The sequence below is a fragment of the Gymnogyps californianus genome, chromosome 3 (genome assembly GCF_018139145.2).
Source record: "Gymnogyps californianus isolate 813 chromosome 3, ASM1813914v2, whole genome shotgun sequence".
NCBI classification, from domain to species: domain Eukaryota; kingdom Metazoa; phylum Chordata; class Aves; order Accipitriformes; family Cathartidae; genus Gymnogyps; species Gymnogyps californianus.
Window position 1 is genome coordinate 1217055 of NC_059473.1, and position 140460 is coordinate 1357514.

Below are 140460 nucleotides of genomic sequence, written 5' to 3' on the forward strand. Positions count from 1 at the left end.
TGAATTTCCCTGCGGTGGATCAGACGCAAGGAGAAAAATATCTCCGGGCCAGGAAGCGCCAGACAAATAAATACATCCAAAAATAAGACTTAATGCCCGGCCAGGCACCCAGGCGAGGTAGGGACCTGCAAGGGGCCGTCGCTGCACGGCGGCCGCGCTGAGGATGCTTAATTGGCTGCGTATTAATTAAGAGTGCTACTCGGGGCGATTTTGCCTGGAGGGAGTTGTGTTTGCAATGGCTTTGGAGAAGGCAGGGCTGGGGAGGTCGCGCCAGGTGAGTGAGTGAGTCTTCTTTCTTGTTAAAACTGGGAAAATAAGGTTTCTCCACGCCCTCGCATCTCCGTGGTCTGCTGGAGGCACAATTTTCAGTCCGGGTGCAGAAAACACAATTTGAGAGTAGTGGTAGGGCTGAGTGAGGTGCCGCCAGCATGCCCGGTACTGGTTTTTTCCTCTGGCTCATAGTTTTATGTTAATTCTTGGACCACAACCAGGGAAAGCAGCTGGTGCTGTTTCCCACAGGGATTAAAGCCTCCCCGAGGCTGGGTGTTTGCGATACCTGGCACGGCAAGCGTGTGACTTGTCCTCACCTTCGCTTGGCGACCTGCCTTTACACCCTCTCCTACCCCTGTGCCCCTGCCCCAAGCCAGCGTAGCTGAATTAATCGGTATTTTCTGTAAGCGATGGCTCACGTGTAGCTCAATTCGCAGGGGACGGAGAGGCTAGACAAGCCTTGTCAGGAACCCCAGCAGGGAAAATATGGAAGCTTTGCTTATTTAGGGGCTTTAGACTCTTATCCTTCTCCACGAGCCTTGCAACATCTCCAAGACGTGCATTTGCCCGGCAGCTTGAGGCAGCCGAGGCTGGGTTTTCCCTTAGGAAAGCCGAAGGACCTTTCCTTTGCCACAGGCTGGCTCTTGCCCTCTGTCACGTCGTCACCGGCGCTGCTCGAATCTGCTCGGCGAGACGTGACTTCGCTTAGCAGCCCTGAAAGGGCTCGGGACAACCAAATGCCAAGAAATATTTAAAAGACAAAAATAATAAAAAGAGGAAATGAGCAGACATTTAAAGCATTTGTTCTTGCAGTGGCTGACTCTTTGAGGGATTTGAAGGAAGGAGTGTGGTATTCTGTAGATTATGTTTTAACATTAGTCAGTACCTTTTCTCTCAATGCTTCTGGTGGAGGCCGTTTCCTTGCAGCACCTTTCCCAGACATGGGGAAAAATTATATCCCCGGGGCGGGGGTGGCTTGAATTACTGTGTTGCGCTCCTTCGCTTTGGTTTATCGGTTTAGCCGTCAGGCTCTTCCAGGGGGAACTCCATCCAACATGCCCCAACCTCAGCAGGGCAAAATAAAGAGGATTCGAGGGAACAGCAGGCTGGCGGTCTCTCGCCACGCTCCGGCTGGGAGCTAAATGTTCCTGCTAAGATATAACCATCGTCCCACCCTTGGCACCTCCTCGCTCCCTGCACGGACTCTGCCGGCAAATTTTGCGTGGCCGGTGCCTTATCCCCATGGGTGCTTCCCAGGGCGGGCAGAACAACTCTGGGAACGCTCTTTGGAGTTTGGTGGGTGGAGGCACCAAACACCCATCATGAGATGTAGTGTCCTTTGGGTTTTTTGTTTTTTTTTCTTTAGGGTTTTCTTGGTTTTAAGCACTATTTAAGGCAAATGTCAATGCCTGATAAAACACCACATGAATGCCATTGCAGGCATGGGCGATATGAGTGGGGTTTTGTGTCGCTGAGGTTTTTTTCCCCGCATCTTTGCGACCTTTTCCCTTTTAAGGATGGCCTTTCTTTGGTGGTGCATGTCGTGGAGGCAGCTCTGGCCACCGGCGATCCTGCAGTTTGAAGTCATCGAGTGACTTCAGTGCTCCGTTGCTGCCCGGGGCCAGAAAAGCAGATCTCTGCCCTCATACAGAGCTACGCTGAAATCAGAGGGATTGCTTGCGGGCTTAGGACCTTGCTTGCGGGCTGAGGACCTTGCCTGTGGGCTTAGGACCTTGCTCATGGGCTTTAGGATCCAACTGAGATCATCCCAGTGCCCCTACCCCATGGCCTTGGTAGACATGGAGTGAACGGCCCTCACAGCAGTGCCTGTGAAAGGCTGAGACCCCGCTGACTTCGCTACAGGCGGGATGAGCACTGATAGAGGATTCGTTAGCGCCATCCACTACCGTAGGAAATGCAAGGATTACGTGTGCCAAATCAACAGGTTTCGATATCGTATATATTTATTAAAAACCACTGACGACACATTCTGCTTAGATTTTATTGGTGTTTCATCAGAAAAGCAACATACGGTGTTATTCAACGTGTGAGATAACCTTATTCTTTTAGTCGAAGGCGACTGCAAGGCTGTGGTGCTGTGCCGCTGCCGTGCGGACCACAAAGGAAAATTCAGTCCTGCCGTGCCGTTTCCACGAAAGGACGAGGCGCGTTTTAAGTCTGGACCGTAAAAATCCAACACTTTACTTCATTACAAACCAGTTGATACGTGCAAAGCATTTCAGACGTGTCGGCTAGCCCGTCCTGCCATGGTGACAGGAGGACAGTTATAGGTCTTGCTTATACTGGCACCTCATTTATACGGAAGGAACGGGGAGCAGAGGTAGCTGCCCCGGGCACTGCGGTAAAACCCCCTTGGGCCAGGATGAACATCCCGTCTCCTCTGACTGTAAGACGGAGTACCAAACGATCTGGTCCCGTTCCTATTTGCTTTAGCCCACGGGATTCACCGGGCCCTGGATAACTCCCTAACGAGGACACGGATCAAAACGTTCCTGCCGGGTTCGTGGCAGGAAGAAAGGGAGACACGAGATCATCCAGGTGTAATTGCACCGGGATGAAGGATGCTACATCAGGAAATATTCCACCAGAGAGAACCCAAACTAAACCTAGGCACAGATGAGTGTCTTCCCTAGGCTGGACCCACTACCATACTCCATTGGTAATACCGTACACATACTGGAATACACAAAGGTTGTAACAGAGATCAGGATTATAGGTTTTACTGAGGAATTTCTGGAATAAATAACACCTCTCAGATTTGTACCAGCTCTGAGCCCACGCTTATGCTTCCTTTTCCCTTTTTCATAGTGGAATCAGTGTTATATACAGCAATTAATTGATACCTTAAGTGAAAAATAAGGCAGAAACGCTCCTGAGACTGTTAACATCTGGAAAGTGCCTCAGCTTTCGACAGAGCAAACCAAGTAGTCCCCGCAGTGCGAGGTGCGTGGCTGGGACTGCCTTTTCCCCATACAGACCCTGAGGCGGCATAGCCCGACAGCGCAGGCGTAATTTTATGTATGTACGTTGTCCCACTGATTTCGGTAGGATTATTCGTTGGCTTAATTTATTCACGTATTCCAAATGCTTTGCTGGCTTGTCATAACACAGACAGGGTATGAATTTTCTGCGGGACTTCCGAGAATGCCGCCGCTGCATTCACTGCTTCTCCCAGCCACTGTGCGGAGAAAAGGAAGCATGGAGAGAACATTAAAAACATTTCTATCAGCTACATTTTCCTGTGTTGTTTTGGGTTGTGGGTTGGTTTTTTTTTTTTTCATTTTACAATGGAGAAATGAAGACCAAAAAAAGAGCAGGAAAGGGTTTTTCCTCCACACATGGAAGAACAGGATGCAGGTCGCTGCCTACAGCAAACTCCTTTGTGTTCAGTTCCCATTTCTGTAGCAATTAAACCTCAAGTATACAATAAAACCAGCAGAAACTTCAGGAAACTTATGTACCCTTCAAATCACATGCCTGTTGTCTTCTAGCACCTTTTTTGCCTTGTAAAGCATGGGTAAATAATGAAGCTAGCACTGCTTGACGGGAAGCAGGAGCGGCCCCTGCGCCCCTCAGTTTTTTGGGGAGGATCCACGCTGAAACAGCTCGAAGAGGCTTCATCGTCAGCAGCGGCCGAGTACAAACAGCTCTCTGAAGTTAGGTACCTGGGGAAGACTGGGGAACAACTTGGCCCTGAGAAAGCATTTGCTTTGAAGCGGGGTTAAAAGTTTTAGCTATAATAATTAGGAAACATACAACATCCAGTGTATTCTTTACCAGGGGAGGTCAGCCTGGACCCCGGTCAGGAAGGGGTCCTACCCAAAAAGTATGATCCAACAGGAAAAGTCCGGCCTCTCATCCGGCTGCATTTGAAGGAAAGCATTGTCTTCTGTATTTTGCAAGCGGCTTTAAACTGAATACACTGGCAACGGCAGGTGGTTCTTCTAAACATAGTTTTTCATACTTTTTTACCATTTATTCTCTGCCTTGGCCCCTCGTCTACAAGGCCGAGTTGAAGAGCTTCCCCCGTGCTGTGCACCTCCTGCGCTCAGGGGGTGGTGGATCAAGGTCTGGCCCTTACGGGGCTCCAGGCTTTGGGGGAAGCATCGCTCTGCCTCCCCGCTCCAAACCCAGTGCAATGGCACAGGCTCCCGCACTGGGTCCGGGGAGCCGCAGGGATGCCAGCCCCACTAACCTTACGGCGTCTGCTCCCCCGGAGAAGCTCTCTGCTGCTGCAGTTTTAAAAAGTTTATTCGGTGACCTCTGATGTGACGGCTTTTTAAAAAAAAACACAACAAAACCAACCAAACCACTAAAAAAACCCAACCCCCTAAAAAAACCCTGCTTGTGGCTGCAGAGACCAGTTCTTGCCCTGGTGAAAGACGTAAGAATGTCAAACCCATTTCAATGAGAACAAGGCAAAACCAAGGGTTGAATGCAGGCTGGCTGCTGCCAGGCAGTCGAGGGGGGGGACGAGCATTGCTTTCGGGATGGCAAAGGATTGGGCGGGCTGCAGGGACGGGGCAGGGAAGGTGCTGCTTTTGCACGTCGGCATTTCAAATGCAGGTAGGGGAGACCGAATGAGAAACGGAATTAATTGTTTTCCTTCAGGAAGACAAATCAATACGTATAATTTGCTATTTTTAAGCACGGTGAGGTTCTGCAGAGCTGGGGAGCAGCCCCCGGGGAAGGCGACTTCAACCCCATCCCGTCCCAGCCTTGCAGCACTGTCCCTGTTAACCCTTCCCTCCGAGGAGCGGCGAGCTGGCTTATAAACCGCAGGACTGATTTGGGCTGCCTTCCCACCCAGCGCCGAGACCTGCCTTCGGGGCGAGATCAGCTCCCGCTTTGCAAGGAACCCCAGGACAGGCTCTCGGACGTGCAAAACCGTGTTGAACAGCCAGCACCACCGCCACCCCCCCCACCCCCCCCCCACCCCCCCTTTTTATTTCTCTTTTCAATCCACAAAAAGCTCTCTCCGCCGCTCGAGGCTCTGCCTCCCTCCTCGCTGCCCCGGGGGGGCCGTTACCTGCGCTCGCCGCCCGCCCCGCGGCTCTCCGGCTGCTCGGGCACCCAACAGTAGTTGTCCGCCGCGCTTTTGGCCGGCCGCTTCTCCCGCTTGGCCGCCCTCCTCTTGCAGGCCAGCAGGACCAGGGCGAAGGCCAGCAGCAGCAGGATGGCTACCAGGCTGCCCAGGATGTAGTAGAGGAGCAGCCTGGGGCCGTCGGCGCTGTGCTCGGGGCCGGGCGCCAACCCTACTGCCGTGGGGACCGCCGATGTCGCCCCGACGGGGATGCCCAAGGTCTGGGGGATGCCCGTGGTCCATGGGGCACCCGTGGTCTGGAGGATGCCCGTGGTCCGCACGGCATCCGTGGTCCGTGGGATGCCCGTGGTCCGCGGGGTGCTGTTGGGGGCCGCCGTGGGCTCCTCTCTAGCGGTGGGTGTGGTGCGGCAGCCATGTCCATCCTCCTCCGGGAGGAAGCCGGGCGGGCAGAGGCACTCGAAGCCACCGGGCAGGTTGCGGCAGGGCCCGGGGCAGGGGTCCCGCAGGCACTCGTCCACGTCCAGGCAGGCATCGCCACTGCCGGGCTGGCGCTGGTAGCCGGGCCGGCAGGCGCAGTGGAAAGAGCCGGGGACGTTGAGGCAGAGCTGGGGGCAGACACCGGGCTGGGCGCACTCGTCCTCGTCGCGGCAGTGGCGGCCGCCCGGCCCCGTCGGCCGGTAGCCGGGCCGGCAGAGGCAGACGAAGCTGCCGGCCGTGTTGCGGCACTCGTGCTGGCAGGGCCCGCTCAGGCACTCGTCCACGTCCAGGCAATGGCGGCCGTCAAGCGCCAGGGCGTAGCCGGCCTCGCAGCCGCACTCGTAGCCGCCGGGCCGGGTCCGGCAGGTCCCCTGGCAAGGGTTGGGGTGGCAGGCGTCCTCGGGCAGGCAGGACGCCATGTCAGGGGCCAGGGCGTAGCCGGGATGGCAGGCGCAGCGCGGGGGCTCCCCCGGCGCCTCCAGGCAGCGATGCTGGCAGCCCCCGTTGCGGTGGGCGCAGGCGATGGGGCAGAGGGGTCCGGGGGGGTGCCAGGAGAAGCCTCCCCCCTCCAGCGGCCCCTTGCAGAGGGCGAAGGCCGGGCCCTCGCCACCCTCGCAGTCGGCCTCCGCCAGCGTGCCGAAGGGGGCCGCCGCCAGCCGGGGGCTGCGTACCCCGAAGGGGGTGGCGTAGCTGACCCGGCCGGGTCCGGCCAGCGGCAGGGGCCCGCACATCCCCCGGAAGCTGAACTTGCAGAGGAAAGCGGGCAGCAGGGCTCGGCAGGGACGGTCGGCCCAGCCGACGGTGCCGGAGGGCCCGGCCGGCCGGAGGCTGACGCAGCGGGAGCTGAGGCAGGTGATGGCGGGCTCGGATAGCCAAGCCGAGTAGTTACCGGGCTCCCCGCCGGCCGCCCAGGCGAAGCCCCGCAAGGGCTCCTGCGGCTGGACGCACTGGCCCCGCGACAGCGACAGCCCGATCCAGGCCGGGCCCGGCCAGCCGGCCGCCGCCAGCAGCTCCCGCAGCCGCTCGGCCTCGGCGGGGCTGCGTACCGGAGCCAGGTTGCCGCCGTTGTGCCGGCAGCGTTCCTGGGCGCCGCTCCAGCCCAGTTCAGCCTGGTGTAGGGTGTAGCAGGCGGTGCCGGCGCACACCACCTCGGCGTCCTCCCCGCCAGACCCCCGCACCAGCACAGCAGCAGCAGCAGCGGCAGCAGCGGCAGCAGTAGCAGCCGCCGGGCGATGGCCATCCCGCCGGCTGGATGGACGGAGGGACCGGACGGACGGAGGGACTCGTCAGCCGCCGGCTCACATCCCCTCTCGTCCCGCCGAGCTCGCCCTACGCGCATCCTGTGCTCCCGGGTCTCCTATTTATCACCGGAGGCTACGGCTTCCTGTAGCGTGGTCTGGCTCGCCGCTTGTTGGTGGCGGCCCCGGCGGTCGCCTCGCTGTCTTCCCCTTCCCCGCCCCGGCGCAGCGGGCCCCTCGCTCCCATCCTAAAGCTTTGGCTGCGAAGGGGCTCGCTGTGCTTTGGGCTGGCGATGCTTTTCTGCGGGAGGAACTAGCCAGGTCCCTGCCTTTTTTTTTTAATCGGTTTTTTTTTTTTTTGGTTTTCGAGGGCTTGATCTACTCACTCACCCAGCAGATGATTTTTCTAATCCCTAATAGGGCCTGATAGTTTTCAAGCATGTATTGCTAAAAGGGGCGGGGGGGGACGACAAAAAAAAAACAAAATAAAAAGCCGTGGGATCCCTTGCTATCAGCCTCTAAAAGAAACTGAATATTTGGCGCGGCGTCTCATGTGCACGCTGCATTTCCAGTGCATTTTTCCCCTTCTTCGTGCGCTTTAAATAGACGGACAAGCCCTGAAATAGGAGCTAGGTCGTGGGAAGGTCCAGGCTGCCAGGACGGAGCCAAGCTCGGCCGATCTCCGATGCCCTCCGGAGCAAACCCTCCATGCCAGGGGAAGTGCTGGCCAGACGCTGCCCCAGCATCATGTGGGTGAGGGTTGACGCTGCGATGCTCCTCGTTAATAACTCGCTAATCGCTTGACCCCGATCCGGTGTAGTGCAGAGAGTCAGCTGGGTTTGGCTGATGTCAGTGGCTCCGCAGAAGGCCGTTAGAGAAAGGGCAAAGGCATTAATATAGCACGCTGTAATGTTTAAACAAACATCAACGTTGCAAAGGCCCCTGAAAGGGCTTGAAGCAACTTCTCTGCGACAGCGTTTTAGGATCCAAAAGCATTTTCGCAGCGCGATTGAAATGTAAATATTTTTAAATAGTTAAATGTCTACGGGTGCAGAATTTGCTGTGGTTATCCTTTTTCAGGCCAGGCGATGCCAAGCAACGCAGCGACTTCTCTTCTGCCCCGGCGCTGGAGTCGGAGTGCCGCAGCCGTGCACATAACCGGCCGTGCACGCACGCAAACCAGCATTTTGCACATCTGAGCACCCCTGGGCACGTCCTGGTTTGGACCCATCATTTTTTTTATTTTACTGTAAAGCTGTCCTTTTTAAGCGGGTTCCCGCCCGCAGAGCAGTGTCTGCAGAGGGGTCAGGATGGTGACAGCGTTATAGAGGGTGAAGATTCATGGACTGCCCTGAAGAAGGGGAGGACTGCATGTCTCCAGATACGGTGCTCCTCGCGCTTTCCGCTCGCTGTTTGGAGACCCTTGGACGAAGACGAGCGGGTGGAGTGGTTTGACGACACGTGGTTTACACGCGCCAAGTAACGTGGGGCGGTTTATTTGCACAGTCATCAGAATACGTGGTAGTGCGGGGGGGCAGGGGATAGCAAATGAGCAAAAAGCTAATGAGTTTTAAAAAAAGCTAATCCCGGTTCCCTTGCTGAAGGTCCGCCTGCCCTTCTGCATCCCTGGGATCTTCTCCTGGAACTTCCCTCTTGCAGCAGCTAATTTAGACTTTAACCCCTTGACCTGCGAGTCTGTCTTATCTTTTCCTGCTTAGCAGGCATCCGTCATAACCATGAATTCAATGTTCGCTCCAGTAATCTTCCTATTTGTTGATTTATCTGGGTTTTGTGTGCTGAGTTAGCTCAGTAACGTCGGTGGGGAGTGACAGCAATCCAACTGAGGAACCGAAACAAGAAACCCCCTTGTTCGCTTCCCTCCTTTATACCCTAAATATAAAAGTTGCCCAAAATCCCCGTGCTGAAGACTACAGATTGCTGTTGTTCTTCCCCAGACCTGTTTCCGTACAGTGTTCCTGGAAGAGCCCTGGTCGCTGGGATGTCCTCCGGCCAGCAGCAGGGACGGGGCTGGGTTTTGGGTCTTGGCACATCTGAAGGCTGTAAAGACCTTTCTTTGATGCAAAGGAGGAGGGGGCAGGAGCTGGAGCCCCTTCACCAACCTCTCCCGCACCCTACAGTTCGGCAAGCTACTGGACAGCTACCGGCTTCGCTAAAATAAAAGAGAGAGAAGCATCATTTGGGTGACGCGGAGGTGTCACTCCTATCTGAGCTGAGAATAAGATGCAGATGCTAATGCTCCGAAACCGGAGCGTTTTGGGTCGGCGGCCGCACCGAAAAACCACGTTGGGAGGGCAAAAATCCTTTGATGCCATCCCGAATTGGTTTTATTCAGAATCGCTTACTGGAAGAAATGGGGGGAATTTTCTTTCGACTCATACAAAATAAGAGAGCTCAACACAAAAGCATTTCCTTTCTGCTGAACCAGTACGTGTCTTTGCTTTTATAAAAACACTGCTAGTGTTTTCTCTTTCCAGCTGAAATGGTCAGACAAGCTGAGTGCTCAACTGACAATTTATTTCAGCAACCCAAACGAGCATTTTTTGTCCGACCAAGTTCCATGGACAAAACCCGGCCATTTCTAACTATAGCTCCTCCAGACATTTCCAGGCTGGGGTTATGGACAAAACCAAAAAGACTTAAAAATAATCTCTAGGTGCACATCTAAGAGGTCATTCCAGCAGAGTAATTAATGAATTGCTGGTGATATTCTTCATTAGGATGTGTATGAGGTCTAATCAGGTAGAAGTCAGGGCTCCCGTCCCAGGGAAGAGAACTTCTTTTTCAAGACCGCGGTGTCAGATCCTTTCCTTTGATTTGCAAGAATATAGCTAATACAACTTTATCCAGTGGCTTTAGTTTTTCTCTCCCCCCCCAATCAATGTTTGAATGTTCCTGCTAGAGCTGTTTATGGGCTGGTTACAATTTCACGGACAGGAAACCTCCCCCGCCACCACTTGTTAGTGAGATCTTCATCTGCAAAGCTTACGCTAATATTTTTACCCGCAGTTTTGGCAAGAGAACAGTTTCTGGTAACTTAAAAACGCATCGTGCTTCTATTGTTTTTTGTTAAATACGCCATGCTTTTTAAATTTCCTTCTCAGCTGGGCTGATGTCCCCAGTTGAAAATCAGTCAAAGTCCCCGTTCCTAAGTTAAAAGGGGTTTTGTTTCTCAACCCCCACGGGCTGAACACGTCTATAAACCCCTGTTTCAGATAATAATCAAAACCAAATTATCTTCTGGAGGCCAGAAATCCTGCCAAATGGCATGCCACACTTAAAAAAAATATATATATAAAGCTGAATTGAATAAAATAAAAAAAAAAAAAAACAACCTTGCTGAAGGAACTGGTTAAAAAATGTTTCTCCGAGGCCAAAGAAGGAAACGTGTACCGTCTGCTTGACATCAGCAACGCTTGTTTATGCAACCCCCCAAGGCTGGGACAAGGGACAATGGGGCCGGGGAGGCGGGGGGGCCGGGGCCGGGGGCACGGACACCTGCGCCAGCAGCAGCCGGAGAAGAATCGGAGGAACTGGGCTTCCTCTGGGGACGTCCTCGAGGACATCGCGTCGGGTCGGCGGCGTGCAGCAAACCGCCCGCTCCTCGGCCTGGCAGCCCCGGGGCAGCGGGCAGGCTCTTGGGATGGGGTGACCTTTTTTTTTTTGCACGTGAAATTTTGGGGGAATTGGGGCGATGTGGAACCGGGCGGGCTCCTGCTAATGCCGAAACGCGGGCGCTGGGGAGGCCGCTGCGTGTTTGCGTGAGCACGCTTCAGTTTCGATGACTTACGGCAACACCTTATTGGACATTAAGATTTTTATCATCGGCTTTTAAAGCAAGAAAACCTTAATACTATCAGAGCTGACTGGAACATTTTCCAGCTAAATATTTTTGAAGGATGATGCTTAGTGGCCGGTGTTGGAGTCCCTTTGCTAAGAAGCAGGAATTAGCAGGGCTGTAATGGAAACAAAATCCAACCTACCAGGAAGAGGACGTTGCTTTATTTAGTTTCTAGCTAGCGTCGTCATTATATTCATGGCAACAGTAGGTGCATTTGCTTGCGTGCCTTGCAGTCGGGTAAAGAAGAACACTGACTTTTGTTAAGGGTCTCATAATTACGAAGCCGTGGCACGTCGTGAGCTTGCTCGTTCGGCGACTCGAAGCAACTATTTTCTGACGTACTTTTCGGATGCAGCCGGGTATGGGGAGGTGTTCTGCCTTCCCTGCTCCCGCTCCGCCGGGCTTGCCCTCCCGGCAGGGTCAGCAGAACCCCGGGTGCTATCCGAGACAAAGCACCAGGAGTCACGAAGCCGGCCGCTTAACGCTTTAGCCAAGCTGCTGGAGACCCTGCGAGTTATTTCAAAATGCCTGGAAGGAAATCGAAAAGCAAACAACATTTGAATACAAGGCGGCGGGGGGCAGGGGGGGTGGGGAAACCATTTCCAAAACCCGGAGCCTAACGGGACGGATGGAGAAAGGCTTCGCAAACAGCCACGAGCGCCGAAGCCGGCTACTGGGAAACATCTCTACGACTGGGAGGGGAGCAAGCGGGGTCTCGCCCTCGGAGGGGATCCGAGGTTCGCACCAGGCTGTTGCCTCGTCCTCCTATTCTTCTTCCCAAGCGGCAGATGAAGTTAGGCGCTTGGTTCGCCGCGGCACCCAGGAGCGGGCTGAGCCTGCATTTCGAGGGCAGGCAGCACAGTCGTCAACGGGACTTGGTGCCACAGTTCATTCGTTAACGCAATACTTGTCTTTGCAGGACATATATACCTTCTTCAGTTATTATTTATTTATATATATACACACACACCCCAATATTACACCCACAAACACATATGCATACGTCATATACAGATTTATAAACCTTGTTCTACATATTTTTATCAACAGGAATATTAGAATTCCCTTTGGGCTACAGTAGGTTCTCCTAAGTCCGACTGAGGAATATCACGCTCCGCAAATCCTCCCAGGATTTTTGCAGGGGCCTTCACACAGAGAAAGAAAAATACTCCCTGTGAATAAATGCAACAAAGTCAACTTTGTAAGAAAAGCAAATGAAAATATTCCGCATTCTTTAGCGGTAATCGCTCGGAATCATTTTTGTAAGACCTTCTTTTAGTGCTGTTAGTTTTTTCTAAGTGGCTGTAACAAAGGAAGGGCCTCAGCGTGGAGGGGAAGGATGTGTTTCCACCTTGCTTTCAGTTGTTAAAACAGCTGGGAAGGCTCGTGAGGCACTCACGCAGCGTATGTTCCCCACCGGGATAGCAGAGGCGCCGCGAAAAGCCACTGCCGATGGCAAAAGGAGGAGGCTGAGCAGCCAGCCGGGATCAGGCAATGGATGGGACCACGGCCAGTGTTTTTATTCTGGTTTATTCCAGAGCAGACGGACCGCAGAGCCCCAGAGATGCGGTTACCCCCGGTGCCGAAGAGCATCGGCTTCGGGCATCGGGTCCACAAAGCCATTTCTGCATCAGGCTACGCAAATCCCACAGTCACCGGGATCTGGGTGCTTTTAAACAGCAAAGGCTTTTTAAAATAAGATGTTATCAGCGGCTCGCACGAAAGGCAGCCCCACGAAGAGAGCGCTTCCCTCTCCTACGAGTTTCTCCGGCTTCGCCCGCCCGCCCGGCGGAGAAGAAACGGTGCCTTTTATCCCCAAAGGCTGGGGCCGGGCGCCGTGCAGCGCGCCTCTGCTTATGCCTCCTGCCTTTCCCTCCGTGCTGCCGACGATGCTGCCCTTTCGAGGTGCCACGCTGGAATTGGAGGGGTGGGGGGGTGTCTAGATAAAAAGGGGGGGTGCTGGGGCAGGGATGCTCGAAACCTAAACGGGCTTTTCGGCGGGAAAGCGGTTTGGCAGGCTCTCAGCGGCCGAGGACATGGGGCCGGATCCCCGGTCCTACGAAGCTGGTGGTGTTTTTTACAGGCTCTGGAAGGTTCGGAGTGGAGCCCTTCACGGGCAAAGGCAGGCGGTAACGGCGGAGTCGGGAAGGGTTATTCGACGGTCGTTCGATGTGGCTGTGGCCGGGGAAAATGCAGCTCGTGTGCCAGGCTCTGCCACTCCTCTGGGAAAAACTGCCTTTCCCTGGGATGTTTTTTCACCTTCAGGAACACCTTTTCCCCCCTCCTCCTGAGGAAGGGATCACTGAGGGCCAGCAGCAGCCTGCTCGGGTTTTCATCCCCTTCTGCAAAGATCCCTGCAGGCAGCGGCCACCTTTTCCAGAGCAAATGAACTCCTGTTTAAGATGACATTTACTTTGACAGGTTACTGTCGTTTGGCAAGCTGGCCCTATTTCACGATAATGAAGGTAATCATTTGCTTATGTGTATGAAGGCGGCACCAGGGAGCCTCCTTCCCGGATGAGCATTGCCATGCAGAGACAAGAGAAGGCGGCATCCCCATTCGCACAGCACCCCGGGTCTCCATCCTCGCCTCGCCGTGTGTCCTGCCTTCCGGAAAACTGCACAGAAACATCAATCCCATGCCCAAATAACGCTTGGACCACCTGAGACTTACAAACGGTCTTATTTTATTGAGCTGCGGTCCTAGCAAACCTTTGGAGAGTCAGTCAAAAAAAAACCCCAAACCGCAAACAAACCACCGAAGTATTATTGATTTATTAAGCGAAGAGGGTGTTTGGGTTCCAGCTGGGAGTGTGTCGGTGGGCTGGGTGGGAGGACCCCAAGACCTTACATCTCCCCTCCTGTAACGCGATTGCCTGGGTGCTGCCGCGCGTTTCTCGACGGTTTTCTTTCCCCCGGGCTCCCCTGGTTTTTAGGAGCGATAGAACGACTGATTGCTTAGGCAAGGCGTGCGTTGCGCGAGCTACAGCTAAAGCGGCTAACTTTATTTTTTCCTTTCCAAAGGGACGGGGGTTTTGTGGGTTTTCCCTTTGCGACCGACTCTTAGCTTATGGCATACAGGCGATACCTGCAAAGAGCGGCTGGGTCCGTCAGCGAGCAGCCCTAGCCTGGTTAGCACGTCTGCCCAGGACAAGGACCACGGCGGGACGCTCCGGATGGAAGACGGGAGGGCACAGGGATCACCCCCCGGGGACGGGACTGAAGCCAAAGAGGGGTTAAGTTGAATATATTTGTCCTCCTCCTGCTGTTGGCAGTTTTAGTGAGGAGAGCACTGTGTTTTGTCTCCCTGAGAAGAGGAGGACAATAAGGATGGGAGAGGGAGGAAAATTAAAACACACGCGGCGAGGACAAGACGGGAGGGAGAGGCAGCACGCATCCAAACTCATAAACTGTCCCCTTTTCACTCATTTTTATTGCCTTCATTTATTTCCCTGGGTATGAGTTTCCCATGTAAATTGTGTGTCTGTCTTTATTGGCAACTGGGGAACGGCTCCGAAATGTTATTTTTATGAAGTTTGTTCCCCAATTAAATGGGTGGTTTAAAGGGCAGATGGTTACCAGGGCTGGGTTTCTCATCGCTCTGTCCTCTCTTCTGCGATCCCGATGCTCGCGGTAGACCTATACATTTTGTCTGGGGAGCTGCTTATACTATTTCATTCTTGCAGCTGTCAAGTCTGGGATCTGTACTTGCTTCTCCGCGTACAAAAGGCTTCGCTTGCTGGTATTTACATGCAGGGCAGCCAAACCAGGGGGTCCTGAGCTGGACTTCGGGCTCTGCTGTGGCTGGTTTTGGACGTACCCAGAGCAACGAAAAAAATCCCTTGCCCGCAAGTATTTGGAAGCTACACAAATTCTACCTGAACAGAAGGGTTGAAGCCAGTGGAAGGGCTTCCATTTGCAGTCGGGGGATGAAGCAACAAGAGGTGAAGGTCCTTGCCCCTGTGCCGCTGGAAGATGCCACCTGTATGTGCCCATGCAAGGGGGTCAGCACGGCGGGTTTCGGAAAGCACGGCGTGTAAACCCAGCCTGCCTAAGCCGCCCTGCGGGGCTTGCTTTTCTGCAGCAGACCTGGCCCCGTGGTCCCCGTCCTGCTTGCGCTTGCACTCCCGCTTCCCTGGATGGGTGATAATCTGTTCCCTCTGTCCCGGGGTCAAGACTTAAATCGCAGCAAGGGAGATTTAAGTTAAATATTTGGAGAATTATTGAACTCGAAATTCCTGGCCGGGAGGCAGATGAGGTGTCTTGCTGGGGCCCTCCTCAGGCATCCTTTCTACGTGCACTTCTGTAGACCTGCTGCACCGGGACTTGCGCTGCGTGCAAAGTTAAACCACGTGTCTGAGCGTCTGCGGGACCAGAGCCTGGATGCGTCCCTCCGAAAGACACAGCGACGGCCTCGTCCTCAGCCTCAGCGGGAGCTCAGCCCGCTGACGGCTGGCGGGCAGAGGGGAAGGGGTGTTCGCAACCCCCGGCTCAAAGTCATGGCCGCAAAGCAGTGTCTTTTAAAAGGAAGCAAAAAGGTGCTTTTGGATGTAAAACGTCTGCTGGGGGCTGTTCTGAAAGGCTTTTCAAAAATAACGTTTTCTGCATTCCAGCAGCTCTGATGTAGCTCCCCAGGAGCCTGGAAAATAAGATTAAAAATTTGATAGTATGATTGACAAATGCTGGAGAAGATCCAACAGGGCCGGGTCCAAAAGTGTTATTGATCTGACCTGATGCTGAACCGCAGCACTGAAATTGGAAGATCTGCGGCATCAAGTTATATTTCTTATGTGCACACTATTGATTTTGACCTCTCGCTGTACTCTGTAACCTGCCAGGATTTCTATAAGTGCGTATGTGCTCCTATGTCGTGCATACCATAAGCAATAGTTTACAATAAAATTGTGCGCTTTTCCGGTTTTATTGTAAAGGAGCTTCTACCTTGCCTCCGCAGCCTCGCAGGCTTTCGTTTCTCTTCTGGGGGACTCCCTGAGCGTCAGCTGAAGGGCTTATTACTCAATATTTAAAGAAAGAACCGAGATGTCAGGGATGTGGTTACAGTCGCACCTTCAGCCACCCGTGAAACCTGGGGCTGTATCACCCCCTGGAAGGAGTGGACAGCATTAGGACAGATGGATGTAATTAATCTCTCTGGGCGCACATCCTCTGCTTCCGATTCTCCTTCTGAAGGCTCCTGCTTGCTTATTTTCCAATTAAATTTAGCAGGACGGGGGCAATTAAAAGAAAGGTGTGAAAGCCCGGCGGCTCGGTTGGTATCGCACGCTGCAGCGCAATGGAGCTGCGTTATCTCCATCTCCCCAGGCTCCGCGCTCCACAGATAAAGATTTTCTTTGACTTCCCGGTTAGCGAACGGAACTATCATGGCCCACAATCTCCGTCTTCCCCTTCCCCTCGCCCCGACGTATCTCTGTTTGCTTTCTACAGCATGACTCTCCCAGGGGACCGAGAACGATTGCTGTTATTGAGCAGCCTCCTCCTCCTCCTCCTCCTCTCACCCGAAGCATCTTTCCCTGCGTCGTTAGCCTGCGGCTAAGCATTTGGGATGGCCCCTGCTTTAACGAGCCGGGGGAAGCGGGGACGCGAAGCACGCGGGATGGGGGCCAGCAAGCGGAGTGCAGCGGCACCAGCACAAAGAGAGCGCTTCGAGCCCCGTCCCGGTGCTATCCCGAGAGCTTCGGGGGGGGCTGCTGCTTCCTTTTTGGCACGCCTGTAACAGTTAAATAAGGCTCGCTCTGCCGCTCGCCTGCTGCACCCTGCCCCTTTGGATGAACTCACTGTCTTCGCGCCGAAGGAGCGTGTTTTCCACCCAGCGTGGCTGGGTGACACCTAGCTGCGTCTGCCGGCGCAGATAAAATAATTCCGTAACTTGGGATGAACTCTGGCAGGGCTTGCTTTTGCAGGGTTCAGCTGAGGAGCCAACCCAGCTGCTCCCAGTTTGCTGATGGCTGAGGTGAGTGCCTCCACCCCCGACACCCGCAGCCGGCTGCAAGCCCTTTTGCCGGTAGCACCCCTGAGCCCCGCACCATCAGGGAAGTCTTTAAGTCGCTCCTTTTGGGCAGAGCTCACTGCGAACCCCGAGGAAGCATCCCGGGGTGAAGCTGGGCATCTGCGCTGCCGTGCCGCCGGCACAAAGAGGCAGCAGCTCCTTGCGTTTTCTTGGGTGGCTGCACCCGGGTGGAAGCCCCGTCCTCAGGTGATGGGGGTCAGGCAGCTCTGCGGGGGCGTGCGCGTTAGGGCTTGGTGGGCATCAGGTTCGTCCAGCCGCGGCTATTTCACTCAGCTGCTTCCCCCAGCCCATTCCTCCAGAGAGCTCGAGCTGTGAAGGACCTTCTCTGCCTTGTGCAGCAAATATTGCTCCCAATTCAACGTCGTGTTGGTCCTACAGGCTCCAGACAAGCATCTGCAGGCTTTGCTGCAGCAGGTAAGGGATGCGATGGCTGTACTGGGCGTTGTTAAATGGTGAAGCTTCTTGGAGGTGTTTTTGTCTCGGCTCTGGCAGTGCTGTAGCTGCTGGTTTGGTGTTTTGGTGGCGATTGCCGCAGGACTGAGTTACGGTGCGTGCTGGACCGCTGCGCCCAGGCTGCTGCTGTGGGGTTGGAGGTGTTGAGATGCCGGGCTCTTAGTTTTTGTTATGAGGCCGATCGCTGCCTTAAGGCAACGGGGCAAGGCTCAGCCTGGCTCATGGTGACTTACCGAGGGCTGCGGCAGGTTTGTCTTGGGGAAAGCCCAAACCCAGAGCAGCTCTCTCCAGCTAATGGCACCGGGCTCTCCCACGGAGAAGGGAGCTGGAGCGATCTGGCCCTTTCCCTGCTGGGTTTGCCTTTGGCGAGGGTGATGGGCAGCGCCGTTTCTTTGTTGGGGGCCGCAGGAAAAGGAGTTGCCTGTTGCTGGTTAAATGCTTGCTGTTGGTATCTTGGGTTGTTCTCTTGGAGTTTGGGAAAGCGTGGGGAAACGGGGCCCCAACCATGCTTGGGTTTTTTGTTTTGTTTTTTTTTTCTAATGGGCTCCAAGCTGTACAGCAGAATGAATGTCGTGTTTGCATCGCGCTTCAGCATATTTATGCAACGTGTCGGCAAAACGCAGGTCAAAGCGTTCACGCGATGCTTGCCTTTTATTTAACCGCAAAAAGATGCGACAGTTCCCTCTTCCCAGAAATGGCATTAATGGGCTGCAGAAGGGACAGCGTACTAAATAAAAGCGTGGGACCTCAATGGCGGTTCCTGGCTGTACGATTCCATTTCTGGATAGCACAAGGAACTCATATGGTTTTCTACCGCAGCAAGTAACAAAGTCATCTTGCTAAAGGATAAAAAAAAAAAAATTAAAAAAAAAAAAATCTTGGAATAAATCTCCTCTAACAAAACGTGTTAGCAGAAGTAAAATAAGCCAGGCAAAACTGGAACAAACTGGCAGGGTTCACATGCAATACAAAGGCTTCCCGTATCTATGTGGCAATGTGGTGCTTAACTTATGTGGTGGTGGTTTTTTTTTTTTTCTCAATATGCTGTTTCTGTTTAATTGTGGTGAAACAAGCACAGATGTGAACTCCCCAGTCCGAGCACCCAAAGCTCACTGTGCCCTTTAATGGTTCTGAAAAACCTCGTTCTTCGTTAATTAAGTACAACTGGCCCAACAGATGCTGTGTGATTAATGCGTGGAAGGGCTGTTGCATGGTGGCTCGGAACATTGAGGAGGGGGGGGCTCGGGGATGGAGGCGGGCTCCTGGAGCTGGCCTGTCTCTGTTTCGTGAATGTTTTGCTCCCCGGTTGCTACACCGTTCAAAAACAGCTCGTACAGAGAGGTTTATCCTTTGGCCCTTTTGTCAGGAAAATCCTTCTTATATCCCAGCATAACTGCCCAGCAGAGGTGACTCTTTTTTTTGATGGAGTAAGTGAATGCCTCGCCTGGATGGAAGGAAATAGTGAGCGAGGAAAGGAAGGAGCAGCTCCCACCCAAATATCCTGTCCCTTCTGAGCATCAGCACAGCGTGCATCTCTCTTCATTCCTCCCTCTTTCCTCTTTACAGGAGGAGGGGAGATTTGCTATTTGCACGGCAGTGTGGATTTATGGGCCGGTGTTTTTAATCCTGGCAGCGTGCAGTTTAAGGACCTGCCCTGCAGCTTTACCAGCTTTTGCAGTTCCTTGCTGTTGTCAATGTTTCCCCAATGTTGAAGCAACTTCCAGGCTAAAGCTGGGGGGGGATTTGGGTGGGTTTTTAACCTTCCTGACAGCAGATGCGATCAGGACACTGAGCTCGAGGTGGTGCCTAGCCCTGCCTGCTCGTCGTGCCCACACAGGGGGTTATTCCCCATGTGATGCTCCATTCCCTGGCTGGCCATGCTGTTCGCAGCTCTCCCAGGGTCAGCGGAGGCGATCGGTGCGGGCTCCCGCCCGGGTGGGCTTTGAATGCCTCCTGCTTTTCAGCATCAACAGCCAAAAGCAGTTTTTCCGCCTATTTCTGAGCAGTTTCCAGCAGAGCCGCTCAGCTGTGTAGATACTCAATGTTCAAAACAGCCCCGTTATCAAATCTAGCAGTTTCATAGCTCTTGCAGATAAAACCCAAGCTGCTCTCTCCCTTATCTTGTGCGTGGACCTTTGCTTGCTTGGGCAGTGTGGGTGGGTGCTCCTCCCGGCCGTGCCCCGGTCCTGCTCCTCTGCACCCAAACTCCTCCGCACCCCAAATCCTTTGAGCATCCTCCAGCGGGAGGGTGCAGGGGGCTGCCAGGTTTGGTTGGAGCACGAGGTGCTGAGCTGGCAGCGTGCAAGGGGAAGGCCAGGAGACGACGGCAGCTAAAAGGGTCTGCAGGACATCTCCCCGGCAAAATCGCCACAGCCACTGGTGCTGCGATAGCGGCTCCGTGCTGTGAGCTGCTGGTGGCACTGGTCTGAGATTCCTTGTCGTCCACGGACTTCTCTGGTGGGATCCCTGTGTCTTGGCTGTCCTCCCTGTGCTGGCTTGCTTGGGTGAGACATTTGCAGGCGCTATGCGGGGTCTCTGCCAGGCGGGAGGGAGCTGATGCTGTGTGTAATTAGCAGCTCTGAAGATAATGGGTAACAGACGCTGCTGGAGGGCCGATAAGGACACAAGCACTGCCTTTGGGCCGCAATCCTCCCCAACCGGGGTGCTCGGAGGCAGCATACACGCCGCAGAGGAAGGCTGAGCTATGGTACTGGTGCTGGCCTCCTCGGACTCGCCGAGCCGTGTTCGTGCTGCGCCTTAACGAGCGGCTCTCTAACCCTGCACGCAGCGATGCGCTCGGCAGCGGGACGAACCGCGCCGCAGCATGCATCTGCTTGCGTGCTGGTGCACGCTCGCCTGCGCCGCCCGGCCTCTCCCACGGGACGGCCCCAGCTCGCGGTGGTCCCGCATCGATCTGGTTTTTGGCCCTTCTGTGTCCGCGGCGGTCAGACCCCAGCGGCACCAGCCCGCTTGGACCCTGTGAGTTTAAACCCCGATATTCCAAACGTCGCCTCTCTTCCTCCCCATTTTAATACGGGCACTGATAATCTCTGGCTGACTAATAAATCGTGTTGTGCAACGCTGATAACAATAGCTATTTAAAAAAAAAAAAAGGTAATGTTAAGAATTCCCGGTCTCCAAAAGCAACTTGTGCTGCAGACGCAGGAAGGAGCGGAGTCAACGGAGGGCTCTGGCTGTTGTCCCCAAGGGGCTGCCAGCCGCCCTGCCGTGATAACCGGGGAAGCCAGCGGCATTCCCATGGGGAGCGGGCTGAGCCCTGGGGCGGGCGGCGGGGATGCGCTCCGGGCTGCATTTTTTTAATTGCTTTAGGTTATATATGGGGCACTCTTCCCAAGCTCTCTTTCCCTGCAAGCGGGAGGACTGGACTGTAGCTGGAATATCAGGCTCTCGCAGAAACGACCTGGTAGCAGCAGCAGGGCCACTAAGAAATCTGGAAAGCATTACCCCGAAAGCCGTGATAAAGCTGCCCGAGCTCCTTATTGGCACAGATTTGTTTACGTGCAAGCCTGCGCAAAAGGAAAGGCTCCCCAGATGCTTACGGGAATAGGACACGAGCGGGCATCCGTCCTGGGAGCTGTCGGCTGCCTGGGAAGCCTCTCCGGGGCTGGGGCCTCGCCTCCTGGGAGCAGAAGCAGTGGGAGCACCAGGCTCCTTGCAAGGAAATAATCACACCAAGGGGTGTTTTGCCTCTTAACTTGTTGCTGTAACTTGTTGTTAGAGTGCTTTTTTTAATTATTATTATTATTTTTTCCTCGTGTCCGAAGGCTCGGTGCGGTGCCTCGCAAGTGCTGAAACTGCTGACTAGTTTGTATTGGGTGGTCTGGGGCGGCGTATCGATGGGGTGTATAAAATGCGGTGTCGCAATAACCTCTCGCCACGTCCTCCTCGCAGATGGAGCGCATTTAAGAAAACAAGAGAATTCAATTAGATGCTGTCCCTTAGCGCTTGCATGAGGAGGGATCTCTCCTCCCACTGATGTGCTGGTAGGGCGAGGAATATTATACAACAAATACTTCTGGGGGAGTTACGCTGTAGTAGGGGGAAGGTGAAGAAGAGGACAGACTTTAAAAAAAAAAAAAAACAACAAAACCCAAACCAACAACCCCTCCTTTTAATTTCAGAGGGAGATTTAGGGATATTAATGTTGGAATCCCACCAGGACACCTGGCTAACGCACACCCCCTCTGGCTGCAAAAATAAGCCGTGGGATTCCTACAGCCAAACAATCCAAGCCATCCTGTTAAGTTCGGTCTGGGATTTTGAGCTCGGAGAAGTCGGAGCGAGGGGTAATTTGCCTCCTGATGGCTTGTCATCTGGTTATCTTGCTTTCCCCCCCACCTTGGATGGTGGGGTGGGACCTCCTGATGCTCGGGGCGTGGGAGAGCTGGGTTGCACTGCCGGCACCCTGGCATGGGCTCTTACTCTGCCACCGCTGTAAAAAAAAAAAAAAATAAAAATGCTTCAACTCTGCTGAATGCCCTGCTATTCCTGAATCTCACAATATATCCTGGTCACCCGCTTTGCCGGGCGAGCCATTAGATAATTTGGCAATGCGGGGAAGGTTGCGTTCCTCAGCCTCCTCGAGGCTGTTCCCGAAGCGGTGGCTGGAGCGATGTGGCCGGGGGAATTCCAATACGCCTTCCCAACCAGGGCCTGCCAAAGTAAAGGAAAATTGGGCCATTTCATCTGCTCCTGCAATTACTGGCCCTGAAATACAAAGTGGTGGAAGATAATTGCTAATTGTAAAAGCACGGGGAAGTCTTGCATGGTTTTTTTCCCCCCGAAGTTGTGTGACTGTTCTTTGTGGGGAGCTGGCTGCAAGGGCAAAACATGGTGAGAAAACATTTTTAGCATACTCTAATGCTTTTTTTTGGGGGGGAGCATAGCTTGGGATTCTCCCCTGTCAACAGTAAATGCTGGAAGGGATTTCCATTTTAGCTCATTCCGTTTGGGGGCTGCATTTTTTTTGTTTCCTCAGTGCAAATGAATAAAGGTTATTAAATACTCATAGCGAGGACTGTGAAGTACTGATATGGATACTGGAAATTCAGACATGTGCCTGCTCTTCAGAGCCCACAGCAGCCCTTGTGCAACACTGGGCCTGATATTTAAAAAAAAAAAAAGTAAAAATAAAAAAAAAACCCACCCCACCACCCTAAACCCACAAAGCACCCTAAGCAGAAGTGAGATAAGCTGTGCCCAGGCGACGACATGGCCGTGGTTCCCGGTGAACGCGGAGCCCAAGGGCAGGACCACGGGCTGAGCATCCCCGCTCCCGCCACGGAGGTGCCTTCGCTGGCCCCAATTTTGGCCAACGTTTTCCCCTCGCTGCACCGCTTCACTGCGTCCAGCTCCTCTTGTGTGGAGCAGGAGCGTGGTGTGGACGCCTGTAACCCTGCTGCTCCGGCTCCCGCGCACGAGGTCGTGGCATTCGATAGCGATGAGGCTTCGACAGCGTTACGTTGCGTTTCAAAATAAGAGGCAAAGCATTGCTTTGCTTAAAAAATGTTGGGGGCTCCCATGTTTGCTTTGGTCTCCAAGCGCCTTGGAGCCGGGCGTGGGGAGAAATGGTTTCCCTAATGGTTTTTTCTTTCCCTGAAGTTTCTGCTTCTCTTCCCCCCCCCTTTGAAATTGTAAAACTTCAGCAGAACTTCAGGCCGCAGGCTCAGAGCTTGAGGTTTCCCTCAGTAAACAGATACTACTTTCAAAGCCGTTCTTTCCCCAGTATATGGAGGAAAATATTGCACAAGGGAAATATTGTATGAGTACGGGAGGAGAAGAGAAAAGCAGGGGTGTACCCAAGCTGCTAACCGTACTGAGGTCTAATAAGGAGCTTGCTGTGCACCCACAGCTTCTCTGCACCTCCTGTTCCTGCCTGCAAATGCAGCACAGGGTACCTTAATTCATTGCACCCTCAGAAGTGCTATAAAGATGAATAATACGCATTGACCGGGAGCTACGGCGGTGATGCCGGCTGCGTTCCCGCAGAGAGTGCGGCATATGGACGTGGGGCGGCATCTTCTCCAATAAACCCTGCCTAAAACCCAAGTGGATCAAGCGCTATCCTAATCAGCTCTCGTTATTGCTGGACTATAATGACGTATTTCATTGCAAATGGCTTTTTCCAGCGCAGATCTGACACCTCTCCTGCCTTGGTGGATGTCCAGCACTGATCATCCAGAGCCGGGCTTGCCGACGGCTGCGGGGAGACAAGCCAAGCAGGAGGGTGGACGTGGGTGGCTGAGCGAGTCGCTGCCTGTCTAAATATTGAATTCATGTGGGGGAGAAGTATTGCACCATTTCTCTCTCAGGTGATATGTGAGGACTTGTTTCCCTCTATGGTTCTTTCCCATGGAAAAAAGGTTGTCCTTATTACGTGGGAGCATCAAGCCGTGGGAAACGTCTTTGACCTGGAGCTGAGCTCGGGTGGCAGGCAATGCAGAGAAGTCTCAGAGTCGCCATTAGCTTCGGCTTTTAGTTTTGCTCTTGGAAGAGGAATGGAAATAAATCGGTCTCGGTTAGGGCTGCGACCAAGACTTGAGATGAGCAAAGTGGCGCATGTCGCAGGGCTGGCTGTCCTCGCCCTCCTGGGGACACGCAGAGCCGCAGCCGAGCGAGGACCGTCGCACACCACCAGCGCGGTGCCCCGTTTTCACTTAAAACCGGGAGCAGGGGGGGTCCGAGGTGGTCGCCCGTACTCTGTCCCCCTCCTCCTTTGGTGCCAGAGGGGGAATCCCAAAGGAAGCACCGTCATCCCTTGCGCTTGCAGATCCGGCCTCCGCCGAATGTGATCCCACCAGTGGGGACGGTCAGGTCCAGAAAGGGCGGTGGGGTCCAGGGTGGAGGTTTTGGGGGCCCTTGTTGACTTTTGGGGGCTGTTGTTGGTGTTTCGGACAGTCACGCACATGCATGGATGAAGGTGTCTCCAAATGTCTGTGGCTTCCTTTCTGGAGCGGAGCCGCGGGAGTGGTGGGCTTTTTTTATTAAATATTAATTTCCTCCCTTTATAGACTGTTTACTGGTCGTGCACAATTTCCTTCCTGCTTTCCTTCGCCCTCCTGTTAGACTTTCCGCGTTTGTGGCTTCCCCCCCCAAATTTCCTGGCCGAGGCTTGCCGCCTGGCAGCCCCAAGTGTGAAACGTGCGGACGGGGAAGAATTCCAGTGGCACAAACTGGCTTATAATGGGGTATCGGCTCGCTCCGGCTTTGCAACCTGAACACCGACTTCTTGCTGCTGAGCTAAGCGTGATTTACTTGTCATTCCCACACCCCGCGGGCCCCGGGAGGGACCGGTGTGACTCAGCGGGGTGGGTGCTGGTGGCACTGTCCCTCCGCCTCCATCTCCAACACACCCAGCTGGGTTGTTTCTTATTTTTCTTCTCTTTCTTTTTTTTTTTCCTTTGCTGTCCCAGCCCAGCCGCATTGAATTGCTTTTTCCTCTCCCCGTTACCTCCTGCCGACGTAAAGGAGATGGGTTTGGAGACTGCCGAAACCTGCCAGAGGGAAATGTGAAGGAAAAGGCAGGGTTGTAAACAAACCGGGGGGCTCGGGGAGGGATGGGTGTTGCCCTGCCTGGGCAGCAATACCTGGAAGGAAAGGGAGGGTGGAAATCGTCCGAGGGGACAAGAAGCTCTCCCGGACCCTCCCCGACTTGCAGGAGCATCAGTCGGGGCTCGGTGGGGTGGCATGGGATGTGTTTGCTTCTTCCTCCCTCCTCCACCGCCTGGAGAGCGGGTTAAAAAAATTAATATAGCCCAAACGACCAGGGATTGATCAAGGGATGCGGCGTGACAAGGTCGTGAAATGCAGCCTGCAGTGGTAGAAGAAGGATAATTAATTCCTTGCTTTCAAAAGCGGTGTTATCGTTCTCCTAATAGTACTTCTGCAAGCGAATCGGTCTTCTGTGCATCTTCCATCCCCAGAACGATAGCGTTTGTAAGACGTGGACTGGATGCGCTGCCCCTTTGGGGGGCTCTCGGTGGTCGCTGCGGGGGGGGAACAGAGATCCTATAGCAAAAAGGGAGGGGGGTTTACAAAATGTCGTCACTAACTGGGGAATATGGAGCTGCTGATCCGCTTACCAGCTGGGCAAGGAGGCTGACAGCCCCCCGCTATGGGATGCGGTCGCCCCAGCCCCTCTCCCCATCCGCTGCCAAGGAGAGAACCCATTGTGGGGTGCGTTAATAAGGCAGATGAGCCTAAAGCTCAAACACTTTTTTTTTTTTTTGGAAGAGTTCAGCAGAAAAGTATCTCGTAGCACGTGAAAACATTGAGGTCATCCCCGCCCCGGGACTCCATGCAGAAGGAGCTGATCTGAGCGATGCGTGGACTGCTCTCTCCGAGAGCTTCACGATTCGTGCCTGCCAGAACTGGGCTCTTTTCAAGGCTATTTCTTTAGTTATACCCGGCAAACCTTCATCTTCGAAAGAGGAGGAGGAGGGCCAGGTGCCCTCGGTTTGCCCTGGCAGGGAGGGTGCGGCGACAGCGGCGCTTGCCGTTCCAGTGACGTGAGAGCAACCCCAAGAAAAATCTGTTTTCCTTTCTGCTAATGAAGTTTGTCGCTCAGAGGCGAGAGAAATTGGATATTTATAGCTGACGGGCAGCGTGAGGAGCTGAAAGAAAGATTAGCCCGACTTGCTTTCTGCTTCCCCGCTGTTAGCGTGGATGCTGACTCTGGGCATCCCTTCCACGGTACCTCTAACCAGGAATAGCGTGGGCTTTTTATTCCTTTTATTTTTTTTCTCCTTTGTGTTTTGGGGTTTTTTTTTCCCATTTCTTTGCAAATTCAGAATTGGATTCTGGGAAGGAGCATCGCTTTGGGGAACCCCAGCCCCAAAAGAGCATGCCCCTGGGTTTTGGTCAAGGTTCACGTGTGCCCATCTCTTTGCAAGAAGCTGCTCTGGCTTTTTGCAGGGAGCTCAGCAGAAGTTACGGATGTGTGGGGAGCCAGCTGGTAAGCATTGCTGGAGCTTTATTTCTAGTGTCATCAAAGCTGGCTGAATCCAGTATAAACAAGTGAGTTATCTTTAGCTAACATTATTCAATATAAGCCTCATAATGTAACCATATATAAACAGAAAGTCAAGGGGAAGCCGAAGAGAAGCCCTGTCTGTGTGTGAGCTGGTCCCCGTTTTTTGATGGTTTTGTTTTTGAAGGCACTGGGTTCAGCTGGAAGTCATGCTTAAGGTAGCAAGAAGCGGCCGGCGCTTTGTTCCTGAGAGCTTGGATGCCGGGAGGGCTCTGGGTTTAAACTCCAAAGGTTTGGATCCCAAGTTCAGCAAATGCATTCGAATAACCGTTCCCATCGTTCCTCCTCCTGTTTCTAGCTCGCATCCCCTGGGATTCGGGCCTTGGAGGCTGCGAAAGCTGCCGCCGGGTCTATTTTCTCACCCGGGACGTGTGATGCTGTAGCTCCCGGTGCAAGGGAGTCCTGGTCATTCCCTGCCCTGCGGTATGCGGAGCTGGGTCCCGCTCTGACCCACTTCTCAAACGCACAGAAATCCCAAAACTAGTCATTTACCTGCTGAGGGCATTCGCTCACGTGTGAAGTTCGGGCAAGCAACAAACCATAAAGACTTTGCCAAGTGGGAAACAAAGGTCCGTTCCCACCCAGGCCAAAATAAGTAAATAAATGTGTAAATGTTTCCTTTGTGTCTCGGTCCCTGGAATTGCATGATGCTTCAGCTTTCATTTTAAAAACCCCTGAGTTTCTAGCCCCTTTGGTTGTGGAGAGATGCTCAGAGATCTACCCCGTCCTCTCACTTAAAACCCCAAAAGGAAATAAAACTGAACTTAAAAAAACAAAAAGGCTAAAAAAAAAAAGATTACGAAATGCTATCAGCATGATCCTAAGGCATAGTTTTGAGCTGGGCTGTGACTCACGTGGCTCCTGAACAAGCGGGCGATGGGCTTGGCCCCTTTCTTTCCAGACCCGGGGGAGCATGTCCCCACACCGCGCCTCTCTACAAATAACAGCCAGGCTGGAAATTTTTTTCACTTGAGGGGTTTTAACTGAAACCCGCGTGTGGCCGGACCCCCTTACGAGGTGTTGCCGTAAATCCGGAGCACGTTGGGATCTCTGTTCGGCAGCCAAGGCAGCCGTGCCCTCTTCTGGCTGAGCTTCACAGAGGCCACGGAGTCTCGTCGAGCCTGGGATCGCTGACGAGAGAGGGGCTGCGGGGATTGCGCCGTCCCTTCGGCAGGACCGGAGCGTTAAGCGCGCGTCCTGCATCGTTTTGAGAGCTGGTGGAATTACAGAAGTCCTGTGAGAGTTTCCGTTCAGGGGGGAAAAAAAGATTTGCCTTTCACCCACGTTTTTTTATTTTTTTTTTTTTTTTAAGCCAGCATGATGACCACGTGCAGTGTCTCCTCGAGCTCCTGGGGGGTATATTTTGACAGCGGTTTTCATAGCTTGTGATAGAGCAGATGGATTGGGGGGAACAAAAAAACCACCACCATGCAAAACAGGAGGGAAGCAAAAGCCTTGTGCTGTTACAAGCTGTTGTTTACCTTAGCAATGATGACGTGGTTTGAGGGGGGGGGAAACTCAACAAAAAAACCCCCCCTTTTTGCATGGAAAACAAACACTTTGAGTCGCACTCCTGAGGACAGCTTGGGAGAGCTGCTGTGACCTGGTGGCATATACAGAGCAATGCCAACATGGTTTTCATTTTCCAGGTACTCAAGTTGGTCCAAGTTCTCTTTCCTTTGGTTTTTCTTTCATTTAACTCTTTTACCACTCACGTCTCGTATTTACCCACGGAAATGGGGCTGCTCGGCATTTCAATGGCAGGAAGGCAGGAGCTGCCGAGCCCCACGCGGCATCGCTGCCTGCTGAAAGGTCAGACCTCCGCATCCGTCTTATTATTGTGCCGCTCGCGATGCCGGCGGTGGAGATCCTGAGGTGCTTCCTTACATTTAAATAGGACGGAGGAGTAATCGCTTCTGAGCTGGGCTGCCTCCCGTCACCGCCGCCCTCGGCGGCGAAACTGATGTAGGGTCGGGGAAAAAGGGCGTCCCGAGAGCTGGAATGCCTTGTGCCAAGCTCCTGGTCCAGGGCAAACTGACGGCTAGGGAATTGGTATGTTTTGGGGAGGAGGAAAACAAACAAACAAAAAAATCACTGGGAAAAGGTCAAGCAAGGTTTTATTTTCTTGCTTTGACTCCGGGCAGAAGCAAATCCCACCCCATCTGAAGCACTGCTGGGATCTCAGGTCTTCCAGGGCGGATGCTGGTACAAGATGCCCTTTGCTCAGCATCAGTGTTGATTTGTGTGTGTGAATAAAGCCCAGGTCCTGACCCCGGGTGCTTTGAGTTGCCAAAACGGGCTGGGCCGGCACTAAGCGGTGAGCTGGAGAGCTAGCAAGCGGGTGTGCTTAAACCTGCTCCCAAGCTGTCTCGCGGGGATCGGGCTCGGAGGGACAGCATCACAGCTCTGACAGGAGGAAGACCCTCCAGATGCCGGAGGTGGCACAGAAAAACGTCGGTGAATCCTCCTGTAATAGTCGGCAAAACAGAATGGATCCCATCCAGAGGTCACCACCGCTGGGGCAGAAACTTCTGCTCTCTTTGGATCGGGTCCATAATTACCTTGTTCTACGCCTGCCTTTCCATACGAGACTCATAAGCGGCGACCCGTGGCGCGGGCAGCCCCTTCCCTCTTCCCCAGCTCCTCGCCTTGCAGGAGGTGATGAGAGGTTGAGACGTGCAGCCGGGATGGATCTGTGTGACGGTGGCCGTCTCCATCCGACGGCAGCTTGCAGGTGGGTAAATGACCCCATCTGCAGTATTAGTTAAGTCTGGTAAAGCAATTAGTAATTAGCTGTGGTCCCTGCTGTCGTAGCATGTGAGGTTTAAACGAGTAAAAGGGCACTGCTTGCAGCAAGACGTAGGTAAATGAATAAAAAGCCTGCGTGCCCCAAATTGAGGCATGGATTGATGGCGTTTGGGGATCAGATCCCTGGCCTTAAGCCTGACTTAATTCACCGGAGCTGCCAAGCTCTTCTTTAAACCACCTCCGAGGGTTTCCTCGGTAGTGCCGCTTTGGAAAGCAAGGGTCACGGTGCCTTTTTTTTTCTGCCCCCCCCGCCTCCGCGGACAAGGCGAAATCTCTTTTTTCCTCCGGCCCGGCGCTGGTGGTGGGGTGTCAGCGGTGGAGGGCAGAGGTAAGGGCTGGCACCCCGCTGGGATTTTGCAGGAAAGCGAGGCGCTCCGCAGTACAATGCATTATTTCCTGCAGGGAGGGACCCCGCAATACAGGAAAACATCAGCAGTTTTCTGCAGTCATCGCTCGGCGCTGGCTGGCCCCGAGCCGTCCTCCCTCCCTGGTCACCGCATACCCCCAGGACACGGTTCGGGGCCGGGACCCCCGGGGCTGCACCCCCAGGCACCATTGGGGTGGGGAGGAAGGGTGTTACAAGGTTTTTTTTTTCACCATTGCTGTAACAATACATATTAAGCAAGACTAGATTTTTTTTTTTTGCCTTGAATTGAGCTGCTGTTTATACCCGTAGCACAGCATCTTACATCCCCGCTGAGCTCAGACGTGGCCGCACCCGACGTGAGCGTGCAGGTATCCAACGCATCCGAGGCTGGCCTCGCCGTACGTGGATGCTGAAGGCAGCCTTGTTTATAATTATTAACCTCCAGGATAAGAAGTTCATAAATAAAAGATGGGGACGTGGCAATTGTTTGCAAGCGGGCTATAAAGATAAGAGCTGGAAAGGTTGCAAAAAGCCCGCCCCGACCGTTCTCCAGCCGGAGGACGTGTACCCTTCGTCCAGTGTCTGCGTTCCTCCCTCCTTATCGCTGCGTGGCAAGGAGCCGGGCACTGGTGCCAGGGGATGTGCTGGCTGCCCGGGTTTAGGTGCCCAAGCTGAAATGTGACCACTTTAGCAAAAAAAAAAAAGTAAATAAAAAGTGAATAGTCCCTTGCCTGGTGCTGCTCTGCACCGGGGAGGGAGAAGCGCTGGGCCCTAGGGTACGTCTCAGCTGGAGGAAAACCTCCCCTTGACTCTGGACCCGGCTCCGGTTATTTTTTATTTTTTATTTTTTTTTCCCCCCACTCCCTGTACTGAACGGCCAAAAGCAGGGAAGAAAATGCTTACTCGGGAGTTTAAAACAAAGGCACTTTATCTCTTTTACAGCACTATTTATTTGCGTCCCCATAGGCAGGCTCCTCCCCTGCCCTATGATAAACATGTGTCTTATAGGCATCCGCTGCCTGATTTGCTTACTGCGGGGACGGCTGATTAACGGAGCCGGGGGCTGAGGTCACTGGTATTCTGGGGCTTTGATGCAGCTATATCCTGAGACCGCCGGCACCAGGCGGGGAAAAAATGTAAACGGCGACGAGTTAAGATGTATTGGGCTCCGGTCTCCATCTCCAGAGACGCCGCGATGTCCTTATCGTTTCCAAATCGCTCGCTAATCTTCTCGGGAGGACTTTTGATATTCACGGGACAGAGAGATGTCCCATCTCGGCTTTGGGAAGGGGAAACCCGCCGGCTGCTGCTAGCGGAGCCGCAGGGACGGGGGCCATAACCAGACCTTCTGGGGGCCGCATCCTGCTGACAGCACCACGTGGAGGCGGGATGCTCCCCCTTTCCGAAGCTTAGATGTTTTCCCATATTTCGGTGATTTGTCAACGGGTCAAAGCTGCGTGCGTGTGCCTTACCATAGCTGCAGCCGGTATGGGGTTTCATTGCCACCTGGTTAAATAATGGCCAACCTCACCTAATTCTGGTGTTATACTTTGGTCGAGATGAATAAGAAATCTTGCAGGTGTCTCAGGCGTTCCTTCCCCTGCAGTATTTCCCAGGCTTTTTATCTTTCCCAGGAGCTGGGCTATCTGTGGATGCTTTTTGAGCATCCACATGGATTTTTGGTGAAGGATGGTGTGGCCCGGGGACAGGCGAGCATCCCGCTGGAAGCGTGGGGTGGCGGTGGGAAGAGCCCTGCAGATAAACATCTGGATCCTGCAATTGTTATCCAAAAAGGAGCAGCGGGAGGAGAAAGGTGGGGAGGAACAAGGGATGGTCCCGGTCCGGGGGGGGGGGCAGAGAGAGGCCGAGCGTGGGCTCGCAGAGGATGGGACTGTTGCAGGGGGTGTTTGCAAGCTGCTGCGAGCCCTCGGGAGTGTGAAAGGAAAAATCCCGGCTGTGCCTCGTCCCTCCCGGACACCTGCACGCCCTGGCCTGATCCAAACCCAGCTGGAGGCAAGTGCAGCCTTTCCACTGACCTCACTGGGGAAATATTCCCTCCCCTCCCCGTTTTTGCAGGAAGCAAAGGATTGGGGAATGAGCCACTGGACGCGCAGAAGGATTTAAGGAAAAATGCGCGCCCTCGGCTGCGGCAAAACGCGATGAACCTGTGCCTAAAAGCTTAGCCCGTCCCCAAAGCCCTCTTGGGATTTCCCGACAAGCCAGCACCCCTTTTTTTTGCTGCTGAGACCCTATGAGGGCTCCAACTGAGATCGGGGCTGTTTCCAAGCTGGACACCTTCGGCTACAGGAGGTCTGGGGGTCAGCCTCCCTGCCCTCCCCCCAAAGTAAAGGCTTCAAATTCTTTTTTTTTCTTTTTTTTTTTTTGCCCCCTAAGGCTGCCCTTTGGGACCAAGCGAAAGCGCTGTGCCGAGGCTGGGCCCTCCCGTTACCCCCTCCCGACAAAGCTGATTCATTTCTCTGTTAACGCATTCTGGCTGGTTCGGCGCGGTTTTCAGAAAATTATCGTGAAACGCTGGAAAAGCCTCATCAGGCAGCTCTGCCTATCGATATTGCAACACATCGATACGACAGCCAGAGCTGGGGGTTCATTACAGCGGGCAGAAACAGTAACTCCGAGATTATCCTTAGGGAGGTGCGTTTGTGCCAGCGGGGAAGCAGGCTGCACCACACGCGCGCTGTAAACCAGGCAATGCGGGAAAAATAAAGAGAACGTGATTCCCACCTTGTAAAGAAACAGAGGGCAAAGTCGCTTTCCCGAGTAGATGCGATCAGAGCGATAACGTTACCGGCGTTACTGCAGCACCCAGGCTTGGGTGCGAGTCGGTGCTCCCCTTCCCGCTGGCGCAGCAGCCCCTGCGCCGGCCGGCGAGCTGGGGCAGCTCGCCCGCTCTGCCCCTCTGAACCGCTGTGGCCGTAGCGGGCGGCTGAGTCGCTATCAGCTATGCAAGACTTTTCTTTTAATTGCATTTTTGTCCTGGCAGAATTTAAAATCGGCAACGTCCCCTTGACTCTTTAAAGGGGCAGGGGTGGAAACACAGCGTCCCGCGGTTCGGCTCGTGGTTGTAGGAATGTGCAGGGCTGGTGCCATCCTCCTCCTCCTTCCCTTGGAGCTCTTCCCTACCCTATTTCTCAAGCTCGCTTGCTTTATTTATCATTTTTTACTCGTGGCACCAAGAGTAGATGGCACCAAGAAGAGCAAAGCTGTGGGGTGACGGTGTAACGCTGCTCCTGGTGACATCCCGCGTTACCCGAGTAGTGAAGTCAGTAACAGAGCCCCATCCAAAACACAAATTCCCTTCTAGGCGATGATAGATTTCGCCTGCTGAATTTATAACCCCCTTATGATACAATCTGCGTGTTTTCCGAGAAAGAGAGGTTTTTAATGTAAGACAGTACTCCTTTATCCTCGGCAAATTCCCATCTTGGCTCATTGGAGCGGATTCCTGCAGGGCCCCCCCCCCCCCGGTTTATGTACAAAAGCCACAAATCGCTGGATGCATCATAACGCCGCAGACCAAATCTCAGATATGATCTTCCTCGTACGCGTGTCTCGAAGTTCGTAGTAATTCGGGACTGACCTCCTGTGTAACTCGGGCTATAAATTTCACCCAGCAGTTTTGGCGCTGAGCGAGAATAGCGTGTGTTTTGAACTCTCACCTAGCTTCAAAAAAAAAAAAAAAAAAAGAGGCATTTGGTCTTGATTAAAATACCGTAAAGGTGGAGAATCCACCACGTCCCTGGATCTGTCTTGGGGTGAAACAGCCGCGGCTCCAGTAAGGGGGAGAAGAGGAATGAGTGTTTTATTTATGTGCGATCAATCTGCGCCCATCAGCCCCGGTATCAGTCTCCAGGTTTTCCGGCTGCAGCCGCTTACTGTGAAAACACCAGCACACCTCTTTGGGGACAGCCAGTGCTACGCGACGTCCTGAATCCTGCCCGAGCCTTTCGTTGCTGGCACGAAGCAAACTCCTATTTTTGCTGATAGGGCGTTACAGCTTCTTTCTTTGTGTAAATCGTCCCGCGTGTTTACTACAGCCACGAACGTGGAAGGAAAGCAAGCTGAAGCTTTGCCGTTTCCGCATTTAAGTCGCAAGTCGTTCGGGGCGATCGCACCACACGTGGTGTGCGCGGGGCTTCGGTTGTGCGGCCAGCCTGCGAGCGCAGGGTTTCAGAGAGCAGAAAGGCCCTGTTGCTGCCGTGCCGTCCCTACGCCGTTGCTTCTCCGTCCTCCGAACCCCCCTGCTTCCTTTAGGGCTCTGCAGGATCCCGACCCCATGAGCGTTTTCCGTGGAAAGCATCCCTGAAAGGTGCTTTTTTTGTGGGTGGTGGTTTGGTTTTGGTTTGTTTTTTTCCCCCCTCTGTTCATGCACTTGCACTGGGTTGAGCTATCCCTCCTTTCCCTGCAGGCTGGCTGGGATATTCTTCACTTATCTGGGACTCTTAGGGCCTGTGCAACCCTCTTCGTGCCCCACGGCTGAGCTGACTGCGCGTGAAGCACGCGAGCAACCTCCGTGGCTCTCGGTGCCAAAGGGGAGAGGGCAAAAAAAAAAAAAACCCCAAAAACCCAAATCCCCCCCTGACTCACAGCCCTGTGAGAACAGGCTCTCTGGTATGAATCAGGAGCTGCTGAGATCACGCCAGAAAAATACATGTTGTGGTCCTCGCTCTGTTGCCATGGCAGTGAGCTCTTGGTTTACATCAGCAGAGCCCGATGGGGTCATCCGTGGTTTCCCTGCCTGCCCGAGGAGCTCCCATCTTCTCCAGCCGTGCCGCCTTCGGCCCCGGCCAAAGCAGGTCTGGTTTGGTTAATGAGGTGGCAAACAGAGCCGCACCGCTCCGTTTAGGTTTTTGTGCAGACCAGCTTTTATCCCAAACGAGCCCAGAGATAAAGGCAGGTGGGGGCCCGAATTACGAGCTGGGAGGAAGGGACACCCTGTCTGGACCCTCCCAGGGGAGCCCCAGTATCCAGGTGGGGAAACCCATCGGGATGAGTCAATGGGAGCAGCTCTGCAGGCACCTCTGGGACCAGGGGGTCACTGCCGTGGGGTGCCTTAGGGCATGCAGGGGATGAGCATTTGGGGGACTTTTTCTGTGTTTTAAAGCCAAACATGTGTTTGGCTTCAGGTGGAAGCACGTCTTGGGCATAAATCGGTAACCTGGACGAGGGCGTACCTCTTCTCCTCTTGCTGCACCTCCTCATCCTCCTTTCCCCTGCTTCCTCTGCCTGTCGGCATCCGCTTCTCTTGGCTCACTGGCCGAGGACACCAGCACAGACCAGCGTGCGGGGTGTGCATTGCACTGGGAGTCTGCAGAGACCCTCACGAGGTGCCCGAGGCAAATGCCCCCCTTCCTGGTGCACACTCTTGCCTTTAGAGAGGTGAAAAAAAAATCCCCCAAAATTGTGCTCAGGATATTAATACCTTGGCGGGGAATTGGGAGCAGCATCTTGATGTCTGCGAGTAAAATTTTTTTATTAAAAAGCCAACTGCATTCTTTTTCCTCGTTGCTTATCCTCGTTAGCCACAAGCTAAGGAAAAGAGGGATTATAGTGCCTGCAGCAGCCCCCCAGAAACACAGGGAGCAGCAGGCAGCAAGCAACGGGACGCACTTGCTCCGTTTTGGGCTGCCCTTACGGGCTCTTGCTATCCCTTTCGCCGACACGAGATCCCAAGAGCATGCTAGACAAATGAAGTTATTTTGGGGTGTCTGTGAAAACAGCTTTAAACTGGCAAAGGGGGACGGGAAAAATCGCAAAATGAGGATGCGCTCCGGTATTCCTTTCAGGTATCCCGCTCGTCTCTGGGAGGAAGGTCAGAGGAGCTGCACTAGCCTCTGATGCTGGACACAAGGGCAGGAGCTGCCGGTCACTGCCTGCCTGCCTGCTCCTGCCAGGTGGGTTTGCAGAGGCACTACGACGGCCGGGCAGGCTCGGAGCAGCCAGCGCTGCTTTTCAGGAAAAGCTTTTCCCACCTTCGAGGAGCGTGGAGGAGATTAGAGGGAGCAGCCTCTTTCCTTCAGGGAAGCGGCGTGAACGTACAAAACTCCAACTCTTGCAAACATTTCAAATTCGGGACGGCTTGAAAGGATTACAGAAAAACAGCAAACACGGGTCTCCCACGAGGGCATTCGAGGTGGCTTGACTGCCTTGCTCCGTCACGGCTTGCGTGCTGCCTTCGTCATCCCAGCCTGGCTGACTTTCAGCTTACTAACGGGTTAAGCATGGCATTCATGGTGCATGAGTCCACGTGTGTCGCTGGTGGGAGCCCCCTGGGACGGTATCTCTTGTCTGACGGAGCTGCTCCGGCGGGAGGGTGGGTGTCTCAGCAAATGCATCAGCGATTTCCAAGCACAAAGCACTGCCCACCAGCCTGCGACCATCCAGCTGAGATGATCTTTCTGTATTTTAACAAAACCTAGATAAGCAGAACCGTTGTGCATAGCTGTCAGGCGCTGGGTGGGTGGCCCGTTTGGAAGGAGAGCAGATTTCATGCCGATGTCAAGTTATTCCCCGGGCATTTGCGTCTTTGCACCTTGGCTGCGTTTTTGGGGTAGGCAGAGCGGTTCCCCTAAAAATGCAGCCCCAGAATGCAGCACCTGGGGACGGGCCTGCAGCCCACACGGGGTTGCAGCGAGGGCCCAACCGCTTTACCAGCAGTTCGGAGGTGGAAACTCCACCCCAGCTAGCGCAGCCCTGCCAAAATAAACAGGCGGGCTGCACGCTGCTGCCCCAAGGCAGCGAGGAAAAGGGAATTCCCAGGCTCGTCTTTGGAAGCAGCATGTTTGTGCTGCTGCTGGAGGGAAAAAGGGTTCTCTGGGAGGGGGCCCCCTGCTTGCACAATCCCCCCCGCAAGCTGCCGAGGCTGAAACAGCAGCCTCTGCTGAGCGTGATGCTTTGGGTGGGATGCACCAGCTGAGGAAAGCGCATCCCCGATGCACACCAGGAGCGTTTCAGGGGCGAGCGGTCGCTTGGCTCTTTCCAAGGGTGCCGCAGGTGCGAGGCCGTAGGGGAGGCTTGCAGCAAGGCGTGGAGATCTTCCAGCCTCTTGGCTTTATCTTTCCGGTTTGCGTTTCCCAGCAAAATATAACCCAAGTGACTCTTTCAGCCCCATTGAGAAAGTTCAGAGGAGGGGAGCGGAGCGTGCCAAGCCATCTTCCTCTGCTCCCTCCCTGCCAGAGAGTTAGAAGCCCAGCTGCTCGACATCGTGGTGCAGGTGCTGCACCCTGTCCTTTAAATAAAAGGGTGAGGTTACCGCTTTGCTCTGCGCCGTGCAGAAGCAAAGACGGGATGTCCCTTCCCACGCGCTAACATTTTCCAGAGGAACAAAATTCCCACCCTGATCCTTATGGATCAACCCGCAGTGGCGGGGTACGGTGCGAGGTCATGCGCCTTGTCCTGCTGCCGACGGGTCTCTCACGGGCTGGTTAGCGCCGGAAAAAGGCAGGAAACATTAGCACGGCCCAACAGTTGGCATTTACTGACGTGAGATTTCTGGGCTTATAAATGGCTGTTTGCTCATATCTCGGTTCTAGGTGTGTGTCTTGAACTCCCAACCTCTTGCTCTGGAGAGGAAAGTGCTATTTGCGGAGCCACGCTCACGCGGATCCACTCATAAACTTTTTCCATAACCTCTGCGCGGTTCCCTCGGGAAGTTTTAAATGTCACGTCGCGCTTCCGCCACGTCTCCTGGCAGCACGGGGCGAGGAAAGGTCCGCTGTGTTCGGAAGCGGCCGATCTGCTCCTCGGCCGCAGGCTGAGGAGTCCATCCAGGTGAGACGGACTTAAAAATAAAAGGCTGATGCTGAGAGAGCTTTAAGTGATTTGCCCGAGACTGTAAAGTCTTTAACAGAGTAGGAAAAGCATCTGGTGCGCTCCAAGCGCAGCACCTCTACCCTGTGCGTTGTTTGGGCGGTGCGTGCCACCACCGTGACAATTTCCAGCGAGAAACCAGGTGATGCGGGGAGAATATTTTGGTCCATAAGGAAGCTGATGTATAATCGTCGCTGGCAGTAAACGGCTGAAGTCTGGAGACAGTCGGTCCTCCAGGGCTGTGAACAAATGCAGAAGGAATCTGGGGGGAGAGTCATCTCTAGTGGCTTTCAGTGGCCTCTGATATTCCTCTGCTTTACCGTGCCACCAGTACATGCCGAGGAGGAACTCTGCTTCTTGGGCTTTCAACGTGCTGTGGCAAGCTGTGCCCTCGGAGGTCTCTGGCTAAGCTGCAATAACTGATGAGGTTAGCTTAAAAAGTAGTCTGGGATCTTTTTTGCTTCCTTTTGGCTTCTGAGCCTTGCTAAGGCATTTAGGTCTCTGCCAGATTTTTCTCTGATGCTTTAAGGATATAGCTGTTGTCTCTCTTTTTTTTTTTTTTTTTTTAAATATTTTTTATTAAAGGATGGGGTTTTCATGTCTTCATGTGCCTGAGAGGTAGGGCTTAAAAGTACACACCCATTGTATTTTGGGATGTTCTTCAGCCACCCAAAGCAAGCCTGGGCTCGGCTCAGGTGCACCCCGAGCAGTCCCACCTCCAGTCCTACAGCTCTGCAGCAGCCCCACAACTGCGGCCACACTGGCACCGTCCCCGCGCTCACAAACTCCTCCCGGGGACCGCAGAGCTGCGGCGGCAGAGATTTTTGGCTGGTCGTGCGTGCCGAGGAGACGCGCTGATTCACCCACCGACGTGATCGGAAAAGCAGGGAGCGGCGTTGCTGCGGGGTCAGCGCAGCAAGCCGTGCTTTGCTTGCAGTCTAAGCCTGGGGTGGGGAGCAGGTTGCATACGTCTCCCGAGGAGAGAGAGAGAGAGAGAGAGAGAGGAAAAACGGGATGTTCAGAACAGCCTTTGATGAGGAAAGCATCCTGCACGGGAGCGGGGACGCAGCCAGACCTGCCCGGGGTGGTGCAGGAAGGTTGCGGCACGGCTGGCACGCACGGCCAGCGCACCCTGCCCTTCCTCCTGCCCCGGCTGTCTTGCACAACGCCCTCGCCCTGCTTGCCTCCTCGCCGGGGTTCCCCGAAACTGGGGGCAGATGGCTGACCTCAGAGCCGAGCCCCCCGGTAAAACAGCGGTGGGCTTCAGAAAGGGAAAGCCTTTAGCAGAATTGCTGGCTCCTCTGTAACAAAGCGCGTTAATAGTTTCCTCCCGCCTTCTGCCAGCGGCGATCTGCTGCAGGGCGGCCAGGAATGGTAAAATACCAGAAAAGAGGCTCTGCTCGCATAGAGCAGCAGGGCTGCGGCTTGCAGTGCTTCCCTGTGCTGTCAGGCAGGACTGCAAGGGAGCCGGAGAGGCTGCGGTGGGGATTGCTCGTTCCCACCGGGCTTCCACCTCCCGTGTCTTCTCCCGGGAAGCCCGCAGCAACCTGGTGTGACAGCGCAACGGCCTCCAGCCCAGGCGCTCCCCTTCATCAGAGCTGAAAATCGCCCCGTAGCAACAGCGATAGGAAGTTTGGAAACCTTGTGTTCATTGTTTTATCTTCAACAAGTGAAACGGGATGCTCACGGCAGCTCGGGATGGGATGCTCAGGGTGGCTCGGGTGCTGTGCGTGCCTGGGAATGCATCTCTCCTTGCAAAACCTCCGCTGGCTGAAAGAGCGATTTTTGGGACGCTCTGCTGGCATAAAGAGCGCTCCGTAAATCTGTCGTCAGGCCCTCCGTGTAAGTGCAGTTGGGATGCTCTGGCACATCCATAATAAATATCATTACACTAGCAGTAGGCACCTGGTGCTGATGAGCACTTTGCAACCACAACCTTAATTAATCTTAGTTATATTTCAGTGTGATCAGTGAAAAATTTTTTTCCTCTACATACAAACATGCTGCTTAATACGTTTGGAGAGCCTTCTGGCATAAGAGCAGCACAGCTCCAGGAGAGGTTTGGTGTTTGTGGAGGCCACGGCAGTGTCTGGCACGTCTCCATTTCCACCTGGACCTGCTACCGAGATCGCAGGTACGCGGGGCCGGCTCTCCGGCCGCTGGAAATCCTCACAACCCCATGCGTTCCTCTGAAGTTGAGTGCTCTGACAATTTCTGAGCTGCGAAAATAGATGCACAAAATGTCACCTGCCTTTTTTGTCACCTTTCGGACACTGGTGGGGACCCGGTCTCTCTGCCAGTGTGATTCCTTTCCAAAAAAAAAAAAAAGGCAAGTTTTGATATAAATAGACGTCCTTTGTCAGGCCTGCGTTGTTCTGCAAGCCAGTATAAAACATCTCTTTCCCCTCCAGCGGTTTCATTACGTTGTCCAGCTTCTACAGGAACTGGTAATTCAAGCTGATTTATACAGATTCTTAATGTGATTTTTACAGCTTTCAAACCATGAGATAATTGCACCCTCCAGGGCCGTGTGGCAATTAAAAATACATTTTTATAAAGTGACACGACTGCTTACAGAGCCTACCGTTAATGTCGGAACACTTTATTGCTGACGTGGCTCGAGCATGAAGATGGAGAGGAGCATCAGAAAAACGACGCATGCCTACCTTTATTTAACCAAAAGCCCCTGTATCCGTCACATTTCCGAGGGCACTTAGAAATAAATCAAACCGAATCAAGGCGAGGTTTTTGCATGCATTTGGGAGGGGGGGAGGCCTGGTTCGGGTGGCGCGGCACGGGGGTCTGCAGCTCGTTGTAATCCTCGAGCATGTTCATTTTGCTGCGTGAGTTTATATCAATGGCGTGTTAGCTGAGCGAGGAGGGGTGACCGAAGGCGGGAGACAGATCGGCCCGGCCCAGGATGATGAATGAGAGCCCTGGCCTTTGCTTTATTTCAGAACTTCTGGCAGGGAGTTTTATTTTGATTACTTTGAGAGCAATAATAGAGAAACGAAGCAAACCACAGCTCCGAGGTGCGATGCACTTTCTCAAAATAAAACCAAAGAGAAGCCTCAGCCCGATATAAGCCAGTATCGCTCTTATCTAGCCTCACCGCCGCTGTGATTTATCTGCAGGATTTTTTTTCAACTAGTGAAAAAGGCAGGAGTTTCCAAGCTGCGACTGCGGGAGGGTCGGGCTGTGTTTAAGCCAGCGTGGTGACTTGGCAGTATTGCTGTTTCCGTGCAGCTCTGTTTTCGGTGCGACGTGGATTCTCCTCCCTGCAGGTGGGAGGTGGAGGGGAGCAGTAATAACAATACTCCCGCCGTGCAGGGTGTGATGGTTCCTTTTCCAATTAAGCAGAGCAGACGAGTAAATTAATAGATGTCAGGTACGGGATAGGGAGCTGCCTGGTCGTGGCCACGATATCTGTGGTTGTTCAGCAGTCCTTCCTTCCCAGCCTGCCTGGGCTCAGCCCCTCTTCTTGCTGGGGTTTTCCTTCCAAATTACATCAGCAGCGTCCAACTGACCGTACCTAAAGGTCCTTGTCGCAGAGGAATTCAAGTAAAGCTGGTTCTGTATGCATTTCAACTTTCTCCCCGCAAAACTCTGCGCCCGCAGCGCCGTCTCCTGCGCGCTGCAGCACCGCTCACACCCTTGTCTGACATTGCCTCCCCTCTGTTTGTTTACAGTCTCCAGCTAGCGCAATCTAGGGACTGACTGAATTTACATCTTTTTGTATTGATATGTGGGATTAAGAAAAAGCAAGCCACACCGGCAGCGTTGTTGCCAGCTGCTCCTCAGCAAGTCTACGCACGCAAAACAGGGTCGCTTTGCTTGTATTCGTGCTCAGAGAAATCGCTTTTTCCCTGTGAGTGCGTCTTATCTGGGGTGAGGGAGGTGGAAGGATGGTGCTCAGGGTAGGAGAGGTCGGATCCGTACCTTTAGGCGCCCGAGTTCCTTTTGCCTGTGCCTATCCCAGTAAACTCAGCCTTGCTTGGAGCCTTCCCCAGCCCTGTGCCCAGCTGCCTGGGCTGGTCTGCATCCCTGCTGTTAGACTCTCCCCTTGCAAAGCTCAGCATATGCGCTCTGCCTTAAGTTCCTGCTCAAGCTAAGGCTTTCCCAAAGCGTCCGCGAATACTCGGGTGCTGCCTCGTTTAGGCAGTCGCTTCAGTAAGGCACGTCTTGGGACGAATCCTGGCCTCGGGACAGACAGGCTCGGCCCCACTTGCAAGCAGGGGAAGCCGAGCTGCGCCACGTATGCGCAGCACAATTCCTCCTTCAGGTACGAAAGGTTTAGGCTTGCATTACAGTTCCTGCAAGAGCATGTTTGCGGCAACGTTGTTTTCTTATTGCTCTGCAATACTGGTTTATAATCATATAGAGAGTAATGAAATAAGAACGCAAAAGCCCATCAGTGCACAATGTTCTGGGATTTTAATGAAGGTGAAGTTAAACTTTGTAAACTCAAACTCCGCCCGAAGGAACATTTTTACTTTCTCCACTCTGGCATTTCTAGAGCTCTCGAGTTTGTGCGTTTCTGGTGCTCTACAATGATTAAATATCCTGAAGTAAAAGCAGATGCTTTTAACAAAGAGCTCATGGCCTGAACGAAACTCACTGCTGCTATACCAAAGGGTGTATGGCCTCTTACTAGCCCTATTGCTATTCAGGAATATTAATTTTTTTTTTAATGGTAGTTGGGGAAACATTCTTTTAAAAAAAATCAGTTATTTGTCTGGAAACATTTCTGTATATTTATTTTGTGTATTTGAAGAGCAAGGTGGCCATCGTTCTGCAGTGGAGAGTAATCATTCTCAGCCCAGCTTACGCTTAGTCCTGCTTCCAGCAATGAAAACTGTCCCTGAGATTTAATACCATATAATTATTTGAAGTAAGCACAAAGCTGGTAAATTATTGCGACCTTGGTGAAAAACTCTGCAACCCTTCTCTTCCTCCTTCAGCTGGAGTTAATAAAGCCCCTCGCCTTAGACGTGGATTAATTTTGACTTTCATGATTTACAAAGCAAGCCGTATTTTGACAAAACCAGATGTAAAAACCGGTCTTCAGTTCAAGCTGTCATTCTGCCTGTTCAGTCCATTAACTCCTGCACAGACTACACTGCGTTTCACTGACCCCTTGTTAATCTCCTTGGACAGATCAAGCCTCCTTTTTATTAATTATTCATATGCTCAGGCAGCGCGACCCCACGGACGGATGGCAAGCCGGGGTAACGCAGAGCAAGCCCTCGGCGAGGCAAGCGCCGTTTGCTGACCCGGCAGATAAGCAGTTCTATAGCCAAGGATACGAGCTGTAAAAACAACGGGAAAAGAGGTAAAACAAAAGCAGAGCTCGGAGAGCCGAACAGCCAGAGGTCCCCTCCCCAATCCGCTCTTTTAACCCCGCGGCTGGCATAACCCTGAGCTACAGACGAGTACCCTGCCCGCAAGAGGCCGATGGAAATGCCCGTTGCCGTCTTCCCATTTGCGCCGTCGGAGCCCTAAGACTCTCGGGCAATGCCTGTACTAAGCAATTTAATCACGCTCAAGGCCTGTTCTGGGACCGAGGTGGGGGGAGCAGCCTGCATCCACGGCACTGAGCTCTCCGTCTCCCACACAGGGGGGCCTTTTGGCGTGTCCAAGCCTCGTTCCCCAGTTGTTTGGTTTTCAAGCTTTTCTTGCAATGCAGGAAAGACGGTAATCTCCGATTTGCTCCGGTTTTTATCACAATCAGTATCTGTAAGAGCGAACAGTCCCATCCACGCTAAGAGCTCCTGCAGAAGTGGGACATCACTGCAGCTCCACCGCGGCTGGAGCAAAGGACCAGGTCTGCCCGTTCCCACCCTCCCAGGAGAGCCGGACCCACGTCCTCGTCAAGCAGAACAACATTCTCATTTATTTCCTTTACTCCTCTTTGCTGTTATTCTACGAGCGAAATAATGAATTATTTCCCATCCAAACATGGAGCCTTGGGGACTGGAGAGGGCAAGGAGGGCTTAGGGGAAAAGCAAAACTCTCTGGGAGGAGTCCAAAAATAACCAATTTGTTAACTTGCAGCACAAAACTTCCCTCCTCCTTTTCTGTGTTTAATGACCGTGCTGGGAACAAATATTGATGGTTAAAAGGGGATTAATTGTGTTTTTAATGAGCTTGAACATTCCACTCGCACAGAAACTGACGCTCGCTGCGGACCGTGCACAGATCGCAATGTTCCATCGGCATTTTTCTGTTAGCGGTGACAAGGACAGATCTCGGCACGGCCCTTCTCCAGGCAGGACAGCTGAAAGGAGCGTACAAAGATGGAACGAAAGATGAAAGCAGATGAGACAACTGCATTGGGCTGATTCCTCATCCGGGAAACCCGAGTCAGGTTTTCACACGAGTGAAGTATTGCAGCTAGACTAAATGCGTCATATGCTTCCATTTTATATTAGTCTGTTATCTAATTACCCCTACAGGAAACATAAAGCCAGTATTATTTAAGTAGTCTAAAGAAGTTTTCGTATCTCTTTTCTGTGTGATATCTGGTGGATAATTAAGCCCAGCGCTGTAGTGAGAGCTCTTGGTACTATCGGAGGAGATACTGCAAATTACAAAACCTCTGGAGTTAAACTCGACAGATAATTTGATAAATTGTTGAAAACAAAAACAGAGGCTAGAAAGGTATTGCTGCTCGGTATCTATGTGAATCACGTATTTAAAAGGCAGGCTTCGTTCCCAATCCGGCGCTGGTAAACATGACGTGCTTCATAAGCAGCCACTGCATGAAGCAGCAATTTGTTGCCAGGAGTTCCCGTTGCCTTCTTTGCAGCGCTGCTGTAATTTGCCACAAAATCGTCTCTCTGAAGCAAGAAGCAATGCGAGAACCCGTTTATCTGCAGGTTTACGAGCAGGAAGAGCATTCTCCGAGTCTGACAGCAAATGCGCCTGACCTCCAGTTGCAGCTGTGAGACAACAGATCTATCTGATTCAAAGATATCTCGTGTCAATAAAAATCGGGGCTTTCGGGCTGCGTCCTACTGGTGTGTGGCTGGGTGAAGCCCACCAGCCCCACCTCCTGCAGCTCTCCCGAGGCAGCGAATGCAGAGGTGATACTGGTATGTAAATACAGAGTTCATTCCCTGAACAACTCCAACCCCTGCTCAGAGTCACCTAGAGCTGGTTTCCAGGACCGTGTCCGGATGGCTTTTGACTATCTCCAAGGATGGAGACTGCACAGCCTCTCTGGGCAGCCTGCTCCAGCATTTGACCACCCTCGCAGTAAAAAAAGGAGATTTTTCTCTAGACCACCTCCAGGACAAAGTGGCTGGAGCTCAGCAGCAAGGCTCCTGGAGCCGGGGAAAGATGTGGATCACCGCTAAAGGTTTTAACAGGGCAGCTTTCCTTCCAGTGTACCGGCTGAAATGGCTTGCCCTCAACTTCTCCCTCTTTCTCTGCTGGAGCATCTCCTTCTCCTGGTGTGTCTCCTCTGTGTTGATTCTTCTTTCCCCGTCTGCAGCATGCTTGCTTGTTTATTTGTATTTCAAAGTACACATATCGGGTTTCTTGGATGAAATCCCCGAGCTCCACATGCGGCTACTTGTGCTGACTTTAACCCAGATTTCTGGCCAAAGGAAGAAGGCGCCGCTGCAGGACCTGGTAGTTATGACCAGGGATTGTCCGCTCCCATGGTAATGACCGCTTCCCGCCCAGTCTTTTGGACGCCCACCACAAGAAGGGTTGCCACCTGCTTTGGACGGAGCTGCTCGAAACCCAGAGCAACCCTCAGGTGACGTTTCAGGTGCATTTAGTAGTTAAAGTTCATACCCGCCGCGCCTTGGCAAGTCCTCGAGCACGTGCTTTGTTTTCAGGCTGCGAGACGCCCCGCAGATGTACTCGCGTATTTTCAGGTACCCGTGCCTTCGAGTCCATCCTCACCTCCTCGCAGGGATTCAACAGCTGGGCAATTTACATGCATGTAAATTCATGCAAATGTGCTCTGACCAACAGTGTGTCAGTCCATCAGCTTGAACCAAGACACCCTGGTTGTCTTGTGATGGTTTGTTCCCCAAAGCTGCTACCAGCTGATGTGGGAAAGGGCCATCTTTAGACCAGCATCCGTGCAGGAAAACCAAGGCTATGTTAACGCATAAAACCTCTGGACTGCAGACGCAGCCTCCAGGAACGCTCCCCACGACCCAAACTGCGCAGCCGGGGTCCGACCTTCCCGAACAGACAATGACTAATGGTGAAATTTCCAAAAATCTTTTGCCAGGTGTTTGTTTCTCCAGGCAGCTGCCTTTTGCATGTTTAATCATTGCAGGCGAAGACTCCACGCCCAATCTGGTGATAAAAAGGGTATTTTCTCATCCCAGGCAGGGAACAAGCAATAGCAGTTCGAGATACGAATACGCCCACGGCAAAAAGTTCAGAGCCAGATCATAGCTCCCTGAAGACACTCGGGTCCGGGACATCGGTTCCACCCCTCCAGAGAGAGCGACCAGATGCAAACCTAAATTCTTATCTCCTTCCAAATAATTTGGATTCTCAGATCATGATGAGGGCCCATCACTAAGGAAAATAATCACTGTGGGGGGAAAAAATATATTATCGCTGTGAAGACAGGAGATGTGTACACATTAAAAAAAATATATAGGCTAACTCGGGTCTCTAAAAGTCCAGGGGCTTCTCTGAGATGACGTGGAGGGGGCAGATCCTTCCTGGGGGGTGAGCCTGTTCTTTTGGACGTGTTCCCGTCTGCGGTACGCGGAGCACCGCGGGCTGGCTCACACCGGGGCTGAGATGGCTATAGGAACACGAATCAAGTCCTTGGCAATGTTAATAGCCACATTATCATTACAATACTGAATTATGGTCAGAGGCAAGGAAAGAGGCACAATTGTCTTTTTTTTTCTTTCTTTTTCTTTTTTCTTTATAGTAGAAAAAGCTTGGTTGAGGAAGAGCTGTAGGAAGGCACCTAGGTCTTGGCTTGCCCCACCGTTGCCTGGTCCCGAGCAGTAGCCCAGCTTCTAGGGATCCACGCTGGCGCACAGCGGGGATTTAGATGCCAGACGTAGCCCGCAGGCACCGGGGATGCCTTGCTGCTTGCCTAGGCTTCACAGGAGGGTTTTTGCACCGATTTTGGCGAGTCTGGGGTCTTGCAAGGCAATGCTGCTTTCTGGGGATCAAGGGAAAATACAGCTAGTCATTGCAGAAGAGCCCTAGTCCAACGTATTTGGACTTCTTTCTTTAAAATTCTTGTCAGTCAGCAGCTGGGATCAAGCGGAGTTTGTCTGGCATCACCTTCATCAAATCGGCAGCTATTTTAATAGAAGTCTTGGTCAAAATAAAGGGTGATAACATTAGCAAAGGCTGGGACTGTAAATCTGGCAAGAAATTGCTATTTTCTTGCCATTAACTGGGGTTTTTGCTTTATTTCTTTTGGCTGGGAGCAAGGTGCTAATATTAATTTATTCTCTGTGATCCTCTGCAATCCATTTGGCCTTATGTAGGAGAGGAAAAAAAAATAGGTTTTTTTTTTCACCTCTGCTGATTGCATATTTTTTTTTATATTTAAGTGCCTGCAACTAAACAGGAGGCAGTTTGTTTCCAAGAGGAGAAAGTGCTAGCATCCTGCAGATATCAGCAGTGTCTCTTAGCCAGAGACTAAACATCATCCACCTGCTTTCTAGATTCTTGACAGAGAAAACAGATCTTTATAATCTTTCACAAACCCCCAGACTCAGCAAACGATGTGAATATGGGCTTGACTGGAAACGTGAAGAGTTATGGAGTTAAAAAAAGGTTTGCATAGAGGGAAAGCTTGCCTGAGCTCTCCAGAGCTGCATCAGACCTTCAGTATTTCCTGGAACGTGACAGAAAATCATACGCTTCCAAAGGCAATTGCTGGTTTTGATGCCTAGAGTTTAGCACGGGTTAAAATATTTTGCTTCTCTGGAAGGTACAGGGAGAAACAGAAGTTTACAATATGCCAATTGCTTAAATATGTGTAACAAACAAGGGCACATAACAAATGAGCTGTGCGGGGGGGGGATTTATTTGGTAACAAAGGGAAACCATCTGTTGATGCACCTCTTACATTTGGTTTTCCATCGACCTAGCAGGCCACTTGTCAAGAGCGTGGTGTCAGGATTGTAGCGAATTAACCCAAAAGCAGTCGTCTCCGCCCCCCGAAGCTGTGGGAATATATCCTATTGCAAATGCCTAAACACAGGAATGAGCTACACAGAAAAATTAGATGGGGAAAAGCGCTGCTCTGCATCAGTAATTCACAGGCGAGAGCCAAAATCGCCCTGATGCCAATCCGGTGATGCTGACCTGGCTCCAAGTTCATTCCTGAGAGACCTTCTCAAATAAGGGTCTTGCCCAGGGCCCTTGACCTCGGTGGGAGCCCTTCCAGTGATTTTTACGGGCTTTGGATGTGTCCCCATGTCAGTACCATGAAGTTAACATCAAAACTGTTGGCTCAATAGCCCAAGGGAACAAGAAGTGGTGAAAAGAGCTTTTCCCACCACTCCAGCACACCAGACCTCTCTTCACAACCCCTGCACAAAACCAGGGATCGTTTAGCGGGCTTCTTTCCTTCCTACGCAGCAGCACCCAAAATTGTTTACTGCGCTGGTTAAAGTACGCCCCATAGCAGGAACGTGCACTAAACTACCTGATAGTCCAATATCAGAAAGGTGACAAACACTGTTACGTTGTCCAAGCGACAACTTCGCAAATGATTATTCATCATCTTGATACCAAAGGCAGATATTAAGGTCATCGGCTTCGTAAAGGCCCAAGTTCTCATGGTGGAGCCAAGCCTCAGGTAGGAAGGGATCATGATTTTAACCACCCAGTTGAACCGACTCATCTAGGGTAGGCCTGGAGAACATCATAGATCTTACACAATCTACATAATTCATACATTCATAGATTTTTAAAGCCAGGAGGGGGCTGTTAGTCCATCCAGTCTGATCTCATTTACCACCAACCGTACAACGTTATCCAGTTACTGAGAGCAGTTGTGGCTATCTAAAGCTTTCCCTCTGGAAGGGTGCTTGAAATCATCTGGAGATGAAGAAGCCACTATTTCCTTTTGGTTTGCTCCAGTGGCCGGTCTCTCTCCAGTGAAACAAACCGTACCTTGCTGAGAATTAAATTTTGCTTCTCTTTAGAATTGTAGTAGCTCCTTTTTAAGATTAAAAAATGCATCAGAACTTTTATTAATTCATGTGTTTTTCAAGTGACACCAAGATCTTGGAATTTTTTGCCGGAAATAGATATAACTCCTGCTTCTTGAGACTTAACGTATAAGCAGCATAAGGGGGAGTATATACGGCATGTTTGATTTGTAGCAAAATCATATGCCAAAATGTATTATGCAGAATAGCATTAGAGGCTAACCAGTACACACCACTGACATATAGACCAAGAGCCTGCTGTTTGTTTTTCATTAGGATTTTGTCTGGAATTTGCATTTTTAGACTATGCTGAAAGCTCTGTCTCTGTTTTGGGGACAACACTAAGGTTTGTTGAGTGGTGGCTTGGCTCCCATTCAGGAGAGCTTCAGTTTCATCAGCTCCAAACTTGGGAAAAACGCATTTTGAAGCCCTCTCCTCCTCAAAGGCTCTGCAGACACGTGGTCAGATTCCTCCCGATGTAACAATCAGTTGAACAGCATGGGGGATGAATTTGTCTACCAAGGAAAACTATTCAAATCGGCCTTTTTCTATCCTTCCCAGAATATTTTCACTCCAGGCTCCTTAACTATTTAACCCGTCTTTTTCCTTTCTCCCTGGCAAAGGGGCAGCCCAGCACAGACTGCGCTCCTGCTGCGAGGCTCTCACCTAAGAGAGGTGAGATCTTCAGAGATCTGCTCCTACCCCGCACAAGTCCGGCAGGCACTCCCTGCCTGCAAATCTGGCAACGCTACCAAGCGCACCGGAGTGCTGCTGTGCTGTCGGCGGGACCGAAGGCACCAGCCAGCGGGGAAAGGCCAGCAGGAGCTGGTGGTGATCCCGAGCAAAGCTGCAGGGTGAGTTTCTCTGATCGCAAGCGCGTTCCAAGTCGTTTTGTCTTGCGTGCGAAGAGGCCAAGGTTATGTCAGCAAGCGACGGGCCGCAGATTTCTGGATCCTGGAAAGGATGAGCAGGGCTGCAGTCTGGGCTGCTCTTTCCAAAGTCTTGCAGCATCCTCTGGCGGAGCCACAAGGAAAGGATGGCCATCCAGGGGAGAGGCACGACGAGGTTTCATCCCGTATTGCCAGGGAAGGGTTTGGGGCCTCTCAAAACGTACCCCAGCTTTGCTGATCTGCAACGCGAGCGGGAAGAGCCAAAATCCCAAACGCCCTAATGCCGACCAGGTGATGTTGTGTATGAGGAGCTAGCCCCTGTGCTCCAGGGAGGAAGAGGCAGACCAGTAATCAGCCTGGGATTTGGGGACTACGTTTCCATTCCTTGCTTTGCTGCAGACGTCGTCCCGGCTGACCTCGGGCAAGCGTCTGCAAATTTCTGACGGTTCAGTGCCACAGGAGCGGAACCCGCCGTATCCAGAGTGGAGTAACCTGGCTGGCAGAGCTGCTTTCCTAACTTCTCCCCTTTTCCTGGTCTTAGTCACCACGATCAAAGCCCAAGGTGTTCCTTCGCTCCGGGCCGAAGGAAGTACTCGGATAAAATCTGGGTTCCCAGGCTGCGACTCTTTCCTGGACTTTGCTGTGTTTTGGCTTGAAGGGCAAACCGGGTTGTGGCGTCCTGTTTCATTACAACAGCCCTGCGTCTGGAGCGCTTGCCTCACCCACGGGGACACCCGGGTTCAGCGTCTTCCTCGGCCCGAGAGGATTCAGACACCTCTCTGCTGCCTCCCAACCGTTTCATCCCTCCTGTTGAAACCGTGCAGAAAAGAATTAATGATTCAGAGAGAGCGAATAAGACACCCTTCCTTCCCTCTTCCCCCACCCCTGCCCCAGTAATCAGGACACTCATCAGGGATGAGAAGAGACGGGGCTCAATCATCCGCTCTAGGAAGCCACAGGGTAACGTTGGCCCCTGAAGCGCATCTGAGCACCCAGGACATTTGGAGAATCAAGTTCATCTCCTCCAGCCTGAGAAGTAAGACCGGCAGCAGAGGGTAGCATGAAATCCAGCCTGGAGTCACGCAGCCGCAGGGGCGTTGGGAGAATCCCTTCTGGGCAGCTCCGCAAAGATTGACACGCCGCCACAACCCAGCGCAACAGCGCTGCCAACTTCTGCAGCAATTCACTCAATCCTTATGAAAGCAAGACTAAATTGGACAGGAGCCCGCACTTCATCTTCTCTCCCAACTCCTCTGGGTGAGAACTGTTGAGCAGACCAGGTTTCCGATAAAGTAAAAGCAAACACCATTCCCTTGTGCTAAGATACAGGAATATTATCCTGACATTTTAGCATGGATCACTCATATTGCTGCTCGTTCTCTCCACTCCTAGAGCTGTGTCTTGACAATAGAAACATTCTCCGAATACAAACAAAATAATCAGGGTTGAAAACCAAATTCATGGTGGAAGCGTGCACTCCTCGGTGGGAGTTATCTGTCAGGCTAGATTTGCCTCTCGGCTTGTGTAAGTCTAAGCAAGTTAAGTTTGCGCTAGTTATTTTTATTCTAAATATTTATACTCTGTCTTTCCTACGGTACTCTCGTTTTCACATAAATGTGTGAACATTTTCTAATATCTGGCCAGCAGCCTGATAATTATAGGATCCGGGTTCAAATTTGTGTGACAGAAGTATAGAAAAGAAAGGTAAATAGCGTAATAACTTTCAGTGATGTCTGCCTCTTCCTGTTTTTTTTTTTAATGGAGGAATTTATTTTACATTACCTCGAGGAATTTACAATCATCATCCAACATTTTTACAAGCCATTAAAAATTTGAAGATTAAAACCTGCACTTAAGTAAAAAAATGCTTCCAAGGAGGAATTTATCTGTCATGTGTCTTAGAAAGAAGATTTGCGTGCTTAAGTACTTGGCAGCCCCCAGAGTGACTTGTTCCATCCCTCAGCTGTTTAAAATCATTTCACGTGATAAATGACAGCAATTTCACGTGATAAACGACAGCAATACGGGGTCACCGGTGAGAAACAGCGGCTCGTCCTGCAGGAACAGAGGTTCTGGGAGATGTAAGACCCCGTTTATGCTTCTCCTAAGCCCAGATTTACCCCACCAAAGTTCAAACCCTTAAGTTAGTTCCTATAAACCTCTCTCTTAACAGTGGCAATAATCTGCCAGTATCCATACTGGGAGACGGCGAGCAGCTGGATCTAGCTGGCAGAGCAAACTGGGCTGTAAGGTAAGTAAAGACATTTAATGTGCCTGAGGAACAAACCCACTGTAGACAGCCATTGGCAACAGGAGCAATTTAACCTGATTAAACACTGAAACACTGCGCTTCGCGAATGTGAAAACAAATTGTTTTGACTTGGTTGGAATTTTTTCCAGTTTTGTGGAAACAGCTAAGCAGAAGCTACGAAAATTCAGATTTCTTTCAGTCAGCTCTTCCTAATGAAGATGTGGATGGATCACGGGAAAAACGAAGTCCCCACAGAAGTTGTTCATTTTACTGTAGTCTGGCCTGGAGACGTAGAGAGACGGGACTGTACCACACCTGAGTGAACTAAGCCCTGGTAGCCAGCTCGAGTCGATTTTCAGGTCTGGGGCCCTGAAACCTGATCGGCTGTGACACTGGAGCAAAGCTGGCTCGCCTTCTCACAGGAAAAGCCCTTGTCCCGCAACTTGCACAGAGCTCCGACATTTTCTTCTGCCTGAGGTGGGTACCCTCCACAAAATAAACCTGTGCGCTGGCCTATGTGAACAGGCACAAGCAAGGCCTGTGGCACCCTGTGGTATTCCTGACCGTGGGCCTCTGCTTGCGCGGCAGGGGGGCAAGATGCTGCAGTTTCTTCAGAGAAAATAATGAACAGCGTAGTGGGAGGCACTCCAAGTAATGGGGTAGAACTGACCCCGCCTGCGATTTTGAGGAATTTTGAGGAATTTTGAGGAATTTTGAGGAATTTTGAGGTCTTCGTCAGGAGACCGTGCCCAGCAGCGCCTCAACGCACGGAGCGCGGGAACACCAGCTGTGCCGGCCCCCTGCCCGCGCCCAAGATGGCTGCCGGCTCCTGGCGCGCCGCCTCCCTCACTCAAGATGGCTGCAAAAGACAGGCGGCTGATATGTCGAAGCCGGGGCGGCCATGTTGCTTTCGGGCAGCAGGGCCCTGCCAGGCGGGCCTTCCCCGCGCCGTACCATTCCGCTGAGGGGGCGGGGGGAGGGAGGGGGAAGTGAGCGGTGGTTTCGCCCGGGGGCGGTGTCCGGGCGGGAGGAGCGCGGCGGGTGCGGCTGAGGCGGGAGCGGGGCGTCCCGCCTGGCAGGGTAAGGCCGGGCCGGGGCCGTGAGGGGCGGCGGGGCCGGGCGGCGGGGAAGCCACCCCCCGGGGAGCTGCCGGGAGGGTAGCGAGGAGGCCTGGCTGCTGCTGCTACTATTACTGCTACCATCCCGCCCGTCGGGAGGGTTACCACCGCGCTTAGGGCGCAGGCCGGGCCTCGACGCCTCACGAGCAGGCATGGCGGCGGCAAGGCCTCAGGCAGGAGCGGGGCGTGGGGCGGCCTGGCGGTGTCCCTGGGGGTGACCTGTTCCCTCTGTGGGTGGCAGGTGACAGCCGGCTTGCCCCACGTCTCCGCGCCGGTGTTGTTGGGAGCTCCGGCCGCCTGCTATGCTGTGAGGAGACTCACACTGTTGTTGTCAAGCACAGGGGAAAATGTCTTCGGTTTGTGATTTCCTTGCAGGGCTCGGGGGGCACCTGTGCGTGCTGCAGGCCATTACACGCGTAGAAGTCTGTTGGCCACACAAAGTAAACGGTAAAAGCCAGAAGACGATCGCAACGGTGTTTTGTCGGTGGCGTAAGGAATAACATGGTGCAGTATCTTTCAGATAGGATTGTGAGTGTTGGTGCTGTTCCACCTGTAAAGTGTGGTCAGCCTTGCTTTTCTTATGTGAAGAGCATTTCCGATTGTGTCTCTAAGGTAACGTACTTGTTTTTTAGTAAGGTAGAAGTCAAAGTTCTGTATGTTTAAAACTAACAAACAAACCGACTTTAAATGACTCTCGGGGGAATTTGTGCAGCAGTGTGCTGGAGGATAAGTTGGGATGCTCTGGGTGGCAATTCCTCAGCTTATCTAGCAGTGCACAAACAGGCCAGAAACTATGGCCCGAGAAGTGCAGTTGTTACTATTCGCTCGGTGTCCTGACGTACCTAACTTTATGTATTTGCATCATATGGAAATTTGTGTGACTAAGCTTAATTTTCCTGATGATTAATACAGTTGAGTAACTCCAGCTATTATTTATGCCTTCGTAATGCTCTTTTTCGCCTATGTTAGCTTATTACCTCACTGCTATTAATGTATTTTTATCATCGCAATCCATCTTTAAGACAGGCAAACGTTACCTGATTTTACAGGAAAAAGACAAAGCAAAAATCAGAAAAAATATCACAGGTATGGCTCATTTGAGGACTGAAGCTAGGTCTTATGCATCTGTGGCAATGAGTCTTGTTGCCCTTTACGTAGGGCGGTTTGCTTGCTCTTAAATATTCTGCCTGTTGTACTGCAGTTCTGTTTTTTTTTCATCTGATCTCTTGAGCAGTTCATTTTATTGGTCAGGATCTGGGGCGTTGCACTGCTGTTACGATCTACCCACGTTGGTCTTAGTTTGCCAAGTGGTAGCCCAAGCATCAAGAGGAGCGATGACATGCTCTTACGCCATACCGACACTTCAAAGAGATATTTGGGCAGTTTCTGCAGAGGATAAAGATGATCAAGTAAGAGCATAGCAGGACTCTCTTGGTTTTTTTTCCCCTAACACCATCGGTATTTCAAGGGTTCTCATTTTGATCACTGTCGGGGCCCTTTGTTGTATCTGTATGTGCAGCTATTGTGAGTTTAAAGGAACCCTTCCTGGGAAAATAAGGAAGAATTTCCTCCTCACTTCTCTGAAGAGAAACTTAAGATCTAATTGAAAAGGCTTGGGGAAAATCAAGCAACCAAAGATGAGGTATACTTTGCAAAAAGCAGGGCATATTTATGTGAAATAACAGAATTTTTCAGAAGTACGCAATTCAATTTCTTTGACCTATTGGGTTTTTCTCCCCTAGGTACTGGGGTGTATAAATCAGTGTACCTTTGCTGTCTTGACTTCAAAAGGGCTGTACTGTATCACACCAGTTAAGGCTCTGGCCCATAGAAATTGCAAAGTAGATGTGAACCGTGAAAGTCCGAGAAACAACGATGTTTTGGAAATATTTACTGTCCTTCCTACAAACGTCTTCATTTACTGTGTTAATTATCCTGAATTAGAGAGCTGCTGTTGACTATGTTATTGCATCATGAAAAAAAAAAGCACTATAGCACAGAGCAAATATAAATCTCCTCTTGGAGATTGGAAGGCACTGTTAGGCTTTACTTTTTAAAAGTTGTACTTATTCTAGTGGCCTTATCAGGAACTGTAATTGAATTGAAATACGTTTTGGCTTTTGTGGTGGTTCTGTTAGATTAATTATGTTTTCTGTAAATCTTGCGTACATACAGATTCTTTAAAGTATCTATTCCCTTATTACCAGGCAAAAAGCTGAAAGAAGTTACAAACAAACGCGTAAAATGCAGTAAGTGGAAAAAAAATGTTGTTTTCATTTAAATCTTCCCATTGAAGTCAGTGTCTCGGAGACTAGCACCTTGCTGCTTTCCAGAAGTCGCTTCAGGGTACAGCAGAATGATATTCATTGGGGCTGTTAACCTCTAACCAGCGCCCTTTTGCTTGCTGGTTTCCTAAGTGGTAACGGGTTCACGATGACCCGCAGCGATCAGTGGTATCTTTCTCCCAGTGGGCTGCGAACCCTGCCGCCTCCCAGGAGCGGCTCCGAGAGGGTTTGTGGAGCGGCAGAGCGCGCTCCTCTTGCGGCATCGCGCTTTTTCCGCCTTCGTGACCGTCCTGCGTCGCCACTCGGGAGCTTGTTCTGCTGGGTTAGGGTGGCGTGTTTGCAGTGGGAGAGAGAAGTGCCAAACATTTTGAGATTTGGGCTGGCTAGAGCGCTGGAAAGCGAAAGAAATGGGGTGCAGCTCTGGGAATGCTTGGTTTACGGATGCAGTTGGGAGCGAAAGTTAGGATTATGAAGACCAGAATGCCTTGGTTTCATAAATGGAAGGATAGAATTAAACCTATTAATGATGTTACCATTATTTTTCCTGTTTGATTACTGGTGGTTATTTCAAGCCAATATACCTGCAATTAGAACAAAATATCTCCTTCTCTTTGATTCCATAACTGGATGATTTACTGCAACATTTGTCATCCTCATTCCCGTGGATGGGAATTCCTCAAGAATCGTCTATTGTCATTAAGTGTTAATGAAGTGTAAAGAGTAAGGAGAAAATAGCTTTCCTAATCCATTGGGGCTAAGAAGCTGCTTCCTTACCCCTAAAGTGAAAGCAAAATACTTGGAAATCTTCTGTTACCTAAACTTTTTGGGGGGGGAGGAAATAATCTTACGTACTGTTTTATACCCCTGAAACACTGTGTTCGAGACTCAACCTCACGCAACTGTAAAACATGAAAACAAACTATATTCAACACCACTTTAGAAAACTAAAGATCAATTTCCTCTCTCAATGGTAACAAAAAGCACAGTCTCGTTTTTTTTCTGAAGAAAAAAAAATTGTGAGAATTTATTAATTTGTGGCATTTTTCATTGGAAAGACATTTCATTAAACCGTTTCTGGGCTGATTTAATCTAGAACCAGCTGTACTAAAGAGACGATGTTGGAATGTAACCTCTCCATTTGGCTTAGTATCAGATATTAGTGTTAGTAGAGCTCACATGGGAGCACGTATCGAGAATTTATCGCAGATGGGGATCTTAAAAAGGAGAAGGAGGAAATTAGCACATGCTCTGCTCATTGATTTCTTTAAGCGCTACTGATCGGTGAGCTTCACAACGCTGGGGTCAGTTCTGCAGAGAAATGAAGAAGGATATCCTGTTGGAAAACATTAAGAAGGGCAAGCCAGGGGACAGATTAAGTGGAAGCTTTTGTGAATTGGTGGACTGAATTTGGTATTAACCTCTGGATCCGTGCTTCTTCCTGCAGCCTGCAAGTATGCCGTAGGAGCTGTTAGGATTATGTCTCCACATAGCTGGTCATCATTGGTAGGGAATAGTTGGCAGATGTTGAGTTGGGAGCGTTTTAAAGATGCCTGCTGGCCAGAATTCATAAGGCAGAGGCTGTGATAATTATTGTACATTTGTAGGAGTTTGGATGTGAGCAGTCCTTTTCTGATAGAATTTAGACAATGCTATTTTGCACATCCCCCTCCTCAATTTCCAGCTTCTCTGGGATGTTTCAACATGTGCTTTGTTTGTCTTTTTCTTCTAGTTACTTTTCCTAAGCATTTTTCCTGTAGTAATATTTTTGTTTTCTTTTCTCTGCGTAAACATCTTTGAACTTGCTAGCAGTGAGGACGTTCTGCACCAGCTAGGTGAGAAGGCTGAGATCCCAAGCAGTCCCATTGATTGGGGTGGGAATTCTCACAGGAGTCCTCAGGATCAAATGCCCAATTAAGTACAAATATTTGAGGTTCTGCATAACTCAAATTTACAGACACTTTAGTAGAAATCTTGTCCGTTTCCTACAAACATAGCAGTACACATTCCAGCGACGCTTAACGGGGTCATTAGAAAATCGGTTTAAACCTTTAAATGCAGTTTTTAAAACATTATTTGGGGTGTCAGAAGCAGTGAATGACTTAAGCCTTGCAGATTAGAAGATGATTATCCTCTGCGGTGCTTGCTGTGGTAGCTTGTAATAGGAAGAGTGTTCTCAAAGCTATCTCATAAGCTTGCTATTCAAACCTATTCATTCTAGGCTGTGTATTGTATTCGACTTCCTGGTACTTTATGTTGAAGATACATTTGTCTTCTTAATCAGACGGTTTATATCTGCCAGGAATGTATTTAATATAATGTCAAACATGATTTAGATGAGAAGTGAAAGTACAGTTTTAGTGTCGTTTTCTGCCAACCATTATTACTGTGAGAGGGAAGCACAGCAAGCCAAGCTTAAACGGAGCCTTGAAGCAATAACGAGCTGATTCGTCTGTTTATTTTGGCCTCATGTTCTTCCCTCGGTTACAAAGCTGTTGTAAGCATGTGCTAAATAGTAGACATTTAAAAACTATGCTAGATCGGGAATATCAGCTTAGAGGATCAGATCAGAGCGTCTAAAGGCCTCGGTAAGGTTGACAGCATTGTTTTTCTACTTTATGGGCAAGGGTAAATGAGGCTTCTTGTTCCAGCGGTATAGGTGTCATATGCGGGTTGAGACAGGAAAGCCACAGAGTTCTCAGGCGTCGGATTTACTGTAATAATAGCTAGTGTACGTCTCCAGAGCTGGTGGGGAAGTGCAAATTGTTCTTTCTGAAAATGTCAAAAAACTTCTGACCCCTCTGTTTGTTGATTGAGAAAGAGCAGTTTTGAAATACTTTTGAGGAGGTAATAGTGTTTTATTTGAAAAAATTGGTAGCTGTTTCTAGGTATGTAGTTTGTCCCTGTATATTATTTAAGTGGCCAAATACAATAGAAGCTTACTAACTATCATTATTAAGGTCTGATTGTTTATATGGGGGGGGAAAAAAAGACAGAAACAAAATTGAACCGGATCCAAGGATTTGTTCCCCTGCTTTGGCACGAGGGGCTGCCTGGCGCAGAGTAGAGCCTGGTGCGGGACTGTGAAAACGCAGGCTCTGTTTCAACACCAGCCTGGAAACAATCGGAAGTGAAGTGACTTGCTATGCTTCAGTTCCTGCTTTGTACAAGAGTGAGGAAAGATGCTTGTTTCTACTATAAATTGTTGTGACCTCTGCTGTTGAAAAGTGCTTGTATGAAGAGTGTTTTATTATTAAGATGGGCCAATCATGTTACTCGTATTCTGTTACTGTTGCTATCTGTGCTACAGAGTATTCGCTCTGAAGGATTATTCTAGAGTGTAAATCTAAATCTGTGACTGTGATAAGCCAAGCGTGTTTGCTGATGACAGTTGCGTTGATAGAAGTAACCTTGAGGTCTTTACCACATCTTGTAAATCAGGAATTAGGAGATGGATCTCCACTGAGCTTTTTGTGTAAGTGATTGATGTCGTATACGAATGAAAAGATAGCTCATGGAAGAGGGAGCGCAAGCACTCAAACATTTGTCTGTTTTTCTGGCAGGATGGAGAAAAAGAAAATTCTAATGAAATCCAAGGTTGCTGCTCCTAACCTCCTGAGGGCACTGCATTCTCTCTACCAGTTCGGTCACCTCTGTGACGTGACGGTTCACACACAACATCTCGGAATTCAAGAGGAGTTTCTGGTTCACAAAGCTGTCCTGGCAGCTTCCAGCAATTATTTCAAGGGGCTGTTCCTGCATGATGAGATGCTGGACACCAAGAATTGCACAGTGACTCTGCAAGACATTTACACGGAAGAGTTCACCTCCTTCCTGGAGTTTGTTTACACTGCAGAAGTGGAGATTGAAGCGGAAAAACTGCAACGGATGAAAGAAATAGCCGAAAGACTTGAATGCAAGGATTTGCTTGACATTTGTGAAGAAGTGAAAGCAGAGGGCAGGAAGGGGTTAGATCTGAGCCTCCATCTGAAAGGTCAGCTGGGTGAAAATGGCGGGCCACAGTGGGCTCGCATCCAGCAAGAGGAGGACCGCAAACTGAGTAACTCTTCCCAAGTAGTGGCGATACCCATGCAGAGGAAACTTTGGGATAGGCAAAAACATAAAAAGTTGCTGGCTGGCTACGAACTCGTTGAAGGCCAACCGGCAAGCCTGGAGCAAGAGGACATTGCTTTTCCAGACCCAAAATCCAGGACAGCAAAGCTACCGAAATGTAACAAGACAGATAGCAGAAACAGACTCGGCGTGGATATCGTTAGTCTGGAAAACGAGAATAGTCATTCTCTCCGAAGTCAGACTGAGTCAAAGGAAGCCTGCGTAGTAATTAGGAACACTTTGCCTGAGCAGTGGGAAGATGAAAACAGTTTAATTTCCAAATTTGCCAGTAAAACGGAACGTAGGAAATCACCGCGGCACGTGGCAAAAGTCTTGCCGCAGATGGCGTGCGAGAAGTGCAACGAATCGTTCCGTGTTATCAAGCAGTACCAGTCGCACATGGAGCTCAAGCATGACGTTAATCTGGCTGTCAAGTACAGCTGCAACGCATGTGAGCAGCTCTTCTCCACTCACCAGAACCTCCGGCAGCACCGCCTCACCGTTCATAGTGATGAGCGGGGCTTCTCCTGCGTGTTTTGCGACAAGAGGTTTAAGCGCCAGAAGGACATAAACGACCACATCCGCAGGGTGCATGAGAAGAAGCGGGATCCCCAGGCCTGCCCGTACTGCGACAAGGTCATCAGTTCCAAGTGCGGCCTGACAGTCCACATACGAACGCACACCGGGGAGAAACCTTATAAATGCGAACGCTGCCCCGCCAGCTTTGCTCAGAGGTCTGCTTACAATACTCACGTAAGGTACAGCATTCTCTGTGTGTGTGTGTGTGTGTTTGTCCGTGCGCGCACAGGAAAATGTGTTTTCTCTTTGGGCACCAGGATAAAAGTGTTCCTGAAGTCCTTGTTACTTTAGTTCCAGCATTCCTTGGATCTGATCAGAAGTGTGTTGAAATCGGCACAGATTTTTTTCCGTTGACCTCATCGAGCTCTCAGTCTAGCTTACTGGATTGAGGTCTCCCAGACTGGGAGTTTAGGCAAATGTTTCCCATTGAATCAAAGGGGACTTGTGCTACCGGATCTCTTGGGCGATTTTGCAAGCCTCAGATTTGGGTTTTTAAATAGGAGCCTGAAAAAAATCGGCATCTGTTTAAAATGCACAAGAAAATGCCCATTTCACAAACGTCAGGGCTGTGTGGTGCTTTTTAGGATGGTTTTCATGGGCCAAATATCCTGCGTGCTGTTTTGCTGGGTAGCGGCACGTTCCAGATAGGCTTATTAAGCGCTGCCTGACTGAAAACAAGATGTTGAAATTGCACGGTAGTTTCCAGAACTGCAAAAGCCACTGTACATGTCAAACGTCTCCGTGCCCTGCCTGTGTGGTACAGGAGATACGTGGTTTTCTACTGGATCCCAGCTTCCCTTTTAAAAAAAATGTCAAAATCTGTTTGTAGTTCAGTCCAGTAGCAGAAAAAGCATTCCAGATGTGTCGCAAGTGCAATGACATAGCTTGTTCCACGCACTGAGTAGTGATAAGTAGAGTTAACCACTGCAGTTGATGGCTTACAAGGGGATCTGTTTTGGTTTTCCGTACAGGTGTTTAATCTATATTTCCCTTGTTTTAAGTCCATAATTTCTTATCCTGTCCGCTGTGGCCTTGGAGGAAAACGTACAGTCCATCTTATGTTACTAGTCAGATGACAAATGTGTATACTTGAGAGGCTCCATCCTTGATGAACTGAGACATTTTAATTTTCTTTAATTATCTGGTCCAACTCTACACAAAATTTCCCTGTTGTTCGGCTCTCCAAACTTGCTGTTAATTTTTTAAATGGTGCGAAGAACAATTAAAAGGAAACGACTCTTCCTCCAAGGCAAACATGTCTGAATTGAAACAATTAAACTTATTGAAGTTCTGCTCTGTTGTTTGTTGATTTTAACAGAAAAATCCATGAGTCTGGGCAAGAGAGGAAACTCATGCCTGTCTACTGGATGGTAGTTCCGCCTGCGCATAGACCAAACGCAACAAGCTGTGACAAAGATCCTGACAGAGCGACGTGGGATGGGACATCGGAGGCTGAACGACGGAAGCGTGCGGGGCACGAAGAGGCCACAAGTCGTGAGGAAGAACCCGGGGGTTCATCTGTTACCGAAGCAGACTGTAGCAATGAGCAAGAAGAACGGAAGCGGAAATATAAGGAAGCTGAAGCAAGAAGTGAAAAAATGAGCGAAGAAGGGAATGAAGATGAAGGTGAAATGAGTGTGAAGGGCGAGGAGGAGGTAGATTACGAAGCGGGGTATTCAGAAGTTGAAGATAGTAGGGATACTGAGGAGGACGATGAGGATGATGAATACTCTAATGAGAAGGATGGTGAAGAACATGAATCAGATGAAGAGTTTAAAATAAAGAAGGTAAATAGAAGCGGGGTGAATAAGAAATCTGCCTATGTAATAAGATGCGATAAGTGTAATGAGCAGTTTGTTTCCCGGAAAAAGTATGTGGATCACTGCAGAGACGTCCATCAGTGCTTGCCTGGTAAAGTCTATCAATGTGACATCTGCAGCAAGTCGTTTGCTAGTTACAACAGCTGGAAGGAGCATCGAGCGTGTGTCCACACTGAAGAAAGGCAGTTTGCCTGCACCCTTTGCAATGCTACTTTTAAAAGAAAGAGAGATGTGAGGACACATTATATGCGGAAGCATGAAGGTAGAGTCAAACGCCCTCTCTGCTCCGTCTGCGGGAAGATCCTCAGCTCCCGAACGGCACTAGTGTTTCATATGCGGACGCATACGGGAGAAAAACCTTACGAATGTGGCATTTGTCATTCAAAATTTGCTCAGCCATCACAACTTAAGATCCATACCAGGTCAGCCTACAGTACTGCTTCTCCCGTTACCGCTCCCTGCGTGCCCAGTGTACTTCAGCACTTCTTTTTCCTCTTCTGACTTCCCAGTTCTGAGTCATTCTCCTTGCGTGTCCTTACAACAGGAACACCGGGATATCATTTGCTGTGTAGTATCTGTGATTAATTCTTTCACGTAAAGGCTTTGTCTGCATCTGGTCATTGCATCAGTTTTGGTAGGGATTTTGAAACAGATGCTCTATCCGAACTTGTAAGTGAAAGCCAGTCGTTTGAGTCAGTCCTCAAAATAAGGCGATGGCCTTCACCGATGAAAAGTAGCATGGGCTGAAGAATTAGTCAAGGACCTCAGAGACCCAGATGCCGAGCCCTGCTCGCTCTTTATCACTCTGAGCCTGGCATTTGGTGTGGGATTTCATTTCTTGTATGCAGTACAAAAGCTGGGCTTCTCATCTGGGCTCCCTCTGTAGTCATTGGAGCTAGACTGGATGAATTGCTCCCTGGTGGTGTCTGTCTTAAATGTGTCCTCTCCCAGGAGAGGGTGAATCATCCCATGGAATTTCCCATCTTTCTCCAAGCAGGGAGCGTAGCAGATAGCTTATAGGAGGAGGTTAACTGTTGGAGGGCTAAACTAGGTGAGAGAAACCCTCTTACTAGAGACTGCGGACCCGTACAATGGGGACAGTCGCTTTCTTCTGTCTCCGAAATGTTCTTAACAGTGATTTAAAAAAAAGGTGAGGTATACTGATTCAGGACCAGCAAAACATCTGAAATGTCACGATAATCTCTGACAGCTGAAACAGCAGCAGAGCTGCGCTGCGTGTAAGATGCGGTATGACTGCAACAAAACGGTGACTCATGGGGTTTGCGTTGGGTAACTGGCTGTCTCACATGTGCAGCATTTTGCCTGACAACTCAAAATTATGCATGTTTTTCCACATCATGCTATTTGGGATGGAATAAGGGAAGTCAGCGCAGTGTTAAGACCAAACATTAGGCTCAGACTTTCTCCGATTTGAGTTAGTTTAAAAGCAGATGTCCAGCATGCGTTTGGAAACACTGCTTGCCTGACTTTCCTTAGTGCCTTTTGTGTTAAAAATGGGAATATCCTGCCAGTTAAAGTTTGAAGGCCAGAGGACAGGAGAGGGGAGGATTGCGGAAGCCAAGAATGTGGCCCACAATGTCCCAGGAGATCTGCTGCTGGCATTGTGCTGGGGACAGTCTGGATGCACTTGCAGTCTCTAGCACAGCAGCAGCTTGTCGTCTTCCCTGCTTTCTGCCTTCCGATGCTGATACTATGAGCTATAACTTGTGAAAGAAAGGCGGATTTTGTAGGGCCTGAGAGCGAGGAAAACGTAAACCTTAAATGGGAATTTTAGTGTAGCGCCTATACTCGTAAACACTCTCTTTCCTGAGTGAGCAGAACGTACTTTTTTCCCACTTCATTTAAAAAAACGAAGTATGCTGCCTGTAGCGTGTGGAACGTAATTTCACATACATTATTTTAAGAATGCACTGCAAGAGCTAATTTATTAAGTCGTTTGTGTTTCGCTTCATTTAGGTCCCATACAGGGGAGAAGCCATATATTTGCGAGGACTGTGGGGCTTGCTTTGCTGATAAAGGCAAACTCACTGGCCACAAAAGGACCCACACAGGTAGGCATTAAATACTTCTGTTCCTTCCACCTGGTTTCTCCCATCGCCTCCCTTTATACTGCTAGAAATTGCTAGTTGGGATTTGAAGAAGGTGCACGCTTTTTTTTGTAACTCGCAGAAGAGACTTCAAGTACCGGGAACGAAACTACTAGGGTTAGAAAGACATTTGAAAACCAACTTTGAAGTACAAAATTCTGCTGAAAGAATTCAGAATGTCTTTTTCTCTTTACTCAGGAGAGCGCCTTTTTAAATGCGATGTGTGCGGAAAACATTTTGCCACCAACGAATACTTAAAATGCCATAAACGGTGCCACATGGGTGCGAAGCCCTACAAGTGCGAGGTTTGCGGGAAGACGTTTGGACTGAGAGCCTCGCTCGCCCAGCACAGTAACGTCCATGCAGGTAACGAAACAAACTGTTCGTGGCTGGGAAAATAAACGGCACCGTAAGGTTGGGTCTGAAGTACTTTCCGGTTTGGGAGGTGACATTTTATTCCAGAACCGCTTTTATAAGCTCCTTGAATTAGGTGGTGAGGAAAAGCAGGGCTCATACCTAGATCCTGACTTGTTAAACAGGGCACGATATCGTCTTGTATCGTATCGGATGGCGCTTGCCCAGAAGACTGAGGCCTGTTTTGTGCTGCTGAAGGACGGCGGAGCAGAGAGCGGCTGTACTTGCTGCTCTTCCCCTTGCAAGATCAGAGAGCTGTTCTCAGGCTTTCCTTTGCAGCCAAGAAACATTTATCACATAACCTTAAAAACCAGGGCCTCAAGCGCCTGTCTCCTATGTACACCGCTTTATCAATACTGATCTTTTAAAAAGTCTTCATGCTTTTTGTCTGCTGAAATCGGGGCCGAAAGAACCTGCCTTGTCACTCTGTGCTTCCTGGGTTGGTGATTTTTTTGTTTGTTTGTTTTGTTTTTTAGAGACCCGTCCGTACTTCTGCGAACAGTGCGGGAAGACGTTCACCCAACAGGGCGCTCTCCGGCGCCACCAGCGCATTCACACCGGGGAAAAGCCGTACAAGTGCCGAGCTTGCGAGAGAACCTTCACGGACATGTCCACCTTGCGCAGACACGTGTCGGTACGCTGCCCCTCGGGTGTCTTCGTGGCAGGCAGGCTGCGGCGGTGACGTTTAACTACGGAGAGAAGTTTCTCGGCTTAACGAGGGTTCACGTTGGTGTTTTGAGTTGTGATCCTTATTAAAAAAAAAAAAAATGGGCAGAAGAATGAGTGTTAGGGTTGGGGGATTGACCTGCCATCTGTACACAGCTTTCAGAAATGTGTTTCTGAAGCACGCAGGATTTTCCTCCATCCAGCAGCTCCCACTACTGGCTGTCAAGCCGGTCATCTCCCAGCTAGCTGTTGTATTGTCTTCAAAAGGAAAAACCTAATCTTAGTGGTTATTTTAACATGCTTATTGCTGATTGAATCCCTTTCTTAAAGGAATGGTACCGCATTTTATATTACTACAGTCTCTGCAGTCTTTTAAGCCTCTTACGCAGAGGCCGTAACGTGATGATTTGTAACATCGTCACGTTGCAGATGAATGTGATTTTTCCGTGTTTCCAGCGTTGCGATATGCTGAAAAATGGATTGCTGAGCTTAGCTGTTTTCAGACACCTTTGGGTCATTGAAGTGACTGCTAAGACAGAACATAAGGTTTTTTTCCAATTACAAGTTTTTAAGTTAATGTTTTCCTGTATGCTAAAATTCTGGCTGCTTTTGGAAGCGCTCCATGACAGCAGAGCCAGAAAATCAGCGCAGAGTTGGCAAAACAGACTTGCTCTTGTGTTTCAGAGTTCAGCTTTTCCATTTGAGCACAGTATCACAGAGTTAACCCCAACGCTATTTGATTTTGCACTGGATTAAATCTTCAGTTATTAAAGTTATTGTTAGGAAAAAATCAGATGTAATTGGTTTGCCCCCCCCCCCCCCCCTTTTTTTTTTCTTCCTAGATTCATGACCGGAATGCTCACTGGAGGAGTTTCTTAATAGATCTTACAACCAAAAAAGACCATAATTGGTCCAAAATAGAAACGTTCTCGGAAGCCTGTATGGGTGAAGACTCTGCGCCGGAAATTTGGTCGGTTGACCAAGGTAAACTTTATAAACCAGAAAGCATTGTTCTTAAAAAAGTAGAACATGTGCCATCTAGCGTTAGTAACGCGGAAGACGCCGATCGCTCCCTTTTATACTTATAACGACAGTTATCGCCGGAAAACTGTGCGGTCACTCCGGGTCGTAATAGGCCAAATTAGCTCAAGCGTTCGTTGCGGCCGCCTCGTTCGGGGCGGCGGCGGCTTTATGCGGGGGAGCCGGAGTTACGGACGTCACAGCCAGGGAAAGGGGGCCCTAACGCTGCTTAAAAGTAGCGGTGCCAGTTAGGTTTATTTTTTTTTTTTAAGATCCGTACGCAGTTCTGTTTTTCACAGAGTCCGGGAGAACCTCTGGTGGTGAAAGCGTGGAGAGGTCTGTGCGTGCGTAGGGTGCGGTGCCGTCGCTGTGAATTACTGCTTTGGTTTTTAATAAAGATCCCGTAGCCGATTTATTTGCATAGATTTGACTGCAGAAAACTGGTTAATTTGGTACCGATACAACCGGGCCGGTTCTCTACGGGGTCCGCGCTGGGGAGGGCCGGGCACGGCTGGGCCCGCTAGGCCGCGTTGCCTAGCAACGCCCGTCGCACCCCTTTAACGCCACTTCCTGCGCGTAGCGGCCGCGCTTGCGCCGTCCCTTGCCAACGGCCGTTGTCAGGGCGAGGGGCGGGGCTATCGGGCGGCAGCGCTTCCGGCCGCCGCCCGGAGGCTGTGAGGTGAGGAGCGGCCCGGCCCGGCTGCGGGGCTGCCCGGTGAGTCTGGGGGCAGGAGGGGCCTTTCCCCCTACGCGGCCTTTCCCGGGCTGCCGTACGTGGGGAGTGATGGTGGGTCTGGCCTCGGCCCCCCCCCCCGCCCCTCGGCGGCCTTGCTGCCTCCCTCAGCCGCTGGCCGTACCCTTCCCCTCACAGCCGGGTGGCCGCTGTGGCCCTCGGCGCGGCGGCCCTTGCGCCGGGAGCTGATCTCCACCCTGTCCCCCGCCGTGGGGAGGTAGCGGGGCGTGCTCCTAGCGTTCCCGTGTGATCCACGGCCCTTTCTGATGGGGAGAGGAAGCGGGAGCTGAGGCGGGGGGATGTCCCTCAGCAGGGAGGTCAGTTGCCTCATCGGCTGTCCTAGGCGCGGGCAGCCAGCTGGGCATCCTCTGCCTGTTACCCTTCGGGGGGCTGCTGCCCACTCTTCGGGCCGTGTGGGCTGTAGCCCGTCCCCAGGCCCATCTTCGGGCCGCTGTGGCGAGCCAGGGAGGCTGAGGAAGAAGCCTGCTGAGGAGGAGGGCGACTGGCCTTGTCGTGTGAGCTGTGGGGAACCATGTGGCGATGCCCCATCCTCTTTCTGTGCGGGAGTCTCCTGGCCCGGTCTGGAGTTAGTGCACATCTCGGAGTGCCCCTGCGCTCTCACAGGGGCTGCCGGGTCTTTGTAGGGTGCTCTAGCCTGTCATCTAAAACTCCTGCTGGGTGTTTGGTGCAGTGTGCTGTCCTTTGCTTCGCAGGTTTAACTTCCGCTTCAGCCCTGCAGACTGTGCCTGTTGTTGTGGTGCCATTATTGTAGCTTCAGTAGCTGGAGCAATCCTAAATGAGGCAGGCTGGTGTGTAGCAGTAACATTTCTTGTTAGACTGTACGGAATTGCTGGTGCAGAAGAACAGACAAGCTTGTGGGTCCACAAGAACTTCTGTTACATCTAGCTGGCTCTTTTTGTCTCTTTTCAGCTAGCTTTGCCTCTGGAAGGGGACACGTGCACGGTGTACGATGACTGACCTTATGGAAGAATTGCTTTTATTTGAATCTCGGTTCTAGAGGCTAGTCCTAGTGAGCAGGCTCAGTTTGCAGATTTTCAGGACTTTTCTTTTTTAAGATGAATATATCATACTTCTGTTGAAGATGTTCTGCCAGCCCAGTGCTCAGCAGCTCAGTATACTTGCCACAGGAGTGGCAAAGAAAAGCCTTCACAGCACAACGTATCTTACTGTACGCGTTGGATTACTGCTCCTCCGCTGAGCAAATTCCAGACCAGCGGAAGGCTAGCGATGAGAGCGAGCGATGCGTTTTCACAGGGGCTTTCGACTCTGCAAATACTGTCGTGGGAGGAAGGGGAGGTTTCTGCTTTGTAGCCTTAAGAAAAAAGGAATTGGCACGATGTGTCTGTTAACACACGTGTCTGCGGTCAGCTCCTGAAACGAACGGCTCGCTGAGTACAGTTATGAGCCCGTTCACCCCAGTGGGAGAAGTTTGTGGTTTGGGTTCTTGTTTCCTGCTGGGGATCGCTGTTGTCTACATGTGACCACAGCCTTTGCTGTGTGTTCAAGTGGGAAATAGATGGATAGTCGTGAAATAACATGATAAGCAGTTAGAAAATAATTGGGGGGGGGAAAGTTAAGTTTTTGTATCGTTGATTATTTCAGATAAAGCATTAAATGAGTCTTTGCTTAATTCGCCCTCAAATACTTGGAGTGCCAGTGTGTCGTATAACTGGGAGGAAGAAAATCGCAGAGTGACTATGGAGAAAGGGAAGCAAAGCTTAAACATCATCTTTTATGTTGTTTATAAGAGTCAGCCTTTCAGTCAGGAGTCAAATAATGTCATTCTCATTCATATAAACTTTCTATCAAAACTAAGGTGTAGCATTGAGGTTTGCTTGTAAAAGTGCACAATGTTTTGAGATGCTTGTTGAGCTCTGAGCTGGCACAGGCGATTCTTTGTCCCCTTCCTGGGTCTTTTGTTTTAGGTGTTGTAAGCGTAACTCGGTAACAGTGTTTTCTGGCTATTTATTAGAATAACGTTAATTGAACTATTTAAATGTTAATATTAAAAGTTGACTGAGCTGAAGAGTCAAAGGTTAGGAAATAGGAAGGGTTTGGTTCTGAGGATAATCTTTCGCTGTAGAATCTCGGGTCGGGGTTTGGGTGCCCGTGGTGGATTGCGTTCCCTGTTCTCCCACTTGCTTGTTGCGTGAGGTTGGGGAAACCACTCTACTTCCCTCAGGTCTTGTCTGCCTTATTTGTAAACTCCTTAGGGCAGGGTCTCCCTGTGGCTTTTTACCTTGTGTAGTATTAAGTCTATGAAGCATTCATTTTACATGGCTACTAATAATCTCCATGAATCTGTGTATTTTATAGCTCTCCATTTTACAGTTTTTTGAAAATATTTTATCAAAACTGTTTTAAATACAGAAAATTGTATTAGGATGTGAGTCTAACTTTTGGTGTGTTGAAATGAGTATGGACTAAAATTTGAGTTTATAGCTCTATGGGAGGAGAAAGAGTATCTCTTTCTGATGCTATGAATATTATTCTTGTGTCTCTCATGCTTAATATGGCTTCCTTACTGTTGTATTAATATGAATTTTGTTCTGTTTGTACACTTTTTTTTTTAATTTATCTTTCTGAGCAAGATTTCTAGTGTCCCGTGTATAAAGGCTGCAAGTCTACTGTACCTGAGCATGTACAGAGAAAAGAAACCTTAGTTAACTTCTAGGAAGCAGAAAGAAATTCTTCAGATTCAAAATGGACGCGTACGTAGTTGTTAGGAACACAGTGAAACTCCATAGATTGCGGGGGGAGGGTGTTGCTCAGAGCGTCTTCAAAGTTCATAGAAATATTGTTTGTTCTGGGATCAAACATTTTTTAAAAAAAAACTCCGTTCTTTTGAGAACTTTGGGGCAGCTTAAAACATTACTTGGCAATGCGACATAACCGAAACGGTAGTGGAAATGGTGAAGCCCTTGTAAGGCTACAAATGGGCATTCAAAATTTAGAGGCTGTAAGTCCATTTTGAGTGATGAATTTTTTAGAAAAGAAAACACTTTGAGGAAGTCTTATGATTTCTTAGTTTAAGAATATGATTATGCAGTCTCCTATGCTTTGGTTGGTTAAGCATTTGGAATTTTATCCGAGTCTTGTTTAAAAGTCTTATCTCAAAAGCCTGTTTAAGGAAGTGTTTATTTAGGATTGCAGTTAACTTTTACTTAATCTTACCTTTCTCTTATTGCCTGATTAGGAGGGAGAATACTTTCTTAATTCCACATGCCTTAATGAGAACATTTCTTTTGATCTTCCTCTGTTTGCTTTGTCCCTATTACGGGTTCTAATAGTCTCTAGTGTTTAGGTAAAATTACGGTCGAGATTCAAACTCTAATGTCAGAGAAAGCTCTGTGTGTGACTGGCAGCATGGTTTTAGATGTGACCGCTTAGGGTGATGCTTTTTGAAATCTGCGCTTCTAGCCAGACTTTTCACAATGCTCCTTTGAAAGTCTGGTCTCTTAAGCTCAAGCACCTTAAGCGCTTCAATCTGAAGTGAAGCACTCTCGAAAGCCTGGGCGTGACTTCTGGCCGCTGAAATCTTGAGTTTTGTGAGCTTCCGTGCAAATAGCTAACGTGCAATGTCGTTAACAGCTTTTTGCAGAGAGAAGAAAGATGGAAAGTAATGCAGTTTTACTGGAATCCAAGTCCTCCCCTATCAACCTTCTGAATGAAATGCATCAGCTGCGTCTCCTGGGCCACCTCTGCGACGTGACTGTCAGCGTGGAGTATCAAGGCGTCAGGGCAGAGTTTGTTGCTCACAAGGCTGTATTGGCAGCGACAAGCAAATTTTTCAAGGAGGTGTTCCTTAATGAGAAGGGCATGGACGGCCCAAGGACCAACGTGTTCTTGAATGAGGTCCAGGTTGCTGATTTTGCTTCGTTTCTCGAGTTTGTCTATACTGCTAAGGTAGAAGTGGAAGAAGACAGAGTGCAGCGTATGCTAGAAATAGCCGAAAAGCTGAAGTGCTTGGACCTCTCGGAAACCTGCTTTCAATTAAAGAAGCAGATGCTCGAATCGGTGCTGTTGGAGCTGCAGAACTTCTCAGAGTCACAGAATTCTGAGGAAGAGAGCGCTACCCAGCCAAGCATTTTGCTCGAGTCCAAAGCAGCTGCTGTGGCAGAAGCTGACCAGGCAGACTGTCCTCTGGATCCTCCAGATTCCCCAGTAGACAGGCCCAGCAATGGAATGCCTCCTGAGATGCCGGCTACCAAATCAAAAGAGAAAATGGACAAAAAGAAGGAAATGATGAAGCCTCCTTATGCCAAAATCAGAAGGGCAAGTGGGAGACTGGCTGGGAGGAAGGTATTTGTGGAAATCCCGAAGAAGAAATACACGAGGCGGCTGAGAGAGCAGCAGAAGAATGCAGAGGTTGCTGTTGAAGAAAACAAATACCCTCAAGATCAGGACGTGTGTGATATGGAGAGGGAGGAGGAGCAAGCGGAGAACAACATCAAACCTGAAAGCGAAGAATGTGATGGCAACTTTGAATCAGAAGAAAACCTGAAAAAATCCGAAGAGGATAAAAAGAAGCGAGGCAGTAACTTCAAGTGCAGCACGTGTGAGAAGGAATTCCTGTATGAGAAAAGTTTTCTCAAGCACATAAAGCACAGCCACGGCATTGCAGCCGAAATCATTTATCGGTGCGAAACCTGCAGTCAGACCTTTGCCAACCGGTGCAACCTAAAAAGCCATCAGCGCCATGTCCACAGCAGCGAGCGCCACTTCCCTTGTGAGCTCTGCGGTAAGAAGTTCAAGAGGAAGAAGGACGTCAAGAGGCACATTCTCCAGGTTCATGAGGGTGGTGGGGAGCGTCATCAGTGCCAACAGTGTGGAAAGGGGTTGAGCTCCAAAACTGCCTTGAGGCTCCATGAAAGGACGCATACAGGCGACAAGCCTTATGGGTGCACAGAGTGTGAGGCTAAATTTTCTCAGCCTTCTGCACTTAAAACACACATGAGGTATGAACAGACTTAACTGGCCTTGTTAGATTCTGGGGGGAGAAGCAGAATCCCCTGGAACACACCTTGAGCCTTCAAGTGAAGTGGGGATGTAAAACGTGACTGACTGGAAAGTGTCCGTATTTCCTTTTTTCATAGCTTTCCCCGCCCCGCCCCTGCTTTTCAGGTTAAGGGAGTTGCTGTCATTTTCTTTCAGCCAAAGCAGAGGTGCATGGGTCGAGGCCTGCTGCTGCTGAAGCGCACAGTTAACTTTTCTCAGGGGAGTAGACTTATTAAGAGTCAACGGGATGTTTCACATGAGAAAAGCAACCCCCATGCCAAATGATTTGTAGGATTAGGGCTATAATTATTTCAGCTAATTTGGTGCCTCTTTATAGTCAACAGAATAATGTTATGCAATAAGTATGAAAATATTCTAAAAAGATTTGGCCATGCGTTAAATTGAAGGACGCCAGATTTGGGTGCTAAGCATAGAAAACAACTGATACGTGACTAGAAACAGGCTGACACGTCACCGTCTGGAGGTGAGTGAAGCACCGGCGACACCCACGCAGAGCTGATGAAACCAGTTGTAGTGCTTGTATTGCAGTGAGACTCAAAGGCGGAGGTGCAAACACATGGTCTTGAAAGTTCATGGGAGAGACGTTTTTATCAAGGCAAAAATTCTGGCTGTTAAGAGCTTTAGCCTGCTTTTATCAGTCTACCAAAGCAGTCATCTGCAACCAAAGTTCAGATTATAGCCGGGGAGTAAGCGTGGAGAGGGAGGTGTAGAAGAAATATCCCGAAGTACTACTACTCAGATCCAAAAAGAGTGTAGTAGTGTCAGCGTATTCCTAGGCAAGGTAGAAGGGTTCATTAGCCACTGCTTTGTTTCGCTGCCCCTTTTGAAGTTAGTGGGTTTACTCCCAGTGGTAGAAAGCACGTCCAGATGCATAACTTTTGCTAAGATGTTATTGCCGATGCAACTGTACGGCATCTCTCTTTCGTCATGTGTCCTTTCCTAACCGCAAGTAACTGCTTTGTGCAGCTTAAAAAATCATTTTTTTGCCTAAGTGGCGTTTCTCCTCTGTTGTGTACTGCTAGGACTAATCAGTGAGCTTGTTGAATGCTGGAAACTCAGTGCTGTCCTAACTTGTGTATCGTGACAGTCTGTGGTGAGAATTTCTCATCTTTTTTGTGTATATTTTTACATCTGTGCTCTTCCTGTTGATGTGTATCACCATGAAAGCTGGCCTCCGTTGGCTGTGTTCCTGCAGCACTATTCAAAAGAGTCCTGAAGCGTGCATGGGCTCAAAAATTTAAGCTAAAGTGGCACGGGCAGCAATTCTGTAAACTGCCTTTCCTGTACACACAGCCTTCCTCAGGTGATGATACCACAAGCTTGGGGCGACAGCAAGAAAACTGACTGTATAAAAGTGGCATCTTTTTATTCCACTCCTTGGGTGCCACTTGTTCCAGGGTAGCCAGTGACTCTCTACTTGATGGCCCTGCAAGAGCAGCGTGCCAGGGAACACATCGCTCACGTTCTGCGTGGAGTATTTTATTGATAGTGTCAGCAATATAAAGGTACCTGCTTTACTTCAGAGCCCACGAGACGGTTACGTTTTTCCTTCAGTCTGTCTATCTGGATACAAGTTTTCTAAACTTTACTCAATTTTTACCTTTAAAAATTTGTTTTTACCCTAAAGAAATTTCTTTTGGGCCTTGATCATGCAGCACACGCATGAGGGAGCAATAAAAGCAGCACTGCAGAAACCACAATGCAGAATTTGGCCCAGCTGAAGGTATTTTTAAAAGACACTAAAATCTTGTGCAGGCATACAGTCACTCTTCAGAGAGCAGCCACAAAGTAAAGACAACTTGCGTTGTGCTGCAAAGGAAAGGAGATGCCTCGGTGCTTTAATGTTGCTTTCTCATTTCAGAATCCATACTGGTGAAAAACCTTTTGTCTGTGATGAATGTGGTGCCAGGTTCACTCAGAATCACATGCTTATATATCACAAACGATGTCACACAGGTAAGGCTTTCTTTTGCAATGCACTGTGTATAGGAGGAGGCCTGCTGTGAAACCAGATGATCTTATTTTCATTCAGAAAATACTTTTTTTGTTGTTGTTTTTTATATAAAATCAGATATTCTCATCCCTAGACACGATTTTACTGAGAAAGGTTCCTACAGGTGGATAGGCAGACAGTGGAGAGAGGAATTGGAGCTGATTAAAGAGAAAAGGAGTTCCATCTGGCTGGGATCCAACGTCTGAAGTGTGGACTGAGGCTGCTTTGGATAGTCTTTAACATCCAAAAATCTGTCATCAATAAAAGGTCTAGCTGAATTCTTAAGAGAAAAATGATTTCTCTATAAATCTAGAACAGTTAGCCCAAGGAGTATAAAACAGCTGTCTTGGCCTATCCTGATCTGCAAAGAAATCTTTTTAAAAGCACGTGTCCTTCTCCCGGGTATCCTTCGTGGTGTAAATTGGTGTTTTGAATTGACCCTTTGTACCACCCATGCGTTGTGTGTGGTACTTTCGCATCTCTTAATTGACCCGTCTTAAAACGGTCTGCCTTCTGCCAGTAACTTGTAACTACACGTGGATAGCAGAAAACATTAAATTACAATGAAATGGAATTCCAAGAACGCTTTTTGAGACGCGTATAACTAAAATTGGCCAATCCTTTTGTGAGGCTGGCGTGTGGTTCATTTGTATCTAATAGCGTTCAGTTTTCGTGTGTGATGTTTAATTCTCCTTTTCACTCTTGCTGTAGGGGAAAGGCCTTTTATGTGTGAAACGTGTGGGAAGAGCTTTGCCTCTAAGGAGTACTTGAAACACCATAACCGAATCCATACTGGATCCAAACCGTTCAAATGTGAAGTTTGCTTCAGAACGTTTGCACAGAGGAACTCGCTTTACCAGCATATAAAAGTTCACACAGGTAGGAGGTGCTCCTTTTGTTTGAAACAAAGCATCACAATTTAAAGACGTAGACCTCACAGTTGCTTAATTCAGACAAGGGATTTCTCAACTAGGATTTCCCATTACTTTAATTCCTACCCTGCCTGCACGTTTTGATTCTTGATGTAGCGTGTTCTTTCATCCGCTTTCCTTCTCCTAGTACTCCCTGTGCTTCTTACTGAGTTACAGCAATTCTCTGAAATACTTCCAAGAGCTATGCAGATACTGTTAATAGTGCTGCCAGGATTTTGAGTGACCAAAGAACCATGTCCATTTTAGCTCCGAGCAAAGCACCGCAGAGTGCTGATCGCGTTGTTGTCCGCTTTCACGTTTGCATTCTCTCCTGCTTGGATTTTCTGTTCAGTGTCTGTTCCTCTGGGTGTTTCAAGAAGTGCTTAATACAGTGACTGCAGCAAGACAAGTTTATGATGTATTTGGAGGTAACCTAGTGGTTATGAGCAGCTCTGGTATTCATGCTCACAGAACGTACCTTGTAAATAGGAAAACGCGTATTCCGGGCAGGACTTTAGTTGCTAACGGAAAATACCTGTAAAAAAGGTGGAGGCTTCAGTGGTTGCACAGGTTTATGCAGGCTATGGGATAGCCTTTACTCTGTCAAGTATCTGCTTGCTTCACGTGTGTCAAAATTTAGCCAACTGCGAGAATTCTGAAAACATCTTGGGTTTTTTTTCTGAAGATGCTTGTGTGTGCCTTATCATTTCATGAAGTACAGGGATTACTTGAGGTTCCCCAGTGAGCAGTACTCGTAATACCCCGAGTATCACCGCTTTAATGCTGGGCTCTGCTTTCAGGTGAACGACCCTATTGCTGTGACCAGTGTGGTAAGCAGTTCACGCAGCTGAACGCGCTGCAGCGTCACCATCGAATACACACCGGGGAGAAGCCGTTCATGTGCAACGCCTGTGGGCGAACTTTCACTGACAAGTCCACCCTCCGACGGCACACTTCGGTAAGAACCTGTCATCCCACTGCCTTGTAGCCCCAGAGCCTGCCTACGTGGCCACCTACTGAGCTGTCAACTTTGTCAGGCCTGGAGGGGCCTCCCTGTCCGGTTTGTGTCGGGTTTAGCACGTTGTCCTCTCTCTGACGTGGCGTTAAACGCTCCAATGGTTTGCTTTCGGTCCCGAGTCTGCAGTGAAGCCATTCTTAATCCATTGTGGCATAGCCCGTATAGGCCACGCCTGAGGACAGATTCCTCCTGTGACCTCTGAGCGTGTTCCCCGTGCAACTGGCAAGTGACAGGAGAATTCACTTTCTGGGCCAGGCTCTCTGCTGGACCAGCTAGATGCTTTATGAAAACAGGAGGGTCACCAGGGACACGGATTAGTGCCTTGATGTACACTGACCTAGTTTTGGGATAGTTATGTGGGATGAAAAGAGAGACCTTTTCTACCAGCATCAGGTGTGAGCTGGATCCAAGCTTTTGCCTCCTGGACAGTCATCGTGTGTTCAACTTTGTGGGTTTTGGCTATTTTTTTTTTTTCAGATACACGATAAAAACACACCCTGGAAGTCCTTCCTTGTCATCGTTGAAGGAGCATCTAAGAACGACGAAAGTCACAAAACAGAGCTTCCCGACGAAGAATATGACGTCTCGCCTAAAATACCGGAGAAGCTGCTGTCTTTCTCTGAAAACGGCCACTATCAAAACTTGCCTGCTGTCCCGGGGAGTGTGACTGCGCTGCACGACAGCGGTTCTGCCACGGGACCAGACTGTAAGTCAGATGGGACTCCGGGACCCCAGGAAGCCCTTATAGCTACCACTTTGAGTGAGCTGACGGTGCTACATACACAGACAGACTCTATTCAGCCACAGCTGCACGCTCTGGTGAATATGGAATAATTTGGTATTTACAAATCCAATTTAAGCTGCAGCCTCTGTTATAATCCTTTGACTTTGCCAATAACCTACTGAGGGAACTAGGGGAAGCTATAACAAGGAAACAGGGCTCGACATGAAAGACAGGCACTGGATTTCCAGAATTTCCTCAAAAAAATCATGACCCACCTCCAACGTGTACCGCTCCGTCTCCTGAAGGCGGGGCAGAGTAACACCACACCAGGGCAGTGGGTAGAGGAGGCAGAAGTCCCAGGAAGTTTATTCCCTACGAATAAAAGGGTGTAGTTCAGCTTGTTCGCTCTAGCTGGCCTGCAGGGAAAGTGAGTACCTACATTCAGATGGGCTATAAGGAAGGTGCGAGTTTGATTTCCAGTTGATTTGATGACACACGTACAATCAAGAGAAATGATGCTGTGTTTCTCAGCCTAGTAGCTTAGTGAAATTAATTGCGTTTTCCCTAGTGGAAATTCATACATAAGTTTTACTAAATTGCTTTTCAGGAAATGTTGGTTTATCTCTGCTTTTGCCAAAGATCCAAGCAGTGAGCCACCTCACTCCTTGGGAATACGAGTGGGAGCAAGCTTCGGAAAGATCTGGAGTTTCATTCCAGGAGTTTTGATTCTCTAGTAGCAAAACGGGCAAGTGCTGCATCTGTACAGGTGGTGGTATTCTTTTTACATTTTGGTGAAATCTCGTGCAGTTTGGCACTTGCATTCAGTCACGACAGTCTGCATCTTCTAGCTGCTCCGGCTTCCATCTAACTTGGCAATTAAGAGACCAAAACATCTCTTGTTAAAAAAAAAAAAAAGTCTATGAAAAGTAGTACTTCAGCTATGCTGGAAAAGCTAGTGTAGAAAGACAGCTTATTGGCATTTTCCTCTTAACTTGTATCGAAGCCTTTTTCTGCCGGTTCAGATAGGTCAGCGACGCTCTTTTCTCTACTGTCACTTAAACGTCGTTGTTGCTCGGAACTGCAGACCTACTTTTAAATTAATAGGCCGGTGGGAAAAGTTAACTACTGTTTCGCTGTCGAGTTGCGACAGCTAATTCCACCAGTGCCGGAGTCTCCAGAGGTAAATTCAGTTACAAACGGGAGGCAGTCAGGGTTCCTATGACTAATGGCCTAAAAAGATGCAAATAAGTGAAAAAAGTACTGGACTACTCAAGGGATTTAGGCCTTTATTTCCCAGACTGTGTTGGAATCCGTACGGCAGTTTCAGGCCAGTGGCTGTTTAACTGTCCCCAGTGAGGTGTTAAGAGGCAGGCCTTAAGAAAATAAGTGATGAATAAACTTACAGTTCAAAGGCTTTAACTTACTAGCACCTGCTGCTAAATTCTAGTAGAATAATCCTGGCAATGCACCTTTTTTTGTTTGTTTTAAATAAGGAAATGTAACAAAGTGCACACAGGGACTAAGAGTCCCAAGTATGACTTCTGTTCAGCCCACGCTCCAAAACCGCCATCTCACGCAGCCTGCTCCAGTGCCCACGGGGTTTGGATCCCAGCGCCACCGCTCACTACGAGACTCACGCTTCTTTTGGGGCATTTCTTACCGAGACAGAGAGATCTTTCCTTAATGTCTCCTCTCCTTCCCCAGGGGAGTACGTCCCCTTGTTCTCTCCAGTCACATCCAGTAGCTGGGAAAGCTGTTGCACAGGGAAGCCTGAGAGAGTTTCTGCCCAGGGTAAGCGTTTTCTGCGTCTCCTTTGCTAACACTGAAGCTGGGCTGGAAAGAGAAAGTTACTTTGGTCGACCTCACATTAACCTCAGTGGAGCACTTGGGAGGATTTGGGGTATTTTCCCTGTGCAGGGAAGGAATCTTTGAAATAGTTGGCACTGACAAAGAAACATCCGACTGGGATGACTCTTGTTTTTGGGAGCGGCCGTGAATGAATCGACAGCGACTTGCTGGTATGGTTAACGCTTCAAACTCAGGACTAGATTCCCAGTGCCACCACGTAAAAATCTGGAGCTTTTCTAACTCGTTTTTCTGTTTCTCTTTATGTTGCTATTCGTGTAGTATTATTTCCACAGAAACTTTCTCAGCTGAAGCTGTGAGAAAAACTTTCTCAACGATTGCGTTAGTGTAAAGGTAAGCACAATCAAGCCTTGTTAGGGCCCGTTCTAAGGCTTAGGGGTTGGCAAAGCAATAAAGGTATCCAAACTGTGGCACAGAGCTATTTTTGAACCTTAAAGGGATGGCTGATGTGTTACCATGGAATCATAACTTAATCTATAGAAAGGGAATTTTTTTAAAAGAGAACGTTTCCAAGAGGTTATATTTGAAATATTTATTCAAGCACGATGTTCCTGTTGAAGCTCAGTATTCCCCATGACCAATGTAAAGAGTTTGTAGATATATTTAAAGTCTGAGCACTAGTACCTGTAGCCAGGGAAGCTTTTGTACTCCGTGAATGTACGGAAGTGAGTTACTCGTATGAACTGTTCTTATTAAAATATTGAAATCTTAAGACTGACCCTTCCCGTGACTTGATGATCGTATCAAATGTTTCTCTACCCTCCGCACAATGCATAGGACCCCCCCCCCGTCGCTGCGAATGCACTGAGACTGAGGTAAGTCAGTCCTAACTCGGCTCTGCTGCAGGCCTGAAGCTGCCGGGTGCCACCCTTCTTCCTCAGGCCCGTCACCCTGTGCCAGAGAGTGACAGTACAGCGCTGTGGAAGCCGGGGCCAGACCTTAACCTTTCCGCCAGCGGGGCTAGGTTTCTTGGAGCTTACCTTTAGCTAGGCGTTAAGAAACAGGCCTGAAAAAATAGGAAAGGTGATGCTTTGGGACATTCCAGTTACCTCCAGATGGCACCCTGTACAACAAGGAATTAAGCGGTGTGACAGTCAGGGTAAAACAGTCAGCCAGCGCTTTCCTATACGAGTGTTCGCCCTTAGCGTGTACCTCAACAGGTCGCCAAAGCGACGGAGAGGAAGCACTCTGCATACTGGCTTTTATCCCCGCACCCTACGGCTTTATGTCCGGCTCTAGCTTCAGCCTGCCTTGTGCGTTTTCCAGGAAAGAACATTTATCGCTACTTACATTCATGATTTTCACTTTATTAACGTACAGATTCACACAAAACATTATATTCTTGCTAAGGCCATTTCATTAATAGGTTTTCAGAGTACAGAGTTGTGTACTGAGGGGGGAAATACAGCAGAGTGGCGGATTGTCATTTTAAAACTGTCACAATTTACCACTGATACACTGGAGGACATGCTGTAGCCTACTTATACAGAACTAACGTTTGTATTTTAATGGTATTACTCCAGAGCACAGTACCAGACCACACAACCCCATGGGTACGGCCTTCTGGTCCACCAGCTCCATACGCATCTTATCACAACTGTGCGTAATACTGGCAAAGTGAACAAAAAATGGCGTAAAATACTCTGTGTGACGCTAGGAAAAAGTAAACCCTCACAGCCTGTGCTTCCCCTCACCAAGGCTCCAAAGGTGCTGGATACAAGTCGAGACAAACCCATCAGTACGATGGATCTTTGCTCGCTAAGGAAACAGGGGAAATAATTAAACAAAACCGGTTCCAACCCCAGCCTTTTACCGCGGCTAAATTCAGCAGCACTTACTTACATCTTTGAGATCAAATCTGCAGCTAATCCAGAAGATTACCTACCTACCGCGCTAGCTGCGTCCTAAGCCCGGTATTTTCTCTGCCCAGTGGAGGTGGCACAAGCGCGCGAAGGAAAACGTCAGGCGGTCCCCTCCTTTCTGATGAGCTGAGGTGCGCACCCGTCTCTCGGAGCGTCTCGGGCGGAGACGGACCAGGACCACACGCTAAATGGAATTTGGAGGTATTTCTTTGCCACGTTTGCGGGGAGGACAGACATGACACGCGGTGGTCTTAAGCTAAAGCGATGGGATAGTGCGCAGTGAGGTTGATCGTGAGCAGGAGCCTTACAAACACGTCTGAGGAGTGAAGGAACTGAAGTTGCTCGGAAGAACGAGCACCGTCCCGGCTTTTTCCGTGCACTCACCCTGCCAGTTTCGCACAGCTCGCGGGTCTTTTCTGTCAAGTTAGGATGCACAGAATAGTCTATGGAAAATCAGTGACCAGTGAGATCAGTCAGGAAAACACAAAAATAGCGATAATTTGGCATGTACCAGGAGCGGGTTTTGGTTTTCTTTTTCATAAAGTGCTACTTTTCTCTCTACCACTGGCTTAATAGAACTAAACCCTTTAGACCAATAAGCCAAACTGTGTTCTACTCAAATAAATATCGAGATTAAAAACAAACTGAAGTGCAAAAGCCAGCCACTATCGCTTCATCAAGAGAAACAACGGGCAGAGCCCAGGCTGGGCGGCAGTGCCCGCCGAAGCTGCCTGCCGGGGGCTGCTGCGATACTCCTGCTCTGGCCGTGGAGGAGGGCCCGCTTCAACAAATAAAGCCGTCCATTAATTACTTTTGCATTCTTTGCACGGCAGTAGCGCAGCTGAAAAAAAATCTCTTCGTTGCAGAGAAATACCGAGCGACAACTCCCGCTGACAAACTGCATAGGCTCCCAAGTCCTCCTCCATACATACACGTGAAATAATAGGTAGCTTAATCACCTGTAGTTAAACAAAGCATTGCACGGAAGAGCCTTGGTCGCAGACGTTTTAAAACACGTTTCTAAAACTACTGCGGGAATTTTGAAGCGTGCCTACGCCTTTTCAAAGCAAGCTCGATTCATCTGTCAGCCAGACGACTAAAACAAGGTTTCTGTATAACGTCAAGTCTCAGTCAACACCTCTGCACCTCACAAGAACGAGGCAGCTTCGCCACCAGCGGAGAGGTCAGAAACTAACGGGTATTGCCCGGCGCGCACCAAAGGCCTGCAGTGGGGACAGCAGCAGGAGTTGACGTAAATGAAAAGTTAGAAAAATAGATTATTACTCGGGTCAGGTCATCTCGGAGTAAGAGGGATGGGATGCACCACAAAAGAAAGGAAGTGGAAAAATAGATCCAAGAAAATATAGAAGAACCTTACATTTTTATATTTAGCTCTGAAATACAAAATACACCATTAACTAGGGCCTCTCGCGACGACTGGCCGGAGGGCCGACGCCAATCTAAGCAGTCCTGTCCCCTAGCGTGTAATGCTTTCAGCACTAGGTCACCATGTATTCTGTATTTATACGCGCGCACGTGTATCTGTATAGGATGTATGCACACACATGCATACTGTACGTAAGAGTCACAAAGCCTTTCACTAGCACCATTAAAAAAAGCTCAATCATTTAAAAAAACCAAGAGCCAAGTGTATCTGACAGAGGTCCATTTAGAAACACAAAACGGTAACGATACAGCAACAGATCAGAAGCAATTATTTGTACTGTACTGGGGCGGACAAAATATTTACATGCTGGAATCAATGGTACTGAGCCTTCAGACAGAACAGCGGGGGGAAAAAAACGGTAGCTGCAAGCGCAGACTTTGGGTTCATCAGCTAACAAAACCAAGCCAGGATTTCTGCCAGAAGCGCTGCTTTCGCCTCAGAAACATCCGCCAGCGACACCCAGAGCATCGCTTCCCAGCTACCCACCTTGTCACGACAAAGAGCAGGACACTAAAGAAACACACAAGTCTCATTGGATTTGTAAGCAACAAAATAAAGCTAGGTATTTTATCACGTATCCCGTAGTGGTCCTTGGCTGTAACACAAGAACGGATTACTTTTAGGCTGCATGCCGCAAACGCCACGCACGGTTCACTTCAGGTCCCCATCCCCTTCTCCTTGGATTGACTTCTTGATGCGAAGCAACATGGTCGTAAGCCACTGATCCAACCGCGATATCGAATCGAATTCTTTAACCTATTATTAGAAAAAAAAAAAAAAAGTTTAAATTAAGGTGGTGGTAGAAAGCAAACGAGACTGCTGCAAAAGAAGCATGCTGCGGCTCTTGAAAGTCTTTTAAAACTTCCGCTCTTCCCAGAGAAAAAAATAAATTAAAAAAAAATATATCTATCCAAAAAACACACAGAGCACTCGAAGCCACTGTCAAACATACAAAGGAGCTGGAGCAAAACCAGGCAGGATCTTAACTCTCGATGATAAACTAGTGATTTTACAGTGTTAAGCCTGGGACTTGCTCGAGCACGGGCTGGAAGCAGCTCTGCTAACGTCCATCTCTCCCGCGGGTTGTTTCGCGGCAGGATGGTTAAGCAGTGAAGTGCCTGGTGTTTTGCCCCGCTGGACTCGGTCGCAGCACTCGGACCTCGGGCAACAAGTTACCCAATGTTTAACGAGCGCGGATGTACCAAAAAAAAAAAAAAAAGACAAAAAAAAGAACAACCTGCCACCCACGAGCACGCCCTGGCAAATTTGTGACTACTTACTGCTTCGGTGTATGCCTCGCAGTTCTGCTCCTCGTGGGCTTCCAGCAGTTTCTAGAAGAACACCGTTAAAAATTAGACAATACTCTTGTTACGGCGTGGTCCTGCAGGGCCGCTGCACGGGCATCTCGTCCCCAGGAGAGAGGGGACCTCTGCACCCGCACTGCGGGGCACCCACGCGTCCGGCAGCGGCACCTTCGCAACCTATTCAAACCACCTGCCGTGAACACAGAAATAGTTTGGGGTTGGTTTGGGTTTTTTTTTTTAAGTCAGCTAGAATAATCGCCATTCTGCTGCAGCTGCTTCCACGAGTCTGGTATAGACCCAAAGCGAAGCGAGCCTGACGTCCGCTAAAATGTTCGAATAAAAGAGCGAATCTACGGCAAGGTGAAGAAGCACAAAGCAAAGGGCAGGACGCATTTTCAAGCGTGACTGTCATTTTAATACTGGCTTTACTCACTTTCAATAGCTTGCACTCCCGCGAATCTGTGAACGCCGGGAACATTTCTTCGTATTTCTCAAGTGCAAGCTGAAAGAGAGAAGACAACCCTTACGCTCGTTTCGCACAAAACCACTTGCTTTTTATTCCAGTTTTTGCCTTCCAGTCCTAAAAGCGCACAGAGAGCTTGGGGAAGTATTCCCAGGAAATCCAAGAGCAAGTATTCCCGGGAAATCCAATTCGATACTACGGCACTTCAGGCTTCAGTCCGTGCAACAGCCGCGCAAAGCCCCGTCCACGCAAGAACGTGTCTCAGCCAGCAAAGGTTGATTAAGAGGGATGCAGAAAAGTTTGGGATAACGGCTCCGAGCCCACTGACCTTCGCGTTCAGCTCATCCACGATGAAGTGGCACAGAGCGGCTTTGAAGAAATACTCTTTCGCGCTATACTTCAGCAAAGGATTATCCATCGTGTTTGTTCCCACCTAGGCACAAAAAGATATTATTAGAGTTGGGAAAGAAAACCGCATCGTTAAGAACTGAATTAAAAACAGGACAGCCGATTAAAGTTACACGCAGCACCGCACGGCCGTCTGCGAATAAAGACCGTAGAAAAAAAAAAATGCCAGCGGAAAAAAAAAATGCCAGCGTCCGTACAAAAAGCTATTGGGAAGCCAGACAGATTTTTAACTAATCCCACGTGAAGTCAGCGACCGGCAGGCAGCTGCGAGAGCGCACCCAACGCAGCCCGTCCTCCCAGGGAGCCGCTGCACCAGTTCAGGGGTACCACGCTGGTGCCTCCGTACGGCCTGTCTGATGCAGGAGGGGGAAAGCGAGTCGACCCGGTGAAAACCTGCTCCAATATTAACCCTCCAGAAGCACAAAAGCGGCACTGCAAGTATTCCCAGGTAAAAATACCTGACGCAAAGACAGAGCAATCAAGTTTATGAATCTGGAGGGGAAATTTTCTGCCAAAGGTATTTGTAAATACAATCAAAAGTGTAATTACAGATTTCCTTCCCCCTGCCTCCCCCAGCCTTTCTCTAGAAATGATAGGATTCGGGAGAAAAAAATGCCTTCAGTAAGCTAAAGCAACTCGTAAAAGCCAAGGAGCAAACCATGTCTCGTGAAGGCATAATCAGCCCCGAAATAAGTAAGATTAGGAGCTTCTAGGCCACAGCAGTTTTGCGAGACCGACACGCTGACCCGCTTTTCATCTTCAAGAAATTTGTGGCTCGGGATTTTCTCTCTCATCCGATCTGCAGCACCATTTAAACAAGAAAACCTTTCACCTCCCGCCCCCCGACCCGACCCGACCCATGCGTTGGAGAGTCCTTAAGAATTTAGCTGTAGGTCAACACAGCTGGAAAACTCAGTCTTACAGAGGAAAACTCATCGCATCCCCACCATCGAGACTGCCGTAACCGCCCCGATGCCAGCACAAGGGACGGGAGCTCGGCCGCAGCCGCCGAGGGACGCGACGGCCAGCACGCCGCGGCCAGCACCGTCGGACGAACGCGCGCGCCCTCACCTGCTCATAGATTTCTATCGCCTTCTGGTACTGCTCCAGCTGCGCGGCGTAGGCGGCCACCTTCAGCAGACACTTGTTGGCTGAGCTACAATCAATTATAGCACTAAAGTAAGTAATTGTGTCCTGGGGGCGGAAAAAATCCATACCCTGGTACCTCCGAGCACTACCTGTACCTCTTAGCGTGTATAAAAGTGGGACCCAAAAGCCGCAAATTAGGGGAACTGTCTTTTTCACAGCCAAAATTAAAACACACGGAAAGGCACGAAGACCTTCAGCTCAGCACGGACCCGGCATCAATCGCTCCGCGCTTTCTCCGCGCCCAAAACGGGCACCCCAAACCAGACAAGCCTGCGTGCGGGATGAGAACCTTCAACAGAAATCCAAGCAGGACTTGGGCATCCCACCAAAGGACGTTTTCCAAGAGGCTGGCAGGCGAGGCGGGCGAGCGCGTGGGCCAGCTAGGACAAATCCCCGTCTCCAGCCCTCCCCTGCTGCGACCCTCTTACAAAGACCACTTGCCTGTTAGACTCCTCTCCTTTGTAATAGTCTGCAGCCTGCTCGTAGTGTGCAATCGCCTGGGGACAGAAACATCGCGCTTGAATGCCACTTCTGAAGTAGAATTTTTGGTCAGGGCAGCGTACAGCGACCGCATTCACAAAAGCTTTCCCATTCTGCGCGCGAAGGGAGCAGCGTCACGGCGCGCTGCGGGGCTTCTGGTGGAGCGAGGCGCTGCCACGCGTCCCCTGCGCGCTCGAAAACACGAGGCTGCCCTTGGAAATTTGACCGTGAACGTGTTAAGCGTCCCAAACTCCAGTGCAGGTTTAAGACAGGTGACCCTACTCTTGAGGTAATGACTACGAACGGTTATCATCACAGGGCGACAAAGCCGCTGCCGGGTTTGCCACGACGGAATAAACCGCTTGGCAGAACAGCCCTGACATAGCAGGGCTTGATTTAAGCGGGGCTGCAGGTGGAGAGGCAACGCTGAAGTCGTTAACAGAGAGGGATGGGATCCAACGCAGCGGAGCTGAGGAAGCAAATGACTGTCTAGAAAATAATACCTAGAAACCGTAAATTTTTGTTCTGCAAACTTCAAGCAGAAGATCTGCAGCCAGTTGAGCTGCTGCAGGATTCCTGCTCAGGGCCCTCGGTTATGGGAACGAGAGAGGAGTTGAGCTGCTGCAGGATTCCTGCTCAGGGCCCTCGGTTATGGGAACGAGAGAGGGTTGGAGCTGAACTGTGAACTAAAAGTAACAGCAGCTTCCTTCGGGTGTGTCAGAAAATAGCTGTAACGCTGCCCCACAGCTTTCCCAAAGCGCTTTTCAGATGTGAAAGGCCGCTGCAGTCGGGAAGGTTTCTCACCCGGGCGTTCCTGCCAGCCCTCGCTCAGCGGAGGGGCACACGAAAGAGTCAGGACTGCCCCGCGAGAGACCCGTGCTGGGAAAAAAAAAATCATCGCTCACCCCTGTTAACGCTAACTTCAAGTTACAGGGTGACTTGCACCTACGTAAAGAAGCCCGGCGCCAGATGGGAGATGGGTTTTAATCGGCCGCGCCGAGTTCGGCGCTGCTCTGGCTGGGGAAGGAAACGCAGCCGCCGCCGCAACGCCCGACATCCTTACCTTTTCAATGTCTACCAGCTCGGCCTCGTAGATCTCCGCAATGGTGATGTGGTGCTTGGCAGCGATGGTGAATCGCCCCTAGAGAAGGCAGAGGCCGTAGGTGAGATGGGGGCTCCCCCCCTCCGCCCGGCACACGCAGCATTTACCGAGCTGCATCTCTTTCTTACAAAGCGCATCGGTCCACGAGCTGCCAGCGCAGCTTCTTACCATGTCGGTGTAGATATCGATAGCTGCGTTTAAGCAGTTGATGGCCTCTGCAGCATGAGCGTTCAGGAAAAACAACAGTGTCAGCCAGCACGTCGGAACTTCCCAGCCCAAGTCCTCCCCCCTCCAAAAATCAGATCTCGGTAACGTTACTCTTCATCAGACCACACACCGGCTTCTCAAATAAATATCTGCTCGCGCATTTACGTATATCCGGAATGACAAGATGTAACATTTCCAACCCCTAAGACCTACAGATGTAACGTCCCCCGCATTTTTGTATCCGTAGATCTAATCCCGATTCACCCAGCCCCAAACACCCCCATCCCACCGACGGCCTGCCGGTTCACCCCGGCAAAAATTCCAACGCTGAAAGCTAACAGTCAAAAATTAGGATGGGCAAAACACAAACGACTTGTACCCTGGGTCTGTCAGGCTGCATCCTCAAACCAGAGCAAAATTCAAAATACCCATCTCGTAACCACGCAGGGGCTGCCATTTTCTAGGAAATTTGGGTGTTTTACAATTATACAACAGTATTATCGGCCCGGAGTTAGATTCTTCAGCCCCCTGGCACAGGAAAGCGTGAGTAATGCCGGTGGGTTGGTTGGTGTGTTTCCAAACACTCAGCTAGGGTAAGGGGGATCAGAGGTCTTCCAGAAAACCACAACCCTGCTCTTTATGACCGGATTTAAAGAATCCGGATCCTTCATCCTCATCCCATCGAAGGTCAGTCCATTTTCCTCCCACCTCTCCTCTGTCCCGGGGAAACCCCTGGGAACGGGACTGGGGCTACGGGCAGGGATCCCACCGCGATCCAGACCCGAGACCTGCCTTAAGTATTCCTGAAGAAGTGAGTACGTCTCCAAAGTCAAGCTAAACCAGGAAGGAAGCTCCCGAGGGGCAGCGCTTCACAACCAACGCACCGCAGCGTAAGCCAAAAGCGCGAGGGAACACCTCGAGGTGACACCCCTCCGCGGGCCGATCCACACGGCAGACCAAGACGATGCCGACTAGCTCACGTCCCCTTAAAGCCCGTTCTGGAGGAGCAGAAGCGCGGGAGGTATGACGGCTTTCGAGTAGCCTGCGGCGAGGATCCGCAGCCCCGCGGAGCCGGTGACTACCCAAAGCCTCGGCGCGCCGCCTCCTCTGCCGCTAAGCAGCTTGGCGAGAAACAATCCCGGATTTCGCTCCCCTTACCTTGCGGGTCTGCTTTTTTGTAGGCGTTCCCGGCGTCCACGAAGCTGGTGGCCGAGTCGTGTTTGCTCTGCAGCTGCATGTGCAGCTTGGCCGCCTGACAAAACGCGTTCCCTGCGGCTGGGAGAGAAGAGCACACCGACCCCACGTATTCCCTCCGGCCCGGTAACGAGCGGGATCGCCGTAAAACGGCAAAGCACGCGTCGCTTCCCGGGACCCAGAGAGGTTGAGAGACGGAACAACCCCAAATTGTTTGCGTCCAGGCGCCGCTCCTCTGCCGGGGGTTGAGCCCGTCCCCGCGGGGCGCAGCGGGGGCATCCCACACGCACGCTCGTCCTTGGCAACGCGTGTTCGTCCTCGCTACTGCCTGCGCCCTGCTGATCTACCGGGTCAGCAAGGGGGATCCCTTGGATCTCGAAACCCATCGGACTGGACGTCACACACCCCAAAGGTATTTCCTTGCTTGAGGAGCAAATCCAGGGCAGCGTCCCTTTAGCAGGCTTCCCTGCAGCGTTACGAGCTTTCGTTTTAAAACGGTGAACGGCACCCCGGCTAGTTTAACATCGGGAACAGTCAGGTCACCCTCCTTTGCCCACCCTGCCGATATTTAAATTATCGCAGGGCCCGGCAGAGCAGAGGAATTGCATCGCCACAGGGACCATCCCCATGGAAACAGCCTGGGATGTAAAACTCCGCTGCGATAATTCGCAGGAAAGACGCTCGGGCTCTCGCGGGTCACCTCGGTGTCACCAACCCTCCCCATCGGCGGGGGCTGTACTCACCGCTCCAGTTCTTGGCGATCTTGAACATGTTGGCAGCCCTGGTGTACATTTCGCAGGCTTCCTCCACCCTGGTGTTACCCCTGAAACGCAGCGAGAGAGTCCCTGACGCCGTGCCGGAACGAAACGGGGGCCGAGAGCTCAAATAGGGCTTGGGGTGTTGTAACCCCGTGTGCTCGGGTGACGTGGCCCCGCCGGGCTTGACGAGGCTGATCGCCCTCATTTTAAAAATGCAGGGTGGGCATCACGGTGCTCAGAGAGGGGGAAAGCTGGATTTGGGGGACCGGCAGCTCCCCCCCTGCCCTCACCAGATGCTCTCCCAGGGTGCCAGCTCGTTACCAAGGCACGGTGGAGGTGGGGAGAAATTCGGTTAGCGCCGAACGGGGTCCCCCAAGCCCCGCCGCGAACAGGGAGCAAGGGGGAGCTGGCAGGCACCGAATAACCAAGCCCTCGCTAGGAAGGGGAGGCAGAGCTTTTCATTGCATAAAGCAGGGACGGGAAAGGAGACAAAAGCCGCTCCTGAAATGGCAGCTTAGGGTTTTTGCACGTTCCTAAAGAGTTTGGAGCCTGGAGCGAGCCCCCGTCTGCTCCTTGACTTGGGTCCCTCCTTTTTGGGCAGGAGCAGCCGGCTCCTAAGAGTCTCTTGAGACGCTCGGCAAAAACACCTGCAGAAAGCAAACTCTGGTACGCGACAAACGACTGTATCGTTTGGAGAACGCAAAGCAAATCAAAAATTAAGAGACGCCAGACAACTCGCTGCGAAAGAACAACTCAACACAAGCCTAACTGACGGGGTTTTAGTAGCCTAACGCGGCTCCCCCAACCGGATGATTAACAATTAATTTATCTTGAGAAAGAAGTTCAGTATTTTTGTTACGTGAAATGCAGATTTCTTCACGGACTTAATCCTACAAGCTCGGTACTGCCCTCTGCAGCACATGGTCCTGCCGACCCCGGAAAGGGGCTGCAGCGCGGGAGGCGACATTTATTATTGCCGGTTGTTGGGTTTTTTTTTCCCCCCTTCCTTCTTCTGGCAGACAACCACATTTCATTTCGAAGCACAGGCGGGTTTTTTTGGACCGCTCCATGCCCTTGAAAGCCGCCTTTTGCGTGAACTAAAGCCAAAGGAGGCGGTGCAAGGTAACGCTACACCCTGCAAGGCGTCCAAAACCGGGTGGTTTTTAGCCTTTTAAGTCTCAAAAAAAAAAAAAAATTAAAAAAGAAAAGCACTTGTGCAAGCTAATGGAGCTCTTCAGGAAAAAGCCTGGCTGTCGATAACGCTTTTGGCCGGGCGCTCAGCAGCCCGGGCACCCCCTTTCCCTAGGAGGATGCCGAAAGCAAAGTCACCCACCGCCTTTTCTTCCATTTTAAAAGCAATTTTTCTTGCATCTATTTTTAGCCCAAGAAAATGAGAAATTTGCCTCTCGAAATCTCTGCCGGTTCAGTCCAAGGATTTTCAGCAATTTGCCGCCCGGATTACGCCCCTGGAGCACGCCCTGCCTGATTAATCTGGCGGAGGCCGGGGAAGAATTTATATTTTTAAAACTTCTGCTTTTAGGGCTGTGGGCACTAGATTTTTCCAGGCTGTTGTTTAGAAACATCAAGGCCTCCACGGGAGCATCGCTCCATAAATGCTCTTTTCTTAAAATTAAAAAAAAAAAAAAAAAAAAAAAAAGGCCAAGATTGAGGTGGCCAAAGCTGCTAGTTTTTCAAAACCCTTCCAGGCACAGCTCTCACGCCCCCAGGAATATCTACTTTTGAACAAAAAGACCCAATAAAAAGGAAGCTCTGCCATTTTCTGGGAGTATCGCTCCTCCCAGCGACCCCATCCCTCTGGAGGGTCTCCGCGCCCCACGCCGTGGGCTCAGTACTGCGAGGGGACCGCGTCTCCTCTGGGCAGAAAATCATCCGTAAAACCCCGAGCCTGCTCCAAACCCCTCCCTGGAGCTGCCAAAAGCCTCAAGGAGGATTGGGGGGCAGGGGGGGCTTCCAGCCTCGCCCCGGCACCGTTCGCAGCAGAGCCCTTGGGTGCCGATGCTCCCCGGGATAAGGGGAGAGGGCCAGCCCTCGCCAGGGCGAAACCCGGTGACGCCGCGGCCGTGAGAGGATTACCAGCGGCGAGTCCCCCCCGGGATAAAGCTGGGATGAGCGAGCGCAGCCGCCGTGGAGCCGGACCTGGGGACACCCCCCCCACGGTGGGCTGAACACGGGGAGCAGGAGGGGGGGGGGGGACACAGGCAGGTTGCCCCGAGCTGCAGAGGCCGAGCAGGCTCGTCACACCGCTGTGCTCACGGACACCTGCAGGAGAGGCAGCAGCCGGGGAGGGGGGCACGGCGGGGGAAAGAAGGGGGGCTGCTGGGGCAGCACCGGCTGGCTTCACCCCTGCTATGCTATGGGGGGGGGGGCTGTGTTTTCTCTCCCCCCCCGCCATGCCCTAACACAGCCCACCCGCTGCAGAGGTTAAGGGAGACCCTCACCCACACTGGAGGGGTTGGGGGGGGGGGCACAGCACCCCGCGCACAGGGCCCAGCTCCCTTCGCACACCTGCACCACCACCCCCCCCCTTTTTACAACCCCTCCCTTCGCACACCGCGCACCCCTCTCCTTGCAATCCCCCCCCCCCGCCTTTGCACGCTCCTTTTGCACACCCTCCTTTATAATCCGGGCACCCCCCTTTGCAATTCCGCCCCCCCCGGGGCCCCGCTCACCCGAAGAGCCCCCGCAGGAAGGAGTGGGAGCCCTTCACCCGCTTCTCCGCCTCCGCCATCAGCTGCACGGCCTCCCGCTCCTTGCCCGTGCTGTCCATCGCGGCGGCTTTCCTTCGGCCTCCTCCTCCTCCTCCTCCTCCTCCTCCGCCGGCGCTGCACCGGCGGGCGCGTGCACGGGGAGGGGCGGCGGCGGCGGGCGCGCGCGCGCCCGGGGGCGGGGCGTGCGCATCCACGCGCGGTGCGGGTGCAAGGCTGCACGGTTGCACCTTGCGCGGTGCGCGTCGCGTGCTGCACGACGCGCGTCGTCGCCCACCGCGCAGTTCATGCCGCGGGCTGCACGACGCTGCACCACGTTGCACCACATTGCACGTCATTGCACGACGCTGCACCACGTTGCGCGTCGCTGCACGACGCTGTACCACGTTGCACGACGCTGCACCACGTATGCACGACGCTGCACCACATTGCACGTCATTGCACGACGCTGCACGACGCTGCACCACGTTGCACCACGTATGCACGACGCTGCACCACGTATGCACGACGCTGCACCACGTTGCACCACATTGCACGACGCTGCACCACGTATGCACGACGCTGCACCACGTTGCACCGCATTGCACGTCATTGCACGACAGTGCACCACGTTGCACGACGCTGCACCACATTGCACCACGTATGCACGACGCTGCACCACGTATGCACGACGCTGCACCACGTATGCACGACGTATGCACGACGCTGCACCACATATGCACGACGCTGCACCACGTTGCACCACATTGCACGACGCTGCACCACGTATGCACGACGCTGCACCACGTTGCACCACATTGCACGTCATTGCACGACGCTGCACCACGTTGCACAACGCCGCACCACGTATGCACGACGCCGCACCACGTTGCACGACGCCGCACCACGTTGCACGACGCCGCACCACGTTGCACCACATTGCACGACGCTGCACCACGTATGCACGACGCTGCACCACGTTGCACCGCATTGCACGTCATTGCACGACAGTGCACCACGTTGCACGACGCTGCACCACATTGCACCACGTATGCACGACGCTGCACCACGTATGCACGACGCTGCACCACGTATGCACGACGCTGCACCACGTATGCACGACGTATGCACGACGCTGCACCACATATGCACGACGCTGCACCACGTTGCACCACATTGCACGACGCTGCACCACGTATGCACGACGCTGCACCACGTTGCACCACATTGCACGTCATTGCACGACGCTGCACCACGTTGCACAACGCCGCACCACGTATGCACGACGCCGCACCACGTTGCACGACGCCGCACCACGTTGCACGACGCCGCACCACGTTGCACGACGCCGCACCACGTTGCACGACGCCGCACCACGTTGCACCACATTGCACGTCATTGCACGACGCTGCACCACGTATGCGCGACGCTGCACCCCGTATGCGCGACGCCGCACCCCGTAGGCACGCGCCACCCCGGCTTCCCACCCCAAAAGCGGAGGAAGGCAAGCGCGCCTGGCAGGGTTTTCCCTCCAGCTCTCCGGCATTCGGGAAGCTTCTTTTTGGAAGCCAGCATCCCGACGCCCGCGCGTACAGCTGGAGCCAGGCGGCTTTTTGCACCTGCACGACAAGGCGGGGGACGGCGCAAGAGGGTGAAATTTGTGCAGCTGTGCCGCCCCAGAGGCATCTGTAACCCTCACAACTCCGAAAGTCAGTCCTAAAGGTAGATTCATTCACGACCTTCCTGAAAACGTACGGCCCCGTTAGGAAACCAGCCGTCGCTGGGATGGGAGTGCTTAAAATACGAGGAAATCAGAGCAGGATGCAGCTCCAGCGCTTTATTAGACAGACACACGTTGCAAACGGTCAGATCTTAGTCAGGACTGAGCCTTATCACTCCACAGTGAAAGCACTTACCCGCTCCCACGTTAGCTGCACGTACAGAGTATGCCAGAAAGAAGAAAAAGTGAATTTATCCCAACCTGAAAGTCTTTTCTTTTTTTTTTGGCAGCTCTGATTCTGCTTTTGTTTACATTACCCTCCAAGTCTCCACGGAATCACTTCAACGCAGGAGGCAGAGCTGAAGCTTAGGCTCCTGGGAGAAGGGTCGTCGTTTCTGGTGGATATTCTGCATTAAGCGAAAGGATACGGAACAAGTCAGGCGAATAGGCAGAAAACGGGCCCATTTTCTATCCTCTGGCTTTACATTTATGTCCCTACACACACACACACCGCGGATTATCTAAGCGCGCAGATGAGTCCCTCCTTATTTAGCAAAACAGTTCAGCACAGGGCTTGACAAAAGGAGAAGGCAGACATCGCTCCTTTTTTTACCCTCTAAAGCTGCACCGGCCTCGCTTCTTAACTAAAGGCGAAAGGGCGGAGGAGGCCGCGCCAGGGACGCTCCTTAAACCAAGGCCGAAGCGGGAGCCTGGGCCTCGGGCGGGCCTGGCGTGAGGAGGGACCCCCGCTCTAGGCGTCTCCTCTGCTCACACAGCCCCTTGTTCCCTCAGGTTTTGGAAGGCAAGAGCGGCGTCTCCCCCCCACACGCACACGCAGAGCGAGCCCCCGCGGGCCCAGGCACGATGGCGGCGTGAGGATTAAGGGGCTGGAAGGGCCAGGACTAAGCTGCCCGGGCAGCCGGTCCCTAGACCAGGCAGATGAGCAGGCCCAAGGCCGGGGCGTTCGAACCCGAGGCCCCTGCTGAGGGATGGCGGAGGTGGCGGCCCGGCCCTCCCCTCCCGCACCCAACGCCGGACTACAGCTCCCGGCGTGCCCAGCGGCCGGGCGCCCCGCGATGGCGTCACTGCCCTGCGACCGACTGCCCTCCGCGTCTCCATGGCGACGCTGGCTCATCCCGGCCGCGGGAAGGGGGGAGCCCCCCGCGGCCTCTCCCACAGACACCCCCCCCATCCTCGTCCAGCGCCTTCAAGCGCCCTGCGAACCTCCAGCAATCCCCGGGGGGAGCACTCCCAGGGGGGAGGCAGCCCCCAGAAACATCCCTGGCTTCGAAAAAGCAGTGGGGGGGCTGGAAAGAGGCCCACGGGGATGCCCGCTGCCCCCCCACGCACCCCCGAGCCCCTCTGCCCCACACACGCCGGCAGCAGGCGCTTGCCTTCCACCCCGTCCACAACAGAAACCGAGCTACAGGTAATTAAGATGTAATTAATCCCCCCCCTCCAGCCCCCCTCGCCCGCCGGGGGTTCGTGTCCCTGCCCAGGAGCTGTTTGCAATGCCCGCAGGCCGGCGGCGGCATGGGCACCCCCGCGTCCCCTCGCCGGTAACCGGGTGCTAGGAGGTAACGTCACCGTCACCGGGTCTCGCCGCTGGGAACAGCCCGCGACCCCATCCCGCAGGATTATCCGCGCGCCCGGGTAAGGACATACCAGCTCTGCTGTCCCCGGGCTCGCGTAACGATGGGATCCGCGTGGATGTAAACTTCGGGAGCGTGGGATGGGCATCCCGGAGACACGGCTGCGCCTCGGAGCTGAGCAAAGCCGGAGGACGCTTCGTGTGCAGGACTGCAGAGCCGGGGGTCCACACCGGGGAAAAAGCTGGGGGAAATGCAGGTTTCCTGACCTGGCTGCAGAGAAACTAAACCCTCGTCGGGAGAAACTAAACCCAGCAGCATTTCCAAGGTCAACTGCGGGATTCAAAGCCAGAAGCCGCCATCCAAATCCAAGGTCGCTGGTAAAACTGCTCACTGTTACACGCTGCAAAGGATCCCAAATAATCCCAAGTTTTGTTTCCCTTTTCCAGGCAGGACAAAATGGAGCCTTTTTATCTCTATGACCTTCTGTTCCTAACAGAAGACAAAGCTATTCAAAGGATCCTCTGCCCCATGGCTGCGCAGCTCTGCCATCTCATCCTCGCCCTGGAATGGGAAGATGGGATTTGTCAGGCCTTTCCCAATTTAGGGGAGAAGGCAGAAAAATTAGCCAAAGCCACGGAAGAACTCGCTTCTGTTGCAAGAAGGTAAGTTTGCTGGGTGTCTCCTGGGCAGATTTGGGGGCTGAGAAGGAGGAGGAAGGGATGGCAAAGAAACTGGCAGGGAGCCTGCCTCTCCTGCCTGGTGCTCCCTGCCTGCACCTCGCTGGAGAGGTGGGAACGCGAGGAGGAAGGGATGGGGAACGCGAGGTGGGGGGGAAATAGGATTAGGAAGGGAAAAAGGAGAGATGGGACAAAGCAGGGATACGTGCTTGGAAGGGACGCGGCAAAGCGAGCAAAACCTCAACAAGCGACGTTTAAGCTAAACACATCTTCAATAGGCAACTGACCAAATGCTTCAGGGAATTTATCGAATGCTTCAGTAAAACTGGAGCCCAAATCCGCAGATCAGGCACTGGCCACTGGGTTATTCTGCTGTTACAGCTAGGACCTGCTAGACTGTAGACACCCCATCTTAAAGTGAATTGCAGCCGCTGCAAAAGGTTCTGAAACAGTTTGCAAATACAGCTAAAAAGGAAACTCGAGCCCCGTTAAGGTCTGGCGTGGCTAACTGTTGTGATAAAGCCCGAGACCGGCGCGGCCGATACTCACGAGATGGCGAAGAGCTGAGCCCACAGCGGCTTCTGTTCCAGGCTGGCTGAGGAGTCCAGCGACGAGGCGTTCAAGGAGGAGACGCCTCCTGCAGCCGAGTCCCTCGTCCTGGCAGGGAGGTGCGTGCTGCTGGCGGCCCGCAAGCTCCAGGTACAGCCAGAGAACCCTAGCCACAGGGAGGAGCTGGCTGCGTCGGCAAAGAGGGTCTTAACAGAGACGGTGAAGGTAACGGCGGAGGGGGACGGTGCCGGAGTGAGGAGGGGAGGAGGTCGGGCTGGGACGCAGCGGTGGGTAAGGGTGCAGCTGTAGGAGGAACAAGAGCTGCCCACCACCGGGACAGGGGCTGGGGCGTGGGGGAAAAGCTCTAGCTGGAGCAACGGCTGTTTCTTCACCGCGTGCTGACTAGGGCAAAACGCAGCTCTTGCCTACAAGGGCCGCGGTGTCATCTTGGCCGCACAAGGGAAGAAATAGTCAACAGGGATTCCTGAGCCTTAGCCACCCTGACCAGTTTTTCTGCTGTTTTTTTTCTGGTTAGATCCTTCAGATCGAAGATGCCGCTGGGGCGAGGAGGATCATTCAGGCTGCCAGCTGGCTTTTGGAGTGCCTGAGCGTGCTGCGCGATGCAGGGGACATGCCAGGACTGCTGGCTGCTTTCCGGGCCTTTTCCGAGGCCTTGCTTCTGCTGAGCAATCTGACAGCAAAGCGCCTCCAGGAACTCGGAGATTGTCCTCGACAGAAGAGATTGGCCCAAACTTTGCAGCTCCTTCAGAACTGCGTTCCTTTGCTCCACGCAGCCAAGCACAGCGATCTTAAACACTCCTGGGATCAGCAAGTCAACCTCTCCAAAGACCACGCTTTCCAGCTGACGGAGAGGACCATCAAAGAGCTCACTTCCCTGCTTGCTGACAATACGGGCAGCAAGGAGCCACGGGACAGGAACGGGACCTTCTCCCAGCACGTGAGCAGGCTGCTGGCTCTCCTCTCTCACCCCGACCCAGTGCACCTCTCCGACAGCGAGTTCAGCGCTCACGTGGAAGCCGTCATTTTCTACTGCATGCTTCTAGCAGACTCATCCAGGCCAGATCTGAAGCTGGACCTGGTAAAACATTGCTGGCTTCTGCTACGGCTGAGGAAGAGCATCTGCAGCCACGTCAGCCAGCAGGAGGGATGGCCAGGGCAAAGCTGGGGAGAAAGCAGCCTGGAGGAGGAATGTCACACCATGAGAGAGGAGGTGGAGACTCTCGACCAGGCAGCGCTCACAGCTACTCTGTGCCAAATCCTCGACACCTTCTTTGAGGGTAAGGAGCCCCTGAGGCAGTTAATTGAAGATGCCCTTCGCCTCGCTGGTACAGAGTGTTTTCCAGCAGGAGAAGGAGGGTTTTTAAAGAAGCTTCAGCCCCTCACTGCCACCTTCTTCACACACGCCCAGCAGATGCTCAGAGTGGCAGACTTTGTTCTGGCCAGGTGCACCAAAACCCAAACGGCCAGAGAAATCGGAGAGTGGGTAGAGTATTTGAAGAGACTCCTTGCCAGTCTCCCTTCTCTGCTCACAGAAATGAGCAGAAACACGGCCCAGATGAGCGCCGCCGAGCAACTGCAGTCCTTGTACCACGCGTGGGCTGGAGCAACAGAAAGCCTCTTGCGGTGTTTTGAGGAGACCGTCGACATGCGTGAATTCCTTAAGCTGTCCATCCGGGAAATGGCCAAGCACAGGGAACGGTGTGAAAAGGCCCTGGGAAGCCAGGACGCCGAGAAGCTCTCTTGGCATGCAGCTCACCTCACCAGCTGGGCTCGGTGGGTGGTTGAAGCTACCACCAGGTACGTGGACAGAGCCACAGACCCCATTTTCCGGAACGGCTTGCTGGTTTGGGTTGAGCGACTGGCCAACTCCATCCTTGAGCTGAAAGCAGTCGCAGCCCTTTGGCCAGAGAGACTCTCCTGCCTCCAAACTCGGGATGTCTTTTCAAAGGCAGCGAGCTGCCTGATGGATACGGCTCACCATGTCCGAGACGGGCTGGATGGGTCCAACCACCCAGACATCCTCAGCCCTCTCCGGGCACAAGTGCGAAGCACTGATGTTGCAAAGGGGCTTGAACTCAGCCCGTCGCGTGCCGGGCTAAAAACCATTACGGACGAGGCTGCGTTGCAAGAAGACGTCTTAAGTCGTCCGTCTTCACGACCAGGTAACTTACACGCGGGTGTTGTTCCAAGGAAAGGAGATACGCACCCTGTCATTACGGCTCTCCTAGCAGCGACAAGAGCCCGTGATATGACAGCCGTCAACGCTGCTTGCTCCGCCTTGCTTGAACTCTCCAACGGCTGTATCGACGCGGCGAAGGAAGCGCTGCCCGTTGCCGAGTCTCCCCAGATGGAGACGCTGGGGCAGTACCAGGAGATTGCATTACTGACACCGGCTGTTATTAGCCTGGCCAGGGAAACAGCCCCGAGGCAGCTTCGTCGTCCAAGCAGGCTTCTCCAAATGGCACTCACGCTCTCCGAAAGGATCTGTGAGACCAAAGAGTGCCTGGCAGCCGTGGCAGGCTCTTGGTATCGTCTGTCTCAGCAAGTATTTGGCTTTATCTTGTCCGCTGACTTTCTGAGAGGGAAACAGGCTTTGGACGAGACCGTGATGGGTTTAGCAGGAGCGGTTCAGTTAGCAGGAGACATTGCAAGTGTAGCCTGTAGTAAGGGAAATCCCATTTTCCCCGATGTCTGGGAGAGCTTTCTACAGGTCCAAGCCAAGTTTTCACGTGCTCAGATGAACACCAAAGCGTTACTTGAGAAAGCAGCATCCTTCGAGGGCTCCTGCCGGCTGGGAAAGGCCAGCCTGGAGCTGCGCTGCGTCCAGTGGGCCGTCAGCATGCACGTCGTGCTGGGCGCTGTGGATCGGTTCACAGGCAGGGACGTCCTGCTCCTGCGGGAGCTGAGGAGCGCCGTGAAGAACAAGCTTTGCTCGCAGAGCCTCCTGGCTGCTGTGTCCGAGAACTCCCTGAGGCTGCAGGAGGCCGCCCGGTTCTCTTACTTGTCCTGCCCCGAAGACCGCGGTCGCAGCGAAATCCTAGCGCTCAGGGAGGAGATAAAGGTGCTAATGGAAGCGCTGCTGGATGCCTCCAGTACCCTCTCGGTCTCCCCACTGTCTACTGCCAGCTTGTACGTTCGCTTTGAGCTCCTGCAGAGAGACTTGGCCCTCAGGGCCAAGGCATTATTGCTCCACCTGGAGAAGATCAATACCGAATACCTGCGGGCCATCCGAGATGTCGTCGGACCAGCCCTGTCCCCCCTCTCTCAAGAGGAGAGGGAGAAGAGCAAACAGGCCTTTGAAGAGAAGGCAAGTCGGCTAACGGCTAATGTTCAGTGGGTCAAAACCACCCTCCAAAATGTTCTGGAGGCCAGCGCTCAACTGCGATCGCAGGCGAACCTGCTCTCCGTCGCAGACCACCTCCTGGTCCTCACGTCTGACGCAGTGGGGAGCGCCAGCCAGCTCTTCCAGAGCCGCCAGGACAAAAGGCATCTCCACCTAGACAGTATTGTCTGGTACTGGTCAGCAAAGGCGCACTACCTCGTCACGCAGCTGCAGGCCGTCCGGGGCATCAGCGGACACGTTCTGCAGCTCATCAGACAACGCCTGCAGAACGCGGGGGACCAGCGCTCTCCAAAACAACGCAACAGCACAACCAAGCTCTTCCCAGCCCGAGAGCTCAACGCTCCGAGCCACACCAAATCAGCAGAAACTCGCCCGAGCGGGAGCGGACGAGGAAGCGGAGCTGCCAGGGAGGCACGTGAAACGGTACGGTGGATTTTCCGCCCCCCTCCCATCAACCCTTAACCGCAGGGCGATGGTCAGGGCTGTCAGTCAGTCCTGTTACTCGCACCCTGGAGCATTAAGGTAAGTGATGACCTCTGGAGGTGAAGAGTCCAACCCCCTGGCCACCTTCAAAGTTAGCTCAGGTTGCCGGCTGCCCTCTTCAGCCGAGTTCTGGCTATCTGATCTGACGGGCACTCTTGGTGTAAATAAACCCACCTCCAAAACGCTGTTTCGGAGGAGCGGAGGGCTGTACTGCTCTCCCTCCCCTGAAACACTCCCTGTCTCTTGCTCAGCTCCTCACCTCCCCACACGCGCCCTTTGGGAGCGCCAGCAACTCCGCTCCCGCAACAACCGCTGTTGGTTGTCAGGAGCTGGCAAAGGCTTCAGCAACACGATCCGGATCGCTCAGCAGAGCGGTTCAGAGCACTTAATTGTACTTCTCGACGGCGGGCGCCGTCAGCTGACATGACAGCTACCACCCGTTTGGAGACAGCTCCAGGAAATGATGGCACGGGGCACTGGGATTTGACAGTCCCACGGTGGGCGAAGGCAGGGGGGAGAAGGGCTGGTTGGGAAGGCAGAGCAGACCCAGCGAGGCGGCGGGCAGCTCTCCCGTCTCCTTTACTCACCAAAAACTGCTTCAGAAACACGCAGGCGGAGATTTCTCAGCATCGGTGCATCTGCACGCTCCAGACTTCGAATCTGTTCAGTTATTGTCTCGACAGCACCAGAACGGTCCTCCCAGCGTCTCCCTTGCCAGCAGCCCTGCGAAGCACGAGAGAGAAGACGGTGACCCACGGCAGGGTGGCCCCAGCAAGATGTCCCAGGTCACCAAGGACATGGCAACGAGGATGCTTCACATGACTCAGTTCCTGAGGAAGAAAGGCCCCATCACGGTACGGAGTGTTTCACCCTCTCCACCCCGGCACGTTTATTCCTCACGAGCACGGTGAAAGCCAGCGACAGGGCTGCCCAGCGCCTGCTGAAAGCCCTGCGTTACCCCGCTCTTGTAAGAGTGGCACCAACTATATTTATGCAAAGCACTAGAAATTACTTCTTCCCGATTAGATGTGAACTTGGCGCCCAGTCCTTTCCTTGTTCCAGAACATATCTGGGCTTCCTGGACCCTCCCCTGTCTCGCAGGAAAAGCGCTCTTTTCTTCCTCCTTCCCTCCCCAAACACATTTCTATTTTGTTTGAGAGCAAGGACCAGCTTGTCACCTGCGCGAGGCAACTTGCTTCCGACGGGCGGGTGTTCGTTAAATTTGGCCGCATCGTCGCGAAGCACTGCCTCGACAAGAGATGCTCCGCAGAGCTGCTGCGCGCCGCAGAGCAGACCCACACCGTCAGCAGCCAGCTCGGCATCGTGGCCAGGTGAGTTGCCGGGGTGAGGGACAATCTCTCCTCAGGCTGGTGGCCCCCCCTTTCTCAGAGGGGTGTTGCGTGGTGGTCTCCAGAGATCCTTGTTGGATCTGGGAGTAGCTCTTAGAGTTCAGTTACAATTCAGGGGGCTCCCTTTCCTCTTCCTCTCGCTGTAAACAGCCCTTTCCTCCCCTGGTGTGCCTGCCTCGATGGCAACCTGCTCTGACAGCGCAGGGGAGAATCTTCTGGTGTTGGAGTAACTGACAGAGCTCTGGCCCCCCAGGGGAGGCACGCTGTCTGATGCTCTTCCAGTAAAATCCTTTAAAATGTCTTTTAAGGGTAAAAGCAGTCACTGCAGAGAGCAAGTCCTCTTCCGAGCTGCTCGTGAGCAACGCGCAGAACCTAATTCAAGCGGTTTTGCACGTTCTGAAGGCAGCCGAGGCAGCATGCATCAAAGTAAGTTAACGCTGGTGGCATCAAATAGGTTTTGCAAGGCGAGTCCACGCTGTGGGGAGCTCCTACAGCCAAGCCTGGTCACGGGAGGTGGGAGCCGGCTGCCGTGGGACCTCTGGTGACTCCAGCCGGGGGTAAACATTCTTACTGTGATGTTTTTATTTTATGCCTTTCTGTCTTGCTTCCAAAGCCCACTACGCATCTTTCCAGGCACTGAATCTGCTCTGTCACCGCTACTAACTCTGAAGTCAGCTTTAGCTGGTTCGTTTCCCGTTTCGCTTTCGGATAGGAGAGCAGCAGCATCTCGTTGGAGGCCTTTACTTGGAAATAGTCCACGTCAGCCTTAGCCTTTGTGTTGTCTCAAGATGAGCTTTGATCAGAACTCCCAAGAGCTTCCCTTGCAGCTGCCAATGAGGGCCAATTGATCCAACTGTAAAGAGTTTGCGAGAGCAGACTTTCTCTGAAAGCACTCCGAAAACAAGGGCAAATACAACCAGACTCTCCGCTGACGCGGTTTTTCATCGCGTGCCCAAGCCTCCTACAATAATCCTACAACTTTTGCTGAACTTCAGCACGTCTTTTTGAAAGAGACACCGTTTTTATTAGAATCCGATTTGACGAACAATCAGCCACAAGGGTGAAAAGGCTCCTCCTGGGGTTAATTGCCCAAACTGTTAAAAACTTAGGATATATGTCCATTTTTTACTTTGCTGATGGCAGCCTGAAGCAACCAGCCACTCTTTTATCTTAATTGTCTAGATTACAAAATCCTTTATGACCAGGCTTTTTCCCTTTGGAAATTTCCCTGCTTATCAATAAACGAAGCATACCGCATTCCTTTTGTCTCTCTGTAAGCAGGTTTTTAAGCACTTGTCAGCTTTTTAAGCATTTTTTAAAGCATTAACAGGCAGAGATGCCACATTGGTCACACACACATCGATACATTCAGACTTTTATATCAATTAAGATATTTTAAACGAGTTCACGTACAACAATATATTAAAGCATGCAAATATTTTGTCCAATAGGGTTTGCGACAGCCCCCGCCTGACTCCGAAGAAGAAGAAGTAGCTGCTTTTTGCATGCAGTGGAGAAAAAACCTGTCGTGGCACAGAGCCAAGGAGTCTCTCAACTCAGACAGGGATGAATTAGGGCTCCGCAAGACTCGGGGAAGGGCTGAACCCACCCTGACGGCTATGGTGCAAGAACAATCACCTCAGATCAAGAATACCCCGCCCCGAGCATCCAAAACCTACTAAAGGACATACGACTATGGACAGCCCCCTGTAAAAACAGGGAGGGACTTCTGCTGGAGGGGACCTGCGTCGCTAACTGGCCTCAGCAGCGAGACCGCGGCCCGTGCTGCTCTCCTCCCGGCTCACATCTCTTCTGCTAGAGCCGCTCTTGCGGGAGGACTGAGAGCGCAAGGCCTGAAAAGGCTTTTGGGTGCTGGGCGCTCCTCCTGTGGCAAATTCCGCCCTGCAGAGACGCCGCTTCCTTCTGGCGACTGAACAAAGGGAAGAATAAAACGATGCCACACGCTCGTGTATTTTCCTAAGAGGCCTCTCTCGTCCAGATGGCATTTGAAGTTGAATAATAAGATGTGATACCAGGCCACAGAGGACACAGGAGTTGGGGAAGAGCTTTAAGATCCCGTGAAAGGGAACACAGAGGGTTTCCTGTTCGGTAAAATATCATTCACTGATCTTTGTTACCTGGCGCCCAAGTCACTCTGAAACCATTACTCTCGAATCAATGGGCACCAAGTGGAGCTACAGTTCTTTACAGTCATATACTGCATGTCCCCGTCCAGCTGCGAGCCAGCTCTGGCTCTTATATAGTCAGGCTTTTGGGGTTTTTTGGCAAACATTGCTAGAGGGAAGACAGCATTTGCTGAGGTGCCTTCCTTATATTACTTTCAGTAACTGCCAGTTCTTCTGTGTTCTTCAGCGCCCAACATGTGAACAGAAAGATGAAGGAACGCACCCGTAGCAGCACCAGCGAATCTGGCTGGAGGGAAGGATCAGGGGGTTCTGCAAATGATCGACTTGCTCATCTCCTGCACAAGAAAGCCTCGGAGCTGGGAGGTCTTTCTCAGGCCCTGATCTTTAGCACACTATCAAACTTTTTTGCAACCATCCCCTTTTTAGCAACCATCGCCTTTTCTTCTAGGGCTAACAATCCTAAATACCGCACAGGAAGGGCAGCCAGGGATACATAATCCTGCCGAAGAGCCAGCGCACTGGGTGTAGCTCAGATGCAAAGTATGGACTCAGAGGGTAACGTGAAAAAGGCGCTACAAAAGCTGGAGGAAAGAAGAACTGAACGAGAAGGAAGACTAAGGGATAGGATCACTGACTTTTGAAATGCAGAACAGGAGCGTAATGCTCTACTTTGCAAGAATAAATTGATTTACTTTGCAATATGAAGGATTCACGTTAGAGTCTTTTCATCGAGGTAGAAAAATATTAAAACAGGCTGCCGAGGGAGGCTAGAAATCTCCCTACGAGTATTTTTACCGTGGGGCAGCAAACACCAGGTGGTGACCTAGCAATGCTCAGTCTTTCGGAAGCGCAGAGCGCAAGACAAGATCAGAGAAAAACATTTTACTCTTTCACATCGCCAGGGCTAGAAGGAGCGGGAAGCATTTTCTCTCACCTGCTGCCCCTGACTCAGCACATCCTGCCGAGAAATGAAACTTTTTCCCCCAAAATCCCTCTCAGCCCCAGGACTCTCTTTTACCCACAGTAAAACATTCAACGCTGAAGATCACCCACCTCACAGCTACAGCCTTCCAGAGTATCCAGGACCAACGATACCGCCTGCTCCTCTTACTGCTCTCCACACCCGTGCTTCACCGCCTCAGGGACACGAGTTGCAAGCGTCCGAGGGAATTGCTGCTCCGTGCCAGCACACTGCGCTTGCAGAAGAGACGGAAACGAGCCTCCCCTGCGAAAACACAATCGATCCGCACAGCAGATCAAAACTTGACTTGCTTGGCGGCTGCAGCCCGTTCCAGCCCCCCTCGGTGCGGCAGGACAGTCCCCCCCGGCCCCCTCCGACACCCCCCGCACCTTCCCCGTCTCGGGTAGTTTAGTACTTGCGCTGTAGCAATGAATCTCCTCCGCGTTTCGAGAGCGCGCAGTAGCAGCGGGCAGACCAGAGCGAGCGTAGACTCGGGGGAAGAAACCCGCAACGAATAAAGCAGCAAGGACCGGTGGACGGAGGAGGCGAGCAGCAGCCCGCGGACCCTCGCGCCGTAGCTGGGAAGGCCCACGGGGACCTGCTGGCTGGGCACGGCTGGATCTGGGGAGAAGGAAGGAAGGAGACAGTTACACACGGAGACAACAGGCTGCAAGGACTAGCTGGCCCCTTTCAAATTACGTTTCCTCCTTACTTTGCACCCCTTCTTTTCCAAAATAAAGACCTGTATTGTATTAAAGATCCTGACATGGCAGTGCATCGCCAAAGTTAGAAGCCAGCACTCTGCATCCCCCTACCAGAACACACCCTGCAACTCCAAAACGGATCCATAACCGGCCCGATGGCAAACCACCCAAGATCGTTCAGTTATCTCAACTGTAAGGCATGTCGTTTTGCTCTTGGTGTCAAAGCTTTTCCTTTGACTCTTTTCAAAAAACCACCGCGAATCCAATTCAGTGATGACGTCACCGCCACCCTACAAGAAGTTGTAACTTCAGGTTAGAGCTGCGCATCCTACAAGTACTTTCCACATCTCAATGTGAAACCACGCATTTGGCTTCAGTACCGTCACTTTTTCTCTCTGTTCCCCTATCGATCCACGTGCTATTTCCAAACTACTTCTATTTTTCCCTGCTGTCCAATTCTGCTGGCTTGGTTTTTTGGATGAAGGTCTTGAACGGGCAAACTTGTCACCAGATGAAGAAGTAATTACGTAGGACTAATAGATTACTCCAAAGTAACAGCCAAGTTTCACGTCTGTTACCTAGTTTTCAATTATCCTGAGTGAGCACGATTCAAAATATCATAAAATTAATACAGTTTATACTCTGGGAAATTGGGCAGGCAAAGTGAAACCGTTATTGTCTCCAGCGATGTCTCCTCTGCCGTGTTTTGCACACGCAGAAATCAGCAGCTTCCCTCGGTTCATCCAAGCTCTGCTCATCGACGCGCGGCACTCGTATTCTCGCCCGTTTGTCTCGCAGGCGCAAGAACCCAAAACCTCGGAATTTGTGATAAAACACTCCGCTGTCCCAGCCGCAAGCACTACTTGGGCCAACAAACAGAAACGAAGAGGAAAAGGTCCACAAACAAAGAGGAGAAGGAAGAGACTAAATGCAAAGAAACATTCCAAGTGGGCGGGACCCAGGTGGCAATTGAGCAGACGGCAAATTTTTATTGTAAACGTAGCTAGCTAGGTATGACTACATTTCCTCTATATAAAAAGCAACCCAAAAGGCAAAACGAGAGAGGCTTTGAGGACAGTTGCGCTCTCGGCATGCAACACCTTCCGAAATTAAAGAACATGCACGACATTTCTCACAGCGATGCTGATTAACTGTAGTAAGAGAACGATGACGACTCTCTCCACATCAGCAGTCTCATCTTGGAACCACGCAGCAAGCTGACTCCGTCTGGATTCAGTACGAGGTTAGGTTAAAAAACCCACTACCACCTGACCGTGAAGCGGTGTAGCGACTGCGCTACAACCAGTTTTAGTCACCTTCATCATCCTGCAGGCAGCCCCACCGCTCCTTCCCCACCGCTGAGCTAGCTGCCAACGTGTCAACATCACAGTCGTTACCAGACTTTAACTGTACCCTTTTTAATTTTTTTGTTAAAAATGTCATAAAGACACCATGAATACAAGTACTGCAGTTACATCAATACAAAAAAAGCAATACAAATTAAGCAGCTGAATACAAAAATACATTGAAATACATGAACACCACAATGTAACTTATAGCACTAATCAGAATTGTGTATGCGTGAAAAAATTAAATAAAAACCCTTTTTGTATTAGACAACTTAGGTATTCTCCACTTTTAACAGTAACTTTCTTCTAGTTATGTACTTCACAATTTCTTCTATATACAGCATAGAATAAAATACTTTTAAAAGATATGACATTTTTAATCCTCAATATGCGATATAGGTCTCTTTTACACTAAGAATATTGACTGCATGAATAAAAACTGTCAATGTCTTACATCAACTGATCTGAAAAGGAGGATCAACGTTTTCCTTTTAAATCATTTACGTAGGTTTTTAATCAGTTAGTAGGTTTGGCTTGATGCGTCAGACAATCCTTGTCAAACGGTGTCTCTCACAGTAATGTACATAATATTGCTTGTATCTATACAATCATACAAATGTGGCAATCATATCTAAATGTTGTTTATGAAAGAGACAGCTCACACATATACAGGTCTTCGGACTTTCTTAATGACTTATTTACAATGAAAGTGCTTTTATCAGCTCTAACACAATACATGGGGGGTTTTCTACATGTCAATTATTAGTCTCCCTGAAATTGGAAAAGTATTATATAGAAAATACCACAGCTTTGCAAACACTATAGCATACTGTATAACTGCATGTGGTTCTGAGATTAGCAGCTGAAAAGTGTTGATAATTATAATTTAAAAATAAATAAAGCAAAGAGGTAAACCAGTTACAAAACAGCAGAAAACTGCAATATTCACAACAGTAAAAAGACTTAAAATCAATTGCTAACAAAACGGTGAAGCAGTTGGATCGAAAGTCTTGAAAACATCTTTCAGCGACTTATCATCTGACTCCCCATTCGGATCACTCTCCTGTGTCTGAGTTACCTGTCCGGGCTGTCTAACCTGCCTTGGGTCGCTGTACTGCGGTCTGATTAATCCCGATAAAGCTTGGATAGGAAGATTATGCACCGCAGGGGCAGCGCTGGAGTGTTTAGCCTGAGATTTACTGGTGCTATTTGCTTTATCCGAAGCAGCTTCTGCTGATCCTTCTGTATTTTTTTCCACGTTCGAGGCAGCCTTCTGCAGCGATGAATCTTCTGAGAGACTGGGTTCGTTTTTACCGGAATTTTTCAAAATACTTTTTTTCTGGTTCTCTCCGTTCTCTCCTGAACTAGCCGGAGCTGCGTCCAATGACGAGCTGTGCTCTCTCGGATCGTACAAACTAATACCGCTCAGTATCGAGCCCGGAGTTCCCAGCCTGACGCCGCTCGATGATAATTTGGGTGCGTACGGAGGCAGAGCATCCGGGTCAGGTTTAGCAGTCGCGGCTTCCGAGGGCTGCGACGAGCCAGCAGCCGATCTGGCCAGGCGGGGGTCAAACTTCGGAGGGTGCGAATCCTTTGCGACTCCATGATGCGTATCTGCGCTCGACAGTCTGTGGAGTCTGGGATCGACGTTTTTTTGTAAGCGAGGATCTCCTAATTTGCTCGAGCTACTGGCATGCGAATCTGCAGACGGATCCAAATAGCCGCTCCTGCCCGGCAAGTTGTTTTTTGCCTTCGCAGCTAGTCGCGGGTCAGCTGGCATCGCGTTTGGATGGGGATCGTTTTTCAAATTCCGCAGTTTATTAAGTCTCTGGTCAGCAATCAGTGGAGGAAGAGGTAAATTGATTGAAGAGACGGGGTCGGGCTTAGGCAAAGGTATCGGGAGCAAGTCTTCGGGTGCCCACACAATATGCTTAGCAAAGTTTGGTTTCATCAGGGTAACGTCCATTTTAATGTGGCTGAACTGCCTAAGCTGAGATCGGGGATCCCTTAACGTGACACCCGGCAAAGGTTCCAACGGTATCAGAAAAGCTCGTTCTCTCAGTTCTCTCTCCGAGTCCTCTTCATCGTCATCCATCCCTTTTTGCTTGACTTTAACCCCAGCGTGCGCGTGGTGTAAATCTAGCTTTGCTCCCCCAAGGGAGGCGCTGGCATGACCGCCCTCGCTGACCTTGTGCATCCTGGGATCTCGTACAAGCCGCGGGTCCAAGGACGCGGATTCCGAAGGCTTTCTGGGGTTGGACCTTGGAGAGGCCCGAAGTCTCGGGTCAGCAGCCTGAGGCCCTGCGCCTTTTTCTTTCGCCAGCCTCGGATCAGTAGGAATACCAAGCATGTGCTGCTCTGTGGAATGTTGCTGCCGACTCCTAAAATTTTCGCTTTGTTTCTTTAAGGTTTTTAGTATTGATTTAACGCTGCTCCCCTCTTCCTCTTCACTACTGGAATACCAGTTGACATTGTCATCTTAAAAAAGAAAAAAAACCAAAACAACCTTATTCAAGCAAATAATCACCAGGGAATACAACACATTTACTCATAAAAGGGTAACTTCTCAGGAAAATCAAACTGAAAAGACCTGATATTAAATCATCGCTCCCTGTATTACAACAACCGTAATCTAAAATGACAAAAATCAATTTCAATGAAGAACTGACAAAACAAAACAACTGTAGCTAGTGGAGATACTCCCAAACTCTGCTGCATTCTCTCTACACATCTCTCTGTCAATATTAGTCTGGGAAGACAACCTGCTTTCAAACAATTATTTGTACCAGTACTAGTAAAAAAAAAAAAAAAAAAAAAAGCCATTTAAACTCTGAGTCTTGATGAAAATGACTTTCACTGTGGGATGGCAGACCGAAAAGTAAAATGGCACCTTACAGTACTCTTAAAAACAGATAAACTACAAATGTGGAATTTGCTGCCTTAGTACAATCCAAATCACAAGGTTTTGGAGAGAGGTCAAGATTCAGGAAGGGAAGAAGTAAGAACATTTAATTTTAAAGGATAAATTCTCTCAACTATCGTATGCAATTTACTGGAAAGCCTTACCAACACAGCTGTATGCTCAGATCCACATCCTAACCTTGCCTACTCACTGAAGGAGACTAGCGGTCTGTTCCGGCTCAGTAAAATGAGAAACGAAGGCAAAACCCGCCAGCACCACCACTATCTAACGCACAATAACACGTGTTTCCTCAACGCTTCTTGTACCACACAAGTATTCAACACCAAGGAGTGACATGTTGTTGGAGGCAGCTAATAGGAACGTTTTTCCGCTATACCGCTTTCCGATAGCCCTCTAGACGGGAGGACCAGTCACTCTAAAGCGCTGATGAGAAGTCTTCAGTTCAGAGTAGATTACTCTAGGTCACTCTGCTTTTGTATGTAGCCTAAAGTGCTGCATCTCCAGATCTCTCTCCTCATTTGATCAGAATTATAGTGGCAACGTCCTCAAAAACATTTGATACAGCCACTGCCTTTTGGTCAGACAGCAGATGCGTTTCTGGTCGCATAACCTAGCAGCCCCAGAAAAGGGCGCAGCAGGGAGCAGGCCAAGGGACAAACGTAGCCCGCGTGGCTGAATCTGATCGGCAGGCTTACTGCTCTCCATTGTCCACGTTACAGAAGAGACACTCAGATTAAACACTGCAAATTTCAGATATCACAGAGGAAAAAATACTCCTCTAGAGAAATGGAATATGCAGAAAAGATCAAGAGGCACAACTGAATAAACAGAATCTAAGATGCGCTTGCAGTACTGGCAGTTAGAAATCATAACATTTCTGTTTCAATCAAGGATTTTAAGAAGTAATTGAGTTACCAACAACAGAAACTTTTAAAAGTACAAACTACATCCAAAAATTATCCACAGGCCTTTCTACTTGGAACTGGAATGCAGCAACTAAGCGTATACTAAAATCCTGGAACAAGCTGGGAAGGAAAGCGAGTATATTCAGCTGAAAATATTATTTGAGTTGGCACTTGCACATTCACAGTAATTGTGAATGGTAACGTGATGAAAATCCAAGTCAACAGATTCGTTCCAGGCTAATACACGGTCAATAAGTATGTTTAGAACTCTAACAAAATTATCTTTACCTTCGTCTTTGCTCATTGCCCTCTGACCCTGGCTGCTGACAGAGTCTCCATCTCTTTGATGCTTTTGACTAAGTCTTACATAAAGGGCCTTCTGCATTGCTGGAAGGAAATCCGGTACGTTAATGGCTGGTTTATGGCCCATATGGCTACTCATGCAGTCTGACTCGCTTCCACCTTGATGCGACTCTTGAGCCATGAGGTGAGCCTGGTGATCCGTAAATTCTCCGTGCCATGTTCCATCTGCAGGACCAAAAAAACCAGTTAGCAGCTAACCTATACAAGCTTTTACAGCAGAGGAGATAAAACATACAACACAATCAAGCAAAACTGATGTGACTTATATTACACGACTGGAAAGCATCGGCTGAAAAAGCCTATACACTGAAGAGACTCCAGGAGGTTTGGCTCTCTATCCAAACTTCTTTCAGATGCTCAGCTTTGGAGCCATGACGTTTTAATACCGCACAACTGCAAAGCGCCACATCAAGGAACAACGATTGTTAAATGTCCTTACCGCCAGAGTTATTAGCTGGCTGGAAGTTATGTACGGCTTGATGAGAATAGTAATTGTCGTAGAAATCAGCCGGGTTCTGAATAGGCTCGTAATTCATATTCGGCTGCCGTTCACCAGGAATCTGCTGGTATTGTGGCCCCGGAGGACAATGATTCTCTCTCGGCATATTCACCATATGTCCTTGAACTCCCGGGGCATTGTAAGATCCACCGAGACCCGGTGGTGTGAGAGGCGGACCGCCTTGCTGTCCTTGCATAGGCATACCAGTCTGGTTCTGCGGGCCCAGAAAGCCTGGTGGAACACCCTGCATAGGAGGGCTCTGCGGCATTCCTGGGCCTTGAGGCCCTGCGCACGGATGATGTCCCGGAGAACCCGGGTGCATCGGCGGCCCATTATGTCCTTGTGACATGCCGGGTCCCGGCCCTGGACTTGAACCTGGATTATACATATGCTGAGAATGCGGGTCATTTCCCTGAAACGGTGGTCTTGGCGGCGATGCGCTGTTATAGAAGGTCGGTGGCCTGCAGGCAAAAGAAAATGAGTGAATCAAATTTTGCACCTACAAAGATCAACAGTCTAGTAGCTATCTCCTCCCCTCCTCACTCTTACAGATGTCTGCTCGTACTTATTTGATCTTCGGTTGGATAAAAATCTGGAAGAAGCAAAATAATGTTCAAAGACAGTAACTATATACATTACATATACATCGTAACACATGACAGAGCTTGTCTGGAAGTAGAACATTTTTTCAACATTAGCACATGCAGAACTGGACATTTGCTGCAAATACGAGTTTTAAACATCCCAAGGCCAACAGTCTCCACCAGGAGCGCCCACTGGCGTTGTTCAAGAAAAAGCTAACTATAAAAAGACTGTAAAAGAGAATGAACTTTGCTCAACCTGCAAATGGAGGCAGGCAAGGCAGGCACAGAGCCAAAACAAGGGCCAATGGAGTGACTTTCTGGAAGGTCAAGGCTCAGTAAGTTGTCTTCTATGGAAAGCATTAAATAAGTAAATAATTATGACAGCCAATATTTGACAGATCGTTAACTTAGCAATATACTCAGAAGCAAGTACTTCTGACAGAACCAAAGAGAACCGCTTACATATTTATGCAGCCATGTTTTAAGGAGAGTTCTACACAAAATTCTACAACCTACTTTTTTCCAATTTTGTGTGCTAAATCCACAGTTGGCTTCACAACTATTTCAAAGAGAGATGGGATTTTCTTGTATTCTCCTGAAGGATCTTGATAATTTTCTATGTCAGACTCAGAAAACGCATATTGCTCCGGCGGGGTTGGCAGAAGTCCAACACCTGGCGGTGGCTTAGGGAGAGGAACTATGCCACGCTTTCTGAGTTCCTCCAGTTCTTTCTCATCTTCATTTTGTGGTTCCTCCTCCGTATTCAAAACCTAGAACAAAGCAATGTAGCAAACACTTCATAAATTTTGCAGTATATGCAATTCAATTTAGTCTTGCACTTTCCATTTAAGTATAATTACCTGCTGCAATACTACTAGATATTGACATCAAACTCAAATGAATTATAAATCTATTATTACTTGTTTTGCAGGACACCGATTCACAGCCAGGAAGAAAACTATTTCTGTAGTCAGGAAGGGACAATTTGACACAAGTCCATTTCCTTCAAACAGTCATTTTAAGTGACAGAAGTTGAAGGACTTATTCTAAGATTCGTAACGTTTCTAGCGTTAAATTCACGTCACTTTTCTGTTAAGGCCTGTTGTATAGTAACTGGAGAGAGACACGAATATCCTGCTTAAAACAAAGGTCAGGATTTCATGAATCATTCAGAGGAGGCACCTCATTCCTTTCTCCACCCTGAGTGCAGAAGTCAGTCAGATGGTATCTAACTTCTGGGCAGCTGAAGGCAGACAACATAAAAGCCACACTTCTTGTCGCAGAGTACATGAAGATTTCCACAGAAAGGGACGCAAAAGGAAGTTCATGGGCAGAAACATGAGTTGTGAAAACAAACGAGTCTGATACGGCTAAAAAAATAACTGAGTAACTGATGGCAAGGGGAATTCCTGGTATTGAACCTGGTCACAGACTTACGGCGCTAAAAAGCAACAGGGAAGCTTAACATCATGAGAGTTTAGCATCACACTCCTCAAGAATCCCACGGAAATTTCTAGCAACCTCCCCCTTATTCTTTCTAGCAACAAACCTTGTGTTTACAGGCTACGAATGCTCACCTTATCCAACAGCTCTTTTGTTTCTGCAGTCAGGGGAGCGTGAGAAAATTTGCACTTATCTCCTTGATAGCATTTTGCTCCTGTATGGTAGAACTTGCAAGGGAATTCATGTAAGCAATGTATTAAGGATCCATAACAAAGGCTGATTTAAAGGCTGATTTCTAGTTTGCACTGTTCGGCAAGTTTATGAAATTCAGCTGTCAACTATCCTTCAATTCCTCACCAGTACTTAATCTTGCCAAAGCAATACGCTAGAGAATTTTGAAAACTAATAACCAACTTACCTCCTAGTTCCATTTAACATTCTACTAATAATTACATTACTGGGGCCTCAAAGTTATTTTTGACTTGATTCTAAAACTGTGATTAAAAAGATGAAGGTCTCAATTCCAGAGTAAACCACAAGTCCTTTACAACAAACAAGAACAGATCAGGGTTTTAAAAGTATGTGGACAAATGCATCTAACTTCAAGGGGTTTTATCTTTGAAAACATTTTAAATCCTTAAAACCGAAAACAAACCAGTAATTTTATACATATTTTCCCCTTCTAAGTATTTGAGCAGAAAAATAATCTTCGTGTAGTAAATCTACATAGTCTTTGGTATAGTCTCTTAAGAAAAGAAATAGCTACCCTTAAAAATCACTTACATCAATTAAGAGTAAATATAAACTTCCAGTTTAATTCAAGTATTATTTTTTTTTTAAAGGATATTGTGCAAATAAATGCAGTTCTCTCCTTTGGTGCAGTAACCCTGAATGTAAAACTTGCAGATTTCCTTTTTCTTTTCAATCTCTGCATCATGATCAAATTTACACTGCTCTCCCTATAAATAAGAAAACAAGAAAAAACATTATCGATCTGAAATGCTGAGTAATTCCCTTTCACCTTTAAAGAACAACATCCTCCTTAGCTGAATTTCAACTTTTTCTCTTTCCTAACACCTAACTGCATTACAAACATGTCCCTAAAAAACTGTCAATAGGGGGGGCCTGGACATAGAGAAACAATTCCTGAATCAGGATACAAAGAATATATGCAGGGGTCACAGAAAACAAGCTGGTCTTACAGTACCAGTTCTCTTCTCTGTCTCCACCTAGCAATTAGCCTTAAAAACGCATTTAAACAAATACTTTACTGAAATTATTTTCCATATAAACAATTATGCACTTGATCAGAAAACCCGATTCTGTTTTAAGGGTGTGCGGGAGAACTTAAAAAAAGTCCAACAAGCAAAGTATTACGACTCTTTCATGTAGGAAAAATAGAGTCCAAGCAATATCAAGTTTATATCAACCATATCATGTTGTACATCAGGATTACTTTGCTGGAGAGGTTTTTTGCATATTTTTTGTATTTATTTTCATGAAAAACACACTAAGTGCTCTTTCAGCCACTTGTTTGAAAACTGAAGGTGGCAGCAAATACTCATCTTACTGAGCACGGCATCCTAAAATATATAAAGGCAGCAACAAACGCATTGTTTTCAATTCCCCCCGGGTTTGGGAAAAAAGCATACTAATTTTCACCTGTACTTTGACCATTTGAAAAAGAAACAGAAAATGTTCTAGCTCTAAATACACAGAGGAACCAAATATAAATGACGCACTCACTTATTCGAGAAGCATGCAGTTTTTCTTAAGTGTGTTTTATAACAGACTGCACTAGTCTGACATCAGAGGATTCAACTCCACAGCAGCATAAGCTTCAAAATGAAGCAATAGCAATTTTTTTTATCTAATAAGAGACTGTCTTGCTAGGGCTTTTGCTTGACTGCTGACTGCTCTGAATAGCATTCTCTTCTTTCTGCTGCCTTCCACTTGCTGGCTGAAGGAAGATGATTCTTTGGTGGGGGAACTATTACTACAACCCCACTTTTTACTTTAGAGAGAGAAATAATTTAGCATAATTAAGCAATTCCTTCAATGTTTCAAAATTAGCAGTAGCACATAAAAGAGAAATAATCTAATACATTCAGAAATCATTGCCTATGTACAGATTCCATACTTGTAAGATTTGATGTATGTTTGATACATATGATACATTGTCAGTGTAAGTTTATGATACTATCACAGATGTTTTTACTGTATATACTAATAAGCAAACACGGTAATTTTTAATAGAATTTGTTATAATTCAAAATGTGTAACAGAAGGGGATATTTTTCCACAAGTACTTCTGCTGGCATTTATCTATAAATACTCAAAACATTAAAAATCAAAACACTGAGTTTCAACAGACAAGTTTTCTTTGCATCAGCTGAAGTCAAAAAGACCAGAGCATCTTCTCCCTCTCCTCACACCAAAGCAGCAGACGGACACACACAGTGCACAATTACCTTAATACACCTCCCTTCAAGGAAATATTTACAAATTTGTTTGCCTTTGTGTTCCACTGTATGCTGATTTATGAACTCCTGACTCATATTAACCCATTTCTTCACTGGTTTGCCGTCCTGTAAGAAAAATAAACATCCTACTGATGCTTACTGATTAAGCACAGTTGCAAAAATATTACAGCATACTTGGTGCACTAGTTACCCCAAAACGTGACTAACTGCACCATGATTTAAGTTCTTAAAATTATTACACCCACAGCTCAAATTAAAGGTAAATACACATACTTTTTCTTAGCTGCTTTAATACAGAGTCTTTTTCATAAACACAACCAAATCAGAAACTTCTTACAATACAACAGACACAGATAACTCCACTGAACGGACAGAGTATCTCACACTTCATTTGACAACGCTGGAAAGCAGGGCTGACGCCTGGGCACGCGCTAAGTCAGTGCCAACCGCCCTCTGATGAAGGGCACCTCTGCAGACAGCCAGGAGTTGAGTAATCATCCAGGCTTCCAGACCGCCATCTCAGCCGCAAGGCTGTGCTTTGCCAATCCTTCCCCTCTACGTGCTTCTCACGCGATTGTTATCTCCAGATTATCCACCTTCTTTTTTTCTCCCTTTTTTCCTCCCATTGGAAGAAAAATAACCTGTTTGCTCATACCATGAGGCAAAGCAGAGAGGAAGCACAATTCAATCATGACCTAACATGTAAGAATTATTATGTACCTGGTGAGGAAAATAATCGTTCCCTCTTACGACCTGATTCCCATGTGGCATCTGCACTTGAGATAAACTAAAGAAACCACGGTAAACTCATCTAACTGGAGAGTCTGGGGCAGGTGTGGAGGGGGCCTGGCAGAGCTCGTGAAGTCATGGAAGTAGATGGCCTTTAAGGAACTGCTGTCTGTGACACCGCAACAGGGTAGCAGAAAATGTCGTCTTTGCAGTGCTAGGTGGTTGCCTACTGATGCGACGATAGAGGGAAAGAGGCTTTTCCGATTTCCCGTTTTCACAAAAATGAGCAGGGATGTGACTGCTGAGTGGGAACTTCTGAAACAGAATGGATGTGGTTCTCCACAGTCATCACACTGCATCATGAGCGCACACGAGCATCAGCACGCCAAGTGTCTGGTCTCATTTTGCTCGGCAGATTAAGCAATGTCACAAAACGTTAACACTAAGAATGATTTGCAGCCTTTGTTGACATTCAGAAGCAGCAATCTTCGAGCTAGAAATGCCACTCCTGGACCAGTCAAGATCCATTTTCTACTCTGAACACATTAAACCCAGAGAAATCTCAGCTGCTTCAGACAAAGCAGCTTTGAATCTAATAACTGATCCTCTTCAAGGTTAACGCAAATATCACATGAACACGATGCTCCAAGTCTCTCTGGGAGCACTGCAAATCGGTGACCGTCCCACACCACAAAGCACTTGAAACAACGGCCCGAGGAAGGCTGAAACGCTCCCACCGTATCCCTGAGAATCCCAGGGACGGTTACCCCTCCACACCGCGCAGCTCAGCATCTGCGTCGCACAATTCCTTATTCTGCTGTAAGCCAGCAGCCCAGCTTTTTGTTTTCTGCCTCCCAGCCCTGCCGGGACCTGCCTGCAGCTGCCTCCTCGCCTCCACCCTTCCCCACGGCTTGGGAGACGGCGCTGGAGGACAGGGCACGCTCTACAGCAACGGGAAGGAGGAGTCCTATAAACGAGGCATCGTCCTAACAGATCAAACGGCTGCCCTTTTCCCTACCACATGCAGGGCAGGGAAAGGAACATCTGAACTGGACCACCCAGGAGCCCCAGAGAGTTAGGCCAGCTGGAGAACACGGGGAAAAATTAACATGGCTGAATCACACATCACTGCGTTACCTAGGAGCCAGCCGTGTGCATTCTTGAGTGCAGGAGGGAGGAGAACCACAGACATTTTAGTTGCAGTATATAGACTTAAATACGATTTGGCTTCAATAATGTTTTTCAGCCATGGATGGATTTGATCCATTAATCACTGGAGTGAGAAATTTACAAATACCGTGGCAATACCGAACATTATGTTTTCTCTAATTCCTGTGCAAAGAATTACTAAATGAAAACCAAGGTCATATATATTTCCATTTCCACAGTCACAGCTTTGGAAAGAGAAGGAGAATTCTTCACGATTCAGACAAAAATTGGCAAAAGCTGTGAAGGCGTCCATTTTTTTTTTGCTGAAAAATCTGAGGTGAACTGGTAGTACCAAAACATCCTATTTCAGATACAGTTAACACTGAAGTTCATGCACCATTCAAAACCAAAGCTCATAAACCACTTTCTGCTAGTTTTTCGTATTTCCAAGAAAAACAAGAAAATTATGTATTAGCTTATCAACTATACTTTGTACATTAAGTGCTGGAAAATTCTAGCAATTTCCTAGATAAGAGAAGAAAATTCAAAGATATGTATTTTTAAATACTCTTCTATTAAAGCAAAGCATCCAGTCATTTGAAACAACTACATTAGGAATTCAACTTTAATTCCACATACCTCATGAAAGCCATCGGATCCTTTATTGCCCCCTCTTCCCCTTCCACGATCTTTACGCTTCAATTTCTTTTGCATTCCACGCCCTCGACCAACATTGTAATTATTACCTCTTTGAGAAATACCTGAAAAACAGCAATGACCTCTTTAAATGACCTCAGAAAGTAAAGAAAAATGGTTATCTAGTGACATCGAATACAGACAAATCCAACAAACTAAATATCTACCTTTTTGCAGTCTGAATTCCTAAGTACTATCTTGAATCACCAGTTGGCAAGTACAACTACACCAGCCAATTGTAATTCTGTGCAACTGCCTGCTCTTTGAAAAGCTCTTCAGATCAATAGCAGACTGACAAACTGAATATAAAATTAATCTTGTTCAAAGCAGCGTCTCACAATTAGAAGCGCAGACATGTTATTTCTAATCAGCGCAAATACTTGAAATATTTTGTGCCGTTTGGTCACTTTCTGAACACAAAACTAACCAGTACAACCGGCACTCAGGTCTGTGTGCATGTTTCACTGGCACAACATGCCAGAAACCTGAGATGACAATCTAAGAAATACGACAGAACAGCTTTGAATAGAAAAATCTTTAATGGTAACTGCAAGCCTCAAGACAGTAATTATCCAGGTAGCAGCATGTCAGGAGTCATGGTCTCGACTAAAACCACCGAGACAAGAGTATCTGCTTTCTCATCAATTTAAAACCAAAGAAAACCTGTTAGAAAGTTCTGTGGACATTACACCCGCTTGAGGTGGCAGCCACTCCACGACAGCAAGGCTGATTCCAGTGAAAACACCTTGACTTCATCTCAGATGACTTGCAGACAGAGATTTTGAAGCAGTATTGCCAAGCAGTACATGGAAAGCCATTTTTGTCTCGGCTAAAAAGATTCTGCCAATCTTTTGCCAATTTATTTAATTGTGAACCGAAACAGAATACAACAAATCTTCACTGTAGTAACTGAAAGACAGCTTACTACCTTTGTATAACACACAGTATCTTCCTGAGAACTACTAAGGTACTCATACTGTCATACAAAACCCTGCTCAAATTTCGCCCGGGAGACAAACTTTTAGCCATGATTAAAGGGAGTAAATTTTGCAAACTGAATCGACAGTTTCTGAAATGAGAACTTGATCTCATAGAAAAAGGGATGAGAACAAGTTAAGCATTTCTAGAAGGCAGATCAGGCTATCTCTGTCAACGGTATACACCATCTCCGTTGCCTGACCTTCCACACCCCACGGCAACATGCAGTAATACACGACAACTGGGGAGTCAGGGGTCCCTTCAGAATAGGGAGGCCAGAGATGTAAGCTGGCTCAAAGAATTGCACTACAATGGTAAGGAAAAGGTCAGACACGAAATGAAAGGTGCAAACAAGAATGCTTGCATAACTTGGCTTATATAAGTGAGGCACGAAATAAGGGCAGCAGGACTCTTGCAGGAATACGTTGCTTAAGAGCAGTACTTTTTCACCCGCATTTGTATCGGGCCGTACAGCTTTGAATGCAAGAAAAGTTGTGAAAAGAACACTAAAAGGATACTAGCATACTTGTGGGGCACACTAATAAAAGTATTCAGGCACCTATCAAAATTTCTAGGTACTTAATTCTTTTAGGGAGGGCGGCCTAAATTAGATTTTGGAATTGACATATTGACATCCTTCCCCTCAATCAAGTCCCATTTCAGACTTTCATAAACTACTACCAGAAAGTCACTTTACAGCCTTATGATTTCTTACTCAAGCAGTTACACAACAACGATCTTGGCTTTTTAGTAGGGTTTTATTTGTTTATTTACTACATACATATTACCCAGCACTTGACCTTTTTCTTCACTATATGCATCAGTGCGACCATCTGATATTATTCCTTCCCGATGAGCAGCGTTATCACTTACTGACGGGAGACTGCAAGCGCACGGGAAAGCCACCGCTGGCAGCTTTCTCCATTCACCTCTCAAGACAAACATCCTGAAATGATGCATGATACAACTGCTGCCACCATCCATTACTACAGTTAATGATTCAAATTATCTTACCTTTCTGGATCCCTTTCATCCCCTGTTTTTTCACTGGTTCTTTCGGGAATGGAGGTCCTAAATCAGTACTGGAAGTCTCTTTAGCTTGCCTGTATTGTTTAAGCTGATCAGCAAAATCTTCATCCTTTTCTTCCTCGTTATAATTACCAAAGTTTTCATCACTGTAATGACTATAGTCGTCATACTCCTTACTTTTTACATTTTTTTTATGTTGCATTTTCTGTGAACTCATGTAATTTCCTGATACGTGTCCGTGCTGTATGAAAGGGATTGCATTGTTCAGAAGCAACTCAATATTTCAAAAAAGACCCCTCCAAACTGCTCTAACAAAACCAACTGTCTTCACCCTGTTTTATTGTCATGCTGTCTACCAAATTTGCACAAACAAGCATTAATAATAAACAGTGAAAATCAGTTATTTAGTAAAAATTAGTACTTTTGATTCTGAATGCATCAAAATAGGAAAAAGGACAAAAAAGAGCAGCATCCACATCTGTACTCCAGAAAACTTTTCAGTGGGGTTGACAAAGCATTTTAACGTATGCAGTTCTAAGTGTTCTAAGTGCTACTCAGATGAACTATGACTAAAATAAATTTTTTCCATTCAAGATCTCCGTATCCTGACGATCTTGGACACAGCTGAAACAACCTGTCCTGTCTCTGTCAGTCAGGATGAAATACTTCTTATCGCCACTCCTAAGCCAGCACTGTCCCTTCTCCCATTTCTGCAGACAGGATCTTCAGTTTGTTAATTTGGCTGGCTTGGACGTTTCTGGAACGGTTTCAGGCTAAAAGGAAAGTCTCCTCTCCTCTGAAGTACCAGAGTTTCATCAAGCCGCCTCTAGCTGCTCTATCACAGCTTTCGAGAACGCATTCTGTTTCCCCCAGTGGTCTCAGGAGGGCTATCGAGCTGCACAGACTGAGAAAAGCCAGGACAAATTGAACTATCAGAAAGCAGAATCAACTCTAGATATTTAAAGGTGGCTTTTCAAGAGCTGTTTCCTCTTAGTACAGTCTAAATCCAGCGCAGGCAATAATACAGATATCGTAATTGTTGCCTGATGGAGGAAAAAATAGCATCAGGCTTGTTTACACCACCTACATTCGTGCCACAGATAATGCTTTACATTTGGAAATCTACCTAAGGAGATGAGAACGAGATGCGCTTCCTGAAATCTGTGAGAATGGCCACTGTGATCAAGTCAGCCTTCAAAAACCGCATCATTTACATTTGCATTTTTTAAATTACACCTAAATAAAGACATGAGAAATCAGTTTAAAAAAAACACTACCTGACTGAATGAAGAATCATAATCTCTGTATGAAGAGCTGCTACTCTTTTTATGTGGTCTTTCTGTACGCTCAATATCAGAGTCATGGCTGTAGTCTGAACTGTCATCACTGGAAGGGGAATTATGCTGAAAAAAGAAGAAAATAGCGCTCTCAGACGTTGTTATATAATTCTCTGCGTAACCGGTCTGCTGCATATGAACTTAAAGGAAGCATCAGCCTAATAAATGAAAATATTTTCTTAACTCTCACAAACCTCTGCTTCTGGGGGAAGCTAAAGAAAGCACACTCTTTGATGACCCACTCTTTTTATCAGAGAAAGAGATCTGATCCGATGAGGCTTCCGAATGTAAACATTGAGGGCTATGTGGTTTCTCTGGGTTATATCAGCTTCCTACGGGTCTCTCTGAGCCCTGCTTCTTTGCGACACAGCAGGGATGCTGCTGGAAGGCTAACAGATCTGGGAGATGGCCAGAAACTTGCATACAGCCATAGAAATGATTAGCATCCTGTCATTTTCTGCTGGGAGAAAACTCAGCGATACTGCATTACGAGTGTTTTATTTAGATGTATTGTTTTGCAGAAAATTTGGAGGGGAAACCATATGAGAATACTGTATTTCTGTGATTTTTAGAGAATTACCATCAGGTTTCATTTTCTAGGTTAAAATTTTGCGAATCCCTTGCATTTATTTAAGTTGATTAAAATATATATTAGAAACATTATCTTAATGAACTTTACTGAAGAATTCACTTCACTAGTCTGCAATCTTTTCTTTCCATAAATATGGTAATTAGCACAAAAAGCGAAATTGTAAATTCACATTTTGCCTCTTATCCTAAAAAACTCTCGCTCTCTATCGTTCAGCTACCATTACCGTTGTCAGTGGCCAGTGCTTAACTTACACCGCTGCTTAAGAGTTAAACAATTTAAGAAGTGGTTTAACACTTCGGCCTTTCGTGTCAGAACTACCACAACCATTGACAATGGCAAAGAGTAAAATGCTCATAAATGTCAGTATTTTGTAAACTGCTATTAAAAGAAATATTGAAATAAATAAGCATCCAATGAAGATGTATATCACAAATCACAAATAACACAGTTACACCCGCAGTCTGATTTTGTATTTCTTTTAAATATGAACAAATGAAAACCAAGTTTATGAAAATGCATTTAGGCAAAGCTAACAAGTGAGTTTCCAAACTATCATTTGAAATGTGTTACGGCTGGATTATTTAATGACTTACTGTCTCTTACCCCACATAAACTGCCACTGAAATGTGTGAATATGCACTTCCATATGTCAAAAGTCTATTTAAACACATTCTTTAATATCGAAACGCATTGGTAAGATAGGAATCTCAAAAATTGCACTCAGAGTCCAAAGACTGCCTAAATAGCAATAAAACCATTTTAGATTTCTTCTCTAATTGCCTGGATCCTTGTCTAAACCTGGGAACCTGGAATTAAAATAAGCACCTCCAATATTTTGGTTTGCATTTCCTAACCTTATGCTTATCCCGTCTTCTCCTTTTTGATTTTTTCTTTTCTTTTTCTTTTTTGCGTTTCTTCCGTGATTTTCTATGTCCTTTTTCATTTTTCTGTTTATCATCACCTTTTGTACCATGTTCTTTCACATCTTCATATGCTGCATCATCTATTTCACCATCTTCTAGCTCTCCATCTTCTCTGTAGGAGGAAAAATATCAATACAATAAAATTACATGTTATTATCCATCTCATCTGTCCAACAGTACAGTAAAAACAAACACACCCAGTACTTCTTTCCACCAGTTACATTCTTATACATGTGCATATACGTTTTAATACATGTAACACCCCACGAAGTACTAGGATTTTAGAATTTTCTTTCAGCGTTAAAGAAAAATGGAATGCAAGCCATTAAATGGCCTTGAATTTTACTGCAAAATTAAAAAGTTTAAAATTATGTAATTTTTTTACTTCTCAGAACAAAGGTCTTCTCTTCTTACATAGTTTTCTCCAACCTACATAAAAAAACCTGCTTCAATATAAAGCACTCTGTTGCCCTTCAACACATTTCAAACTGAAGAGGTAGTTTAACCATTTCTAGAAATACTTCTACTACAATTACATGCCTTTATGTTGCTGTATTTGCAGAACAGATGTGGTCAAAATTAAAGGCAATTAAAACTCTCCAAAAACCATATAGTTAAAGAGTAGCAATAATGAAAACAAGCAGTTGGGCACTGCAGGAAAACCTGCATAGTAATACAAACACGTTTCCTTCAACACACCAGCTCCTGGAACTAAAGATGGGTCTGTAGTATCTAGGGTGTAATGGCCAAAGTCATAAGCAATTCGAAAAAGGAGAATTAATTTAGCGGTTAAGTGGATTCTTCAAAAGAAACTAGTGGTAGTAGTAGTTAACAAGAAAGGAGTAGTTAACATTTGAATTTCATTTGCTAGAATCTAAAAACTGACAGAAACCAGACATCTGATGATGCTGTTTTTCTAAGCTACCCAGGGTGGTTCTCTTCTTTTTAAAACTTGTAACATTGACATTTGTAGGGGGTTGTTTCATACATCAATGAATACTGTAAATGGAACAATGTGCATGTGAACCTAACTTCTGCATACGAATGTGACTGTCTCAAAAGTCTTCAAACTGGAGTAACACCAAAGGATGATTAAAAAAAAAAAAAAAACCACTAACACGAAATGTAACACTTTCAGTGCTTGTAGACTAAATAACAGAAAGGCTTGTGCTTTTCTCCATCAGTAGGGGAAAAAAAAGTTTCTATGATTACATCAGACTTTATTTAAAGTTTTGTCTACTGACCCAAACAATAACAACCCTGAAAATATTTTGCCATGAAAGAAACATTTTGACAAAACACCAGCTAACCTATTTCTCATCCCTATTTCAGACATACCGCTGAAGCAATCTCAACTCCCCTTCGACTATTTGGCATTTGCTGGGTTTTGGCTGTGGGAGAATTTACTGCTTTTAAACGTTTATAATTGGCTCTATATAATTACTTCTACATTACCACTGCTTCAGGAATTCAGCCTTTGCAGGCATCGTGGAACTCGGTCCTGAATTTTTACACGGAGATTGCTTGAAAATGCCATCAGTCCTATGGTGTCTGAAACCCTCACTCTATGAATGTACCAGATTCAGCAGATGGTGGGGGCAGCAAGGGGAGAAGCCTGTAGATACTAGAAAACTATATAAAAAAAAAAACCCAAACAACTAAACCAAGACCAAACTAGTGCTGGGAGCAGTAGAAGGTATTAGGACAGAAGTAGTAATTAGGCTATATTAAATTGCCTTACAATTTGTCCACCACAGTCCAGTATTCACAATGTATTCGCTAACCTGATGATCAACTCTGTCTACTTCAAGGGACTGCGAATAGCAGGGAGGAAGAACTCACCAGGAAGCGGAAGACCTGAGTCTCCACAGTAAAAAGACAGTTAAGAAGTCAGAAGCAACCCAAAGTTCTGACTTTTTGTAAGAGGAGTAAACGGATATGGCAGGGAGAAGAAAAGGGGAGAAGACATGACTGCTGTATTGTCACCTCGTATGTCCTGCAGCTTCTTAGAACTAAATACTCTTAGCAACCACAATGCAAAAAAGAAAAAAAAAAAACCAACAAATCAAACAAAAAAAAAATCAAGATGTGATTATAGATCACTAACTAGCCAAAAAATGGAAGGACACCCCCCCCCCCCCCATCCAGATTATCAACTCACATAAAGGCTTTGGAGAAAAACTAAGGAAATCCATCAATTTCAAGGTACCACCTCTTCACCTTCACTTCTCAACTATCGGTGGGATCCTACAGCGTATCTACAGCAACTGCGACACTTTCCCATCATCTCATGGCAGCCCACTGCAACCACGTAAAGACAAGTTGTATACATCAAGCCTCATGAAGATGCTTCTCCGTATTACATGATCGAGAGTGGGACTCGAAGAACATTTCTAAGCAATGCACAAGGGCAGCGAGCCTATCTAGCGACTGAAAAAAGTACTCTGGAACGTGGGAGAAAAATAATCTTCTAGACAAGTACTGAAGATAGTTTTGTTTTGCTAAGTAGCATAAAGTAACAGGACGGGAAAGAAGGAAAGTTGATAAGCTTTTGAATGTCAAAATATTAAAAAGTGGGCATAAAAAGAGAAATTTAATCCGAATAAAAGATTCAGCTATGGAAGGTGTCATTCAAAGACCATCATCCACACTGATGGGCAGTAAAAGAAAGTTCACGGCAGGCAGTGAGTGAACTTTTAGGACTTGCTGCCACAGGCAGCTGTTGAAGCAGACAGCAGCAGCCGCAGAAAGGGACGGGACAAATTCACAGAAAACAAGTCCATTAAAGGCATGCCTCTTCCCTCCAACACACTGAATACAACCGTGGGTGCTAGGAAAACAAAAGGGAACTTAGAAGGTAACAACAACTGCTCAACTGCTATGTCTTGAGTTTAGCTGCACTGCAAATGCAGTCGTCACTGGTTTTGCTTATGGCCTTAAAACACTTACTTGGACACATTTTAAAAAGGACACTATTTTTTAGTGCAAATATAAAACAACAGGAAGCTATGAAGCCAAAGCGAGCTTTTGAAAAAGTAACAGAAATTAATAATAATAAAGGTATGCCCACTACCAAGCGGGCACCAAACGCGAAGTAGAGGCAGCTTCAGAACCCATTTTTATGTGATTTTTACAAGGTGCTCACCAATATCAGCTCATACACAATCCTTACACTGCCCCGCAAAGGAGAATGTAACTCCAAGATACTCCCACACCTAAGAAGAGATAACGATCTTCACAATATGTACCGCAAGCATAAAATACATCCTGTCTTCAAACACCACACTGTCCATTATCTCCAGCATCCCCTGACAAAGTCTGAATGAAGCACCTCATATAATATCCCAAGAAAGTATTTGTCATGTCTTTCCAGGAGATACTTGATTAATAAAGCGTGCCTAATGAAATTGAAACGCCAATATTTATGAAACACCTGCAGCTATTAGAAAAAACAATATTTCATATTCTGACAAAGTGAGCTAAACTCACTCTCTCAAGGATGTCTACTCAATTAAAATATCCTCTTAAGTAAAAAGCCTACTGAAAATGCTCTTTGGGAAATAAGGTATTTACCAGTTACCAGTTCCTTTGGGAACTGCCGTCATACATTTACACTTCTGGGACGCATCCAGGACTCGAATAACTTTCTAGGTAAAACAATCGTGCAGAATCTCAGTAATACTATCCTTTGGATTGCATTTCAAAGGTAAGATTACAAAAGTCCTCTAATCCCCAAATGGCAAAATTCTTTCCACAACATCCTAGAATCTTCCAAGCATTGAACTTCAAGAACGTTAAAAAAAAAAAAAAAAAGACTGGATAAATAGGATTTGAAAAGATAATGGTAAAAAATGTATCACTTCTTGGAAATAATTTAATTATTCTTCAAAGTTTAAAGGAATTGATAGGGCAGAAATTACCTTCTGTTTTACAGGCTTTTTTTGTTTTCCTATTTAAAATCCAAACTGGAGCTGTACGCTAGAAAGTGAGTGCAGAACCTACCCCTTTTAGAAGTTCACTTCCTACATATATTCCACAGACTTGGCTACAGCAAGCAGCTTTGGGAAGGGCTTTCAGTGACGTGAACCAAGACTACCTCCTTTTCCACTACGGGTGATAAAAGTCAACAAACAGATGTGGTCTGGAAAAAACACAGCTAGCAGATGATTTTCTAGGAAACGGGTCGGAGTCTTAGGTCAGTCTCCCTCTGGCAGATACCTATAGCAAACAAATCGCAACACTGATCTAACGAGAGAATAGGAACTTCTGTTTTGCAAAGTACAGCTCCTTGCTTACAGAGTATCTTAGCATGCTTCTGTTATTGCTGGAAAATGCCTGATGCACAACACCCAAAGTTTTCTTGATCTAGAAAAGCAAAGAAGTGTAATTTTGTTGTCTTTTTCAAGATTCACTTCTCTTTCAACTACCCTACCCCACAAAACAATACACCACAAAAACAACCTTCACTGAAATAATACCAACAAGCTGTGGGGGGAACAGTTTATGATGCCTACACAACGCATACCTCAGGAGTCAAAGAGACAGCCTCTGCGCTGAAGGAACAAAGACTGGCAATTTTTAACTTCTGCCATGTGTTATTTTCTGGGATTCTATACTTCTATTTGCAAAAGCTGAACTAAATCTGATGTGTCTTCAGATTAACAGAAGTTAATCCCTGACCTACTACAGTGCAAACTTGCAGTATAAAACTCTGGCACAGAAAACAGCAGAGGCGGTTAACTCACCCCTAACCAGAGATCTCAACTAGCATTACCAAGCCCTTCCCACCTTAGGGCATTTAAAGTCCTTTTAGAAGAGAGACAAAAGGCATCTTCATTAAATACCCAGTTTAAGTCGCTTAGAGGTGTTTGGCTACCGCTGCCTGACCTACTGGAACTCCTTCATAAAGAGCCCTGGATGACCTGAGCGATGAAAACAAGTTGCCATATGGTAATACCATTTCCTCACAACCCATGGGACAGCAAATGCAACCTTGCAATCCAGAACACAGGAGATGCAAAATTAAGTAACATCACCTAGACTCCACGAGCTAAACAAATCCTAACTAAACAAAAGGCAGCACGCTGGCCGTGATCCTTCCTATCAGCCCCTGTACAAGGACTAGGTACGCATAAAAAAAAGAATTGGCTCATCTCCAAATGTGAGAGAAAGAACTAAAATTGCTGATGGATCACTCCCTCTTCCGCAATCTCCAGCTACTCAGAGCTTGATGGATATGTGAAAACAAAACAAGAAAGCATTTCCACTGTCTCAAGTGTACTTCTAAAGCATCTCCAAAATGGATTACAAAGGCACAGAAGCCAAATTATCTTTCAGGGAGAATCAGTCTGGTGAAATCACTGAAAGAGCAGTTATGCAAATATTTGGTTAGGGAAAATAGAAATCCACACATAAAGTAACTCACCATTACTCTAGTGTTTACAGTTTAATTTCTAACATTCAAACTCGGCTTTAAGTTACCTTTCTTGCCCTCATTTTTAAAAATAGCATTCTTTATGTTCAAAGATTTACAACTCAAGCTCCTCAAGTCCAAAATACAAAAACAAGATGCATTTTCTCAGTACACTGATGATTGTAGCTCTGAAATATTTTAAGAAAACTAAAAGAGTTTTCCTTGTGGGACTGTTTTTCCAATCTTCCTAACAGAAGCACTTAGCATACCTGCAGATACAACAGGTACTACATGAGAACCATACTTCTGTATGTTTTAAGAACTTACATGAACAACATCATGCAACCAAAATGCGAAGCTCTATCATCAGACGTTATTTTCTGTTAAGTCCATTTTTGGTAGGTTTGATTCACAGCTGAGGAAAGGTCTCATTTAAAAATAATTATATTTTGTTTTACAATATGATGCTTTTGACTTTATTTATTAGAATAAGCCTTAAAGAGAATATTAATAGCAAGACTTTCCGAAAGCATTACCAAGACTAGAAAAAGTATATAGTATATAAAAATTAAAGGCTGCAAACATCTCCCTTTTACTTCTTGTACACATAGAGAAAGGACACAGTAGCAAGAATGCAAATTTTACACATGAGCGGATCTCTAACACATTAAGTAAGAAATTATTTTTTAAGAAGCTACTAATTTCTGGTGATAACTGAATATTACTGTCCAAAAAGAAAATAAAATCTATTTCTGCCTAAAGTGAGTACGTTGTTAAACCTTAACCTCTTTTTTCTGCAATTAGTTCTAGAAGAGATAGGTTATCAGAAAATATCGAGGATGTCCAAAAACTCATCTTCTCATATAGAAACAGTACATTAACAGCCCTTAATTTACAGGGGCTGGTAACAGCATCATACATCTGTTCTGCTGACCTCTGAACATCTGTGGTAAGGACATATAATGCAGGGGAGAGAGTTTAAACTGATGCGAAACTACCTGAGTGTTTTTGACACTGGTCAAGACTTACTTAGCGAAAAAGCCTTACACCCCTCCCGGATAGTTCCTTCTCCTTAACTTCCTTTGGGCATGTTTTCCTTAGTATCCCAAACTAGAGTTCTCCCTCAACCCCTCTGTACTAGCTCCTCATACACTCCTGCTGCTTCAAATAACCCTCCTGCACATATTTTCCACACCCAACGCATCTAGAAAAACATGGTGCTATGCAGCACTCGTGACTGCACAGACGTACACAGCTATCGCTTCTCATCGTTACATGCTCACTTTCTGTCCCGTTCACTGTCACGCGATGAACCCGCAATACTCTCACAGGTAAGATCTTGGTTTTATAAAATTATGAAGAGCACAGTACAACTCAAGACGCAATTCAATGACATGAAAATTACATGTCTAAAATAAGTTAAGAGGGCTAAAATTCACAAAATGAATTTGTCCTAGCACGCTGCTACACTAAAGAATTTATGAATTAATAAGGAAAATAACTACAAAACTAGAAGGTGTTTTTGCAGTTAACAAGCCAGCGTCCACCGAGAATGAGCACTGGCTCCTTTGACAACGTTATGCAGGTCACTTATGGCACTTCTCAGCTGCCCATTAGTTTTGACCACTCTGCAAACGTGAAGTTATTTTAATCTACAGCCAGGCAGTGAAACTACATCGTGAAAAGTTACAGATGAGACTGCTTGGGTTTTTTTAACCTCTGTTTTGCTTTCATCCCGAGGGCTGGCTGTGACAGATACTGTGTTCCCATAAAATGGGGGAAGGAAGTGAGAAAGACAGCAGTGAGGCATGCCAAAAAATAGCTTCCTGTGGTGGCACTGGAGGCCAACGAGCAACTTTTGGAAAGCCCACATTCTCAGCCTGCTGAGGAACCAGCTCCAGTCTCTGGGGCTTAATACCGTAGAAGAAATTACAGAAATTCACACAGACCACCTCCTCCTCCCCAGGAGGACAAGGAGTAACAGCTATGTCAGCCAGCTGCGTTTTTGCCACTCCTGCAATGTTTGCTGGATGGCAAGCAAGCCTTGTTTGCCCACAGGGCATATTTGGGAGTGATTATCTCCTCGCTTCCTAGTTTCCTAATGTCAAAGCAAGTTTTGAAATCATGCTTGCAAACAATAAATCACTACAAGGCTGCATTCAGCGATCACAAACAACTTCAACTGAACATGAACACATTCTTTGGTGATTAACTATTACTGGGGAAAAAAAAAAATCTGTAAAAACAGCTATAAGTAAACATTTTCAAACCAAACTACGCACATGTGGACAGAGGGCATTAAAGCACCAGGTAGAATAAAAGAGACGCATTTAAGTCGTCAAGTTTAACTAAAGATGGATGGAAGCCTTGTGGCAAGGGAGACTGGGAGAGCAGTCGGGCTGGACAATAGCAGCTGCGGATTAGAGGAGATCTTTAGCCCTTCTGCTCCACAAATGCTTCCCTGATCTGTAACGCTACGGTGCTTCACGGAGCTGAGGAGCCACGCGGATCGAGACAAGACACAGGCAAAGCCGCCTGCAATATAATGTTGACTAAGCAGTAACGGAGAAAACGTACAGCTAAGGTATATAACACAGATTTCAATTTGCTGTTACTCATCGCGGTTACAACTCGCCACTTGGATTTTTCCCTTTACTTGCCACCGGCTGTAATTTAGCAGAGCAGGTCTCCATTACGGTGAACCAGACAGACTTGTTAGAGCAGCGGAGCATAAATCACGCTCGCCGAGGACAGGAGTGCAAAACTGGTACACGGAAAGGGAGCAGGCAATTCCGAAGACAGCTGGAAGAGGAAACTGGGAAAATAAAATAAAAACAAAGGGGTGGCTGGGTGGAGTCTCTATTCACCTGGCTCATCTGGACGTACACCAGGCACATATAGCTGGCAAAGGAGAGGCTTTGGAAGAGCAGCACCACAGCTAGAAGCGGGCAGGCTCGCATAATCAAACACTTCAGCTACGCTTCGTAAAACTCCAATCAGTTTATCTCGAATAAGAAAGTGACTGTACCAACTTCATTTTAAAATGTAAAAATTGTATCAAATACATAATGACAAAGCGTACAATGAGGATTAGCATGGGTCTCGGGAAAAGGAACCTGAAGTGCAACAGACAAGCCCAACTTTGAAGTGGCATTTCCAAACATCCTCTGCAAAAATCAGGGCAATTTTCTAAAGAAAGTTCACAGGCCACTCAGGTGTCTGTCGGAGAGCTGTCCCTAATGGAGAATTTCCTTTATTGTACCACGAGCACGTAAAAAGGGGCCCGATACTTGCACTTGCAATGCAACTCGTAAGACCGTGCTGGCTACAGAAGCATTACTTGCACCTCTGTGATCTGTGAGTTAGCATCTCAATGTTCAGACCTATCATTAGGTCACTGCTATTTTTACAGCAGATAATGGTATAAGAAATCTCCAAGTCTGGAGATTAAATGACAGTAAAGCAGAGCTAGCCAACAGAAAGTATCAGGACCAACCTAACATTTTAGATTTTAAAAATAAATGAACTCCAAGTTATTTGCTAAAGTTCCTGGCAATTGTAAATCTGGCACCGATTTCAAATGCAGAACCAACTGTAGCAAACAAGTCCTTCTCATGCCTGTAACAGCTCACTATTAGTCAGAAAATCCAAGTCCACGGTAGTCTGCATGAGGACTGAATTCTTTTATATTCGTGACAAGTGTTTAGTTCTTCTCTTAGGCATGCACATTCATCTACAGCATGATGCATTACGTGGGACGATGTCTACAAAACAGAGTTTAAGAGGAACATGAAGCGCCCAGTCCTGCAGATGATGGTAACAGCAACCACAAACTATTGCAAGTAATCAGACCTTGCTGACCTCCGGAAGAGAGCAATAATTTGCACATTTACACACATTTGTGTATTTATTTGCTGTAACTGAGTTTGCCTGCACCCTGCCTCGGACTTTCTTACCCTATCAAAGACTACCTACGTAGCAAGCAATCCTTAATAAAACCTAACCTTACAGGAGAAACTTTAAAAAGACACCTGCTATCTGTGTGTACAGGAAGTCTCAAATACTTCATCAAAGTCTCCACAATGAGTTAACTAAAAATATTTAAAGAATGAAAAACCTTCCTCACTTAATCAGGTGCCCCATCTATAAACCAAGAAAGCACACACTTTGGATTAAAACAGTCTTCCATCTTAGAATATTCAAAGTGTGGACAGACAAGGTTTTTTTTACTATTTTCTACTGCTCAAAAACACTAACCAAATTCTTTATAATTCTACAGATCAGTTCAAAATCAAACTAAATGTTAACAGAAATGCTATTAATTTATGCTGCACAAATTGATCTAATCTGTTAAATGATTTCAGCAGCTTCCTATTATGGGCTGTACCTACAGTAAACTAGTCCTACTGAGCTATCAACGCAGTAAAAAAACTGATTGCAAGATAAAACGTATTGAAACTAGACGTGTTAGTTTTAAGATACCAAACTAGTATTACAGTGAGACTCCAAGGTAACTCAGAATACGAGTGTATCAGGTACTTGCATCTTTTCTACAGACCCTACAACTGGCTTTTCAACTGGCTACAAGAGAGACTGGACACAACCAATTCTGTACTAAAACACTTTCATAGTTAAAGCCGTGCTGCCCCTCCCCTCGGCGAGTCAACCATGTTTTCTGTGGACGGGAAAGATCCTGTTTCTGTTTAGGCCTTTCCAGTCATCAGCTGGTAGGGAAATCTTTATAAACTTCAGAAAGTTAAACTGTTACATTTTGACGGGATTGCATTTGCACACCTAATATAATACAAAGACTTATACTGGGGGCTTTTTTTTTTTTAACAACGTTCTCGTGTATTAAGAATACACTTTACTATACACGTCTCAGATCAGAGGGGAGCAGAAGTTTTATAAAAGTCTTGTTTACAAAAAAGTATTATTTAACAGGTAAATGTGTTTATTGTTAGAGTCTTCTGCTCTTCTGAAATTAAAACATTATAAAGCAATGTTTATAAATTAACCTGTATTAAAAGTACATTAGACTATTAGGTAGTACTTATTTATTCTATTTCATAATTTACCAGTGTAACAACAGGCGTACTGGTGAGAACAGCTGGTTAGAGGAACTCTACTTGTCAACATCGCATGAGTAACTCGAAGTTAGAAAAACTATGCTTCCAGCAGAACAGCGGGTAACTTGGGCTTGTCCTCAAGGAGGACTTTAAAACACGAAGTATTTTCAATCCCTGCAACAGTAAAAAGTCACCGACTTACTAACTCCAGGAACTCTAAAACACTTTGCCTGCTACTGCTGCACAGTTTTAGTACAGTAGTTATGCCCTATCTTCAGCAATCCCAGTGGATTACTGGTTTGCTTTTTACACAGCACTCTTTTTGGAACATACAACATGACACAACTTACACTGTTTCACAATTAAAAGCAGGAAGGTGAAAACAAGAATCAGCAGCTCCGGGGTCTGCCCCGAACCTGTCACTAAATCACAGTACGATCTCTGGACCAGTCAGTCAGCTCCTGCGGCCCTCCACTTCCCAATTTGTAACACAGAATTAGCGACTCTTTCTCCAGTGACGGAACGGTTACGTTCGCTCACAAGCCCTTTTTCTTCCCCCCCTCCCCAGTGTTTTTCAGTCCTCTGAAGCAAGTACCAAGCACGGTTGTGGAGCTGTGTGGGGAGGACAGACTGAAGCCCAGCTGCCAAAACCCAGCATTTTTAACTCCTGCAGTTTGTGTCACGAATGCTCTGAGTAGATGTAGACTGAAGGACTAGTAGCTGTCACCCTGGCATAGTATTTTTGGAACTAGTTAGGAAGGCCAGGGCTGCCTGGAGAAAGGATTTGAATTTCCAGCAGCTGCAGGAGAGAAAGGGAGGGAGGAACAGAGGTCCTTTCACCAGGAACAGGACTCTGGTTTTCTGCGCATGGGAATTGAGAGGTGGCAAAGATAACGTCAGTCAGACCTTAATCTGCATAAAAAAAGATCCAGTTAAATGTGTAAGGTGTAATCTGGCAAGAAAATGACGTTAAATATGGCTCTAGTGAGAGATTCTTGTATAAACAAAAACAACCAAAAAAAAAAAAAGAAAACAAAAAAACCAACCAAAACCAACTCAAAGCACCCTTTCCTACCTGACTAGCAGCGCCAGGGCAAGGGAGAAAAAGAACAATGGTGACATTCAACAGACACCCGCTGGAAAGTGCAATTTATGGAAAGAAATGGAAAACAGTCCCCCTTCCCAGCCAGAATAAATAAATGAAGATGTAAAACGCATGCATTCCAAAAAATAAAACCCTACTAATAATGCACTTCTAATTCAGTGACACCCCCCCTCCCCTCCTTGCATTCCCCCACCACCACCCCAGTCCTCACCCCGGTCTTCCAGCCTGAAGGTGACCTGCCCCCACAAAAACATCGTTAACCCCCTAGGCACATTAACACACAGCATCATCATCATCATCATTATCAGCATCATCATCACCCCACTAGTATCACCATTATGAGAAGCGGAGAGAGAGAAGAATGTTACTCGACCTTTCGTCCCCTGCATGTTGCCTGTCAGAGTCGGGCATGTTTGGGTCAAGAACTGGGTTTGGGGGTTTGGAGAACAGGCTTTCAAAGGCCATTGTGCTGGCTGTGGTGTGGTGAGGAGGAGGGAGGTGGAGGAAGGCAGGACACTGCCGCTGCCCGTGGTGCGGAGGGAGGAGGAGGAGGTGGCGGCGGCGGCGGCGCGCACAGCCGCTCTGGGGGCGGCTCGGTGAGGAGGAGGGTCGGGTCCCTCAGTGAGGAGAGATGATGAAGGTTTCACTCACGGTTACTTAGTGAGACACTAACGGGCACTCAGTGCAGGGCGAGGCTGCACAGGCTGAGCCCGGCCGCCCCGCGCGGGCAGGCGGCGGAGGCGGCGGCAGCGGCGGCGGCTCGGAGGAGCAGGCCCGGGGCACAGGAGAACGAGAGGACACACACACGGGGGAAGGGAGGTGCTGGTGGCCGGAGATGGCTGCCCTAATTCTTCCTTACAAACATGGCGCCCGCTCGAGGCACTCTCACAAAATGGCGGCAGCGGCGGCGGCGGCGGCAGCGGCGGCGGAGGAGGAGGAGGAGGAGAACGGCGGCAGCGGCGGCAGCGACCCCCGGCGCTTGCCCCCAGCTCGCTCAGCGGCCGCGGCCCGCACGCGCCGCCGCCACCACTGCGTCTTCCGCGCCCGTCGGGGCCGCGATGGCGTCGCCTCGCGCTGGCCGCCGCCGCCGCCGCCCGCGAGCGACGCTCCTCCTCCTCCGCCGCCGCCGCCGCCCCGCCCCCCGCGCGCCGCCGTTGGCTGGCGGCGCCCCGCGTCACCGCCCCGGCCAGGCCGCCCATTGGCAGCGGCGCCGCCGCCCGTCACGCCGCCGTGACGTCGCGCGAGCGCGGCGGGCCCCACTCTCCCCCGCCGCCCCGCGCGGGCGACGTGTGTGTGTGTGTGTGTCTGTGTGTGTGTGTGCGCGCGCGCGCGCCCCCCAGCGCGGGGCGGGGAGGGGGAAGGGGCGGGGCCCCGCCTCGCCGCGTGCGGGCTGGCGTCACGTGCGCGCCCCGCCGGCCGTTATGGCGGCGGCCACCGCCCGTTACGGCGCTTCCGGGCCGCTCCCTTCCCCCGCGCTCCTCGGGGGGCGGCTTCCGCCCCGCGCCGCCTCGCGAGAGCCCGGCCCCCGCCGCCGCCTTCCCCGGTGACCGCCGCTGTGGTAACCCGCCGCCGCCTCTTCCCTCACCGGGGCGGAGGCCAGGCCTCCCGCCTGCCCTAGGGCGCCGGGCCGGTCCCCAGGAAATTAATTAGTTCCCAGATTGACATCGCTAATTAAAACAGACGTTCCCCCTCCCCAGCGTGGTTACCCGCCGTCCTCCCAAGGTAAAGGCCGTCGCCGCCCGCTCCCTCCAGCCAGGAAGCGTTTATAACGCGGGGCCTGGAAAAATGCGGCTGTTAACCCAGGCGGGTAATAAAGTGGTTACTTGGAGAGGGGGCTGTTGGTCAGGGCGCGATAAAAACCGGTATTAAAGAGGTTAAGAGGCCATGACCTTAACCTACACAAAAGTGTAAGAGATTAAGGGAAGATATGCTTTCTTAGTATCACTCCAATAACTGATTTTAAGGGAGGGAGTCCAAAACTCATTAAGAAATCCTCAACAGAGCTACAGAACAAAATGCTGAAGGGCATTACTGAAGCCAATAATAAAAAAAACCCCTAAACCACCCCAAACTCGTAACGTTTGTGTTATTACATCATAGGAAGTTTAACCTTGTGCTGTAACGGGTGCAGGGGCATGCCGGACTGCTGCCTTCCGCGGCTCTTGCCGGATCACAGCCCGTGGCAGGCTGACGGTTCCCGTGGTCTCGCAGCTCGGTAATCCGGTGACGCAGGCGGCGGCTCCCGGCGTCCCTTTCTGCGCGCCTTGTCCGGTGCTTTCAGTGCACTTCACCTTCTTCGGCGGTACCGCGTTCTCCCAAGTTCGGTACCTTCACCTCAGGGCGGTCCTGTCCGACTCAAATAAAGAGCATCAGCTGCAAATGTTGTCACCTCATTGCTCATCGTTTCTTCCGTAAACTTTATGTGTCTGTTTACAACAACACTGGCACCGAGACGGAGTTATCCCACCTGCTCCACACGCTGAGAGCCGGCCTTTTATTCCTGCCCCAGCTCTGCTGACTCTCAGCAGTTCACAGTCCCCAGGAGAAGCTTGTTTGTTGTTCTCTAACCATTTTAACGATTATTTCTTTTAACATTGTCTTTTGAGGGACTTTGTCAAAACTTTCTGGAAAAATCCCAAGCAAGTTACATCAACTTATTTTCCTTTACAGGCTAGTCTCCCTGGCTTTGCAGGGCTTCTTGGGACGTATGACTCTCTTTTTCCAATGCCAGCAATCCTAGCAAGGAAAAAAAAAAAGGAATTAAAAAAAGAGAGAGAGAGAGAACACCCACATCGGTTCCCATTTGGGAGGAATGTTTTTCCCCTTACAGAGAGGCAAAGCACGGCCTCACATCCAGGAGGAAAGAGCCACCTCTCCATGATCTACATGCGCTGGGCTAGTACCTGAGCAAGAGGAGCAGGGCAGGAGATCGTAGCAGAGTTCAACCAGAGCTCCAGATCATCACACAAATCCAAAATCAAGCCAGGAAACCAACCTGAGCTGGAAACCAGAGCTCCTGCAGCTCAGGGACTGAAATAGGGCTCCGGGGAGCATGGGAGGGGTGGGGTGGGTTGGTCTCAGGTGGGGCTGGGGGGGCTATTAGGGCTAATTAAGGTTAATTAGTCCCATCAGCACTGGTGAGCATCTCCGTGTGGTGCGCAGCAGCCCAGGAGCTGATGCCCGCAGGGCTCAGCACCATCTCCCTGGGGCAACGGGAAAAAAAAAAAAACCTAACCCAGATTTCAAATTCTGAATAAAAAACCTGGCTCCTGCTTTTCTTGCAGCACGCGCGCGGGTGCAAAACTCCTGTTTTAAACAAAAAATGTGTCGGCAGGAGCGGCGTGCGGCTGTTGGGTTAAACATCCCTACGTGTGTTTGTGTTGTCAGGGAAAGAGGTACGCTTCTGAGAAGCTCCTGAATGGCTCGCTTCTCCCCCCCCCCAAAGTATAACTAAATTTGGCAATAGCGGCTAAACAAATTCCCCGGTACGCGCTCTCGGGTATCACACATATACTGGGATCTGGAGTATGGTGTGGAGAGCGTAGCAACATACCTAGCAACCATAACAAATAAAAATGTCGTGGTTCAGCTCTTCATTAAAGCCCGTAACAGGATTAATAAGTGTTTTGGCGTGCGTGCTTGTGCTTTGGCTTCGGCAAGGGTTCGAGCGGCGATACGAATCTGCGGGGCGGGAGGAGACAGGGCAGCGCTGAGGGACGTGCCGCGCGCCAGGCGCGGACTTCTCAGGGATGCTGGCTAGGTCATAAAATCCGGATTTTAACCTGCAGTTGAAAATAACCTGACGTTCTTTTGTGCGTTAAAGAGATAATCATCGTTCTTCGGTTTGCAGGGATGTTATCTCATTCGACTGAAGGCGCGGGGGATGCTCAGGACTCGGGATGCTTGGAAAGGCCCGTCAGGAATGCATTTTGGAAGGAGGGTGAGGAGGAGGAGGAGGAAACAGGGGCGTGAAGCCGCGGTCGCCTCCTCTCGCCCCTGCCCTGAGGTTGGGGCTTGTCTCCCCTCGGGGGGGTGAAGAGGAGAGGGAGCGCTTTCCCACGCAGACCTCGGAAATTCAAAGGCGCCGTATTTCTCTCCCGGCGCCTCGGCGGGCGCTGCGTAGCCTCCTTCCAAGGCCGCCGCCGCCGCCGCACGAGGTCTTCGGCCTTTCCATCCTCACCCCTCAGCCATTTGGGGTGAGGGACCGCGGCTTTGGGGCTCGGGCAGGGCGACCAACCCCTCCCGGGGCACGCGGAGCGCATCTGGAGTCAGCTGCACCGGGGAACGCCTGCCTTCGGCCCGCGGAAGGCGAGCAGAGGCAAACGAGCTATTCTTTGGGCTCCAAAATATTATTATCCCAAAGAGAAGTTGTATTTACCAGGGCCAGAAGAGCCTCTCTCTGCACATTCCAAGCTCGGGAAGTCTGCAAGATGCCGGAGCGGCCGCTCTGGGAGGAGGAAAGGGAAAAAAAAAAAAATAAAAAAATCTCCTTTAGTCAGCTCAAATGCTGGCCAGAGGTTTGCAGCCCAGGCCAGACACTGGAGAGCCGACCTTAAACGTTTCTGGGGCTGAAAGGGAAATCTGCAGCCAGCTAATGCTGGGAGAGACGGCTGAGCTTCCAGGCTCCGGTCCTGGCCCTCGAGGCGGGCGAGAAGCGGCTGGGAGGACGGGCACGGCTTCGCAAGCCCCGGCGGGCGGCGTGCCAGCGCATCCCGGAGAGGGGAAACCGGTTCACCCCGGCCTCGGGAATTAGGAAAATGTTGTCAGTTCGGGGCTGCGCTGGGAGGAAAAGCCTCCAGTGCGAAGGTCCAAGCGCCCGTCTCCGGCCTCGTTAGCCGGCTAAAGCATCAGATGGAAACTATTCTGCCCCGTCAGGAACTTAGCTTCTTACGGATTCCTGTTGTTTTGGCTGGCAAGGCGGAGTGGGGGAAAGCGCCGTCGGTGCAAGGACGATGAAACCCGTCATTCGCCCCGTCAGAGGTACCGCAGCTAGGAACGGGTGATGGAGACGGCAGAGGTAAGGCGCCGGGAGCTGCTCCTGGCGCGTCCCCGGCCTCCTCTCCTGCGTCTCTCGGAGGAGCACGTCCCCGAGCGCAGGGGTTTCTTTGTCGTCCCTCAAAGACGGTGACGGCCCGTTGCAGAAGCACGTCCAACTGCGGCCGGGCGGCCCCTGCTCCGGCAAACCGCAGCCTCTGGGCTGCCCGCTCTGCAGCCTTCGTTCTCCTAACTTTGTTGTCTTTCCCCAAAGCTATCCGTCCGTCTTCGGCTCTCCCTAAAAAAATAAAATAAGTAAAATAAAATACTCCTCCTCATTTCAGCTCGGCTCCTTTCCTGTTAGGGCTTTTGTCTTCCAGCAGCGATTTTCGGTGGCGTACGAGGACGCAGCCAGCCGCCTCCGCAGCGCTGCTCTCTTATCTAAGGCGCTAATTTAAAACACACGCCGGGCTGGGTCCGCGGGGATAACTGCTCCCTTTCCTGGACAAAACGCGATTTGGCCGGGGTCCGGGTAGCTCCGAGGAAAACCTCGTCGCCTGCTGCTCGGAGCATCCCGGGATGCAGGCGCACGACGGAGCGGTCCGGCGGCGTGTCCTGCCCGTTCCCTGTCCCTCCTCTGACGATGCCTGGCGTCGTCCTCCGATCGCAGCCCCGGCTGCCCGCTGAGCTGGCACGTGCAGGATTTCCTGGCGTATCCCCACGGACCAAATGTTCTCCGTGCGTTTTTCTTCTCCCCGTATCCTGGCACCCTTTGGGTTGCCTTCGGCAGAGCCTGTGGGTGCGTCTGCCTCTACCTCTGCTCTTACGCCGCGGAGCTTTAAAGGACATTTCCCTCCGGCAGGCTTCATCCGTCCCCGTGCACGCCGAGGAAATAAAACCGGGCATGTCTCCTGCCGTCCGTATTGCAACCCAGTTTCTCTTGCAGCGCAACCTCCTGCGGGGCCTGCCCAGGCCCGGTCCAAAAAGCTTTCTCCTTCCCCGTGCTGAGGCCAGCCGCACGGTGACGCTCCCCCACGTCACCCCAGGATTAACGGGGTGTCCTCAGCAGGACGGGGAGGTCCTCCTGCCTTGGGAGAGGAGAGGACGTCTCAGCCCCCTTTGAGGGAGGCAGCACTCAGC

The 140460-nt window shown here is 49.5% G+C and overlaps 5 protein-coding genes across 6 annotated transcripts; 2 read left to right on the forward strand and 3 right to left on the reverse strand.

Annotated features, from left to right (window-relative positions):
* Positions 1–5259: 5259 nt before the first annotated feature.
* CD93 (CD93 molecule) lies at positions 5260–7052 on the reverse strand. The gene is given in 2 exon segments (XM_050894959.1): positions 5260–6996; positions 6999–7052. Coding segments are annotated over 2 exon segments (1734 nt in total). The 3' UTR covers positions 5260–5316.
* Positions 7053–17279: 10227 nt separating this feature from the next.
* LOC127014155 (GDNF-inducible zinc finger protein 1-like) lies at positions 17280–66278 on the forward strand. Its single transcript, XM_050893297.1, has 7 exons — positions 17280–17351; positions 58711–60018; positions 61158–62081; positions 63637–63731; positions 63966–64133; positions 64658–64815; positions 65690–66278. The coding sequence occupies exons 2-7, from the start codon at positions 58712–58714 to the stop codon at positions 65933–65935; spliced, it is 2898 nt and encodes a 965-aa protein (XP_050749254.1). The 5' UTR covers positions 17280–17351; position 58711; the 3' UTR covers positions 65936–66278.
* GZF1 (GDNF inducible zinc finger protein 1) lies at positions 65783–77769 on the forward strand. The gene is made up of 6 exons (XM_050893298.1): positions 65783–65831; positions 70213–71579; positions 73502–73596; positions 74345–74512; positions 75345–75502; positions 76040–77769. The coding sequence occupies exons 2-6, from the start codon at positions 70234–70236 to the stop codon at positions 76394–76396; spliced, it is 2124 nt and encodes a 707-aa protein (XP_050749255.1). The 5' UTR covers positions 65783–65831; positions 70213–70233; the 3' UTR covers positions 76397–77769.
* Positions 77770–81667: 3898 nt separating this feature from the next.
* Positions 81668–91314, reverse strand: NAPB (NSF attachment protein beta). Of its 2 annotated transcripts, XM_050894610.1 has the most exons (11): positions 91217–91314; positions 88512–88591; positions 87733–87849; positions 86536–86582; positions 86329–86406; positions 85227–85282; positions 84708–84792; positions 83557–83661; positions 83199–83267; positions 82742–82792; positions 81668–82217 (listed from the first exon to the last, which is right to left on the reverse strand). In XM_050894610.1, exons 1-11 carry the CDS (start codon positions 91312–91314, stop codon positions 82113–82115), a joined length of 891 nt encoding a protein of 296 aa, XP_050750567.1. In that variant the 3' UTR covers positions 81668–82112. The 2 variants fall into 2 exon arrangements, with proteins under 2 accessions (XP_050750567.1, XP_050750568.1); XM_050894611.1 differs by lacking the exon at positions 87733–87849.
* A 14419-nt stretch (positions 91315–105733) lies between these two features.
* On the reverse strand, positions 105734–135311 carry ZC3H6 (zinc finger CCCH-type containing 6). The gene is made up of 12 exons (XM_050893309.1): positions 134720–135311; positions 122691–122871; positions 121185–121310; positions 119893–120148; positions 117844–117965; positions 115315–115431; positions 113691–113802; positions 112978–113087; positions 111917–112170; positions 110757–111277; positions 110243–110482; positions 105734–108604 (listed from the first exon to the last, which is right to left on the reverse strand). The coding sequence occupies exons 1-12, from the start codon at positions 134809–134811 to the stop codon at positions 107103–107105; spliced, it is 3633 nt and encodes a 1210-aa protein (XP_050749266.1). The 5' UTR covers positions 134812–135311; the 3' UTR covers positions 105734–107102.
* Between the last annotated feature and the right edge of the window lie 5149 nt (positions 135312–140460).

What these genes read in the sequence shown, in the direction of transcription:
- LOC127014155 (XM_050893297.1), top strand. Translation starts at nt 58,712, where the DNA reads ATGGAGAAAAAGAAAATTCTAATGAAATCCAAGGTTGCTGCTCCTAAC. An exon ending in CAACTTAAGATCCATACCAG is followed by an intron (nt 62,082 to 63,636) that starts GTCAGCCTACAG and finishes CGCTTCATTTAG; the next exon opens with GTCCCATACAGGGGAGAAGC. An exon ending in GCACAGTAACGTCCATGCAG is followed by an intron (nt 64,134 to 64,657) that starts GTAACGAAACAA and finishes TTTGTTTTTTAG; the next exon opens with AGACCCGTCCGTACTTCTGC.
- GZF1 (XM_050893298.1), top strand. Translation starts at nt 70,234, where the DNA reads ATGGAAAGTAATGCAGTTTTACTGGAATCCAAGTCCTCCCCTATCAAC. An exon ending in TCACAAACGATGTCACACAG is followed by an intron (nt 73,597 to 74,344) that starts GTAAGGCTTTCT and finishes CTCTTGCTGTAG; the next exon opens with GGGAAAGGCCTTTTATGTGT. An exon ending in GCATATAAAAGTTCACACAG is followed by an intron (nt 74,513 to 75,344) that starts GTAGGAGGTGCT and finishes CTCTGCTTTCAG; the next exon opens with GTGAACGACCCTATTGCTGT.
- NAPB (XM_050894610.1), bottom strand. Translation starts at nt 91,314, where the DNA reads ATGGACAGCACGGGCAAGGAGCGGGAGGCCGTGCAGCTGATGGCGGAG. An exon ending in TTCCTGCGGGGGCTCTTCGG is followed by an intron (nt 88,592 to 91,216) that starts GTGAGCGGGGCC and finishes GCTGCGTTTCAG; the next exon opens with GGGTAACACCAGGGTGGAGG. An exon ending in CGATAGAAATCTATGAGCAG is followed by an intron (nt 83,662 to 84,707) that starts GTGAGGGCGCGC and finishes TTTTGTGCCTAG; the next exon opens with GTGGGAACAAACACGATGGA.
- ZC3H6 (XM_050893309.1), bottom strand. Translation starts at nt 134,811, where the DNA reads ATGGCCTTTGAAAGCCTGTTCTCCAAACCCCCAAACCCAGTTCTTGAC. An exon ending in TTGAAGGGAGGTGTATTAAG is followed by an intron (nt 113,803 to 115,314) that starts GTAATTGTGCAC and finishes TCTTATTTATAG; the next exon opens with GGAGAGCAGTGTAAATTTGA. An exon ending in GGCAATGAGCAAAGACGAAG is followed by an intron (nt 108,605 to 110,242) that starts GTAAAGATAATT and finishes TTCTTTTTTAAG; the next exon opens with ATGACAATGTCAACTGGTAT.